The following is a 143,693-nucleotide window of genomic DNA, read 5'->3' as shown; positions in this document are numbered from 1 at the left end:
AAAAATCCTAAAGACGTCAGAGATGCTGTTCGGATCCTTTGTTCAAACATGTACAACTCAATTGAAATAGATAATAAACTCCTAAAAACCTTTTTGAATGTAAAAAATAGTGTTGACCCGCCTTCCAAGAGCTTAGGTGAGGAAATAAAAGAGGCTGAGGTTGTTGATGCCATTAAACAATTAAATCTAAAAAAGTCTCCAGGGAAAGATGGTCTCCTGTCTGATTTTTATCATGCATGCGCCATAGATTTGGCTAAATTATTAACGCAAGCCTTTAATGATGGGATCGCTAGAGGTTACATGCATGACTCGTTCTATGAAGGCATTTTATCCTTGTTGTATAAAAAGGGTGAAATGTGTGATATCAACAACTGGAGACATCTCACCCTAATGAATGTCGATTATAAGATTTTTGCAAAGACCATTATGAACAGGATGAGTGACTATTTGGATGTAATAATAGCTAAACAACAAACATGTGCAATAAAGGGAAGATTTATGTGGGACAACTTGAACACATTAAGAGAACTAGTTTTTGATAAAAATGGTGACAGTTTTTACATTGTGGCTTTGGACCAAAGAAAAGCATTTGATTATATCTCAAGAGACTATTTGTGGGAGATTTTAAAACTGTATCAATTCCCTGAAAATTTCATAAACATGATTAAATGCCTTTATGTTAAATCGACGGTTGAAGTAAATGTTAACGGTTCTTTGACTGAACCATTTGAAGTTATGCGGGGTGTAAAGCAAGGGTGCCCTCTGAGTGCAGCCCTATATATTTTATCTATAAACCCACTTGTACAAAAAATCCAAGATGATCATAGACTTAAAGGTCTTCAAATAGGAAAGAACAGAGTCGTGATCTCTGCTTATGCTGATGACATAACTGTATTTGTGAAATCTAAACAAGAACTAGACATCATCTTTGAATATTTTAGCGAGTATGAGCAAGTCTCTGGAGCCTCCTTAAATAAAGCTAAAACGGAATGTGTCTGGATTGGAAATGAAAAAAACAAATTTCCCATAGATGTCCCAGAAGTTCAGCAATTAAAGGTTTTAGGTATATATATAGATAATAATGGCTGTGTCGACCATAACTGGTCAAAAAAAGAAGAAATAATACAAGATGAAATTGATAAATGGAAATCATGTAATCTAAGTTATAAAACTAGAATAAATATTATTAAAACTTTTCTATTATCAAAAATACTGTTTTTATCATGCATCTTACCTCCGACAGAAGTTTGGGTAAAAAGACTTCATAAAATATGCTGTAATTTCATATGGGATACGACTCGTGAGGTTACAAAACGTGAGCTCCTTTTTAAGAGAAGGGAACTGGGAGGCCTTGGGGCTGTCGATATATCCTTAAAAACTAAAATAGCAGTGTGCAAAATCATCGCGAGTGGTATTGCCAGGCAAACCGAATGGATAGGGAACATCTCTAACTGGAAATCTAAAAAAGGTCCATCGAGGAAAGGTATTCCGTATTATAAACTGATGTTTTCCGACTTCACTAACAAATTTAAAGATCTAAACATCGATTGGGTGAAAGACTCGAGCAAAGAAATATATCTTTTAATTGTTGATCGAGTTTATAGTAACCCTGTGGCTTTCAGGAATTTGGAGGAAGACCAAAACAAAGAATGTCTCCAAAATTTACAGAATAAAATCCTATCTGAACACCTGAGAGATACAACTTGGTTAGTCGCTGTAAGAAGGCTCCCAGTAAGAGCGGTTGTAAAATGGAGCTGTTTTGTAAAAACCAGTAAATGCCCGATGCCTAATTGTAATGAAGAGGAAACACTCGAACATTTCCTGTTAGAGTGTTATCGCGCTAAAGAAACATGGGCTAAATTAAAAATCATTGGTCTCAATATAGAAATAAATATGAACTCAATTTTCTATGGCATTTTTAAAGAAAATTGTAGCAAGACTCAGCATGACTTCATTTGGTTCATAATATGTTTGACTAAATCTAAACTCTGGAAAACAAGGTCCAGAATGACTATAAATCAAACGTTTATATCCAGTGATGTTGTATTCAAGGACATTCAAAAAGAGCTAAGAAGACTTAAAAGCAGCACATCTTGGTTTAAAGACTCTTCAGTGTGGGACAATATTTGCGTGTAATTGTACTTTGACTATGTAAGTTTTTTCTCTCCCTTTCTTTCTGAATATGACTTGTGTAAGATTGTAAATTTTGTATAATTTCAATAAAACTCATTAAAAAAAAAAAAAAAAAAGCAAGGGTGGTAAGGGACTCGGCAAAGGAGGCGCTAAGCGTCACCGCAAGGTGCTTCGCGATAATATCCAGGGAATCACCAAGCCGGCTATTCGCCGTCTGGCTCGGCGTGGTGGTGTAAAGCGTATTTCTGGTCTGATCTATGAAGAGACTCGCGGTGTGCTGAAAGTGTTCCTGGAGAACGTGATCCGCGACGCCGTCACCTACACCGAGCATGCTAAGAGAAAGACCGTGACCGCCATGGATGTGGTGTACGCCCTGAAACGCCAGGGACGCACCCTGTACGGCTTCGGCGGTTAAACGCTCTAACACCGAACGACGCGAACACAACGGCTCTTTTAAGAGCCACCCACATGTCTAGAAAAAGAGCTCTTCCGTGGGGGGGAGGCTTTTTCTTTCGTGAAGCATAAGGCATCAAACGCTGTACAGCAGTAGCATAAGTGGTAGATCTATTTGTATTTTTTTGTAATAATTCTCTCTCTCTCTCTCTCTCTCTCTTTTATATGTATATATAACTCCGTATATTTTCAATATTGTATTATATATAATATTGTACAGTATACAATATTAGATACATATATATTAAATATTGTAACTTGTTTGATTAAAACAATTTAGATTTTAGTAGAAACTTCTATATTTCTCTTTCTCATACGCACGCATGCATGCATATATAAGAGAGAGAGAGAAAAGTGGGGAAGTCAAGTTTTTTCTGTTTTTTCAAGCATAAGGTATCAAACGCTCTACACAAGTAGTAAAAGTGATAGATAAGAACTGTCTGTGTACATAAAAAGAATTTATTTTTGTTTTTTTGCACATCTTTATTTTTTTTTTTATACATTTATATGCACAGTATTAAATATTATAACGTGTTTAAAATGAGTTACAAGACGGTTTTAGTAGAAACTTACTTCCGCATCTCTTTCTCTTTCTCTCTCTCTCTCTCTCTCTCTCTCTCTATATATATATATATATATATATATATATATGTATATATGTGTGTGTGTGTGTGTGTATATATGTATATGTGTATAATTTTTTTCAAGCCAATTGTTTTTTCATAGTGCACGTTGCACTGTAAATACAACGGCGGGAAGGGAAACAAAGCGTAGCGGAGGAGGGAGGAGCAGTAGGAGGCGCCATGCAGGAGGAGGTATCGAATTTTGGCCAATCAAAAAAAGGTGACTTGTGTGGACGTCATTAGCATGTGGGTCTGTAAATAGAGCGGGCGCGAGGCGGGCGTTAGTCATTTTCTGTTCGTTTATTCGACAAGTAGCATCATGCCCGATCCAGCCAAGACCGCGCCCAAGAAGGGATCAAAGAAAGCCGTGACCAAGACGGCCGGCAAAGGAGGCAAGAAGCGCAGAAAGTCCAGGAAGGAGAGCTACGCCATCTACGTGTACAAGGTCCTGAAGCAAGTGCACCCTGATACCGGCATCTCATCCAAGGCCATGGGCATCATGAACTCCTTCGTGAATGATATTTTTGAGCGCATCGCCGGTGAGTCTTCTCGTCTGGCTCATTACAACAAGCGTTCCACTATCACCTCCAGGGAGATCCAGACCGCCGTGCGCCTGTTGCTTCCCGGCGAGCTGGCCAAGCACGCCGTGTCCGAGGGCACAAAGGCCGTCACCAAGTACACCAGCTCCAAGTGAAGCGCGTTACCGCCGTCTTCATCAACCCAACGGCTCTTTTAAGAGCCACCCACTTTTCATACAAAGAGCAATCTATTTTCTTTCGCTTTCTCTCTTGCTCTGTGTGTGTGTGTGTGTGTGTGTGTGTGAGTGAGAGAGAGAGAGGGGGGGCACTTCTGAAGTGCTGCTCTCCCACGAATGTTCAGGCTTTTGGGTAATTCTAGCAGTCTGATAAATGCAGAGATGAGTAAATCTCAACAGGGTTGTAGCACGGTTTCTCGGGCTTGTATAATCTGAGCAATGCAAAATGGGGTTTTAGCAGCACAAAGTTATTCATATTAAGACTAGCAACAGGAAGTAACTGAAAATGGTATTCTAGTAACACATAGAAATTCAAACTAAGGTTCTAGAAGCACGTAAAAGTTCTAAATACTGTTGTAGTAACATGTAGTCATTCAAAACAGTGTTCCAGCAGCACGAAGTCATTCAAAAGAATGCTCTAGCAGCATAGAATACAACACACACACACACACACACACACACACAAGGCAATAGCGGAGTTGGGATAAAGGGCATTAGGGTGACTGTGTTTTGTTAGGGTCAGGGAGGAATCCGACCGAGCTAAAGAGGAGGAGGCCGGATGGGCTGGCTGGTGCTAACTAGGCGTGCCTGTTTGGCCCGGGACTACAAGAGCGGAGCGGAGCGCTGCGTACGAGTGGTGAAGCCCTGACACTGGCAAAGACAGAACGAGTCTTCTGACCTACACCTATAATCACATTTTCTTGTTGGACATGCTTTCTCCCCTACAACTAACAATGTCTTACTCTTGCCTTTGCTGCTCTGTTCAGCTCTTCCTACTTTCCTACTGACTGTTTCCCACCCACCTAGTCAACTTTTATTCAACATTTGTTCTTTTCATCTAGACTTTAAATTTATCTACTCTTCACCATCTATTCATATGCTTTCAGTTTGAATGAAAGTGAGCAAGTGATTTCTAGCATGCTAGCCGTGTTAATGAATGATAGCGACCATGCAAAGTTTGCTCAGTCGAAGAATAGCTTGTTTCTCTATGAATGGGACTGTTGTGTAAACTTCTCCTTTGAAACTGCTTTATCCTCTTTACTCTGAAGCTAAAATTTTTAGCATGGTTTCTCGGGCTTGTATAATCTGACGTGATAAAAAAAGCTGGGTGATAATCTGGTCTTTTCTCTGGAACTGAACATTTAAAACATTGAGCAGCTCTGTGACGTCCACCAGGAAAGCCAGGTCAGAAAGCCATTTCTTATCCATGGGCTCTTGAATACTACCAATCTTGCTTTCCTGAAAAGCTCTGATCTCATCACGCAGATCAAAAAATCTCCTGAGAACTTTTCCTCTGCTCAGCCATCTAACCTCCTGGTGGTACAACACATCACCATATTGTGCATCCATCTCATCCAACAGTACCTTGAACTGCAGGTGAGAGAGCGCCTTGGAGCGTATATCATTCACAATTTTGACGGCATCACGTCCACAAGCCCGATGGATTGGGCACATAGCTGTTCTTGATGTAAAATACAAGAAATCTGATAGCTGGCCCGTGTGGCACTTTCTTGAGCTGATGAAGGACATAGCAGCGCGCTCTGCTCAGATCGAAGTTTAGCAAGCAGCTCGTTAGCCTTCTGTTTTCATGCCTCGCCGCTGTCCTTTGAGAAAGCTGAAGAACATTTTGTTTCATAATGACGGATTTTGTACTCTTTCAAAACAGCAACTGACTGCTTGCAAACTAGACACAGTGCCTTTGAATTGATTTCAGTAAATAAAAAGTCAACTTGCCAAATCTTTTAAAATTTCCTCTTGTCTGTGTGCCAGTGCCTGGATCTCTCCATTATTACCTGTTTGTTGACTGTCGCAATGCATGCTGGCCTTGAAGTACGCATGTACATTAAATAAAATTCTAATTCTTATTCTCTACATTTAATTTCAATTTACATTTTTGTAGCTCAAAATTAAAATTAATAAAAAAATTAAATTAGAAATGAAGATCAGCATCAATCAAATCCCCCCCCACATATGGCATGGCGGGCCAAATCAAAAATCACCATCTCTGTTCTAACTGTTGTAGTAGCACGTAGTCATTCGAACTAAGGTTCAAGAAGCGCATAATAATTCTAAATACTGTTGTAGTAGCACCTAGTCATTCGAGCTAATGTGACATTAGCGCAAAGTCATTCAAAAGAATGTTCTAGCAGCATGGAATACAACACACACACACACACACACAAGGCTATAGCGGAGCCTATAGTCAGGCGCGCTGTGCTTTACACGGCCCCCAACGCGCTCTGCTTCCGATACTACACACACCACTCGACAGCTGCAAAGACATCAGGCTCGTTCACAAGGCTCCTCTTTAACTCGGCCCAGAACGCATACGACGGCCGTGCCTGCTTTTCGCCGGTTTTTACACACCACATCGCACGAAATGCGCAGCCCGCCGGCTTGAGTACAACGCGCGCCGCGCCTTTTCATGTCCGCTGCACAAGACTGTTGCTCTCTAGCCGGCCAGGCCGGGCCACGGGAGAAACTAGAAAGCCCGTCCTCGCTCAGCGTGTGCTTCAACGTTTTGAATCTCGTCTTGCGAGTGGGATTTTCACCGAGAAATGCCATGAGAAAACACATCTGAGCGCGCGCCGCGTCCGTGCATTCATTCAGTGGCGCCCGAGTTGAGTCTACAACGCTCTCATATCTGTTTTTAAGCCCGGCCCGGAGGATCGTCCTGTATTACACACTAACGTACAGTGTACAACTCGTGTATTCTACGTAGTTCCAAGAGAGATGGCAGAAGTCGCACCCGCTCCCGCCGCCGCGCCGGCCAAAGCGCCCAAGAAGAAAGCAGCTTCGAGAGCAAAAAAAGCCGGCCCTAGCGTCGGCGAGCTGATCGTCAAAGCCGTTTCCTCGTCTAAGGAGAGGAGCGGCGTGTCTCTCGCTGCTCTGAAGAAAGCGCTGGCTGCCGGCGGATACGATGTGGAGAAGAACAATTCCCGCGTCAAGATCGCTGTTAAGGGTCTCGTGACTAAAGGCACTCTAGTGCAGACCAAAGGGACCGGCGCGTCTGGCTCTTTCAAGCTGAACAAGAAGCAGACCGAAGCCAAGAAGCCCGTAACGAAAGCCGCGCCCAAAGCGAAAAAGCCCGCCGCCAAAAAGCCCGCCGCTACTAAGAAGCCCAAGAAGGTAGCGGCCAAGAAACCCGCCGCCGCGGCCAAGAAATCTCCTAAGAAGGCGAAGAAGCCCACAGCCGCGGCAAAGAAAGCCACCAAGAGCCCGAAGAAGGTGAAAAAGCCCGCGACCCCTAAAAAGGCAGCCAAGAGCCCCAAGAAAGCGAAAGCTGTCAAGCCCAAGACCACAAAGCCTAAAGCGGCAAAGGCGAAGAAGGCAGCACCCAAAAAGAAGTAAAGACTTTTGTTTCTTTCATGCTTTTGTTCCTTAAACGGCTCTTTTAAGAGCCACCCATATTTTCCTTTAAAGAGCGACAATTCATTTTCAGTCAAGCTTTATGGAATCAAAGCAATACACGTTAGAAACATACAATAGTACGGATACACATATCTACTACATATCATGTGAACATAGCCACAAGCTGATGCTGATTTTAGTACAGTAGGATAGAATCCTGATCGTGATTCCTAAACGTCATTCCTGATCTCCAAAACGATCACAGAATATGTAGGATAACATATTGATACATAATAAATCAATGTTAATGATGAGAATAAATAAATTCAGTATATAGTTGTTACTTCGTGCTTTTGTATGAATATTCCCTTCTGTCTGTTTTCATTCGCGCGCTCGCTCTCTCTCTCACCCACACACGCACAAACAGGGGTGGGAGGGTTGACGCTGGAATTCGACGGCCTGTTTATGATTGGCTAATGCGCCACTTCGTTCTTAGCGAATAAGAGAGTGGCCGTTTTGTCTATATCACGGAGAGCTCAGGGTGTAACATTCATTTCGGAGTTGTTGTTAGAACAGATCTGAGCATCAAGATGAGTGGCAGAGGAAAAACCGGCGGAAAGGCTAGAGCTAAAGCCAAGACTCGTTCATCCAGGGCTGGACTTCAGTTCCCCGTGGGACGTGTGCACAGGCTTCTGCGTAAAGGCAACTATGCCGAGCGCGTCGGTGCCGGCGCTCCGGTCTACCTGGCCGCAGTGTTGGAGTATCTGACCGCTGAGATCCTGGAGTTGGCCGGTAACGCCGCCCGTGATAATAAGAAGACTCGTATCATTCCCCGCCACTTGCAGCTCGCCGTGCGTAACGACGAGGAGCTGAACAAACTGCTTGGCGGAGTAACCATCGCTCAAGGTGGTGTGCTACCCAACATTCAGGCTGTGCTTCTGCCTAAAAAGACCGAGAAGGCCGTCAAGACCAAGTAAACTCGTCCACCGCTGCTTTGTCAGTACCCAAAGGCTCTTTTAAGAGCCACCATCTGCTTCAAAAGTGCAGTTTTTACACCCGTTTTTCTACTGAAGTCAGCACGTTTATTAATAATAATAATAGTGGTAGTTAGCCTGTTGCTTAAATGAAATCTAAGGGGTGAAAGTGCACTTCTAAGACAGCATATTTATAAATAAAAAAGGACTCGATAATTTTCTAGTCATGATTTGATACCATATTTAAGTAATGACTATAAGAACTATAATAGCAGTTAGCGTGCTGGTTAAATGAAGTCTGAGGAGTGAAAATGGTTTGTGACGGCGTTGTGTGTGTTCCTAATGAACAAAGCAGAGAGCGCGCCAATAGAATTGTGGCGGGCGTCTTGTGTTTCGAACGGAGGCAGAGAAGACGGTCCAATAGTCAACAGGTGACGTAAAACGTTCTATCGAATAGCAGACGAGCGCGTTCGAGATGCCCAATCAGCGCAGGGCGGCGTCATGGCTTAAAAAGGCCGCGTTCGAGCGCGCCGTTTATTCTGTTTTTCTATCCGTGAAGCGCAGAGCTCGACACTATGGCAAGAACCAAGCAGACCGCCCGTAAGTCCACCGGTGGCAAGGCGCCAAGGAAGCAGCTCGCTACTAAGGCTGCTCGCAAGAGTGCGCCGGCTACCGGCGGCGTGAAGAAGCCTCACCGTTACAGGCCCGGCACCGTGGCTCTGAGGGAGATCCGTCGTTATCAGAAGTCTACTGAGCTGCTTATCCGCAAGCTGCCCTTCCAGCGCCTGGTGCGAGAAATCGCTCAGGACTTCAAGACCGACTTGCGTTTCCAGAGCTCGGCCGTCATGGCCCTGCAGGAGGCGAGCGAGGCATACCTGGTCGGTCTGTTCGAGGACACCAATCTGTGCGCTATCCACGCCAAGAGAGTGACCATCATGCCCAAGGATATTCAGCTGGCCCGCCGTATTCGCGGAGAACGCGCTTAAACCACAACTCCGTCTAATAAACACAAAGGCTCTTTTAAGAGCCACTTCCTCGTCTCACAAAACAGCAAATTTTCTTTCTTGGGCAGTTTAAGTATTAGAACGTGGTACAGAGAGAGAGAAGGAACAGTAATAATAATGTTTGTATATATGTATGTGTGTGTAAATGAAGTGCACGGCTTTCTATTTTTATCAACATTAGAAAGGTTGGTTATTTATTTTGCATTTTCATGATAAATATAGTCCTATGAGTATTACATAATGTTTGTTTTTATAGATGAGCCGTTAATTGTGGTTATGTCCGAACAATACAATGCACAGTAATGAGCTGTGTCTGTAAAATAGCGGATTTTAGGGCAAGAGCTATTACATCATACATACATTTCATCCATCATCCCTTTTGTCCCGTCCATGATAATTGTTTTTGTAATTTAATGATTGTAGACATGACCTCATCTTTGAAATCTTCTTCCCTATTTGTGGATATTCTCTCTCTCATATATATATATATATATACACATATACATATATAATGTCCACTGTATTAAATATTATTTAATGTGTGAAACGAGTTAGAAGACGGTTTTAGTAGAAACATATAAGTATCACTTTCATTCAAACTGAAAGCATATGAATAGATGGTGAAGAGTAGATAAATTTAAAGTCTAGATGAAAAGAACAAATGTTGAATAAAAGTTGACTAGGTGGGTGGGAAACAGTCAGTAGGAAAGTAGGAAGAGCTGAACAGAGCAGCAAAGGCAAGAGTAAGACATTGTTAGTTGTAGGGGAGAAAGCATGTCCAACAAGAAAATGTGATTATAGGTGTAGGTCACAAGACTCGTTCTGTCTTTGCCAGTGTCAGGGCTTCACCACTCGTACGCAGCGCTCCGCTCCGCTCTTGTAGTCCCGGGCCAAACAGGCACGCCTAGTTAGCACCAGCCAGCCCATCCGGCCTCCTCCTCTTTAGCTCGGTCGGATTCCTCCCTGACCCTAACAAAACACAGTCACCCTAATGCCCTTTATCCCAACTCCGCTATTGCCTTGTGTGTGTGTGTGTGTGTGTGTGTGTTGTATTCTATGCTGCTAGAGCATTCTTTTGAATGACTTCGTGCTGCTGGAACACTGTTTTGAATGACTACATGTTACTACAACAGTATTTAGAACTTTTACGTGCTTCTAGAACCTTAGTTTGAATTTCTATGTGTTACTAGAATACCATTTTCAGTTACTTCCTGTTGCTAGTCTTAATATGAATAACTTTGTGCTGCTAAAACCCCATTTTGCATTGCTCAGATTATACAAGCCCGAGAAACCGTGCTACAACCCTGTTGAGATTTACTCATCTCTGCATTTATCAGACTGCTAGAATTACCCAAAAGCCTGAACATTCGTGGGAGAGCAGCACTTCAGAAGTGCCCCCCCTCTCTCTCTCTCACTCACACACACACACACACACAGAGCAAGAGAGAAAGCGAAAGAAAATAGATTGCTCTTTGTATGAAAAGTGGGTGGCTCTTAAAAGAGCCGTTGGGTTGATGAAGACGGCGGTAACGCGCTTCACTTGGAGCTGGTGTACTTGGTGACGGCCTTTGTGCCCTCGGACACGGCGTGCTTGGCCAGCTCGCCGGGAAGCAACAGGCGCACGGCGGTCTGGATCTCCCTGGAGGTGATAGTGGAACGCTTGTTGTAATGAGCCAGACGAGAAGACTCACCGGCGATGCGCTCAAAAATATCATTCACGAAGGAGTTCATGATGCCCATGGCCTTGGATGAGATGCCGGTATCAGGGTGCACTTGCTTCAGGACCTTGTACACGTAGATGGCGTAGCTCTCCTTCCTGGACTTTCTGCGCTTCTTGCCTCCTTTGCCGGCCGTCTTGGTCACGGCTTTCTTTGATCCCTTCTTGGGCGCGGTCTTGGCTGGATCGGGCATGATGCTACTTGTCGAATAAACGAACAGAAAATGACTAACGCCCGCCTCGCGCCCGCTCTATTTACAGACCCACATGCTAATGACGTCCACACAAGTCACCTTTTTTTGATTGGCCAAAATTCGATACCTCCTCCTGCATGGCGCCTCCTACTGCTCCTCCCTCCTCCGCTACGCTTTGTTTCCCTTCCCGCCGTTGTATTTACAGTGCAACGTGCACTATGAAAAAACAATTGGCTTGAAAAAAATTATACACATATACATATATACACACACACACACATACATATATATATATATATATATATATAGAGAGAGAGAGAGAGAGAGAGAGAGAGAGAGAGAAAGAGAAAGAGATGCGGAAGTAAGTTTCTACTAAAACCGTCTTGTAACTCATTTTAAACACGTTATAATATTTAATACTGTGCATATAAATGTATAAAAAAAAAAATAAAGATGTGCAAAAAAACAAAAATAAATTCTTTTTATGTACACAGACAGTTCTTATCTATCACTTTTACTACTTGTGTAGAGCGTTTGATACCTTATGCTTGAAAAAACAGAAAAAACTTGACTTCCCCACTTTTCTCTCTCTCTCTTATATATGCATGCATGCGTGCGTATGAGAAAGAGAAATATAGAAGTTTCTACTAAAATCTAAATTGTTTTAATCAAACAAGTTACAATATTTAATATATATGTATCTAATATTGTATACTGTACAATATTATATATAATACAATATTGAAAATATACGGAGTTATATATACATATAAAAGAGAGAGAGAGAGAGAGAGAGAGAATTATTACAAAAAAATACAAATAGATCTACCACTTATGCTACTGCTGTACAGCGTTTGATGCCTTATGCTTCACGAAAGAAAAAGCCTCCCCCCCACGGAAGAGCTCTTTTTCTAGACATGTGGGTGGCTCTTAAAAGAGCCGTTGTGTTCGCGTCGTTCGGTGTTAGAGCGTTTAACCGCCGAAGCCGTACAGGGTGCGTCCCTGGCGTTTCAGGGCGTACACCACATCCATGGCGGTCACGGTCTTTCTCTTAGCATGCTCGGTGTAGGTGACGGCGTCGCGTATCACGTTCTCCAGGAACACTTTCAGCACACCGCGAGTCTCTTCATAGATCAGACCAGAAATACGCTTTACACCACCACGCCGAGCCAGACGGCGAATAGCCGGCTTGGTGATTCCCTGGATATTATCGCGAAGCACCTTGCGGTGACGCTTAGCGCCTCCTTTGCCGAGTCCCTTACCACCCTTGCTTTTTTTTTTTTTTTTTTTTAATGAGTTTTATTGAAATTATACAAAATTTACAATCTTACACAAGTCATATTCAGAAAGAAAGGGAGAGAAAAAACTTACATAGTCAAAGTACAATTACACGCAAATATTGTCCCACACTGAAGAGTCTTTAAACCAAGATGTGCTGCTTTTAAGTCTTCTTAGCTCTTTTTGAATGTCCTTGAATACAACATCACTGGATATAAACGTTTGATTTATAGTCATTCTGGACCTTGTTTTCCAGAGTTTAGATTTAGTCAAACATATTATGAACCAAATGAAGTCATGCTGAGTCTTGCTACAATTTTCTTTAAAAATGCCATAGAAAATTGAGTTCATATTTATTTCTATATTGAGACCAATGATTTTTAATTTAGCCCATGTTTCTTTAGCGCGATAACACTCTAACAGGAAATGTTCGAGTGTTTCCTCTTCATTACAATTAGGCATCGGGCATTTACTGGTTTTTACAAAACAGCTCCATTTTACAACCGCTCTTACTGGGAGCCTTCTTACAGCGACTAACCAAGTTGTATCTCTCAGGTGTTCAGATAGGATTTTATTCTGTAAATTTTGGAGACATTCTTTGTTTTGGTCTTCCTCCAAATTCCTGAAAGCCACAGGGTTACTATAAACTCGATCAACAATTAAAAGATATATTTCTTTGCTCGAGTCTTTCACCCAATCGATGTTTAGATCTTTGATGTTTTCCGACTTCACTAACAAATTTAGTTTATAATACGGAATACCTTTCCTCGATGGACCTTTTTTAGATTTCCAGTTAGAGATGTTCCCTATCCATTCGGTTTGCCTGGCAATACCACTCGCGATGATTTTGCACACTGCTATTTTAGTTTTTAAGGATATATCGACAGCCCCAAGGCCTCCCAGTTCCCTTCTCTTAAAAAGGAGCTCACGTTTTGTAACCTCACGAGTCGTATCCCATATGAAATTACAGCATATTTTATGAAGTCTTTTTACCCAAACTTCTGTCGGAGGTAAGATGCATGATAAAAACAGTATTTTTGATAATAGAAAAGTTTTAATAATATTTATTCTAGTTTTATAACTTAGATTACATGATTTCCATTTATCAATTTCATCTTGTATTATTTCTTCTTTTTTTGACCAGTTATGGTCGACACAGCCATTATTATCTATATATATACCTAAAACCTTTAATTGCTGAACTTCTGGGACATCTATGGGAAATTTGTTTTTTTCATTTCCAATCCAGACACATTCCGTTTTAGCTTTATTTAAGGAGGCTCCAGAGACTTGCTCATACTCGCTAAAATATTCAAAGATGATGTCTAGTTCTTGTTTAGATTTCACAAATACAGTTATGTCATCAGCATAAGCAGAGATCACGACTCTGTTCTTTCCTATTTGAAGACCTTTAAGTCTATGATCATCTTGGATTTTTTGTACAAGTGGGTTTATAGATAAAATATATAGGGCTGCACTCAGAGGGCACCCTTGCTTTACACCCCGCATAACTTCAAATGGTTCAGTCAAAGAACCGTTAACATTTACTTCAACCGTCGATTTAACATAAAGGCATTTAATCATGTTTATGAAATTTTCAGGGAATTGATACAGTTTTAAAATCTCCCACAAATAGTCTCTTGAGATATAATCAAATGCTTTTCTTTGGTCCAAAGCCACAATGTAAAAACTGTCACCATTTTTATCAAAAACTAGTTCTCTTAATGTGTTCAAGTTGTCCCACATAAATCTTCCCTTTATTGCACATGTTTGTTGTTTAGCTATTATTACATCCAAATAGTCACTCATCCTGTTCATAATGGTCTTTGCAAAAATCTTATAATCGACATTCATTAGGGTGAGATGTCTCCAGTTGTTGATATCACACATTTCACCCTTTTTATACAACAAGGATAAAATGCCTTCATAGAACGAGTCATGCATGTAACCTCTAGCGATCCCATCATTAAAGGCTTGCGTTAATAATTTAGCCAAATCTATGGCGCATGCATGATAAAAATCAGACGGGAGACCATCTTTCCCTGGAGACTTTTTTAGATTTAATTGTTTAATGGCATCAACAACCTCAGCCTCTTTTATTTCCTCACCTAAGCTCTTGGAAGGCGGGTCGACACTATTTTTTACATTCAAAAAGGTTTTTAGGAGTTTATTATCTATTTCAATTGAGTTGTACATGTTTGAACAAAGGATCCGAACAGCATCTCTGACGTCTTTAGGATTTTTTACTATAGTTCCATTATCTGTTTTAATGGCTTCGATATATTGGGCTTCTTTCCTTTTATTAAATAGTGAAATTGCTTTTGTTTGATTTAGAAGTTCATCGGAAATTATTCCTGCTCGGACTTGAATGTTCAGTAAAAACTCATTATTTAAAGTTTCTATCTCTTTTTTCAAATCCTTTAAGTTGTTTTCCTCACTTTCATCTCTTGTATTTTTCAGTTTTAGGTTTATATATTGTGTCATAATTGTATTGTACTTCTTATTTTTTTTCTTTATTAAAACATAGACATTTGTATTTAAGAAATTTTTTAATCTGGATCTTAAAAACTTCCCACAAATCACAATAATTGGTCGTGAGGATATCTAAAGTTTTAATCCTATTAATTTCTTCCTTTAATTCTATAATCAATAAAGGACTTTTCAAGATTTGTGTGTTTAATTTCCAATAGTTTCTTCTTTCTTCATTTTTAAGTCTCATGCCACATATAACTGTCAAGTGGTCCGACTCAACCAAGAGTTTTGTTGTATAAAATTTTGCCTCAAAATTATTATTAATATATATCCTGTCAATCCTAGTTTTACATGTTTTATCAAACCTTGTAAAGTCCACTTTCTCTGGATATAATGTCCTAAATATGTCGGTGAAATGCTGTTCATTCATTATAGATTTAAGGACACCACCTTCTCTCCTAATTTTACATATTTGGGAAGAAATTTTATCATTATCATCTGTGATTGTATTAAAATCACCGCATACAATGGTATAGAAACCGACGCACAGGAGCATTTTAAGCTTTTTAAAAAGCCGGATTTTACCAACAGTATCCTGTGCTGTGTATACATTTATTACTCTAATTTTTTTTGTGCAATAAAACACATCTATAAACATTAATCGACCAGGAATTATTTCACGACTCTTAATTATTTTAAATTTATTGTTATAAAATAAGGTCGCAATACCATCAGCTTTACTTTCGCCTATTGAAAAGATTGAAGGACCTTTGATCCATAGACTTACCACCCTTGCTTTTTTTTTTTTTTTAATGAGTTTTATTGAAATTATACAAAATTCACAATCTTACACAAGTCATATTCAGAAAGAAAGGGAGAGAAAAAACTTACATAGTCAAAGTACAATTACACGCAAATATTGTCCCACACTGAAGAGTCTTTAAACCAAGATGTGCTGCTTTTTAGTCTTCTTAGCTCTTTTTGAATGTCCTTGAATACAACATCACTGGATATAAACGTTTGATTTATAGTCATTCTGGACCTTGTTTTCCAGAGTTTAGATTTAGTCAAACATATTATGAACCAAATGAAGTCATGCTGAGTCTTGCTACAATTTTCTTTAAAAATACCATAGAAAATTGAGTTCATATTTATTTCTATATTGAGACCAATGATTTTTAATTTAGCCCATGTTTCTTTAGAGCGATAACACTCTAACAGGAAATGTTCGAGTGTTTCCTCTTCATTACAATTAGGCATCGGGCATTTACTGGTTTTTACAAAACAGCTCCATTTTACAACCGCTCTTACTGGGAGCCTTCTTACAGCGACTAACCAAGTTGTATCTCTCAGGTGTTCAGATAGGATTTTATTCTGTAAGTTTTGGAGACATTCTTTGTTTTGGTCTTCCTCCAAATTTCTGAAAGCCACAGGGTTACAATAAACTCGATCAACAATTAAAAGATATATTTCTTTGCTCGAGTCTTTCACCCAATCGATGTTTAGATCTTTAAACTTGTCAGTGAAGTCGGAAAACATCAGTTTATAATACGGAATTCCTTTCCTCAATGGACCTTTTTTAGATTTCCAGTTAGAGATGTTCCCTATCCATTCGGTTTGCCTGGCAATACCACTCGCGATGATTTTGCACACTGCTATTTTAGTTTTTAGGGATATATCGACAGCCCCAAGGCCTCCCAGTTCCCTTCTCTTAAAAAGGAGCTCACGTTTTGTAACCTCACGAGTCGTATCCCATATGAAATTACAGCATATTTTATGAAGTCTTTTTACCCAAACTTCTGTCGGAGGTAAGATGCATGATAAAAACAGTATTTTTGATAATAGAAAAGTTTTAATAATATTTATTCTAGTTTTATAACTTAGATTACATGATTTCCATTTATCAATTTCATCTTGTATTATTTCTTCTTTTTTTGACCAGTTATGGTCGACACAGCCATTATTATCTATATATATACCTAAAACCTTTAATTGCTGAACTTCTGGGACATCTATGGGAAATTTGTTTTTTTCATTTCCAATCCAGACACATTCCGTTTTAGCTTTATTTAAGGAGGCTCCAGAGACTTGCTCATACTCGCTAAAATATTCAAAGATGATGTCTAGTTCTTGTTTAGATTTCACAAATACAGTTATGTCATCAGCATAAGCAGAGATCACGACTCTGTTCTTTCCTATTTGAAGACCTTTAAGTCTATGATCATCTTGGATTTTTTGTACAAGTGGGTTTATAGATAAAATATATAGGGCTGCACTCAGAGGGCACCCTTGCTTTACACCCCGCATAACTTCAAATGGTTCAGTCAAAGAACCGTTAACATTTACTTCAACCGTCGATTTAACATAAAGGCATTTAATCATGTTTATGAAATTTTCAGGGAATTGATACAGTTTTAAAATCTCCCACAAATAGTCTCTTGAGATATAATCAAATGCTTTTCTTTGGTCCAAAGCCACAATGTAAAAACTGTCACCATTTTTATCAAAAACTAGTTCTCTTAATGTGTTCAAGTTGTCCCACATAAATCTTCCCTTTATTGCACATGTTTGTTGTTTAGCTATTATTACATCCAAATAGTCACTCATCCTGTTCATAATGGTCTTTGCAAAAATCTTATAATCGACATTCATTAGGGTGAGATGTCTCCAGTTGTTGATATCACACATTTCACCCTTTTTATACAACAAGGATAAAATGCCTTCATAGAACGAGTCATGCATGTAACCTCTAGCGATCCCATCATTAAAGGCTTGCGTTAATAATTTAGCCAAATCTATGGCGCATGCATGATAAAAATCAGACGGGAGACCATCTTTCCCTGGAGACTTTTTTAGATTTAATTGTTTAATGGCATCAACAACCTCAGCCTCTTTTATTTCCTCACCTAAGCTCTTGGAAGGCGGGTCGACACTATTTTTTACATTCAAAAAGGTTTTTAGGAGTTTATTATCTATTTCAATTGAGTTGTACATGTTTGAACAAAGGATCCGAACAGCATCTCTGACGTCTTTAGGATTTTTTACTATAGTTCCATTATCTGTTTTAATGGCTTCGATATATTGGGCTTCTTTCCTTTTATTAAATAGTGAAATTGCTTTTGTTTGATTTAGAAGTTCATCGGAAATTATTCCTGCTCGGACTTGAATGTTCAGTAAAAACTCATTATTTAAAGTTTCTATCTCTTTTTTCAAATCCTTTAAGTTGTTTTCCTCACTTTCATCTCTTGTATTTTTCAGTTTTAGGTTTATATATTGTGTCATAATTGTATTGTACTTCTTATTTTTTTTCTTTATTAAAACATAGACATTTGTATTTAAGAAATTTTTTAATCTGGATCTTAAAAACTTCCCACAAATCACAATAATTGGTCGTGAGGATATCTAAAGTTTTAATCCTATTAATTTCTTCCTTTAATTCTATAATCAATAAAGGACTTTTCAAGATTTGTGTGTTTAATTTCCAATAGTTTCTTCTTTCTTCATTTTTAAGTCTCATGCCACATATAACTGTCAAGTGGTCCGACTCAACCAAGAGTTTTGTTGTATAAAATTTTGCCTCAAAATTATTATTAATATATATCCTGTCAATCCTAGTTTTACATGTTTTATCAAACCTTGTAAAGTCCACTTTCTCTGGATATAATGTCCTAAATATGTCGGTGAAATGCTGTTCATTCATTATAGATTTAAGGACACCACCTTCTCTCCTAATTTTACATATTTGGGAAGAAATTTTATCATTATCATCTGTGATTGTATTAAAATCACCGCATACAATGGTATAGAAACCGACGCACAGGAGCATTTTAAGCTTTTTAAAAAGCCGGATTTTACCAACAGTATCCTGTGCTGTGTATACATTTATTACTCTAATTTTTTTTGTGCAATAAAACACATCTATAAACATTAATCGACCAGGAATTATTTCACGACTCTTAATTATTTTAAATTTATTGTTATAAAATAAGGTCGCAATACCATCAGCTTTACTTTCGCCTATTGAAAAGATTGAAGGACCTTTGATCCATAGACTTACCACCCTTGCCTCTTCCAGACATGATGCTGCTCCCGAAGTCAAATCGCTCAATAAAACTTCTCGCGCAGCGCCCACCTATTTATCCACACTCGACAGGACCTAGTTGAGAACAGGCGAGGAGGCGGGCCTTACACCAACGGTCACACAATAGCTCTCTTTTTCTAAAACAAACACTAGGCACTGCTTTTCACCTGCTAACGTCTTCTTCTTCCCCATTCTCTCTCTCTCTAATCACTGGCCTTCTCTTTTCACATTTCCATTTTCACTATCTGTGTTACAGTCGATGTACACACTGTGTTTGAACCTAAATGTCATGCATCAACCAAAACTGCGCCTCCAGAATGACGGCTGAGCTTAAGATTGGCAAAATATGTCGCAGCAGTTGCATTCGTCAAATAAACTATGAGCAATTAAGTAGTGCCAATGAGATAATTACAGCAATGCGTAATGTCCAATAAGCTCAAAAAGAGTCGGACTCCTCGCACACTTTATTCTACTTGGCCAATCAAACACAATTATGAACTGGGATTCTGATAGTTGTGCGCCTTTAACTCGCTGTGTAGAAAAATGAGGTCAGCTATATAGACAACAATGTTCATTACGTATTTAATTACTTCGATTGAGGTCATTATTAGAAGTAGTAGTAGTAATAGTAAAATACCTACAACCTACCTTCTGTTTTAGGCGTCGTGTGTTGTGCTGGATGGAACATGACTGCCCTCGTGTGGCCAAACTCGGGAACGGCAATTTCCCAAAAATTGCAGTATTCTCTTATTAAGCTTTTAATAGCGGTGTTTATAAGTCTATATTTGTATTATTTGGCAAATAGTGGGGTAAGAAGTAATAGATGCTATGAACATTCATGTTTCTCTCACCACTGGGGCAGAGGTGGCTTAGAGGTTAAGGCTCTGGTTTACTGATCAGAAGGTCAGGTCACCATATCATGACCCTGTGCTCTGACCCCAGCTTCCTGACATGTTGGGGTATGTGAAGAAAACAATTTCACTGTGCTCTACTGCATATGTGACCAATAAAGACTCATTATGTAGACTTATACATGACATTTTTAATTCTAAATCAGCTGCTAAACGATGTGCAGACTAAATTATGTGCAGATGTAAAAACAAAATGCTAAACACATTCTCTATTTGTGTGTGTGGTTTTTTTGTACTGTATGTGTATTTCATCAGTGTTGCTATGAGCTTATTAATAATAATAATAATAATAATAATAATAATAATAATAATAATAACGCAGCTCATCAGTGTTATTACTGTGCATTGTCTAGTTTTCACGTATCAAGGACAATAGACGGAGCTTCTGAACTGTTTAACAGCATTATTATTATTATTATTATTATTATTATTATTATTATTATTATTATTATTATTATTATTATTACTATTAGTTGGGCAATTATTTTTTTGATTAATCGTACGGGGTGGAGCGAACTTTCAGTACCATTTGTTTTTGTTTATTTAATATAAAGTCCACAAACTGAGTGTAACAAATATAAACTTCACAGTAAAACTTTACACAACTGTTTGTACAAAACAGAAAAGAACCCAACACACACACACACACACACACACACACACACACACACACACACACACACACACACACACACACACACACCAGAATATATATTATTAATTTAGGACTATAGTTTAATTCGGTGCTTTTTGTGCATCTATAAAAAAAAAAATAATGCATAAATACTATATATATATATATATATATATATATATATATATATATAGTCCTAAATTAATAATAAAAACTCACTTTCACTGCACCTTGTGGTTTCTGTATCTCGGTGTCTTTAGACATTATTTTACTTTTGATCATAATGTTTGAATTAGACATTACAGATCTTACTCGCGCTACACTCTGTATCAGCGCGTCTACACCGCGCGTGACCAGCAACGTGTCCTCGTTACTAACATGTCACTTCCGACAGAATTTACACTGCAAGCGCGCAGATACAGCATATAATGACAAACTTAAATTAAACTAAACCTTTTGAACAGCTTGCACCAGTTTCCCCTGCCCCTTACACACAGTGGAGCATTTTGGCTATAAACATAAGTTCAATTCAATTAAATTATATTTGTATAGTGCTTTTTACAATAGACATTGTCTCAAAGCAGCTTTACAGAATATCAACACGGTATACAGATATTAAAGGTGTGAATTTATCCCAACTGAGCAAGCCACTGAGTGGCGACGGTGGCGAGGAAAAACTCCCTAAGATGTTTTAAGAGGAAGAAACCTTGAGAGGAACCCGACTCAGAAGGGAACCCGTCCTCATCTGGGTAACAACAGATAGTGTGAAAAAGTTCATTATGGATTCATATGAAGTCTGTATGGCGTTAGGAGCAGCCGTAATCACACGAGTTGAAATTCATGTTAGATGCTCTGTTGTCATCGATAGCAAAGTAAGCAGGATAATTGTTAGTGTAAAGAAGATTGTACTGCTATTCCTCCTAAGGCCACATCGACTGGCGGGGAGAAGAGAACATATTTATTCATTCATTTATCTTACACAAAATTTTATTTTCATTAATAGTTTGTTTACGTACACACACACACACACATGCACATGCACACGTACACGCACGCACGCACACACACACACACACACACACACACACACACACACACAGTCGGGGCCAAAAGTCTGAGAGCACTAGTGGAAAATGTTTCTATTTTGCATTTTTTTATTATTTAATTTTAGAATTTTCATTCGAAATTGTATTATTGACTACAACTTCAATACAAAATTAATAAATAAAAAAGTACAATCTTTAAAATATTTACAAGAGATTCAGAGTTTCTTAATGTTTACAGTTGCAGAATTTAAAAGAAAAAAAATATATATATCCAAAATATTAAACATTTACTTTCTTTGTTTAAAATATTAATAAATTCTAAAACCAATTTATTTCAAAATGTAAGAGAAAAAAAAAAACAGATTTTCAATGTGGTCTCAGACATTTGCGTGTGTGTGTGTGTGTGTGTGTGTGTGTGTGTGTGTGTGTGTGTGTGTGTGTGTGTGTGTGTATTTCTGTATTCTACTATACTGTATTCTTACCTTGCTGATGGGTCAGAATCGACTGCAATGAGAAAGTGCATATCCCTGCGCAAAATATATACATTATAGGAACATTTGATAGGTTGTGTTTTTAATCTATAGAAGGTATTGTCTTTTTAAATGATGACAATTTACAAGTGATATTAAATCAATCATAGTGTACTGTAAAACGAGATTTTTAAAAATACTTGAAATCTGTTTGATACTTGAAATCAGAATTTCTTACCTTCTTCGACATAGATCAGAAAGTCATTTCTTTGACCCTTTAAACTCTGAGCTGTCCACTTGGTGTATCACTAAATGGTTATTTAGTTTATTTAAAAGGCAAATGCACTTTGTGTTCTTCAAATGCAAATAAGTTTGACTCAAACGACAGTCTACAGAAAAGTTTTAAAAAAAACATGAAGCAAAAAGCTTCCATTTACATTTTATACATACATAAATATATACATATATAATATAGGTATAGGTTTTATCCAGCGAGATAACTGATTTATGAATCAATGTCTGATTCATCAAAACTGTTGTACAAATGTGTGACGCAAAAGCAAAAATGTCAGGCTAAAACTGATGTGACGGATCATCCAGCATTCCCTTTAGTCATCTGATGATGCATTTATTATAGATTCTCCTTCAAACATTGTTTAATTGACTTTCAGAGTTAAGAAGTTTTCATTTTTGGCAATGAGACACAGAATCATTACTGTGACAAAACATTAATAACTTCTCCATTTGAACTGTTAAAATGTGCAGATTCATTGTATTTTAATATGAAACTGTTCTCAAAAAATAATATTAGACACCAGGATAATATTCATTAATAATAGCACCTAATATTCATTAGCATTGAATTTATTAAAACACTGTGCTATTCTATCACACACCTTTGAATCATGTTAATTTAAATACTATAGTTATAGTACCTGTCAGTGCCAACATCCCCACAAGATTTCATAATGTAATGGGTTTACATTAATACTACATGAATCGATCACGCTCACTTTATATAATTCAATCTTGTAATTAGAAACTTGTGTAAATTAAGCTTAGCATAAGCAGTGAAATCGTGTTTTGATGAGAAATTTAATATTTCTTTGTAAACTATAAATCATATTTTTTCTCAAATCTAGTCTACCGCATGTTCCATGTTTTGTTGAAACATTGTAATTGTAAAGCGACACTGGTTATGAGTAAGGAGCTATATAAATTACACATATTATTATTATTATTATTATTATTATTATTATTATTATTATTAATAATAATAATAATAATAATAATAATAATAATAATAATAATGTATTTATTTATTTATGATATATTTTAACTGTTGAAGCATATGTAATTAAATGGTGATTTCAGTGGTGGTAACACTGTATACAGTGCCTTGAATCCACTTTCAGGTGTTTTGGAGTTCTTAATGATCTGTTTTAGGAAAAATAGTATTTTGAATACATTTTGCATTAGGCTACTCAAAGCAGCTGGAGTGCCGATCTTATTTGCTTCTGCAGGATGTGTTTGAAAAAGAACTTAACTAATTCATGTGGCAGCTGCGCAATGCATAAAATCATGCAGATACAGGTAAGTATTTCAGTAAGCTTCAGTTAACATTCACACCAAACATCAGAATCTCAGTGATCTCAGTGATGATGGTATGAATGTTGGTGCCAGACGAGCTGGTTTGAGAATTTTAGCGGCTGATCTGGGATTTTCACAGACAGCAATCTCTTGAGTTTACACAGAATGGTGGAGAAAAACAAACACCTTGTTGATGAGAGAGGACAGAGGAGAATGGACAGACTGGTTCGAGCTGACAGCAAGGCTATGGTAATGATAATTCTTTACAAGTGTGGAGAGCAGAAAACCCTCTTGCAACATACAATATGTCTAACCAAATGAGGTGGATAAGCTACAACCATATTAATTCCACTCCTGTCTGTGAGCCAAGAACAGGAACCTGAGGCTAGAGTGGGCGTGGACTCACTGGAACTGGACAGTTGAAGCATGGAAAAACATTGCCTGATTTGATGAATCTTGATTTCTGTTGTGACATGTAGATTATAGGGTCAGACATTGGCATCAGCAGCATGAACCTGCATTGTGTCAACAGTCCAGACTGCTGCTGGTGGTATAACGGTGTGTAGAATGTTTTCTTTCTATTATGTGATCCTATGTGAACCTTTGCTTTCAGCATATGGTGTGAACCCCTTGGTCAGAAATAACCGAAACTAAACATTTTCCCTGTTTTTACTGTTGATCAGTCCTGCACATCGGCTTGTAAGAATTTTAGCTCGTTTCTCAGTACAGAACAGCTTCAGCTCTGGAATGTTGGTGATTTTCCTGACATGAACTGCTTGCTTGTGGTCCTTCCACAACATTTCTATTGGATTAAGGTCAGGACATTGACTTGGCAAATTCTGAAACATGAATTTTATTCTCTTTTAACCAGACTTTGGTGGACCCTTGTGTGCTTGTGTGCTTAGGGTTGTTGGCCTGCTGCATGACCCACTTTCTCTTGAGATTCAGTTCACAGACAGATGTCCTGAAACTTTCCTTTAGAATTCACTGTTATAATTCAGAATTCATTGTTCCATCAATTATTGAAAGGTTCTCATAAGTAAGGTTCTTATGCTGGAATGTAGTGTTTGCTTTCTCCAAACATAACACTTCTTATTTAAACCAAAAGGTTACATTTTTCCACACAAAACATTTTTCCAAAAGACTTTTCCACGTAATCATTAGCAAACTGCAGATGGACCGCGATGTTCTTTTTGGAGAGCAGTGGCTTTCTCCTTGTAACACTGTAATTCACTCCATTGTTGTTCAGTGTTCTCCCGATGGTGAACTCATGAACATTAACATTAGCCAATGTGAGAGAGGCCTTTGTTTGCTTAGAAGTTACCCTGGGTTCCTTTGTAACTTCAGGGACTTTTACATGTCTCACTATTGGAGTAATTTTGGTTGGTTTCTAATAAACATACTAGGTTCTCTTTTTTGATTAAATTATAGCTAATAGTAACTAGTGACCTAGACGTATTAGGTGTAATTTATGCACTAGTCAAATATTAACCCCACCCCATCCAGTTAATAGTTATAGTTGAAATGAAGTTATCTGGCAGCCCGACATTCAGGTCTCTCCCTCAGCACTTACTGTAGAACAGCGGTGCTACAGAGGCGCAGACCACATGCCGATTCTCTCTCTCTCTCTCTCTCTCTCTCTCTCTCTCTCTCTCTCTCTCTCTCTCTCTCTCTCACTCAATGTTCCCTAGTTTATAACTTATAACCTTGGTTCCCAAAGTTTCCCCCTTTTTAATGTAACTTAGTTCCATTTAATTTTGTGCCAGATCAACAAAAAATCCTCAAGTATGTTTATCCCTGAAAAGAAAATGAAACAGAACACACACACGCTGCTTGTATAATAGAAAACAGTTGACCTGTGTCAAATGACTCAATGTTTTTAAGTCTGTTTTTACATCTGTTACGCTTCCGCCGGTGGATGGCGCTGTGTCGTCGAAGCGCAAAGACTGCTGCAGAGCGCGCGTGCACGAGACCCTGACATATGGACACGCGCGGCTCGTTTGTTTTGATTTACTTCCTGTCCAGGTATTGGCTTATGTTCGAGGGTGTGTCTTTATTTCTCCAGGTGTCTATGCTTTAGATAATTATGTTGGTTATTTAAACCCCTCGTGCGGCTGCGCACTTCGCGCAGTATTATAGTTTGTAACGTTAGTAGTGTTTAAGGAGTATAGCTTTAGCGCTGTGTTAGAATGCGTGTAGCATGCTAGCGGTCTCAGTTCCATGTTCTGTTTTCGAGTAATGCCTAGACTGTAGTTCCATGGTTGATCCAGCTAGTCCTGTTCAGCATAGACCGCGTTTCTTGGGTTCTGTTAGTTTGTTTATCAATAAAGACGGCGCTCCTGCGCTTACTTCCTGCTAACTGTCCTGTGTCGTTACATCACACTCCTGTCCAGTGAAGTGATTATTTGGTGATAATAATAATAAATTTTATTATTATTATTGCAACATAGTACATGCGGTCATGCACATTAGGGTTAGTGTGCTACATGGGATACACAATAGTCATTACAAAAGTCATTAATGTACTTTTTGAATTCTAAATGAATAGTTCAATTCATATTTTGCAGAAACTTACTTTATCTAATTCTAAAGCATCATTGTTATATTTTATTCTATCAAACAGTGAGATGGCAATATTTTGATCGGTGTAGAAGGCCTCACTGGGACATTTGGCTTACATATTGGTAGACATATGCAAATTAAAAAAATATATACATGTAGGAAACACTTAAGAGACTTAATCTATATGTAACAAGAAAATGTAGGAATGGGATAAGCTGACTTAAACATCTAGTTATCTAGTTGGTGGCTGTGCTCAGGTGGTAGAGCAGGTTGTCTAATCGTGGGGTTGGAGGTTTGATTCCTGGCCCACATGACTCGAAGTGTCCTTGGGCAAGACACTGAACCCCAAGTTGCTCCTGATGTCAAGTTAGCACCTTGCATGGCAGCTCTGCTACCATTGGTGTGAGAATGGGTGAATGGGAAACACTGCTCAGGTTAAAAAGCACTATATAAGTGCAGACCATTAGTTATGTCAATAGTTGTGTAGGAAAGTTCCTCATATTCAGAGTAGGGCTAGGCAAGTGCTCAAGTTGCTATGATTTAATAAAGCAGCATGTCAGTTACATTTATGTTTTTAAATAAGAAGTCATTTACAGTGCATATACACTATAAAGAAAACAGTCACCCACTATTTATTTGATAGCACATTGTGCTATTCTGTGTGTCACATTTTTATTAAAGAGACCAGAGTGGGGCGCACGGTGGCTTAGTGCTAAGCACGTTTGCCTCCCACCTCCAGGGTTGGGGGTTTGATTCCCACCACAACCCTGTGTGTGCGTAGTTTGCGTGTTCTCCCTGTGCTGCTCCCCCTGTCCAAAGACATGCATGGTAGGCTGATTGGCATATCCAAAGTGTCTGTAGTGTATGAATGGGTGTGTGAATGTGAGTGTGCCTTGCGATAGACTGGTACCCTGTCCAGGGTGTACCCTGTCCTGTGCTCTATGATCTCTGGGATAGGCTCAAGGTTCCTGTATGATAGGAGATGTAGAAAATGGGGGTGGATGGAAACGAGAGTGAAATTTTATTATCCTGAGTATCCAGTTACACAAATAGGAGAAGTGAGTTTAGATTTGGCTAAATAAATCATACAATCTAGAAACAAACAAGTGGGATATAATCAGTGGTTGATTTTAGACACAATCATTCCTGATATTATTAATAATTCTGCTGTTGGTTTGAGTTGAGCACTGACAATCAAATTAAAAGAAGATGAAGCTAGCATTTAGTGGTTTGGTTTTTTGTTTGTTTGTTTGTTTGTTTTTACAGTGGAGTGATGAGAAGAAATCCTCAGAGACTGCTACAGTGTCCTCCCAGGAATCCATGGCTAATCATAGGCTGAAGTGTTTCAGAGACATTCTGGACATTTTTTCTGTTTCTGAAAGCAGGACCTCGCACTCGCCGCGCAGTACTGGCCATTATCTTCTATGGAAAGTAGCTAAGGTTTGTCCAAAAAGTCGCTAGATATGTCGCTAGATGCTTTAAAAAAAAAAAAAAAAAGTTGCTAAAGGGGTCTGAGAAGTGGACCGAAGCTGTCCCTGTTAAAATGAATGAGTGAACGGCAGGAGGAGGAGGGGCTGCAGCGGGGAGTCATATTTTGAGTGAAAGGATTGTATTCGTGTTCTTTTGAAAATAAACACTTTAAAGTGATTGTTATTTTTTATTTATTGATGTTTTATCATTCAAGCACTTTTTAACCCCTTTTTTAACATAAAAAAAAAATTGGCTATTTTCAAGGTTTTCCAGTACTTAAATTTCCAAATGCCAAATTCAAGCACCTTGTACAAACCCTGTGGTAATAATTTTTCATGGATACATTTCCCAAACAAACAAACTAAAAAACTTCCAGTACTTCTAATTAATAAATAATTAATAATTAATTAATAATTAATATAACATCAGTTAGCTAGTATTTTCAAGTGCTAAACCCAAACCTCACACATTTGATGTTTTTTCTTTCTTTTTGTTCTTTGAACACTTCTTCTTCTTCTTCCGCTTCTTCTTCTTCTTGTTTCAGATATATTTCTGCCACCTGTAAGTCAGAATGACAAAATTCTTGACTGTAATTTCACTCAGGTAAAATAAATAAATCAATGAATTAATAAATAAGTAACAGTAAACTGATTTTCTGCAAATTTCATGGAACTATTAATAGACATTTTATTGTATTTATTGTATTTAATACAAATTATATCACACTGCTGTTGCACTCTGGAATCTGATAGGTCAGAAGGTCTGAAGGTTGCAATTCATATCTCAGGTTTATATTAATGTTCTCGTTGTAATAAGTTATCCTTTCTATGATAGCAAATCATTCACAGAGACTTCTCTGGCAAACATTCCACATAATCAAAGTCTAATAATAAACAGATTTGTGCTGTACTACTTTAATAAAAACTTTTAGTCGTTGATATGGTGAAGCTATCTATAAGGAGGTGTTTATTTAAGATTTATGGAAAGAGACTCGGGCCACAGATTTCTCCAGATTCTGAATTTTTTCATGATATGATGTGCTGTAGATGAGATAGTCATAGCCTTCACAATTTTACATCGAGGAGCATTATTCTGAAATTGTTCCACAAATTGTAGATGTAGTTTTTCGCAGATTGGTGTACAGAGGCCCATCTTTACTTCTGAAAGACTCTGCCTCTCTAAGATACGCTTTTTATACCCAATCATGTTACTGACCTGTTGCCAGTTAACATAATTAGTAGCACAATGTTCCTCCAGCTGTTTCTTTTTAGTAACACTTACTGTTCCAGCCTTCTGTTGCCCCGTCCAAATTATTTTGAGACGTGTTGCGCCCATAAATTCAAAGTTACCTATTTTTTTCCTTTAAATGCTACATTTCCTCAGTTTACACATTTGATTTGTTTTTTATGGTCTACTGTGAATAACATATGGGTTTATGAGATTGCAAATCATTGCATTCTGTTTTTATTTACATTTTTCACAATGTCCCAACTTTTTTGGAATTGGGGTTGTAGTACTTCCTCCCATTACCCAGGAAAGTGAGATGTTGCTGTTTACAAATGTCAACATGTTTTTGACAATTATTGAGCATCACACCAAAAATTAATTAATGAGGACTGTCACCAAATTTCTGAAGCTAGGCCAAACATCCTAGGACTAGTTGGCAAAAGTTAGTTTAGCATTTTTTGCTATGTGCCAAATTTGATCATACAAATTAAGCAGAGCTAAGATCAGATAGCTGTTTATGAGGAACTGTATGTCTGATCAAGCTGAAATTTGATATGGTAGATATACCGTATGTGCTAATCTATAATAGATTCTCATGATGACTTAATTACTGAAAAAAAAACATGCCTGTCATTGGCCAATCAGATATCAGATAATTGAAAAGTTTCCCATTAGGTTATTGCCACAAAACTTGAATAGAAAGTTCAAGGATGGACCTCCTAGTATCCAATGCAATCTCGCTCAAATTGGCTACCTGGGGCGTGCTGTTCATGTTTATAAGGGTCAGCGTTAAGTTCAAATAGCTGTTTCTCAGGAACAAAAATTCCAATTGAGCAGAATTTGCTGTGCACTTTCTGCTAATCTGTAACTGAATTACTTCAAAAATGTCTGCCTTCTGCCAGTCGGCTTTCAGCAGGTAGGTTACACAACTAACATTGAGCCATCATCACAAAATGTGATATGCATAAGTATGTTCACATATGGTCTCTTTATTGTTCTATGAATCTTGACAAGAACTGGCCACTGGGAGTGCTATACGCAGGGAGTGTTTGGACAGATTGCCTCTTATCGCTATATTACTATTATTATTAGCAGTAGAAGTAGTTGTATTATTATTATTATTATTATTATTATTATTATTATTATTATTATTGCAGTAGTAGTAGTGATATTTCCTACCGTTTTTTAAGTTTCATTTTCCACCTCTGGTTCTGTAGTCCAACAGATCTGACGCACTGAAGGCTGGGCATTGGCAGATATCGTCTATGATGAAAAATTAGTATTATTTATTTATTTATTTATGAATCTACCATACATGTCATAAACACAAACCTTTTGAATAATTTTGTCCCTCACAGTAGGTTTCATAAGATACTCACTGATGTTAAACTTCAATCTCAGAAATGCCCTCTTAGTAACAGGCACTAAAAAAAATTAGCAATGTTGATATTTAGCAGCTGTTGTAAAACTTAATTTGACTTCAAATGTATATGAAATTGTGAACTGGATATAAAAGTGTAACCTGGAACCCCATAGACTTCCACTTCACAGAGCGTGAGAGCCTGGATAACATTGGGAATGATGATGTTCACATAACGACCCCTCATGTTGCAGGTGTAATTTGCAGAGGCACCAGCAGGGATGCTAGAGATAACAACACATCTGCAGGGGGAGAGAGAGAGACTTTGACTTTCAAAATATAATTTATTCTACAATTAAAAAACCTTAACATACAGAACACATTGTTTTAACAACTATTACCAATTGAAAAAGAGATTCTCGCCTCTTATAAGTCACCCCTTTGTTTACACACCATTTCTTCTCAAACATCGGAAGATCACCATTCATTTGGTAAAATTCATACTTTAATCTAATCCTAGACTCAACCAAGGCCTTAAATAATTTAACCATGTTTACTTCTTTCCCTTCTGATCCCATTTTGTCAGCCTTCCAAATGGCTAATTTTGCTTGACCGACCAAAAAAATCGAATAGGTACAGATTTCCTGCCTGTGGCGAGAATATCTACCCCCATAAATAAACCCTGTTTTCAAGAAAATGATCCCCAAACTACGAAACATTGTATACAATAGATTAAAGAACGGAGATCATTTACAACATTCACAAAAGACATGAAGCACAGTATCGAGTTCATCACACAAAGTACACAGTGGAGACGGTGCAAATTTACATTTAAACAAAAACACTTTTGTTGGTAATGCACAATGTAAAATCTGCCACTGTAAGTCACCAGACTTTTTTTGGTAGAGGGTTCTTATACAATAACCACCATGAAGGTTCATTATCTCCCGACTTCAAGAAATGAGTCCTCCATTTTGTATGCCTCCTCCCCCTTAGATGTCTGACAAAGTCGGACTTTACACAGGAAATATATGCATTTTGTTTGTTCACCATGGAAAACGGAAGACTTTGCAAGCCTTTAAAGGATAACAACATGTTTACATTGTCTCCATTGTTAATTTGAGCTACCTGTGGAGTTATGTACACTTCTGGAAAAAAAGACCTTTGTGTTACCACCGGACATAAACTTGGTTATATATTATCCCACAAACATGCAGGAAAAGATGTTTTCAAATCCTTTAATATGTTCCCGACTATTCTCTCTGATCTACCAGTAATTTTTCTAGTTAGATTCTGTACTGAAAAACATTCTCTATTAGACAAGTCAAACAGGTTTCCAACTTTAGTTATCCCAGCTAAAACAAAGTTAGAAATTTCGGTGTTGGATATAATGCATTTTTTTAGAAAACCAAGGACTGTGCAGAAGTGGTTCATCAAAACCAAAATGTTCTTTCCGCTCCGACTTAAAGTAACCCCAAGCTTCAAGAACCGATCTATAAAACCTTATCTTAAACATGTCTTTTACCACATTTCCCGAAATCAGAAACATTTGTTTATCAAAATCCATCTTGTTTTTTCCACGTAGAATGGCAAGGCCAAAGCTAATCCATGGTAGAGAGTCCGACGAGTAAAGCAGTTTTTGGGCAGTCTGCAACCTCATGGATTTCACCTTAGAGGCTAAATGAATTAATCCCTGACCGCTATCAATTGTAGAGAGACACAGTACCCCAGGGGGGAAGCCAATGATGACCACCCCAAAAGAAGTCTACAAAGGCTTTTTGAAGTTGTGACAAAAGCTCTTTCGGAGGGTCCAACACGGTTAGACGATGCCACAGCATTGAGGTGGCTAGATTATTCACCACCAGCACCCTGCCTCTGTAGGAAAGCTGGGCTTGAATCCACTTCCATCTCTGGAGCTTGCCTGTCACTTTTTCTACAAGTCCTTCCCAATTCTTGTTCATGTGCTGTTCAGTCCCAAAGAACAGCCCCAGTATCTTAACCCCCTCTTTACTCCAAGGGCGCTGATGTGGAAGCTGAGGTGGATTTTGGTGTGACCAATGGCCTAACAATAAAGTGTCAGTTTTTCCCCCAATTGATCCGTGTGGAAGAAGCACTCTAAAAGATGTTGAGGCATGAGGTAAGATGTTTAACATCATCTTCAGATCTAATGATCACTGGGATGTCATCTGTATACGCGGTGAGTTTCACCACTGCTGTGTTTGAAAGGTGAGATGTTGGAACTGTAAATCCTTGCAGCTTCTCTCTCAGCATCCTCAACATTGACTCAATGGAAATCGTGTACAAGAGACCAGACAAACTACACCCTTGTGTCACACCTCTACCTACAGAAGAAGGTCTGGTCAAAATTCCATTTATTTTCAGCATACTATATACATCTTTATAAAGAAGTCTAATCCATGAAATAAACTGATTCCCAAAGCCAAATCTTTCAAGTATTTTGAACAGGTATTCATGGTCAAATTTATCAAAGGCTTTTTCTTGGTCCAAACACACAAGACCAAGATCTAATGTATGCAGTTCCGTTAAGTACACCATGTCCCGCACAAAAAAAGATTGTGAAATATAGATCGCTAGGGTACACAGTAGGACTTCATGGATGATGGACGCTATAGATTTTTTAAGATGATTTGTCAGAGTTTTGACAATATTTTATAATCAGTTCCTAAAAGAGAGACCGGTCGCCAGTTCTTCAATAAACCAAGATCTCCTTTCTTGGGTAAAAGAGTCACTACAGCTCTTCTACAACTGATGGGTAGGATATTTGACTCAAAGCTTTCGAGAAACACCTCATACAAATCCTGACCAATGAGGGACCAGAAGGCTTTATAAATTTCAGAAGTCAAGCCATCCAATCCTGGTGATTTTCCTGAAGATTGCTGCTGGACAGCTTCCGTTAACTCCTGAAAGGACAAAGGTTTCTCCAGCTCTGCTTTATCTTCATGTCCAAGATGCGGCAGTCCATCTGAAAGCAGATTAATTGCTCCAAGGTCACAGGGTTGTGCAGTATATAATTCTTCATAAAAAGATAGAGTTTGCGAAAAAATGTATTTCTTTTCTGTTATTTCTTTCCCATTTAACAATTTAAGATGATTTATATTCTTTTTTTCTCTGATGTTCTTTTCCAATGAAAAAAAGAAAGTTGTTGAAGAATCCATGCTGTTTAACTGAAGATATCTTCCCAGTATGGATGTACTACGACTTATCTCGTCATACAAATTTTTCAAAATCATGTTGTACTCGTCAAGCATTTTTGCAGTTTCCATCTCTTCACCATCACTAATGGAGCTGCTTAGCTTCAGAATCTGCTGTTCCAAAAACTTACCCTTTTCCTAGTTCAGTCAGGTGACTCCTTGTGTATTGTTGGCACAAGAGCCGGATCTGTACTTTTCCAATATCCCACCACTGGCTTAAAGTATTATACTGTGATTTTCTCTCTCTCCACTCTCCCCAAAACTGAGCGACTAATTGTACGAAAACTTTATCTTGCAATAATCTATTATTAAAAGCTAAATCTTATAATATGAGTTACTGTGTTATAGTCATAGTTACTGCAATATAGTGGTGACCCGAAAATGGTGTTGGCGAAATATCACTATTGGAAAATCTTCCTCTGTTGTTCTTCTGAACATAAAATCTGTCGAGTCGTGCACTGGAAACTGTATTAGAATTCATTTTCACCCATGTGTATTGTTTACTGCCAGGGAAAGCTTCTCTCCATACATCTACAAGACTATGAAACTGAACAACGGTTTTGAGAGTCTCAGACGAATTTGGATGAGGTTCAACATGATTCCGATCCATAGTGTAATCGAATGTACAATTATAATCACCAGCTAAAATTATTATTCTATTCTGCGAAACTTTTGAAATAACGTCTTTTACTTTTTTAAAAAAAGAAGCTCTTTCTGCCCCATCATTCGGAGCATAAATATTAATAAGAGAGGGCGGTAACTCAAAGCGTAAATTCTATAATTTGCATTCTGCCAGGTATAATTTCTTCAGCTCTACTGTCTTGAATTTGTAAATCCGATGAAATAAGAACTTCTACTCCGGCACTCACGTTTGAATCATGGCTCACTGAGCCATTGCACCTGATTGTCCATATATGTGTGTGTGTTTCTTGCAGAAAAACTACACTTGCTTTTTTCCAACTAAAAAAATCGAACAAAGCGAATAATTTTTCAGCACCACGACATCCATTAACGTTCAAAGATCCTAAGTTTAAGGATGCCATGATGCTGACTATTGAATAAATGACAAATGACATCGCAACACAGGTCTCATTATCTCCTCTCTTCATTACAACATATTCAAACCTTCTTCGCCTTACGGTTAATCATGACTTTTACCTTTGTTATTATTTTCCTGAAGTGATAAAGCTTCTGAATGCTAAGCTCTTCGTCAGTTGCTTTATTCATCGCCATTTTACATGACACCAAAAAGTGCTTTAAATCAGGGAAAAAAGTCTAAATTTGTGGTTTCCGAGCTCCTTTAGTCTCATCTAGAAAGTCATTAATTTGCTTTAATGTGTACAGTCTAGTGCAGAGAGACTCTGTTCCTTCAGCATCATCCATATCAGAAAAACTCTCTATGCTCTCTAGATCAACATCTGAGTCATTTTCAGAGTGAGCATACTCTGAACTCATGGTGGACATCTGAGTACAGATATCTACAGCTGCTTCACTTTCACCATCTCCTTTATTACTTTCTATTCCTGTCTGTTCTTTTTCTGATGGTTTATCATGTTCATTTACTGTCTGAGTCAATGTTTCTCCACTACTTGCCTGACTTACCCGCTCCTCGTTGTAATCATGATTTTCTACATCTCCTGCATCAGGATTCCCTTTAGGTGCTGTTTTAACATCTGGAACGAGATGGTTCTGTCTATGCTCCTTCACTTTGGAATTCTCTTCCTCCTGAACTCAGGGAAGCCCAGACTTTTGGCATTTTTAAAGCTCTTCTCAAGACACACTTTTTTAAACTTGCATTCGACTGCTGATGTCTTTTTCGATTGTTTAATAATTATTTTTATTAGTATTAATGTTGTTATTTTTATTCTTATTAACCTTTATTTGTTTTATTTTTCTGTGGACTGTGATTTTATGTACAGCGCTTTGAGAAGCTGCTTTAAAGGCGCTTTATAAAATGAAGTTTATTATTATTATTATTATTATTATTATTATTATTATGGTTATTTTGTCTGGCATGTCGCTCAGTTGTTTGAAGATTAGACGGTCTGACATGTCCTAGTTCTCCGCACAAAAAACACAGCATATGATCCGAACTAATAAAGATTGTGTAATGTTTGCCTTCATTAGTCAGCTTTACAGCCAGATTGAGCGGATCCTGTTGTTGATTCAGAATCATGTTCGTAAATCGCCGAAACGACACAATGTGCTTGATATCCGGATTTTTCAGACCGAGTGGAATCAGGTCGTGTCATTAATCGCGAGTCCGCATTTAACCAGGTCATCTACCATCTACCATGTTGTTGAGAAAAACAACAACAGCTTTATTCATCCTACAAGCTGACTGGATATTTGACCACCGACCTGTTCACTGACTGCAACCAGCACATCTTCCACAGATACGGAGTCATCAGGTGTACATTTAAATCCATGTCTCAGAGTCAAGCGTGAGAAATCTCCCCTTCACCCCATTTGTCAAAGTTTTCCGACCGAAGTCGGCGCTCAAAGAAGATTTATGTCTGAGATTAATCTTTTTTTTACATGAATCTTTAAAAAGAACGAAGAAATTGATTAAAAGTAACAAACTCTCAAAAGTGTGCCGCAAAAATCTCGACTCCTCCCACTACCCACAATCCTGAGAGAGAGTGAAACAGAGCGAGCGAGAGAGAGAAACAGAGCAAGAGAAAGAGAGAGCGATAGAGAGAGAGAGCAAGAGAGAGAGACAGCGAGAGAGACTTTTTTTGACTTTAAGACACCTTTAAAGTATTCAATTTTTGGTATATTTACATATCTACATTTTTAAAATAATTATTTTCATTTTTTTTAAAAGAAGAAGAGAGAAGAACCCCCTCAGACCCCCCACCCCCACCCTCAACCCAGAAAACCCCCACCCTTTCAGTTCTACTACAAGTCCATTGTAGTCATATAGTGTGCAAATGTCCACAGTGCTATTCATATTATAGCTTTTCTTGCGGCTGATGTCCATTTTCTCAGTCTGAACCGTCTCCATGGTGACAGCACGCCCAGGTTTTCAGTTTTTATTGCTTGTTGTGCAGATTGAATTATTTTTTTTTCCTGTTCGAGAAGTAGTTAGTTAGCAAGACGTTACGATTTCCTTTTGTTAAGTCTAGAAAACAGTTTAACTGTTCTGTGGTGTACAGTTCTTCAGGTTGTTCTGAAAAGTTTGAAGTAGGTGGGTTACCTGATCCTGCTTCATTCACCTCCTTAAACCCTGCCTCTGATGCCCATATCCCCAATCTGAAGCGTCTCGTTGGTGACAGCACGCCCAGATTCTCACCTGTTGTTGTGTGCTCTACAGATTTTATGATTTTTTTTCTATCCGGAAAGTAGCTTGTTAGTACGACATCATCTTGTCCTAAAATCTGCTCCAAGAACCAGGTTAACTGTTCTATGGTGTAAAATTATCCTGGCTGTTCGACCACATCCTCCTCCATGTCTGTGAGGGGTTCTCCTCCTGTAGCTCCTGCGCTGCGCTCTGGTTCTCCTGCATCACAACACTATGTTGTGGCTGTTTGGAAAACATAAAGGCTGATCTAGGGTGACCTCTTCCTCCTCCTCATCATCATCATCTGTAAACTGTTCTTCTCTACCAGCTCCTGTGCTGCACTCTGGGCCCGAGTCCTCCTGAGAGAGAAATAGTTTGTATATAATGTACCCTTAGTTTTGACAGGTATAGGTCAAAGGTCAAAAAGATACACATTCTAACTCTCTATATCTAGATCAAAGGTCATGATCATAAAATATTTATAGTTATGTTAAATCTGGATCACATCCATTGGTGACGGAAACGTTACCATACATGGTACAGCCATGTGTTTTCCACCCCACACACGTTGCACACATGTTCTTTCTAACACTCTGTGGTAGGTCATAAAAATATATATAGTTATGTTAAATCTGGATCACATCAATACGTGACACAAACGTTACCATACCTGGTACGGCTATATGTTTTCCACCCACACAAGCTGCACACACATGTTCTTTCTTTTCACATAGAATACGAAACTCTCTGAGGTAGGTCATAAAAATATATTATAGTTATGTTAAATCGGGATCCCATCCATTCCTGACACAAATGTTACTATACATGGAATGGCCATGTGTATTACACACAGACATCCAAACAAAAATATGACACACACAAACACACTTTATTTTCACATTATTTAAAAGGAATTTAAGTGTTATTTACTAAATTACCATAATTATGAACACAAGTTGTTAAGTTGACAATCATTTTTAAAATTACGTTTCTCCATTTAGATTGTCTGCAGTAGAATGCAGTCTTTTAAACCAGAAAAAAATGACTGCCTTTAAGTTGTATAACAATAGTAAGTAAAATCCAGTGTGATTCACATTACAAATCTCATACATAACATCTCTGCAGGATTTATAGACGTTAAAGCACTGAATGAAATGAGCAATATAGACAAAAAATAAACACTCTGTGTCTACTACTTTTATCTCTCATAGAACTATCCACAGTCCAAAGGCTGTGGAGCTCAAAGGCTACGTGTGCGAATGACAAAAGATTTAAAAAAAAATAAAGTAAAAAATGTATCAATACATGAAATTAGATTACACAATGTAGTTGAGGTTTACATGAATAAGCAGAAATGTAATCATGCTTATCTTTCCTATAGCACAAATGAAAAGCCCTCTCTAGATGAACAGATTTGTCAAATGAAACTTTTTTCCTTCTTATCCACTGCTACGGTAAACTAAAGAGTAGATATTCAAATTACACTGCTAAATATGACTAGCATTAGCTACGTGTAGTAGTGCAAAATAGTCCATCAAGTGTATTAGCAGGTGTAGCCTATACACGAGTCCACTATTGGTCATATCACAATTGAGAACATGCCCCAAATTCATTGCTTTAGTAGAATTTAATTGTAAGTGAAATGATACTCACATTGTAATGTCCTTAGTATTTGTTCAGTCTACAGGTCCTCTAACACTCTGTTAAATGAATAAATGTAAATGTACTACAACATAAATTTTGTTTAAATTATTTAATTATTTAATTATTTTAATTATTTCTAAATTTAATGTGGGGTTGCAAGATAAAAATTCTAATTTATTGAATTAATTAAATATTTAAAGTTGTACACATTATTTTGATGAGTTGTGTTGACATAATAATGTGGATAATTACATCAACTTAATATTGTGTGTAATTTCTGCGTTAATTGATTTAAAACAAAATTTACGTTGTAGTACATTTACATTTATTCATTTAACAGAGTGTTAGAGGACCTGTAGACTGCACAAATACTAAGTACATTACAATGTGATTATCATTTCACTTACCATTAAATTCTACTAAAGCAATGAATTTGGGGCATGTTCTCAGTTGTGATATGACCAATAGTGGACTCGTGTATAGGCTACACCTGCTAATACATTTGATGGACTATTTTGCACTAGTACACGTAGCTAATGCTAGTCATATTTAGCAGTGTAATTTGAATATCTACTCTTTAGTTTACCGTAGCAGTGGAAAAGAAGGAAAAAGTTTCATTTGACAAATCTGTTCATCTAGAGAGGGCTTTTCAATTGTGCTATAGGAAAGATAAGCATGATTACATTTCTGCTTATTCATGTAAACCTCAACTACATTGTGTAATCTAATTTCATGTATTGATACATTTTTTATTTTATTTTTTAAAATCTTTTGTCATTCGCACACGTAGCCTTCTAGCTCCACAGCCTTTGGACTGTGGATAGTTCTATGAGAGATAAAAGTAGTAGACACAGAGTGTTTATTTTTTGTCTATATTGCTCATTTCATTCAGTGCTTTAACGTCTATAAATCCTGCAGAGATGTTACGTATGAGATTTGTAATGTAAATCACGCTGGATTTTACTTACTATTGTTATAAAACTTAAAGGCAGTCATTTTTCCTGGATTAAAAGACTGCATTCTACTGCAGACAATCTAAATGGAGAAACATTATTTTAAAAATGATTGTCAACTTGACAACTTGTGTTCATAATTATGGTAATTTAGTACATAACACTTAAATTCCTTTTAAATAATGTGAAAATAAAGTGCGTTTGTGTGCGTCATATTTTTGTTTGGATGTGTAATACACATGGCCGTACCATGTATAGTAACATTTGTGTCAGGAATGGATGGGATCCCGATTTAACATAACTAGCAACATTTCTGTCACGAATGGATGTGAACCAGATTTAACATAACTATATATATTTTTATGACCTACCACAGAGAGTTTCATATTCTATGTGAAAAGATGTACCATGTGTGCGCAACGTGTGTGGGGCGGAAAAACACACATGGCCGCACCATGTATGGTCACGAATGGATGTGATCCAGATTTAACATAACTATTCATATTTTTATGATCATGACCTTTGATCTAGATATAGAGAGTTAGAATGTGTATCTTTTTGACCTTTGACCTATACCTGTCAAAACTACGGTTACAATATATACAAACTATCTCTCTCTACTGGGAATGGTGGAAATGCTCGTTTTCCTGTCTTTTTTGACTACTGGTTCCAGACAATTAAATATTTTAACGGAAAAATATGATCAGAGAAACATCACTATGACACAAGCCTATGATCAACAGTAAGTAATTGTAGACCTTATACAATACACACCCTTAAATTTAAGGTTTACCTAATACAAGGGCTAAATGCTAGGTAACCCTGCCTTCACAGTAGCAAGCAACAAGTGGCTTGTGTTGAATGTAATTTATCTCTTGAGGCCATATAGCAACTGCTACTGTTTGTGTATGTGGGCATAAACCAGCCATTTTTTGGTAGTAACCAAATTGTATACATGCTACTTTAAAAATCATACATTATATGTATTTTATAATGTAGTTAATCTTTCCTTCCATTTTTGAATGCCAAATAAAGTTGACCAGGCTGGTAGGAATTTAAGTTATAAGAGCAGGAGGTTTCCGGGGATATGGGACAACCCGTGCTGTAGGGTTGAGGTTTGAGGAATTCCTTGGAATCAATCATTGTATTTGTTGGTTTACTGTGCCATAGCTAATTTTCATAGAATTTAAAAATGTTTTCTATTGAAAAAAGGTCACATGGCGCTTGCTGCGGTCACTGGAATCACAACTCCATGCAGGGTGAGTATAGAATAGTACCTTAATCTCTGCTGCAAGTTTCTTCATTTCTTCATGTTGATCTGGATTTGTTATGATGTCATCGTCATAAGACTCTGAGTGGGGATCATATACTGTTTGTCATAGAAATGCCATAGGTAAGGCATGGATTCTTCTATCTGCAGGATGATGGACGCCTGTTCCATCACTGCGTTCGCCAGTGCATTGTCATATACCCTAGAGAAACAATGAGGGGAAACTTTACTGAACACTCAAATAAAGTCATTATCTGACAAGTGGACTATTATTCCTACCTTTGAAAGGTGTCTGAGAGCAGAGCAATCATTAGGTTGACACACAGAACAGCAGACAGGGCCAGAAATGTACCACAGAGCAAGTGAGCCATAACGGGGTCCACAGTCACCACGGCATCAATCTCCTATTCGTCCACAAGGGTTATGTGGTCTGAAACTTAAGCAGAAAGAAGGAAGCACCTGTAGTGTGTAGTGAAACCTGAGAAAATGCCCTTGACCAAATGTTCCTATTCTCTAGAAGGGCAATGACCCCCAACCAGGTGTTATTTTATCTATAAGGCTAGTATCTGAAGCCTGTAGAATCATCGGAATTTAATCCACCAAGCAAGTGACCAATTACAATTCAGCAATGAGAACAACCTTATGATCTGGTGACTTCATCACAATGGGCATCCCATTGACCAGGACCATCTCGTTTTCATTTATACCAGTGAGTGGATTAATTATATAATACTCAGCATATCATATTTACATTTTAATTATTAGCAATGTATGCAATATTGACACACAAAAAATCCCTTCACATGCCCAGTAATTCTCCCAATAGCAGCTGTAGAGTGCCTCCAGAAAGTATTCACCCCTTATGATTATCTATGAGTATTTATGTGTCTTTATTTGCAAATTACTTGCAAATAAAAAATGTTACTTGAAACTGCTTAATTGATTAATATTCATCCCCTCTGTGTGAATTGTCCTTTGGCAGCCATTATAGATTTCAGTTGTCTTGGAGGAGTCTCTGTGTGCTTTGCACTTTTTGATTTTGTCAAATTAGAGGAAGAATGTTGGTGAACAGCAATTTTCAGATCATGACACAGAATTTCGATTGGATTTGAGTCTGGGTTTTGACTCAACCATTCCAAAACACAAGCTTTGTTCTTTCCAAGACATTGCTTTGTAGTTATTGCCCTGTCCTTTGGCTCATTGTCCTGTTGGAACATATTTGCCCTAAATGTAGGTTTCTGGCTGTCTGGCTTGCCCTCAACGGTTAGCTTATATTTGGCTCCATCCATTTTGCCTGTGATTGCAACAAGCTTTCTAGTTCTTCCTGAAAAGCAATCCCTGAAACATGGTGCTACAGTACCACTAACCTGCGTGATCACAGGAATGGTGTTACCTCCTGGTGGACTGTATGTGATCTGTGCCAAACTTTATGCCGATATGAATGAATGGCTCAGCTTTAGTCTCATCAGACCACAAAATCATTTTTCCTTAAGCTCCCAGATTTTCTAACATAGCCTTTCTCAAAAGTGATTTGCTTTTGAACACTTTCCCATAGAGGCCAGATCTGTGAAAACCGGATGATATTGAGGTCTTCACAGGTTCTCCTATTTCTGCCAGTGAGCTCTGTAACTCCTTCATTGTTCTAGTTGGACTCTTGGACACTTTTTCCATATTTATTTTCTCTCCTTACAACTTTGTCTAAAGCAGAACCGATCTGATCTTAGCTGCGAGACCTGTCAGCATCAGTGATATTTATTGTGCAACCATACAATCGGACACAATGGATTTATAATGAACATAGATCTACCATGTTTAACATATTTAGCATGAGCTCTCAAGAAAATTAAATACTAGTCCTAATTTAGATTGCTGAAAGAAAGGTGAGGGGGAGGGGTGAATTCTTATTAATCGTCTATCAATTGATAAGCATTCAATACTTATCAATTATCTGTTGAATACTTTCTGGAGACATTTTACTGTATGTACACAGGTGTCAATGCTAATTAGAAATGTATGTCATGTAAGAGGGAAACGAATCATCTTTATCTTTACAAAGTCAATTTTTATTCCTCCAATTCAAAATTATCTGGCCATAATCTCTTGAATATAAATTATTAGTAGTAGTAGTAGCAACATTTTTAATGATTTTTAATGTCAATTACAGAAATTAAGGCAAGCACATAAAGGTGATACCTATTACCTAAATGCTCTGACATGCTTCATCAGCCTGAGCCAGAGGAAGATGACGGCCACAGCGAAGATGCGGAGGCTATACATTCAGTGTCTGACAGACGAGGTAAACATCAGCCAAGTGAAGACCCAAAACTGCTATCAGCAATGCATACACAAGCCAATCAAATATATTCCTGGAAATTGAATATCAAAGGAATTAATTATACAAAATAATTGACCTATTTTGCACTTATACATAAATTCCATGTTTTGGATAAGGGAACAATTCCAGAGTTTTACCAGGGGTCCTGCGAGTAGCTTCCCTTCATGTTCCAGATGAACTTAATCTGACCCTTGATGTAGTGACGTTCCTTTACGACACAAGTAAAATACATCAGCATCATTTTTCTGAATGAATAGGGTACGTAAATAATTCAAAAATTCAATGCAACATGACTGACCAAGACTGATGTTGCACTGTTCTTTGCAATTTTATTCACCAAACATATTTTCATTTCTAAGAAGAAAACAGTTTCAACTAATAAAAACTATTAATAAAAAAAAATCCTAGTCATGATTAAAATGATTATCACATGATCACTGCAAATACTCCACATTTATTGTCTGACAGTCTATAATTTAGCACTTGAAATATCCTATTTTCAGTGAGATGAATTAGAAATATTTGTTATCACCAGTGGCAGAAAGAGTGAAGCTTAGCCAGGAATAAAAACGCATTAAAACCACTATTTAAAAGAAAATTAATTTGCTGATGTAGTACAAGACACTTAATGAGACAATGAAATACAAAATTAAGGTCATGACATTAATGTGTTTGCGAATGATGTACTTTTTCATGCTTTTAATGTGCTATTAGATTTATAATGAATGAATCGTGCCCATGTTTTGGATAATTTGTACTCTCTTATGCCCATGGTTTAATGGATAAGCTGACTATGCACTCATCTGCTATGGTTACAGCTGTAGCTCCTTAGTGTAGCAGATAAAAACATACTGCAGTAATCAATGAGCCATAAAAATCTGTCATAATTATGAATACGTCTGAATACCGACTAATAATTACTACATGCTCCTGTCTAAATATTGAATAAGGCCCAAAGTGATAAGAATGGGGAAATGTATTTAGAAAATCCATGTTTAAAATTCTGTATGATGGATGTGCTACCTCTGGCCACATGGGATGTGTGCAAGCCAGATCCTCATTGAGTCTCTGATCACACCACTGCTGCCAATCTTTTAGCTTTCTAACAGAGCGTAGAATCTACATCACCTCCCTGTATACCTCCAGCACCGTCAGCCCTAATGCCATCATTACCACAAAGACACGCCACCAGTCCTGTAGAGATATGGTGCAGAATACTTATACAGTATGCCTGTATGTGTCCATGTCTATGCCAGGCAGAGAGTCTGGTAAGTAGGCTATTTGTACCAATGTTCCATTTGTTTATGTACAATATGTTCTAAAGTGTGTCATACCTGAGGGAAAACATAGCGTTTGTCCTCCTCTGATGACACGGAGACAGATATGTCAACTGTGGTCCAGGAAACGATAAATAAAAAAATTGAGCAGTAGGAGAATCCATGCACCGAGTTTATGGACAATCAATTTTAGATCCAAGCTTAATTAATACTTATTTAATTGTTAATTAATGCTTTGCCTATAAATCATAAAAATGTGGAAGGGTGCATTTACCTGCCATACAGGTTCCATTTGACTGTAATGATCTTTAACACTACAGTATGCATAATGAGATCCAGTTTGTCTTGATGCACAATAAACTCTAGCTGTTTCAGAGTAAGAGACTGCATTAAAATAAGATAGCTGTAAAAGCAACCTATCAGATTAATTCAAAACTAATTTTTCCTCACCCAAGTGGAATCTCCCCTGGCATGGACACCCCACTCATTTCCAGCACCCACTCACAGGGGAGTCTCTAACAACCGTACACCGCTGCAGCATCAAACCCCACGACACTGCAATCCTTACCACAGGAGAAAGTCACTCAAAAATGAAGAAATCAGACCCACTGACTCAGATTTGGAGTGTTCTCCTGTTCAGATCAATGTGGAGTTTTACGATTCCACAGGTCAGTGGTAAATGATACAGATCACGCCTACAGAGAGCCGTGGATGGATCAGAGTCACGTGGCCAGCTGGCCAGAAACTCACTCAAGAAAATAAGACAACGACCATACAGCCCCCAAACTAGGATCAATCACTCAACAAAAATAATCATGTAAAAAATAAAATAGTAAAACAAGAATCGACTCCAGAAAAGAAAAAAATACTTAAATATTCGCACGTATAAAACATTCAAACACCAATCAGCACATTAAAACAGCATTCAGCACAAATAACATTTAGACATATGTAACTGGTTGTAGTGTACGTTGTGTGTTTAATTTTATCCAAAGAAAAATTTTTGGATGGCAACTGGGTCAAGTCTTCATTTATTCTGATGGCACAAACAAGCAGTCTCCCTGAGTGAATCACCTTTAAACTTTAAACCTTTAAAACCTTTAAAAAAAAAAAAAAACTCAAAAAGACGGGTAAAAACAAAATATCACACAGATAAATAAAATAGCATTATGCACACAAATTAAAATGGGTATGCAGGTATATAAATGATGATTTAAATAAAGATGAAACAAGATTACTGAACTCAAAATTAAACCTACCACTCCCATTCAATCATAATGCGAAAGGGAAGAGGAGGAGCCAAAACAGGAAATTACACAGACCAATAACATCATGACAATTAAAAGGGAAAGTACTCAAACAAATAGACAGCTACATCAGGTATACAGTTCCTTTTGTGTAATTCTACACTTTCCATACCCGTTACACATACAAGACTTGCACCCCAAATTACTTCACACTTCAACACGCCTCTTACGTAACCCCACTTACAGTTTATTGGGCCCAATGCGTTCACTCCCTGGAACTCCTAACACTCGGCTCTCCCTGGAGCATCACATCAGCTCAGCACTTCTCAATATAAAGAAAACCTCATAATACATAACACACTTGTTAAAACCCCCCGGCACAGTGTACAGTGTCAACCGCTTCACTCTGACTAGGACAGTTCTACTAGTACAGCTATCTGCTTCTGCAGAGGAAGATACAGTCTGGTACAATTATTAGTACAGTAAGACAGTTCATACAACTCAATCCACACTCAGAATATAGTGCATCAAACATTGTTCTATGAAATTAGATTGCCTACTTTTAATCCAGGAACAGTTCAGAAAAAGACTGGTCCTGTATGGTGCACAGTAGCATTGGGAAGTGGGCAAGTAGTGCGGTGACATATTGATCAGGTGAGAGACAGGCACAATGCAACATCAATAGCACCAGCACCAGAGTTGTTAGACACTTCACGGCCAGATGTTGACATTCCAGTGCCTTCTACAAAAGACTCAGGTTCCTCATTCTCTGAGGAAAGTCACGTAAACAAAAACTGGGGGGAACTTCTGAAGTGGCTGCGTCAGAAACTTTCCTTGGGATGGAAAAACCTGAGTTGAGAAGGTCTACATGTACTAAATCTCCAAGCTATCTGAAAGATTATAATTCATGTAGTGGTGAGTTCCCCAACTGCAGGACAAGAATGCGCCCGGGAACTCACTGGGATGGAGGAAGTCTAACCAAAGTCCCTAGCTCAGTTCTGTGAGAGATTCATGTAAAAAAAAAAAAAGGGGGGGGGGGGGGGGTAAAGAAATTCATGTGTAGTGATGTGTTTAGAAAATCGTGATATTCTGATACAAGTACTACTACTGGTATGGATAAATTTGATCTAATTTTGGACTAGTTATATGAGGGATGAATTGTAGTGAATGCAAGTGTTATGATTAGTTTGACCTGTGGAGGGCGCTCTAAGGTTACATGCCCAACAATACATCAGAGTCTGCAATAAAGAAGCAGAGCTCTCAGTGTGATACCAGCTGCTTGTTCATGTGTTCAGAGTCTGCAAAATAATAAAAGACCAAGTCAAGTCTGTCTCTCATATGTGAGCTGCCTCCAAGAATATTACACTCACATTGACTAATTGTAATGTTCATGAGTCAGCATTCAGGAGAACACTGAACAACAATCGTGTGCATGGCAGGGAGCATGTTACAAGGAGAAAGCAACTGTTCTCCAAAAAGAACATTGCTGCCCATCTGCAAAGATTCACATACTTTTGCCACTCACAGACATGTAATACTGGATCCTTTTCTGCAATAAATAAATGACCAAGTATAATATTTGTCTCATTTGTTTAAATGGGTTATCTTTGTGTAGTTTTATTACTTGTCTGAAAATCTTGTCATATTATATTTATGCAGAAATATATAAAATTCTAAAGGGTTCACAAACTTTCGAGCACCACTGTAGCTGTGATGTGCAGCAAAAGGTTGTTGAGCTTCACAAAATGGGCCGTGTCTATAAGAAAATAGCACAAGCATTGAAAAGGCTCATTTCCACCATCAGGACAATAATTAAGAAGTTCCAGTCTACTGGAAATGTTATGAATCAACCTGGAATTGGACGTGTGTCTATATCGTCTCAACACACTGAAGAGAATGGTTCAAGTGGCTAAAAATCTCCAAGGATCACAGCTGGAGAATTGCAGGAGTTAGTTGTGTCTTGGGGTCAGAAAGTCTCCAAAACTACAATCTGAAGTCACCTAGTGGCAGACACCGTGGCAACTTGGAATGGACTCTTTGATCATTTAAACTGGAAAAATATATGGTCCACGCAAGAAAGATTTTCCCTCACAAACAAAGTAAAAGAAATATCTTTAAATTAATTCATAATATTTACCATGTCAAAAATTTCTTAAAGAAAAAATGCAGATCTGAATTTTACACTAATTATTCTTTTTGTCAGAATGACACTGAAACACGCCTTCACTTGCTTTGGTCGTGCGGTTATACTTTGCAGCTTTGGAAAAATGTTAGTTTGTTTATCTCAAGTTTGGATTTGTTGAAGTGGATCTAAATGCCTGCTTTATAATTAACATAATTCCTTTCCTATGTAGAGTTTATATTCCTAAATGTAAGTTGTCGAATTGTAAACCTATTATTTTGGTATTCCTACAAGAGATAAAACATTCATTGGTTACAATTTCATCTTCTCTTAACAAAAAAGCCCTCAGAACATGTACAGTTTGCATGGCCTACAAACTTTTTACAGTAATTAATGTGGAATTTTCTTTTCATTTTGGTAATTCCCTCTTTCTTTATCATACATTTATTTAAGTTACTGTCTAGTTCTACTTCTGTTTTGAGCTATGGTGTTATTTGTGTTTTCTTTTAATTGAACTATTACTTATATTGCTGTTATTCTTAATACTTATTGTTATGGTCTATTTTGGTTGTACCATACTGTAAACTGAATGTTCCAGTAAAGCATTTAATAATATTTTTAAAAAAGACCTTACTCGAGCACGAGTAAACAAGTAAACTCCGGATAATAAACCAGAAAAAAATAAAAAATAAAACCTTCAAAGTAAACCTGACAATTGACCCACTTTCTCATTTCTTATTTTTCACTTGAGCGTGAGATTGAAAGAATGAAAAACAACTTTGATTTGTAAATGAATAATGACATAAGCCATTTTTTCATTTTCTGATATTTGGTTCTTAATTGAATATGAAATGAAGGAATGATATATGGATTATAAATCCCTACCTCATCCTAGAAGTGATGCACATGAGAGAGAAATAGTTGGTATATATTGTAACCGTAGTTTTGACAGGTATAGGTCAAAGGTAAAAAAGATACACATTCTAACTCTCTATATCTAGATCAAAGGTCACGATCATAAAAATATTAATAGTTATGTTAAATCTGGATCACATCCATTCATTACCATACATGGTGCGGCCATGTGTTTTCCGCCCCACACACGTTGCACACATGGTACTTCTAACTCTCTGTGGTAGGTCATAAAAATATATATATAGTTATGTTAAATCTGGTTCACATCCATTCGTGACAGAAACGTTACCATACATGGTACGGCCATGTGTATCCCACATCCAAACAAAAATATCACACAAACACACACACACACACACACACACACACACACACACACACACACACACAAACACACGTGCATGTACAGACAAACGCATGCATACGAACCTGCTTATAAAAGTCGAGCATCCCTCTAGGTTTTATAATACTCTGTACTTAGAACAACGTGTGCGAGCTTACAACATGGCTGATGTTTGTCCTAACGCGCCGAAAAAAGCTCACCCTTTTTTGGGAAGAATAGAAAAAATGTTAGAACATGAAAAGATTCAATATTGGGTAATGTCAAACGGATGTACAGCCGGGTTTTTTTTCGATGCAGAAAAAGGAACCGTTTTGCTTTTCAAGTTCTCGGTCCCGGGAACACACGATCTTTTCCTTTCACGTAGAATATGAAGCACTCCGAGTCAGGCCTAGGTCAAAAGGTCAACAACGTAAAACCCCCGTTCTGATGCATTCCCGAGCACAAACACACCCCCCCACACACACACACACTCGAATGCATATGAACCTGTTTATAAAGTCGAGCACTTCGAAAGTTTTAACATCGGAAAAGGTTCGACCGAATTTCCAGAGTCAGTTCTTCACTACTTCGAAAGTTTGAACATCGGCAAAGTTCAACAGAATTTCCAGAGTCTATCCTTCACTACTTCCAGACACCATGGATTTCTCGGCAGGTAAAAATTTGTATTTTAATCAATTAATAGTTAAATATAAATTGAAATACAATGTTTATGTAATTATCCAGTAGGCAATGATATTGATATAAACTTAGAACTAATCATTCTGAGTACAAAAATCATCATACTTATCTGGTCATTATGTAATCTGGTACGATACTTTATCTAAAATGTAAATATTCATTACATTTATATTACAGTGCAAGACCGAGTTAAGCTCATCTGTTTCTAGTGTATAGGTAATTAAAATTTGTCTCTTAGATCTATGTAGTGATCTAAAATGAGAATGTTAAGTTATTAAAAGTATGTTTTACTGTTTTATAGACAGCTTGGTGATTATTTCTGATGATGAGATTCCCGAAACAACCATTCAAAACCACCTTTTGAATCTGAGTTCCACACGTAAGTCATAACATAAAATTATGAATGTTTCATGCTGTAAAAGTCTTTCATACGTGAATATAACATTGTTCGTATCATATTCGGTATTGAGGGAAACGTGACTAACAGTGATTATGACGGAGATATTTCAGGTGAGTTGTAGTATATTTACCTTCTATTTACACAGCCTGGTTAGTACTTGGATGGGAGACTGCATGGGAATAACAGGTGCTGTAAGAGTTTGAATAAGGCTTTCCCTTGCTTTAGTGTTTTAACCCTCTGGGGTCTTCAAACGCGACCGCACGTTCTGCTGGATTTTTTCCTCATGCCGCGGAAACAACTTAAAATATGCCATAATTTTTGGCCATACAGATAAGTGTAAGACATCTTTAGAAACTATAAAGGGTCTATTTTTATTTGTGTACACTCACAATAACAAAATCTTCTGCTTTTGTAAAATAAAGAAAATAAACAGGGTGCACTTTCAGCTGTCTCTGTGTCCGCGAGAAACTTTCTGAAACATGTCACAAAAATGAACCTGTGTCCCATCTGGCAATCCAGAACCAGCTGTCATGCACCTGGTCCATTACAAATGTTGTGGATTTTTGTTCTACTAGAGCTCATTCTAATCTTTATTTGAGACTGGTATTGTGTAGAGCAGCATTTCCCAACCTTTTTTCAGTCAAGGCACCCTTTGAAAATGCTAGACAGCGTTAAACCTGGTTTATACTCGACATGTCCGGCAAAAATGAAGCCATCGCTGAGTGGGCGGTCGAGTGCGTTGAGTGTGTGGGGCCTCATTTCTCGAGGCGGTTTGTATGGCATTTTTTGTAACTTGCCACGCTGAACCGCTTCCGGAAATGAATGACTTGGAGGTGACTCTTGCGGGAAAGTACGATTGTACAGGCATCTCTATGATCCATCCGTGCAAGACCATAGAGAGAGCCAGATGGCACAAAATTCATGGAAAGGTTTTTAAAATAGTGATTTGGATTTGCTTTGTACGTACTGCTGAGATGATAAAGCCAAAACTGAAAGTTTTTTGTGGTGCACCATGTTTTCATTCATCAGTATCTTCTCAAATAAACACAGTCACTACACTACACCATCAGACACAGTGATTACACCTCATTCTGCTGTCTTTATACGCAGAGACCTTTACACTGATGAACATCCAGAGTGATCATTCTGTAATATCTTTCTTTTATCTCTATACATAAAGAGACGTTTACACTGATGGGAGAATATAATAATCACCTGGTTTTGTAAATGTGAGAAATGACATCTGCAGGAAGCTTGAGTTTTTTCTGATGTCTACAGTAATTGCTAACATTTACAAAATGAGCCTACAATAAATAATAAGTCTATTTAATGAAAGTGAAGGTCCATGTTTAATAAAAATCTTAATGAAATTAATAAAATAAATTGAGGTTGTTTAGTTTAGTTTTATACATGTTCTCATATTTATAGCTGTGTGTTGTTGTAATGTGACAAGTGATAATCTCAAGGTTTATTTGGTTTTATATGATTATTATTATTATTATTTTATATATAATTTATTATTATTATTGTTATGGGTGTGTATCTGTCTTATTATTTCTATGTCTGTGTTATTATTTCAGACATCAGATATTTCTCATCTATATTAAATGTTTTCTACACATTTGATCATTTTAGAAAATGTTTGAAGGATTTTTACACGCACCCCTGCTCTAATCAGACAGAACCTCGATTGGGAAACACTGGGTTAGTTACTCGTCTGACCAATGTGTTTAACTTACTCTCCATCATCACCTTTATTCTGAGTAACATTCATTATTCACACAAAAACTACTTACACACCAATCCTCACTAATATCAGGATACTCGCTCTCATTAAGGGAAAAACAGAAAAAATACATTTCTGCAGATATTTAAGTAAACTTACTCAGCGTATGAGTTCTGCTTCTTTATCTAATGATCTGCTGAGTGTTTCTAGCTCCTGTTATTTTATTTTAGTTTATATATTTGTATAGAGCTCTGACAGTTGTTCGTGCACAGCTTAATGAAGTCACGAGATAATAAATGAAGGAAATGAAATGATAATGTGTGTGATGTAGATTTTACCAGACTTTTAATTCTGTTCTCTGTATTTGCAGCGTTTTCAGGCTTATACTTTCAGTATTTACAGGCCTTTGCTCGATGGATCAGAAAGCTGTCTGAAAACAAAAGATATCTCTGTGTGTGTGTGTGTGTGTGTGTGTGTGTGTGTGTGTGTGTGTGTGTGTGTGTGTGTGTGTTTATTACCTTACCTCACTGCCCCTCCCCCTCTGCAGAATAAACAGGTAGACAGTGAAAGTGAAAGTCAGTCTCCATTTTGTGTGGAGGGGAAAATACAGCATTTCAGGAGTAAAAACACAGTGAGTGTCTACATCTAAAGCTATAATATATAAACACACTGAATGTACACCAGATGCAGAAGAGTTTTGTGGGTACTGAAGTTTGAATGTACACAGGTTGTTTTATGACTTGATACAGAGACTATATCCTGTAAGTGAACTCTGTGCTGAAACAGGGTTTGATTTAACACACCGATGTTGGAGTGAAGTAAACGTGTGTCCTCCTGTAATCTGGAGAAGGAGACATGACCTACAACATGAGTGTGTCTGGAGAACAGGACTTAAAGAGAGACGAGAGGTGAGTTACTTTTCCATTCACCAGCAATAAATACACACCGTCTCATGGAACAGATCTGTATCTCTAAACACTCACTAGTTAACAGAGGAATTAAACTTTGGTTTAAGGTGTTTAATAGCAGTGAATATATCACTGATCTGATCTAAGAACAGTTTAGAGAAATCATTCACTGAGAGAAGACTAAAAAGGACTGTGCAATGTGGAGAAGAGCAGTGTAGCTTTGAGTCGGTGAACTCTACAGGCTTTAAGACCCAGCTGAGTCAGTTATCTATGATTGGGACTCCTGACATCAGTGTAATTCCTGAGGTATGGGGCGTGTCTCCTGTTTGAATAAGTGTGCAGACTGGAGCTGAATTAAAAAGATGGAATTATTGGTGTTTAATGATGAACACATTGTGTAACAGTGCTGAGTCAGCAGAGTATTAATTATTGCTGATATTTCTGTTTAATTCTAGAATGATGGAAGGAAAGAGATCAGACTCACCAGAACCCAGCTGTGTGTCCATGAAGAGTGACTGGTCAATGGAGCAACCACTTACCTTCAGAGACGGAGCCAGTTCTCCTGATGTGAGGTCAGTACAGTGAGGTGTTTTACAGCAGTGTTCCACCTGATCAAACTCACTGGTCTCATTCTGAAGCCCTTCATGATCTTTATCAGGTGTTGAAGCAGTAAAACACTAAACTGTGCAGTGCTGCAGCTCTCGGACTGGCGGTGAGGAAAACTGCTTTAAGAGTTCAGTTCAGCCTGCAGTCCCTGAGCTGGAGGGTCTGTGGTGCTACACAACAACATTTACACCTGGGACATTAATGACTAGATCACTATTTTATTCATAAACATGTTAGTGTCAGTGAGAAATCCTGAAATCAGTGTATTGTGTTAAGAGGATGGTGTTAAATATCTGTCTCTGTATGTATTAGTGTGTGTTGTGCAGCTATGAATACATATAGTCTATATCACATCATGTGTTTTATTTCTTCACAGACCACAACAGAAGAAATCAAACATCAGCAGAAATCAGTTGGACTCCATATTCAAGGTGTGTGTCTTTTTAATGTGTGTAACTTGTGTGTGAGCAGGTTGCAGGTTTTTTATTTAAGATCATGACAATTTACAGATTTATTGATGTGCAGCAGCATTATGGGTAATCAGGCAGAATTTCAGCTGTAACTGTGGGAATAGAAAGAGACTTTTATTCTTTTCATAAAATAAAAGCATCTCTCAGTGTGGAACATTATAATATTTAGATGTGTTCCTGTGTGTTTCTAACCAGGAGCTGGAACACAAAGTCATCACTCTGATAAAGAATGAGCTGAAGAGGTTCAGGAAGCTCCTGAGTCCAGATTACCCAGCATGCACTGAGAGGGAGGTGCAGGATGAGGAGGATGTGCACAGTGTCAGAGAGGGAGCGCTGAAGATCACACTGCACGTCCTGAAGAACATGAACCACACAGATCTCGCTAACACACTGCACAACAGTAAGAGCTCTGAGTCATGGCTTTATTCCGTCAGGTTCACTTTAGAGAGAGGAAATAGTTTTAGATAGGAACACTTTTAGTTTGAGGTTTGAGTTTAGTATCATGTACATCTGGTGCTTTTCTGTTCTGTTCGTGGTCCAGCTTGTGGTGACTCTGTACAATGGTCCTGTTCCTTCAGGAATATTTAGTACATGAATCAGGAATGAACAGCAGCATTTGAATTTGACATTTAATCCTGTGTTCAGTGATTTTACATTAAAACATCTTATTACTTTGTTTATTAGAACTCGTCTCTGTGTATCAGACAAAGCTGAAATCCAGCCTGAGAGAGAAGTTTAAAAGAATTAATGAAGGAATCTCACAGCATGGAAGCTCAGCACTTCTGAATGAGATCTACACAGAGCTCTACATCACAGAGGGTTGGAGTGGAGACGTCAATAATGAACATGAGGTGAGACAGATTGAGACAGCATCCAGGAGACCAGCAGCACAGGAGACACCCATCAAATGTAACGAGCTCTTTAAAGACAAGTCCATCAGAAGAGTGCTGACTAAAGGAGTTGCTGGAATTGGAAAAACAGTCTCTGTGCAGAAGTTCATTCTGGACTGGACTGAAGGAAAAGCAAATCAGGACGTCACCTTCATGTTTCCACTTCCCTTTAGAGAGCTGAATCTGATGAAGCAGAAACATCTCAGTCTGATGGATCTTCTTCATCACTTTTTCCCTGAAATGAGAAAACTACAGTTAATAGACTCCTACAAAGTGCTGTTGATCTTTGATGGTCTGGATGAGTGTCGACTTCCTCTAAATTTCCAGAAGAATGAGAGACTGTGTGATGTGACAGAGTCAGCCTCAGTGGATGTGCTGCTGACGAACCTCATCAAGGGGAATCTGCTTCCCTCTGCTCTCCTCTGGATCACCTCTCGACCAGGAGCAGCCAATCAGATCCCTCCTGAGTGTGTAGACCAGGTAACAGAGGTACGAGGGTTCAGTGATCCTCAGAAAGAGGAGTACTTCAGGAAGAGGATCAGTGATCGGAGCCTGGCCAATAAAATAATCAGACACATGAAGTCTTCAAGAAGCCTCTACATCATGTGTCACATCCCAGTCTTCTGCTGGATCTCAGCCACTGTTCTAGAGAGAATGTTGGGTGAAGCAGAGCGTGGAGAGATCCCCAAGACTCTGACTCAAATGTTCACACACTTCCTGATCTTTCAGATCAAACACAAGGACCAAAAGTACCATCAGAAATGTGACCCTGATCCTCAGCAGACCAGAGAGAGTATCCTGGCACTGGGAAAACTGGCTTTCCAACAGCTGGAGAAAGGAAACCTGATCTTCTATGAGGAAGACCTGAGAGAGTGTGGCATTGATGTGAGAGAAGCGTCAGTGTACTCAGGAGTGTGTACCCAAATCTTCAGAGAGGAGTTTGGGCTTCACCTGGGGAAGGTGTTCAGCTTTGTACATCTGAGTGTTCAGGAGTTTCTGGCTGCTTTATATGCATTTTTCTGCTTTATTTTTAGAAAGATAAATGTGTTAGTGGAGCAAAGCACTGGACTTTTTAATTTCTTCAGAAAGTCAGACATGTGTGATCTCCTCATGAGTGCAGTGAACAAGGCCTTACAGAGTGAGAACGGACACCTGGACCTGTTCCTCCGCTTCCTTCTGGGTCTCTCACTGGAGTCCAATCAGACTCTCTTACGAGACTTAATGCCACAGACAGGAAGCAGCTCTCACAGCAAACAGGAAACAGTCGAGTACATCAAGGAGAAGATCAGGGAGAATCCATCTCCAGAGAAATCCATCAATCTGTTCCACTGTCTGAATGAACTGACGTGTCCCTCAGTGCAGATTGGGCGGTGTGATACGCTGATACACATCATAGGACCAGAAAATAGAATAATCAGTCATGTCTATTGATAGATATTTTCCTATATCCTCTATATCACCAGTGTCACATGCTGTATTCATATTGTTCCCATGGTGACAGTGTTCTGTTTTTCTTCTTCTCGTTTGTGAAGTTCTGTTCAATGTCACTTTCAAATGAAAGGAGAAAAGAAAAAGTGCCTTTCACTGGTGTTTAGATCACAAAATGATCAGAAAGCAGTGATGAATACATGCAGTTATTCTGTAGAGATCATTTCTTCATCAGTTTTAGAGAAAAGGTAATAAATGGTGATAGAAGGTTTTGTCCACATGGCCCCGCCCTCAGTGCAGACGTAACGTGTTGGTGTAAAAAGTGAAACTCTTCTGGAACAGTCACCTCAAACCTCTTCTCCAGGATAAAGCAGTCTTGGTGAAGAGTTAGAACCCGTCCCACATTTCCAGCAGTTTGGGAGCTGAATCATTAAACTTAAAGGGGCAGAGCAGAAACAAAGTCAAGAACAGGCAGAAGGTCGTACACAGGAGAAATCAACACACGTAACCAAATATCTGCTGTACAAAGCAACAGCACCGATCTGCCCCGGGGATGGAGACTGACGAGGCTTAAGTACACGTCCGGAAATGTACAGCCAACTCATCCCAAAGCACGAGGCGGGAGCAGGCGTGTACGAGATGTGATCGTCCAATGGCAAGCAGGAACATGACGAGTCGCAGTGGACTGGGCTTAAAAGAGGAGGAGACAAGACACCCATCCCTCCCCCGACATAGACACACGAATGGAACATAGTACAAACAGAAATACAACTGAGGACGTAACAATGGTCAAATATCAAATAGAATGTAAACTTGCATTGATGAAGGTAATGTTGTTAGTAATTGTTTATAAATTACCATGGTAACACAGCTCCAAGGTATAAAAATATGGAGTTTGTCATCAATCAAACAGTAACCAGTTTTAATACCTAAAAAAGTTTACGTAGCAAAATTTAGCAAAGCGTTTTACAGTAAATTAAAATGTAAAATTAAACTAATGAAATGTTGTGCAGCACATGCTTATGTTAATGTTTGTTTCATTATATGATCATTTAAATAAATAAATAAATACTCCCAAAGTCACCAGAATGGAATGCTTTTTGCTGTTAAACATTTAGAGATTGAGGTTGTGGTGACTCAGTAGTTCACTCAGTATATCTGGGTAAGACACAGTGAACGACTCACTGCTGGCATTCATGAAGAAGTCATAAACTCCACTGGAATAATAAATAGGATCTAATAAAACCATGATGGAAATTATTGGTGTAAGTTTGTTAGGATAGACTTCCTCCAACCTGGAACTATATCCTCCAGTCCACGCGGTGGCGGTAACGCGCCTAACAGCTGCGTCTCCGACCAGTAGAAATCACAGAAGAAGAAAAAGCTGCAGCGGGTATCTCCTGAGCAGTTGAGTTATTACACCGAACTAATCATCTCCAGATTAAATTATTTCTGACAGTTTTACAGTTAGATTTGATCCCGTTTAAACATAAAAGCTGGTTATTTTGTCTGTGTTTGAGGAATTAAAACCCCGTTCTGTTTTTAAACCCGAGGTAAGTTAAACGGAAGCTGTGTGGCCGAATCCCAAATAGATGTCATTTCCGGTTTAAGTGCACTTATTAGGGATGAAATAATGACGGTCTACACCCTATGTAGTGCAACATTTAAGTATAACCTTACTTTATCATAAAATCCATTGTTTGCTCCCTGCTTATAGCAACTAAAATAAACAACAGTGAGTGTAAAAGTGGATGTCATTTAGCAGCTAAAATAACTTTATATTTCTGTTATGTTTTTAATGTATAAACTGAGGTAAAGTTGGGTTTGTATTGGACATTTACGGCAAATTCGAGCTTCTCTCTTCTATTTCTCAAGAAATAAACACAAAAAAGACAAAATGTGTGTGTAACTGGCGAGGTCACTTTGTAAAGAAATACTACGCGCATGCGCACGTAAGCATTCACGTCAACATGTCCGCCATATTGATGAGGGAAAGACCGCGCTGTAAACAAATACAAGTAAACGGAGGAGGTGTGGTTTTTCTGGATAATAATTTACATGATTTACCGGAGATGATAACGGCATCGTTTTCAAAAACTTGTCCTTTGAAACCCGTTTTCCAAAGTTTTCAGGCCCCGAAACGCCGTCGTCATGGAAACGAACAGCCAAACCGCATCAGAAGTTTTCGGTTTTTATTTGAAAACGTTGTGGTGTAAACGGCCCCTTAACAACTACAGCAAAATGCTGCTTTTATTGCTGAAGTCTTTCTGTAAACAAATAGAAATAAAATAGAATTTTTATGATTCACACTATATTACACTCAATTCTTCTCAAACACAACTCCATTTTGAAAATAATCAAGATTTCTTTTGTTAAAAAATCAATTTCATGATGCAGCTTATTATTAGAGCTGCAACTAAAGATTATTTTCACAATCGATTAATTGGTCGATTATTTTTCCGATTAATCTGATGGGGGTGGGGCAAACTTTCAGTGCCTTTTTTTGTTTATTTAAAATAAAATCCACAAACTGAGTGTTACAAATATAAATTCAGACAAACTTTACACAGATGTTTGTCCAAAACAGAAAAGAACCCAACACACACACACACACACATTATATATATATATATATATATATATATATATATATATATATATATATATATATATATATATAATTTAGGACTGTAGTTTAATTCGGTGCTTTTTGTGCATCCATAAAAAAATAATGCATAAGTACTTATATAATATAAATGTAAACTAACTAAATAAGATAAATATATATAAACATTTATAAATAGTTAGATAGATAGCATTATTTTTCATGGATGCACGAAAAGCACAGAATTAAACTCCAGTCCTAAATGAATAATAAAATCTCACTTTCACTGCACCTTGTGGTTTCTGTTCCTCACTGTCTTTAGACATGATTTTACTTTTGATCATAATGTTTGAATTAGACATTACAGATCTTACTCGCGCTACACTCTGTATCAGCGCGTCTACACCGCGCGTGACCAGCAACGCAGCCTCGTTACTAACACTTTATTTTCAGTGCTTTTTTAACTGTCTCTCGGCCCTAAATAGTTCCGCGGTATTTGTGTGGAATTGGGATGAACGTCTAGTTAAAGGGTTGATGTCTCGCTGGCGCAGTGATTTGTTCTTTAGGAGTGTTTTTCTCTTGAACAGCGCTCTGTGTGGAGACTTGAGGTAGTTCTGTAGTCACAGGTGCACAAATCAGTCACACAGCTCCAGCTCCACCTGCGCCTCTCGCAGGGAAACGGTTTCTGTGCACTGGCTCCGTCCCAAATCACCTTGTATGGAATCTCTATCTCTAGTGCACTAGGTGCGGTAGAGACTCCATTCGTTCAGACCGTGTGTAGTGTACCTAGATACGCAGTCGTGCAGGATTTGGGCACAGGCCACGCTAATGAAACATCCATTTCAAGTCAAGTTGCTATTGTTAAACATTTCACTAAAACCTGTATGGAAACGTTGCTGTTCAGTTGTTCTATAAGCGCAATTTCAACCAAATACAGTGGAGTGTAAAAGTTTGTACCCCCTTTTGGTTTCTTTTGGGCGGAAGGGTGTTAAATGTCCTAAACACTACTAAATTTGACTGTAAGTAGAAGTTAATTTTATTATCAGACTCAGATATCCATGTTAATATTTTTAATACTGATCATTAGTGTTAAATGACTTGATGATTTTGTGGTCAGTAAACCGTTTTTGTGTTGATTTTGATGTATGTTTTGGATCACTGTCCTGCTGGAAGATCCAACCACGGCACATTTTAATCTTTCTGGCAGAGGCAGTCAGGTTTTTATTTAATATCTGTTGATATTTGATAGTCCATGATGCCATGTATCCTAACGAAATGTCCAGGTCCTCTGGCAGAAAAACATTCCCAAAACATTAAAGATCCACCACCATATTTAAACATGGGCATGAGGTACTTTTCCATATGGCTACCTCTCTGTGTGCTTCAAAACCACCTCTGTGTTTATTACCAAAAAGCTCTATTTTGGTTTCATCTGACCATAGAACCCGATCCCATTTGAAGTTCCAGTAGTGTCTGGCCAACTGAAGACACCTGAGTGTATTTTTGGATGAGAGTAGAGGCTTTTTTCTTGAAACCCTTCCAAACAGCTTGTGGTGATGTCGGTGACTTCGGATTGTAGTTTTGGAGACTTTCTGACCCCGAGACACAACTAATTTCTGCAGTTCTCCAGCTGTGATCCTTGGAGATGTTTTATCCACTCGAACCGTCCTCTTCAGTGTGTTGAGACGATATAGACACAAGATTTTCAGACAAGTCCTAAAGCTACTCAAAGAGAACCCATTTAAACAAACGTGACACATATTATACTTGGTCATTTATTTATTGCAGAAAATAATCCAATATTACATATCTGGGAGTGGCAAAAGTATGTGAACCTTTTGCCTTCAGTATCTGGTCTGACCCCCTTGTGCAGCAATAACTGCAGCTAATCATTTCCAGTAACTGTTGATTAGTCCTGCACATGGGCTTGGACATCAGTTTTGGCCATTCAAACCAATAACTTTATTGTTCTTTAACCATTCTTTGTTTTGGGCCATTGTCTTATTGTATGCCCCACTTTCTCTTGATTCAGTTCAGTTCCTGGGTTCATTCTTGTCCTGTGGTTGTGGAACTCACCACTACACTAATTATAATCTTTCAGATAGCTTGGAGATTTAGTACATGTAGACCTTCTCAACTCAGGTTTTTCTATCCCAAGGAAAGTTTCTGACACAGCCACTTCAGAAGTTCCTCCCAGTTTTTGTTTGTGACTTTCCTCAGAGAATGAGGGAACCTGAGTCTTTTGTAGAATGCGCTGGAATGTCAACATCTGGCTGTGAAGTGTCTTACAACTCTGGTGCTATTGATGTTGCATTGTGCCCATCTTTCACCTCATCAGTATGTCAGTGCACTACTTGCCCACTTCCCAATGCTACTGTGCACCATACAGGACCAGTCTTTTTCTGAACTGTTCCTGGAATAAAAGTAGGTCCAGAGCTCACCACAAGATATCTTTCCTTTGCATGTTGGTCATGGTACCATTTTTGTCTCAATTGCTTGTTACGCACGTGACATTTCAAATCAGGATGAATGAGACTGTGTAGACCAGTTTCCTTCCACCCAGCTGATTAGCGGCTGATTTGCCAGTGGTCGACTGTGGCGTCGTTCGGTAACTGAACAGCACTCTGGCTAGCTTTTTCAACGGACTCTCCAGCACTGTTTTCATCAGGGTTTTGAATGTTTGAACGGCCCTTTCAGCCAGACCACTGGAAGATGCATGGTAGGGTGCTGTGCTTGTGTTTGATTCCGTTTCTTTCCATGAACTCGTGGAATTCAGCAGTGGTAAAAACAAAGAAACTGCTATGGTCTGACATCACTACTTCTGGTATCCTGTGTTGGCTAAAGGTTTGTCTTAAGCACTGAATGGTAACTGTGGATGTAGACTTGATTAACAGATAAGCCTCTATCCATTTTGAGAATGCCTCTACCACGATCAAGAACATTCTACCCATCCGTGGTGCATCGTAATCAATGTGAATCCTTCTCCATGGCTGCTCTGGCAACTCTCACGCATGCAGTGGCGCGTTTGCCAGAGCGTTTCTGTTTTCCTGACAGACTGCACACGATTTGACCAATGCTTCCACCTCTGCATCCAAGTGTGGCAACCACATATAGCTACACACCAGGCCTTTCATCCTGGTAATTCCCGGATGGGTTTCGTGTAGATGTCTTAGAAGAGCCGCACGCCGTGGATGTGGAATCACTACGCAAGTCCCCCATCACACAAAGCTGACGTGTATGCAGAGTTGATCCTATTTCCTTACATATTCGGGATGTCACGATACCAAAAATCTAGTCGTCGGTACCGATACCACCAAAAGTACACGATGCTCAATACCACAATGTGCTTTTTATTAAAAAAAAAAAAAGGGGAGAGATTTTTAAAAAAATTATAAAATTAAAAACTCCTGGAGGGCATCCTCCTCTGGCTGATACTGGCAGAGAGAGAGAGAGAGATATTTTAGTTCAAACACTCTGAACATGACTAATAAGTGCTAAGGTGCACTCCTAAACGCACGCACACACACCCCTTATACTCTGAATGCAAGCATTAGTTTAAATTCACTGATTTGGTGTCAGGATTAAAATATTTATTAAAAGCATGAACATGTGAATAATTATTAGTGACATGAGGCTACATTTAGTTGACAGGACACGAGCTGAATGGCGATGCATGGTGGTCCATTAGGAGGTAGTTTATAACATTGCAATGCGTTAGTGTTTAACAAATAACTGAATATCGCTAACATTACATGGAGCATAGTGTCCGTAGTGTATGAATGGGTGTGTGAGTGTGTATGTGATTGTGCCCTGCGATGGACTGTCCAGGGTGTACCCCGCCTTGTGCCCGATGCTCCCTGGGATAGGCTCCAGGTTGGATGGATGGATGGATGGAGATATAGAGATATATATATATATATATATATATATATATATAACTTCATTAAATATAAATTCAATTCAATTCAATTTTATTTGTATAGCGCTTTTTACAATAGACATTGTCTCAAAGCAGCTTTACAGAAATATCAACACGGTATACAGATATTAAAGGTGTGAATTTATCCCAACTGAGCAAGCCACTGAGTGGCGACGGTGGCAAGGAAAAACTCCCTAAGATGTTTTAAGAGGAAGAAACCTTGAGAGGAACCCGACTCAGAAGGGAACCCATCCTCATCTGGGTAACAACAGATAGTGTGAAAAAGTTCATTATGGATTTATATGAAGTCTGTATGGCGTTAAGAGCAGCCGTAGTCCCAGCAGTCTGGAATTAAAGAAGATTTGAGCTCCATCCAGAGGCAGAAAGGATCTGGATCTCTAGTATCTCCATAAATTCGTGTGGGGCTCGGCGAAAGGAGAGAGGGAGAAAGTAGAACAGAATCTAGTCAGGGTAGGCTTGAGTAAACAAATACGTTTTAAGCTTAGACTTAAACACTGAGACTGTGTCTGAGTCCCGAACACTAATAGGAAGACTGTTCCATAACTGTGGGGCCCTATAAGAGAAAGCTCTTCCCCCTGCTGTAGCCTTCACTATTCGAGGTACCGTCAGATAGCCTGCATCTTTTTATCTAAGTAGGCGTGGCGGATCATATAAAACCAAAAGGTCGCTTAGATATTGTGGCGCGAGACCATTTAGTGCTTTATAGGTTAATAAGAGTATTTTATAATTAATGTGAGATTTTACTGGGAGCCAATGCAGTATTGATAATATCGGTGTGATATGGTCGTATCTTCTAGTTCTAGTTAGGACTCTAGCAGCTGCATTCTGGACTAACTGGAGCTTATTTATATTCCTACTGGGACATCCAGACAGTATGGCATTACAATAATCTAATCTAGAGGTGACGAATGCATGAACTAGTATTTCCGCATCATGTAGTGACAATATGTTTCTTATTTTAGAAATATTTCTGAGATGAAAGAAGGCTATCCTAGTAATATTATCTACATGAGCATCAAATGATAGGCTGGAGTCAATAATCACTTCAAGGTCTTTAACTGCTGCACATGATGAAACAGAAAGACCATCCAGAGTAACCATGTGATCAGAAAGAATACTTCTAGCTACACGTGGGCCTAATAAAAGTATTTCTGTTTTATCAGAATTAAGCAGAAGGAAGTTAATTAACATCCAATGTCTAATGTCCTTTACACAATCCTCAACTTTACTAAGCTTCTGTCTGTCCTCTGGCTTCGCTGAAACATACAGCTGTGTATCATCAGCATAACAGTGGAAGCTAATTCCATGTTTACGAATAATTTGACCTAGGGGTAGCATATATAAAGTAAAGAGCAGTGGGCCTAAAACAGAACCCTGTGGAACTCCAAAAGTAACCTCAGTACGCATGGAGAATTCACCAGTTACATCTACGAACTGATAACGATCGGTCAGATAAGACCTGAGCCAGGAGAGGACTGTTCCCTTAATACCAACAACATTTTCTAATCTATCAAGTAGAATAGTGTGATCTATAGTATCAAAAGCTGCACTAAGGTCGAGTAACACAAGCAGCGAGACACAACCCTGATCGTAAGTCAGTAGAAGGTCATTTACTACTTTAGCTAACGCTGTCTCTGTGCTATGATGAGGTCTAAATCCTGACTGATATATTTCATGAATGTTATTCATGTTTCATGAATAATGTTTCATAAATGAAATGAGAAATGAAATAATGTTTAATTACTATGGGTTGCATTTAATATCAATTTGACATTAAGCATAGTTCGCTATTTCACTGAAAGCTATCAGCCTTTTTCCTAATAAGGATCACTTTTGTGTTAGTCTACTTTTAATTAGGACTCTTTATTGTTTTTAAGATATCTAAAAATAAATATTTTATGTTTGTTTATTTATCAATTAACCAACAGTATCTTATTGCTATTATTTTAATTCAGTTAACAGTGACCACGAGCAGAGAGCTTACATTTAACTGTTTATGACAGACTTCCTGATTAAAGTTTAAATAAAAAAAGATTGGTATCTGGATCAGTTTCAGCTGTAAAAATCCTGATCGGTGCATCCCTAATGAACACCATTAAACTAAAGCGCTTTGCATCTGACTGGTAAATAAACTCACCCAATCACATCCTACATGAGATTATTCAGATATCTACACAATACACACAGAGCGGTTCGAGAGCTGACTCCAGCCCAGAACCATGACAGTGGAAATGTCTAATAGTGCAGCTTTAAATATATTTAAGAGGAGCAGGCTTCAAACACTGAGCATTGAGGTGTATTGTATTTGTTTACAAGGTAAACAGGTTAACGGTTGTTTTGTGCATACAGTCTGTAAAATGAACTGAAAATATTAGATTTAGTTTATCAGAAGGTAAATTAATGTGTCATGGCTCACACGATGTTCCTAAATTCTGTCATAATTGACCAGCTCAAGTTTTCTCATGCCTACTTGTGTGTTGTATTGTGGCATGAGAAAACTTAATAAATGTGAAAGTGCAATAAAATATGTTATCACTAAAATCAATGAATAATTGAGATCTCAGTATTAATCTAAATAATCGGGATTATCATTTTGGCCATAATCGTGCATCCCTAGGTGGCACTGATCCAGGACCTGATAGCAGCAAAAAACAAAACAAAACTGTGGATCAGCTATCATAGATAACAGAAATCAAATCATATAACTGATGCATGTAAAAGAGACGTGACTGTTCTTTCGCTAGGATTGAATTCATTATATTCATACTTTATGTATGGGTTTCTGTATGAAAGTTTAATGGTAAACGAGTGCTTCAGTTAAAATAATGAGCGTTGTAGATCTTAAAGAAAACAATATCGGATCATGACACTTCTAGTAGATAAGTCAAATGAAACTGTTTTTATTTATTTAATTAATTTTTAAATTGAATGTTTAAGGATATTGCTGTTTGATTTTCTTTGTTAAAGTCGTTTCACCTTTTGTGATGTGACACACGCAGTGCAGTGCAACTGCTTCTATGTGATTTTTGTCACAGTATATCCTTTTACGGGTCTAAGCATACGGCATAAGAGAATTTCAGATTAACAGCCTCAGTCTACAGATTACCATTACTTCTTGTTCTGAAGCACTCACTTTAAATCATGTGTGTAAGGTGGTTGTGATCCTGTCAGCCAACCGTAAGGATAAATACAATTGTGTGAAGAAGTACCTGTGTGTGGACTGTCCCACTCCAAGCCAGTGTGTGGTGGCTCGCACCCTCAGCAGACCTCAGACCCTCATGACCATAGCCACAAAGATCTCCTTGCAGATGAACTGCAAGATGGAAGGAGAGCCGTGGAGCGTCGAGATCCCGGTACGGTTCTGTTCTTCAAGCACTGGGAGTTTTTCAAGTAACTGAAATATATCCGGCATTGGGATTTCAACTACAACCAAAATCATCACTTAAAAGCATATCTGATCTTGTAACTGATCAACAGTGGTACCTCCTAACCCTGATGTTATTCTATTAAAACATTGTTTTAGTGACTTCTCCTGCTCTTTCAGTTGAAGCACCTGATGATGTTGGTATCGACTGATACCACGACAGTGCCGCAGGAAAGAGATCCATCGGTGCACTGGTGGCCAGCCTCAACCCGGGCATGTCCAGGTACTTAAAGCATGACTTGTGTGGACTCTGTAAACAGCTTTAAGAAGGGTCGTGTTTAATGAACTAGATTTTAGATTTGAACTTTTCCACCAGTCTTCAGAAGAGAGGGCATTACCCTTTGTGGTTCATCGTAACTTTAGGAGAGAGAAAAAGTACAATATCGTTCTTTTAAAATGATTAAAAATGGTTCTCTTAATCTCACACACTGTTCTCTGTATTTCCATTTCCTTCCGGTTGAAGGACAGAATCACAATTTTTTAGACTTGAATCCTCTGAATGTTGTTTTCCTCGCTGCTACCGCCACCTTCATCCTCCTCATAAAGGGTCTGGGCCGTGCTCTGTATGCTGTGTGCTCTGTATGCTATGTGCCACTGCTCTGTAACCATGAGAGCACCGTCCTTCTCTCAGGTGGTTTTCAAAGTGTGCAGGGTATGAAATGCACTCTGGGAGGAACATCATGCTCATAAATGACCTCGTTACACTGCAGTCTCTTTGAATTCCGACTTTACACTCAGGATGAAATACTCACGCTGCAGTCTGATGGAACGTTGGAGAAAAAGCGAGCAATTTTAGAATTGTCGCTTCATTTAAGAAGTGCATTAAGACATGGCTTTTTGTTTTGATTTCTTTTCCTCAGCTGCGCTGAAGGCCTACTTCAAATACAACAAATGTTTGCCGTCACGCATCGTGGTGTGGGCGACGGCGTGCTGCTGAGCGTAGTCGACTACAAAGTGCCTCAGTTCACGCAGTCCATCAAGGCCATGGGTGAAGATTACGCGTCTTTCTGATCGCAGCTTCAGGTTGCGTTCGGTGTGTTTTAAACGCTGATGGCTTGATTTGTCAGGTACAACTTCTTCCACGTGAGTCACAAAGTGCGCTTCGGCAGTGTGGCCCCCACTCACTACAACATGGTGTACGACAGCAGTGTCCTCAAACCAGACCACATGCAGAGACTCGCTTACAAACTCTGCCACATGTATTACAACTGGCAGGTAAAAGCCACACACACACACACACGTGTTCATACAAGCCCGCTTTCTACACAACCCCAGATCATGCTGATTGATGATGTAAGGATTGAGGATGTGGTCATTTTCTTTAATCGCACGTCTATCATTAGAGAATCCGCATCGTGTGATCAAAAACGGAGAACGCGCATGAATTTGTTACAGAATTTGTCCAAGATTTTATTGGGAATGTTTCGTACAGTGTTGACGATCTAAATAGCTTAATTTAGCTTAAAACCATGTAATTGCAGGGTTAAAGATACGAGCTATACGAGATCAAGCCTGCGATCGGAGCATCCGTATACTCGATGTTTACAAAACCGCAAGAACGGAAGCGAAATGCTATCAGTCAAACAAGTCAGAGTTAATGAATTGTTCTGATGACTGAAGGAAAATTTTACTTAACGGTTCTATCTTAAGGGTGAGCTGAGGTTGTGTATAATTAGTTTAGTAGAGAGAGAGTGAGTGATGTAGAAAAAGGAAATAAAGAATTAACAGGTGTTGTGAATTGAGGATGTGTAGAAAAAGTATATTTAAAGCAGATGAATGAATGTATTAGAAGCCGGGAAAGGTGAGGTTTCCTTCACGTGTTTCCTGGAGGATGCAGTAGAGGTGTGTGTGTGTGTGTGTGTGTGTGTGTGATTTCCTGTATATGGTTGTGTGTAGTTTTAGAAACATCTGGGACTTGAATTTTCAGTGTGCACATGATAGATGTGCTATATAATGTAATTTAGAAACAGGTGGATTACACGAATATTTTACACTAAATATGAAACTTATTCACTTCGACTGAACATTAAATGAATCTCAGAACTGAGACAGTATTAAACAGTCAGTAACAGAGGCCCCTGTGAGAATCAGAACCTCAGGTTTAATCAGTGTTGTGGAATGTGATATGATCAAATCAACAAGTTAGTATATTTGACTTGTACTCAGCACTTTCCTTTAACTGGAGCTGAAACTTGTTGTTAAAGCGTTTTTGGCCTTTTGTCAACCCTACAGTTCTCTGTTCACGTTTTCCTACAAAATGTCACCTCCTGTAATAACACGAGCACTGCTTTTTATTTATTTAAATATTTTACATATATGGATTATATACTTTATGTACGTTTATAAAAGGCTGGTGTAGATTTAAAACGCTCTGAAAGTTTTCACCAAAGGAACAGAAATTATTATTAATTTTTTAAACCGGTTTATGACGCTCGTGAGTGTGGCTCTGTGACATTTAACACCTTCAGCAAGACTTTAACGCGAACACGCTTTAAACCGGTATTTCCCGTCGCAGCACGCGCACAGGTTTGTTTAAGATTAGCACGCGCACACTTATAATATCGTCACTACAGAGCCCATGGAAATTAATGCTACTTTTGAATGGTTTTACTCTTCACCTTATAAATCTGAATTTCCTGCAGACGATACTAAAGTGGATGCATTTCTTCAAGACCTTTGTACCCCTGTTATTGATTTGAATACTGCCATGCAACTGGACTCCCCACTCTCTCTTGAAGAAATGTGAAATTCAGTTAAAACTATGCAGTGTAACAAAGCTCCTGGCCCGGACGGGTTCCAGTTGAATTGTTTAAAGCATCTATTGGAAAATTAGCTCCACTGCTTTTATCTGTGTTCAACGAATCCTTGGAATGTGGGTCTTTGCCTCCAGCTCTGACACAAGCCACGATAGCTCTCCTTCTTAAGGAGGGTAAGGATCCGTCCTCCTGTGGTTCTTATAGGCCGCTGTCTCTGCTTAATGCAGATGTAAAGGTGTTGGTGAAAGTAATGGCATCTCGTTTAGAGAACGTTATCCCTTATATCTGAAGAGCAAACTTCTTTTATAAAGGGACATCAGTTGTTTTTCAATACCCGTACGCTCTTTAAATTATTCAAAGCATTCGGCTGAGATTGGGATTTCTTTAGATGCTGAAAAAGCATTTGACAGGGTTGAGTGGGTTTAATCCACATCAGAGAGGAATGATTTCTAGGATTTATGATTTTATTCTGGCGTTAGGTAGTGAGGCGAGTACCAAAATTAACAATGCGTGGGAAACGGAGTTAGGAGTACAGATAAGTGAGGAGTGTTGGGAATGTGCTATAGGGAGGGTACAGTCTACCACTTCCTGTGCTCGTCTTGGACTCATCCAGTTCAGTTTTACACAGAGTCCATTTGTCCAAGTCGAGACTTTCTGCAATATATCCAGAAGTAGAGGACAAGTGTGATAAATGCCATGGCTCTCCCTGTCATCTTGGACATATGTTTTTCTTTTGCCCAGATCGCTATGGTTTTTGGACTGGTTTCTTTACCATCATGTCCACTATTCTCAGAGTAGATTTAAAACCTTGCCCATTCATTGCTACATTTGGGATTCCTGATGCCTCAGTTCTATTACGCTGTGTACAAAAAGATATTATCACTTTCACATTCCTAATAGCAAGACGTTCCTGCGACTGGTTCATGTAAATAACTCCTACAGTCAGGCAGGTGTTGGTTGTTTAAAGAAACCTTTTAACAAAAAACAAAATAAAAATCAGCTCCTCAATCTTCCACCTCCTTCTGAAAACACACAGATGAAATAGAAATCACACGCTGCAAGGACACAGCCAGGTTCTCTTTTACACACACCTGAGAGGAGATAAACCAGCTGAACTTTCTAATCTTACATTAAACATCCAACAAGCAGCTTTCGGGTCACAGTGAGATATTAATGACAAGTTCCTGTAACGCTTCTTCTGCTTTAAACTCGAACCTGAGGGTGATGACGCCATCTCAAACTAAAACAACTTCTATCTACAATGCTACAGTGCAGAAGAGTTACTCTGACCGGGGTGGAGTATTTCAGTGTAGTACCTTCTGATCGGCGATCAGCCTGCCATCATGCAGCTCACCTTCCGTCACCATGTCCTCCATCTCGGCTGCACGTTAAATGCAGTCAGTGAAACCGGTGCGTAATGAACCTGTAGAGAGAGAGAATGACAGTGAATGAGTTCAGATGTTACTTGAACACATCTGTGATCTGAGTGCCTTGACCTCAGACATGATCTGCCTGCGAGGTAGGAACTGTGAGGTTAAACGCTGTGACTGTAAATAAACACTTGAACAGGTGTTGACTACAAGTGTGCGCTTACCCTATGCGCTGAAGTTGCTGCCTTAGATCACGGATGATTGCAATCAGAGTCGCTCGTCTCTGCGCCTGAGCTGCCAACACCTACAGGAACACAGCTGCTGGAATAACATATTGATCCTATTGATCAGATGGTTACGTCTCGCCAACACCTACAGGAACACACAGATCTTTTAAACTCACGCATGTTGTTTTACATCTAAACCGTTATCCATGGACAGAACACACACTCTCCCCAAACAATATAAACACAGTAAAATAAAACTCAAGTGATCGAGTCACCGATGAATCGTTAGCAGAGTGGTTGAACGTAGTTAAAAAAAAAAAAAAGGACAAGTTTTAATTAGCTGAATTGTGCATCCTTACTGCCGGGTCTGGAGCTGCAGCCTGTTGGCCGTGCCCTACGCCACGGTATGGCGCATTTCCTTCACCCTGTCCTCCTTCTCGACTGCACGTGAAGCGTGAGGTTAAACACTGTGACTGTAAATAAACACTGAAACAGGTGTTGACTTACCCTACTGAACTTCCAGCCTTAGACTATTGATCCGAGCGATCAGAGCCGCACGTCTCGCCCGCTGAGCTGCCAACAATTACAGGAACACACGGGTCTTTTAAACTCACGCACTTCGTTTTACATCTCCATCAGAAGATGCAGTAGGCCCAATCAAAGGCCAGATAGGTCATCTAGTCCAGATACCTTGTTGTTCACTATTGACTGAACAAACAAGTAAACAAATAAATATTATTTTAAATTCATTTAAGATCTGTTGCACTTTTATTATTATTATTATTATAATTATTATTATTATTAAATTATTCAACTGTTGGTTAAAGGCGCAAAAAAAGGAATCCACAATGCAATTAATGATTAACCACTTTAAATCGAATACATGTATGTTCTAGTATTTCCCCCCAGAAGTTTATGTAAATATAAATAAAAGCTTCTCATTGTTGCCAGATTGAACAATCGAGTGCAATTTGAAACGTTTTTTTTTCTTCTGTGCATTAATTAGTTCATTATCAATTTAATCACAGTTTGCTGATTTATTCCTAAAATATATTTATTACTAAAATAAAAAAGGAAATCCAGTAGGCAGTGATGTCAATAATTAATACATTTAAATATTAAAATTATATAAAACTATTTTAGTATTTTCCTCCAGATATTGTACACTTAAAAAAAGTAAAAGACAAAGAAAAACACAGCTTCTCATTGTTGCCAGAGTGAGAGACTGAATGCAAATTACATATAAATAATTTTATTAGCTCATTATTTGGTTACACTTTGTTCTGATTTATTCCCAAAATGGAAATAGGAATTTCCCTGCTGAAAAAATCAAAACAAAAATCAATCACAACAGAAACCCTCATAGAATCTGTAATGTCCCTGTAGGTCTGCTGGTAATTTGTTGCTTTGGTGGCATGTTGTGTCTAGTGGATACCATTAAGAACCAATAATGGCACTGGTTTTAATGGTTAACAAATTAACACGCGTTCTCTGTTTTTGATCACACGATGCGGATTCTCTAATGATAGACATGCGATTAAAGAAAATGACCACATCCTCAATCCTTACATCATCAATCAGCATGATCCGGGGTTGTGTAGAAAGCGGGCTTGTATGAACACAGGTGTGTGTGTGTGTGTGTGTGAGTGAGTGGGGTCCACGCTGCTGAAGCGCACTTTGTGACTCACGATGAAGTCGTACCTGACAAATCAAGCCATCAGCGTTTAAAACACACCGAACGCAACCTGAAGCTGCGATCAGAAAGACCGCCAGAGAAAGAGAAAAAGATGGATGAACTATGCCTGAACACACCACTCGGGTCACGTGACTTCGCCGTCGATGACCGTTCCGGGAGAAGGGTTGCTCAGTCAATGATTTTCATTATCGATTTTCATCAACTATTATGGATTAGTTGTTGCAGCTCTATTTACAACACATTATACTAAGCATTGTGTGGTATTTAAAGATGTATGTTCAAGGTAATGCAGTTAATACCCATTGCAGTTCTTTATACTTCGGGGTTATTACTCGGATTATAAATGTATTTGAGTGAGGACATTTATCACCTGTGTGCTTTTTCTGCATTGTTATTAGTGTATGTACTGTATGATTTAGTAAAATAATCATTAGCCACGTTGTGAAGCTCTGTGCAGTAGCTGATGTGAAAGTACATTTTATGCGGTGGCGAGGTGGAAATATGATCCATACGTATTATGAATGAGATAAGAATGATCTGAGACAACTTCAGACTGTGGAAGTGTTATAATATTTTCTATATTTAATCCGTACGTATGAGGTCAAGAGTGTGACCACCATTATGAGTAGGTCCGATTACGTTCTGATTGACCTCTACTGAATCTAAGATGGACACAACCGCTGTTCTCAGAGGGTCTTCTGGGTTATCAAAGTGAATACTAAAATCACAGACGATTAATGCTTTATCTACAGACACAACCAGGTTTGAGATAAAGTCTGTAAATTCACTAAGAAATTCAGCATATGGCCCTGGGGGTCTGTAAATAATAATTAGAGGAATTGACTTATTTTTTGTGGCTACATAAGTTATGCTGGTATAAAGAATTTCAAAAGAATTAAATTTATGACTAGGTTTTTGTGTGACGACTAGATTTTGACTATGGATGAGACCAACACCTCCTCCTCTACCAGTTGAACGAGGCTGATGTACATAACTGTATCCAGGAGGACTGGCTTCATTTAAAGCTATGTACTCGTTTGGTTTAATCCAAGTTTCCGTTAAACACATTAAATTACATTCCTGATCAGTAATGATGTCGTTAACAATAAGAGCCTTAGACGCAAGAGATCTAATGTTTAATAGTCCTAGCTTCAGATTAAAGGTGCTGGATGTGCATTCAGTATGATCCAATTTTAGGTTAATTAGGTTACTAAAACAAACATTCTGAAATTGTCTATGTATTTGTATAGCTCGGGGAACAGACACAGTCTCTATAGTATGTACTACAGGTGTTGGACTATTAATTGAACATTGCTTATGATGAACGTTGTTATTGTAGATGATGTGCTTACTGTAGTCACTTGGTGTGTAGCGTCTTGGAGATGTTGTCAGACAGCAGTTCCGCTCCGAGGCTGCTGGAGTGCAGGCCATCAGGACGAAACAACCTAGGACGCTCAGAACAGATTCCAGTTATTAACAAACAGCAGATTCTGTTCATTACACTGTGAGGGAAATAATTCATTTTTACTTTGAAATAGTTTTGTTCTTGTTCTGTTTCATTCTCATGTGAGGATAACGACTCAGAAGGCCATGTGATGTCACTGAGATCAGAATGTTTATCTGCTTAAAGAGACACAAACATGTTCTTCTGTTCAATGTTCGTCTAAACATCATCTAAGATCCTAAAACAAAGCCTGTTTGAACTGCCTCAAACTGCTTCTTATCGGTACACAGAATGATGTCATGCTCTGAGTTTCGTGTGTGTGTGTGTATGTATGTGTAATATATATATATATATATATATATATATATATATATATATATATATATATATATATATATATATATATATATATATATTAGTAGTGGTTTAGTACAAGGACTTCAGAGCGCTTTCATTATTCTATCCTGCTTTATTCTATCCTGTATTAACCGTCTGAGAGAGGGGGCGTCGCTGCAGGGGTCCCGGCTCAGGAGTATGGGGGCGCTTGCAGGTCTTTAGTTTATTTATCGAAAACATTGGATTTGGTGTCACAAGGATCGCCAGCACGTTTGCATGCCATGGCTCGAGCTGCTCTCTTAGTGCAGATCACTGGGAAAGTTGCTCTCACACATTGATCTTACACTCATCACACCAGGTCACTTCTATTTTGAATTAGATCCACATGCAACACGACAGCTCATCAAAGAACAGGATATGAAGTTATTCTATGTCACCCAAAATTTAAATATTAAACCTAATTAGTGTGTCTAATACACCAACTGTAGTGTTGTATTGCCTAATTAATTCTGTGGAGCCAGTCACTGAGAACACTCACGATTGCCTAGCCGAAATTCATATTTCCTCGAGTTAAAGTTTGAACTTTTTAGACGTTCCATCTGGAAGATTTTGTGAGCACCCTGTTCTGCCCAATTGGCCGAATTAAAAGCTATCACTACAGAGTGCGAACTGGTTACGGTAGAATTGCTAATATATACACTGACTCTGATTATGCCCATGGATAGCGTCATCCGTTTGGAGCTGTTTGAATGCAGTGAGGTTTTAGTAAAAGTGCTGGAACGCCACTTTAACATACCGAGCAAATAGTTTAATTGAATTCTGATTGTACCTACTGCACTTCTCACTGTATGAATTTCAGATGCACATGGTTTTAACCAGTGCGCGAGGGGAAGTTATGGGAAAAGATAAAACAGCAAGAGGACTGGTCTCTGTACTTACAGGCAATTATGGATAATTATTATTATTTTTTTAAACTTCCAGGCAATGGTGAATAATAACCTGAGTGTGAAATTTATGCTCAAAACAATGTCAGAAAGGGAAAATCAGTATCGACAGGGCTCATATCAATGCTAGAAGGACCGTTTAAGCACCTGGTGATAGACAGGTTTAGCAGATGGAGGGAGGCAATACAATCAGCAGACTAAACTGCTGGAACAATGATTCAATTTTTAACCAGAGAGGTAATTCCTAGAGACGGCATACCATCTCAGATTAGCTCTGACAATGGCTCAGCGTTCGTTTAAAAAACAGTGTTACAGTAACTGTGATTAAATAAAAATTTTGATGTGTTTATCACCCTTAGTCACAGGGAATAGTGGAAAAGGTAAGTGGTACCTTTAAGGCTAAGTTTAACGCAATTTGTGCTGACTCTGAACTCTTTTCGGTAGATGCTCTACCTCCTGCACTAATGACCTATCGCATGCAGACTAACAGAAATATGCATCTAACACCGCATGAAATGCCTATGGGCCAACCCATGTCTGTGTCATACCTGAGAGGTCCTTATGAAGAACTGCCGCTGAAGTAATTACAGATGGAACTAAGAGCATATATGCGATAACTAACTGCTATGTATGAAGCTATCTATTCACAGGACCAGAGCTGGGGACTGAGAGAGGAGACAGAAGTTCCTTGTCCTGTGACTCCTGGAGAACAGGTGTACCTAGTGGTGTTCCAGCCCAGAAGGGAAAGGCCGTACAAAGTGAGCACTTAGATTAAGACCTAGGAGAAAGGAAGATCAGCTGATCGAAGGGGACGATCCAGTGGTTGACATTGCAGAAGAAAGAACAAGACAAGACGTGAGAGAGGGTCTAAATGAAGATAAAGGAGAATGGCAGTCTCAGGTGATGGCAAAGAAGAAGGTCTGTCAGGGGTCGTACCAACAGAGCAGGAGGAAAGAAGGGCTCCTGCTGCTGAGAGCGGTTCTGACGAGCCTGATACACCTGCTGAAGGAGAAAGAGGCCCAAGCAGATGTTCTTTACAGGACAACTTTTCCATAATTGACTTTTCAGCCCTTGACTAGTCTCCAAAACAGTACTGAACTAGAACTGAATGAGACAATCAGTGAGCCAGATTGGAACTCTGATCGGCTGCAACAGGATGGAACAGATTCCAGTTCCTCCTGTGAGGACGAAGAAGTAGTATGATGAGCCATGCCATGGGTGTAAGTGCTAGTTTGACCTCTCCTCAAGGGTGGTCCCCGCGATATGCAAAGTATCTGGGTCGAAGACAAACATTAACACATCCCCTGAAAAAGGATGTGATGGAGTTTTTATTTTTTGCTTTTTCCATTTTTCTATTTTTAAATTTTTACATTTTCTATTACAATATAAAGTGTGATTAAGAGACAGGGTGATCACTGTCATGATTAATCAAACTGAGAAAATTTGATTCGTATTCATGTTTATTAGTCTATACTTGTATCAGCTATATGTGCTTAATCAACTGTGTACTCTACATAACGATGACAACCACAGGCAAGTGCTGAACCAAACGCATGCTCACGCTTACAAACAATGTCTTGATTTTTGTGGGTAGGGAAAGAGACAGAATCCTTTACTCCTTTCTAGCCAATGGGAGATGTTTGTTTCTGGTCTCCAGAGAGTGGTTTCAGGATTTGGTCATTGGTAGAAGGCTGACGTGGTCATACATTGATCACTAGTTAGTGTAAATGAAGGGACTGGATTGTGAGATTACTCTCTCTAGCTAGATGGGGCTTAGTTAGCCCCAGAGGGGGAGAATATATGGAAAATATCTGAAGTGCAAACAATATGTGTAACTGACATCTGGATATGTTAATGAAGTGAATTCAATATGTAACCAACATTTAGAATTATTACTTGAGCATTATCATATAATCAATATTGGTTAAAAAACATAATCTATATGTATAATCAATGGTTAGAAGCATAATCTAAATCCATAGAACAATGTTTGATCAGGTTATATTCTGAGTGGATTTGAGTTGAATGAACTGTGTTTCAGTGCACAACAATTGTTCTTCTGTATTAGCTGTCTCTTGTCTCCACAGCAATAAAAATTGGCAGTAGATATTCGCATGCGTGAGTAAATAACTTTGAGGCAGATACAAAGTAGGGATTAAAAGAGATTAGAGAAATTAGAGAGGGCCTCGGGAAAGGAGGTAGATATCAGCGGGGAAAACCTATAGAGACAGACAGATGCTCATTGAGGCCTAAGAAGGGAGTCAAGGTAAAGACACACAAGCCTGTGTGAAACCTTTTTTTGTAAAAGAAACCTTGTGCTCATGAAACCTTTTCAATAAAAACAACTAACTGCGCATGTTCCACAAATTTAAGATAACGCATAGACATGAATATTTAATTGTGGCAAAAGAAGATTGGTCTATTTTCAACGAGGAAAAGCAAAACCTTACCTACAAAGACTATGCTGTGGAGATAGGTATATAAAGACATGTTTGTGTATGCATAATCCGGACACTCTGCAGACTGTCACACTTTATTGATTTCCAATAAAGTTTATTTACTTTTTGACATCTACTAAACTCTCTGTCTCTGAAGTTTTTGACCTAGGCTAAAAGGTTGATTTTATTCACGACACTCGCAGGCCACAATGGGTTCTACAATTTGACAGAGGGGCCGGGCCAGGAACAGACGGATGGAGTGTTTGTGTGAACTAATATAAATGACATGTAAAAGCCATTACATGAAAGGATTTGGCCTTTAACAGGTAGCAAAGCATGAATATGCAAGGCTCATTGTACCAATTGTTTTTGAAAATGCATCAATTTGATAACACAGTAGAGAAACCCGCGTCCAGTTTCAGAGGGAACAGTGTTGTTGATCTCCCTTTTTTGCCAGTGCATCAAACTCTGGAGTTAGTTTTGTTGTGGCAATTCTCAGGATAGATCCGAGGTGTTGGTCAGTTAACCTGGATCTGTGAGGGGCTTTGTTGATGTTCATGACGCTGAATGTCTGCTCACATACATAGGTCGAGCCAAACCATGTCAGCATCTTCTGTGCCGTCCTCTGGAGGTTTGGAAACGTCTCTTCATTAAGTGAAGCATAAAAGTCATTCAGTTTAAGAGAGTTGAACTTCTCCTTTAAGACGGAGTCAGACTGAAGATCGATCAGTACCAATTGCAGCTCCTGTGGTGCTGTTTCAGGGTCTTGTGACAGGGGACAGGACACCAGCTGAACCGACGGCAGAATTCTCTGTGCAGGTCGCCCAGTGATCTGTATTTCTTCACGTTTCGGGACGCCTCTTTCTCCATGGCTAGTGTGGGGGAATGAGAGAGAGATTTGTTTGAAATTTGACTGGAGAATAAAGTCAGCTTGGATTTGAAGGCTCTAACATTTGTGTACATGTCGTGCACAAACTGCTCTTTCCCCTGTAGCTTGACGTTCAGCTCATTCGTGTGTGTCCACAGCAAACGCAAAGTCACAAAGCCAGTTGTTGTCGCTTAGCTCAGGAAATTCGTCGGATTTCCAAAATAACTCCAAAAATGCGATAACTTCCTCTTTTAGCTCCCACACTCGTTGAAACACTTTTCCCAAACTTAACCAGCAGACATGAGAGTGGTAGAGGAGTCCTGGTGATCCGCATCAGTTTCCTCCAGGAACGTAAGAAACTGACGATGCTGAAGTCCCCTTGCTCGTATAAAGTTAACAAGTTTTATGACCGGATTCACGACATGATTAAGCTGCAATATAGACTTACACAGAGATTCCTGATGAATTCAGAGATTCCAGTGAAGGAAAATAACATCCTGCTCAGGGTTTTCCTCCTTCACTTTGTCCTGGATTCTTTTCAACACCCCAACGTTTTTTCCAGTTAAATTTGCGGATCCATCCGTGGTGACATTGGCAAGTTTACTCCAAGGTATCTTCATTCTCTCGATGACAGCAGACACCTGGTTATACAAGTCCTCTCCCCGTCTTTTTCCTTTCAGGGACTCCATGGTCAAAAACTCCTCCGTTATCTCAAAACTGTCGTTAATCCCTCAGATAAAATTAGGAGCTGAGCAGTGTCTTTTATGTCGTTACTTTCATCCAGTGCTCGTGAATATAACTTAAGACTCCGCCTTTTTGTTCAATTCGCTGGTGATATCTTCGTCAATTAGTTCCACACGGCGAGTCACAGTCCTGTGTGATGAACTGATTTTTTCAAAATTGCCTTTGCTCTCCGGACACACGAGACCTGCTGTCTCTACCATGCATTCTTTCAAAAACTCGCCTTTGGAGAAAGGCTTGCTAGCCTTTGCTAATTTGAATGCCAGCAAAACACTTTCCTTGGTACTTGACTCCTGAATCGCAGCTTGTCTGAAAATTTTTTTGCTGAGTCTGTAAATTATCCATCAACCTCTGAGCCGTAGCCGCCCGTTCTTGCGTTGACTGCTTGCTAGCATAGTTGGCATGCTTCGTGGCAAAGTGACGGTTGATATTGTATTCTTTGAAAACCGCAACAGTTTCTTGGCATATCAGGCATACAACCATTGATCGGACTTCAGTGGAAAAATATTTTGTTGTCCACTCCTTATTAAACACTCGGTACTCACTGTCCACTTTTCTTTTCTTTGGTCCACTCATTTTTACAGAAGGGCTCAAAGGGCAAAGCGAAAAAGTGAAGTAGAGAGTAATACACCACACTGAGGTTTAATCATATAATTTGGACAAGTTCGGATTAAAGCTGGATTAAAAATCCCAACGGGCCGTATATGGCCCTCAGGCCGTAGTTTGCCCATGCCTGTCTAAACATACATGCATCGACAGCTCCGTGTCAATAACACGATTTCCTACCACAAAAACGTGAGCGACTGCAAGCAAATATGACTCATTTGATCTACAGCTACTGTGCGGCTAGAAAGTTTAACGTTTACAGTTTTCTGTATTTCTCCATACATTTGACCTGAAACCTGATCAGATCTTCATCTAAGTCCTTAAACTAGGTAAAAGAGAACCCGGTTAACAACAGATGCAAAAAAAAAAAAAAAACAGTAGTTTTTACAGTTATTTATTAAGCAAAAATGATCCAGCGTTAAATATCTTTGTAGGAGAAGGAATGTGAAGTCTAGGAGTACGAGTTCATTTAAATGGGGCTGATTGAAGTCAGGCGTTTCAATCAAGGGAATGGCAATTAGGCCCGCCCATGTTTCAAGGACATTAACTTGGGTCTTCACCTTCAAAGTCTGGTCTTCACCTCACAGGTTTATGGAAGTGTGCCTTGCCTCGATCAAAGGACATTCCTGAGGACCTCAGAAAAAGAGAGTTGTCAATGCTCACCGGCTTGGAAAGGATTACAGAGCCATTTCTAAAGAGTTTGGCTTCCACCAATCCACTGTGAGGTAAATGACATACAGATGCAGGAAATTCAGCACCACTGTTACTCTCCCAAGGACTGGGCGTCCAGCAAAAAAGATTACTCCAAGGGTGTGGTGAATAATATCACAGTAAGTCATATAGGACCCCAGGGTAACATCTGAGAAGCTACAGGCCACTACTTTCCATAAAAGAACACTGCTGCCTGTCTGAAGTTTGCTCACAACCATGTGGAAATGCCAGGAGCCTACTGGAAGAATGTTCTGTGGACAGATGAGTCCAGAATAGAACTTCTTGCTTTAATTGAAAATCATTGTTCGATACAAACCGAAAATAGCATCCCAACATAAGAACTTCATCCCAACCGTGAAGCATGGGGGTGGCAGCATTATGGTTTGGGGCTCCTTTGGGTCCGAACCAGCTGGCCATTATTGATGGACCTATGAATCCTAGATTGTACCAGGAGAATGTCAGGGTATCTGTCTGTGAACTCAAGCTTAACTGTACGTGGGCCTTGCAGCAGAGACAACAACCTTAAGCACACAAGTACGTCTACAGAGAAATGGTTAAAGCAGAAGAAATTGAACATTTTGGAATGGCCAAGTCAGACCTTAACCCAATAGAAATGTTGTGGAAGGACCTAAAAAGAGCAGTTCGTGCAAAGAAGTCTGCCAGCATCATTGAGTTGAAGCAGGAGGAGTGAGCCAAAATTCCTCAAACCCATTGTGCAGGATTGAGTGAGTCATCGGAAATGTTTGCTTCAAGTTATTGCTGCTCGAACGTCTCACACCGGTTACTGAAATCAAAAGTTTACATACTTTTTTCAGCAAAGGTGTTTAATGTTGGGTAATTGTGCTCAGTGAATAAATGTGAAAACTATAATGCATTTGTTTAATTGGGTTCTCTTTATCTAGTTTTAGGGCTTGGATGGAAGTTCTGTTCACATTTCAGGTCAAATGAATTTAATTTTTTACTTGTTTGCATTCTTTTTTGATTTTGGCTATACAATCATCATATTTTTATATTTCATATATTTTCTGGATTGTTCTGGTAAAGTCTTTAAATTGCTGCTCCTGAAATCAAAACTGGTGTTTCGAGATGTTTTTGTATCTGTTATGGCCTCCAATACCATAGTTAAAAAAAAAATTTAAAAGTCACTTCTGGGGAAAAATGATACAATATTAATGCTTCAGCATGCACCAGACTTGTGTTTGTCCAATTAAATGCTCTCTAGAATGTGTAGGAATGTGTGGGTCTTGAGGTGGGTCTTGCTCAACAGTAGCAGCTCATTAGCATCAATGTTCTTCAGAGCTGGGCGTATCCCAAACACTGTTAGCTGTTGTGTAACACTTCAACATGCCACCACTCTTATTTCCTGTTTCAAAAAGAAATACGTCGTCATACTGAATCAAATCACAGCTCTCAAAGTTGTTTTGTGGGGACTGTAAAGTAAAAAAAATGAGCGCATTGTTCATCTTCCTTTAAAAGGTGCAATAATTTTATTTATTTATTTATTTTTCACTTGTACAAATAACCTGGGAGATATGTAAAACATGATAAAAATAATGGATTAAGTTGTGGCCTTAGCAAAAGTGCATCAAGTCACTTAGAAAACCTGTTTAAAAAAAGACTTCTGGTCTGGAAAGCTTGTTTGTGTTTGGATGTGCCTCCTGTCAATCATTTTAGAGACACTCTATGGGCAACCATAGATCCTGGGCTGGAGCTTTGTGAACATGAGCGGGAAACATTCAAATGTCAAAGTTACTATTCCATCAGCTCTGCATGACGTGACATCAATTAAATGTGCTAGACCTCTGCTTCTCTGCACTTCTCCTTACAGTTTAGTCATTATGATGTAGTTCAACGCTACAAAAGGTTTGAGCAAACAGTAATGCCCTTCCTCAAACTGGGTTGCCTTGCAGAATGTTGTCAAGTTGCCTGGTAACTTGTAGATTAAATATCCGTGCAGTTAAAAGGACGTTAAACGGTTTTGTCCCTGTGAGCCTTTACTCTTTCAATTTTGACTCCAGCATGGGCCAGTCTAGTGTTTCTGACAACAGCTGAGTACCAGTAACAAGTAACAATAGTCTTTACAACACTGACACTGCAAATCTGCAGTTTGACCAAGCATGTGGCCTGAACGACTGCGAGTTCAAATCCTGTTTGGTTCCCGAAGACGACAAACGGGTTTATTAACCCACAAAAGAAGGAACCGATTCTCAAGAGCTGAAACGAGTCGTTAGTAATTCCAGACTTACTTCCTGTACTAACCTACATAGGTTTGTAATAAAAATCCCTGGATCTGGTCTTCATCGGCTGCTCGGGAACAGACTGAGCTGAAACTCGTTATGGTAGTGGGCGTTTCCTTTTCGACACGCTGACAGCGGTAGACCAATCACAACAGACTGGGACACCTGACCAATCAGAACAGCGTATGCTCTCTGAAAGGAGGACTTTAGAGTGAATCTTTTAGAATGAATCATTTAACGAGTCGTTTTTGACGCTGGGTTGAAAAAAGGTAATGTTGCAATTTAAATCATGATGACATTAAACCCTCACCCTATATATGTGTGTATATATATACACATGTGTGTGTATATATATATATATATATATATATATATATATATATATATATATATATATATATATATATATATATATATATATATATATATATAACCTTGGATGCATATAAATCTATTGTACAAGACCTTTTTATAACAAAATTAGGCACGTTTCAAAGCCATAATGGGTGCGGTTTAATTTTCTGTAAGATCAACTCATACAGTAATGATGACTTGAAGGGAATTGCAGGTTTATATTCACAGGCTCATAAAAAGTATGATGTATTGTTCTTTAATTATTGTAGGGCTGCAACTAACGATTATTTTGATAATTGATTAATCGGACGATTATTTTTTCTGATTAATCTGATTTTTTTTTTAACTAAACTTTTTTTTCAATTAGATTTTGTTTATTATAATAAAATAAACCCCCAATACCCTCAGGGTATTTGTGCTTGGACTTTTAAAAAAAATGCAAAAGGCACATACAGTTTTACTAATATAATCTTTAATTTTTACATTTAAACCTTTCAAATGTTGGTCATTTGTCTACAGTTTGTCCAGTTTTAAGCAGCAAAACTTTAAATAATACCCAAAATATAAATAATCAAAAACAAAGGTAAAAATTTTGTTTTAGTGCATGGGGGATTTCTCCTCCGAACAAATTCACTCATGGAGAGCTGTTTCTTTCTGAAATAAATAAATTTAAAAAACAGCAATTGAGTATGCAAGAAGCAATTTATATGTAAATTAATATTTTCATTGTTTATAATGATAATTGCTGATGACAACCGTGATTAATATAAGAAATCTAAATAATATATAATTAATACAATTTTTGTTAAATTTCTTTTACACAGACATGCTGTACTTCAGATGTGACAATATAAACCAAAAATATCTCAAATATATAATTCATTCTGTTAATTTATTCTGTTAATTTATATAACATAGTAGGGCCGCAGTAGATGGCATTTGAAACACAGATCAAAGTTAACTGTAGCAGACACACAGAGAAACGCAGCAAGCTAACAGGCTTGTTTAAAAGGACAGGAACAATTATACACTAACGCATAAGCATTCGATGAAAACCACTACAGTGACTACAAAATCTTTTACTGCTGCTGTTATCAGCTGCCTTTAGATTCACTGCTTGACTTTGTTCACACCGTGTTTAATTGAACCTGTTTCTGTGGTAGCGCGATTTTAATCCATCAATATGCTGCACGACCTGACGCTCCAGACAAAATACATCTAGTGTCACTGTCCCGAAGTTAGTAAACAAAGCTTTTTACACAATAGCATGGAATTAAACTAGACTATACCATTTCACATCTTCATATAATGTGGATATACTCAGGTTTTTGCTTACCGTGTTGATGTTCCACCTTCGTCCGTGACACCGTGTTTTCGTTTCATGTGCTCGTGCATCACTGTGGTACTCCCGCGTCACACAAACTCCACTTTGAAGAACATGCACATTACCATCTTCTTTGCTGCATTTAATGTAAAATGCTCCCACGCCTTAGATGACTTGGGATGCACACTTTTTTTTACCGCCAGGTTATCTGTTTTGCACCTGTGTTTTCATGAAAGCGACTTCATACGTAAACGCCACCCGTGACGTCAACAGACTAATTAATCGATAATGGCATTCATTGCCGAAGGTTTTCATAATTGATTATTATCGATTAGTTGTTGCAGCCGTAAATTATTGTAATCGTAATCACTCAGTACATCGTCTATTTGCAGGTATAGCATGACAAATAATTAACCTTGAAGCGTTCGTCCATCCATCCATCTTCCATACTGCTTATCCTCTTCAGGGTGACGGGGAACCTGGAGCCTATCCCAGGGAGCATCGGGCACAAGGCGGGGTACACCCTGGACAGGGTGCCAATCCATCACAGGGCACAATCACACACATCCATTCATACACTACGGATGCTTTGGACATGCCAATCAGCCTACCATGCATGTGTTTGGACTGGGGGAGGAAACCGGAGTACCCGGAGGAAACCCCCGCAGCAAGGTCCATCGAGGAAAGGAATTCCGTATTATAAGCTGATGTTTTCCGACTTCACTAACCAATTTAAAGATCTAAACATCGATTGGGTGAAAGACTCGAGCAAAGAAATATATCTTTTAATTGTTGATCGAGTTTATAGTAACCCTGTGGCTTTCAGAAATTTGGAGGAAGACCAAAACAAAGAATGTCTCCAAAACTTACAGAATAAAATCCTATCTGAACACCTGAGAGATACAACTTGGTTAGTCGCTGTAAGAAGGCTCCCAGTAAGAGCAGTTGTTAAATGGAGCTGTTTTGTAAAAACCAGTAGATGCCTGATGCCTTTTATCGCTTTAAAGAAACATGGGCTAAATTAAAAATCGTTGGTCTCAATATAGAAATAAATATGAACCCAATTTTCTATGGCATTTTTAAAGAAAATTGTAGCAAGACTCAGCATGACTTCATTTGGTTCATAATATGTTTGACTAAATCTAAACTCTGGAAAACAAGAGCCAGAATGACTATAAATCAAACGTTTATATCCAGTGATGTTGTTCTCAAAGACATTCAAAAAGAGCTAAGAAGATTAAAAAGCAGCACATCTTGGTTTAAAGACTCTTCAGTGTGGGACACTTTTTTCGTGTAATTGTACCTTGACTATGTAAGTTTTTTTTTCTTCTTTCTTTCTGAATATGATTTTGTCATATCGGGTGGTAAAGGACTCGGCAAAGGAGGCGCTAAGCGTCACCGCAAGGTGCTTCGCGATAACATCCAGGGGATCACCAAGCCGGCTATTCGCCGTCTGGCTCGCCGTGGTGGTGTAAAGCGTATTTCTGGTCTGATCTATGAAGAGACTCGCGGTGTGCTGAAGGTGTTCCTGGAGAACGTGATCCGCGACGCCGTCACCTACACCGAGCATGCTAAGAGAAAGACCGTGACCGCCATGGATGTGGTGTACGCCCTGAAACGCCAGGGACGCACCCTGTACGGCTTCGGCGGTTAAACGCTCTAACACCGAACGACGCGAACACAACGGCTCTTTTAAGAGCCACCCACATGTCTAGAAAAAGAGCTGTTCCGTGTGTGAAAAAGTCAAAAACCTTTTTCTTTTGTCACGCATACGGCATCAAACGCTGTACACAAGTAGCATAAGAACTTCTATCTGTATACATAAAAAGAGGCAATCTATTAGTATTTTTTGTAACAAACTATAAATATAACTATTTAATACTGTATGCACAGTACTAAATATTATTATAATGTGTTTGTTTAAAACGAGTTAGAAGACTGTTTTAGTAAAAACTTACTTATATATTTCTCACTCCCACACCCAACACACACACACACACACACACACACACACACACACACACACACATTATATATATATATATATATATATATATATATATATATATATATATATATATATATTCACATTCATTCACTTAGCAGACGCTTTTATCCAAAGCGACTTACAAATGAGAAAGATACAAGCATACAAAGATAGAAAATTTTCTTGTGTGTACTTGCGCTTTCTATGAACATGTATGCACACTTTGATAGATGAACCACTGGTCTAGTGGTGTTTTATACTTGAACAAGCTTTGTTTGCTTGGCTCTAAATCACTAGTTTGACTTCATATGACCCACTGCTCCAAATGTTACAAGAACAATTTCAGCACATGGCCAAAACACAAGGTAAAATAGTTTTTCTCCAGCCAGGATATTAAAGAAGGCTCTATATGCCCTCTCTGTAGCTGGCATTATTGAGTTTTTGTGCAGTGCCTGATGAAACTGCTCTGTCTGGCAAGTCTCTGTAGTGTAATAATCCAAAGACCAAAGAGCCGAAGCTGAGTGCCGCCAAACGGATTGTGCCCGAGTGGTCCAGATACGATAGTGAGATCAAGCAGCTCCTGAAGCAGGTCAAAGGTCAGAAAGAGAGCACAAAGTCATCTGCCCCACAGACACAGTGTACAGGTGAGCCAGATCTAACATCTCCTCCTTTCATGACCAAAATGCTGTAACTTTGGTATGTATTTAGCTGCACGTTACTTTTCAAAATGTGTCCTCCATGCATCATGGTAACATTGCAGCTATTTTCAGAAGTGTGATTTGTCAGTTTCTACAGGCAGCCGTCGTGATGAACTTTAGCACCTTTTGAGAGGAAAGAGTGACGTTTGCAACTAAAACCCTCTTGTATAGCTCTACAAGTGCACAGAGAGATCCACAAACTGAACCAGGACATATTACACTGGCCTCGAACTCCGCAGAAGAGGAAGAAAAGAGACATTTTAAAAACATTTCAGTTTTCTATTTATGAATCTTGATGGCTGAAGTCTATATTTTAAAGGTACAATAGGTCACACTTTCTATCAGAACATGTAAGACTAATCCTTTTGTAACAGAACTGAAGGTAAAGAAGCCAGAACACCTTGTCTGTAGTGAACCAGTAATATTCAAAAGATTCAAACTGTGTATATTTAACCTTTTTTCTTTGTGTTATATGTCTGCTCTGCTGCACATAAAATAATGCCAAGTCTCTTAGGAAGGAAAGGTTAAGGATTGTGTTTTGTTGTCATCTTATGGTCAGTTTTGGAAAATTGCACTGTTGAGTATCTAGGGAAAATGCATCTGCACATTCCTCAGTAATTTCTTACGATACATTCTTGAATCATTCAACACTATAAGCTCACGAGGAGTTTGTCTGTTGCATCACTGTTAGATGTTTACACAAAAGGGGAGGTTTAAGTGAAATATTAATCAAGTTGTACATGATTTTTGTATCATGTGTAACTTGTTATTCCTCCATTACAGTGAAGAGGAAATGGAAAATCATTACAATATGATTGAACAAATCAGAGAGGATGTCCGAGTGGGGGAATATGTGTAAAAGTAACCCCAACACATGCACAAGATGTTCAATTTATTTATCCACATCATGAATTATTCCTGTGTTTCCATTTGATTTCAAGCCCTTTAAAGTGAAAAAGCCATGCTGTGTTTGTGACACTCCATGCTGATCTGGGTTTTTTTTTCTTCTTCTTTTTAAGCTTGGAAGTGGAAGGATGTGAATTTTCTCAGGAATAAAATGTTTATCATTCATCAGTGGTCGTCTGCTATGTCTGGAGTTATGTTATTGCATCAACGTGTACAGATATTAATCTGCTCTCCCTGATGATAGTGATTCTACCTGTTCCACCTACTCTTTATTATTTACATTTTTGTGCACAAAGGGCTAGCTTCAAGAGCAAGGTATAATCAGTAGTCTGATTTCACAATAAGCTAGAAACCAGAAAACACTTGATAGTGCAGATTTGTGCTTGCTAAAAACTGCTGCTGTACTCATCCTAGGATGTAGACACAAACACATTTGTTTGCCTTTTCCTCTATTACATCTGCATACTGGTAATGATTTGTAATCCCACTATCCAGTGTCAACAGGACCCTTTTGAGTTTGCTTCCTCTCTTAGGTTTCTTCTTCATGATGTCTCGGGGAGTTTTTCACCTCCAGCTTGCTCGATAGGGATCTAAATCTACATCTGTCAGTCCAGATGCTTTGTGACGATGTCTGTAAGTGCTATACAAAATGAAAAGTTCAACTAAAGGAATCCTCCAATAGTGATTTGCATTACAACAGCGAAATCGGAGAATAATGTCACTTTCTTTTTAATTAAATACGTAATATATTTAATTGTGTATTTACAATGCAGCATTATTTAACTGATAGAAAAATAGTGCAGTCTCCTATACACACACACACACACACACACACACACACACACACACACACACACACAATAGTTTTAGGATAGTTGGTTGCTTGGGAATGAACCCCCACACTCTGATGGTCCCTGAAATAATTACTTTATGTAATACCACTTAGCTCAGCTTGGCAAGTCTGAGAATATTCAACAGCATATGATGCATCTTCATGCCACAGTGGCTTCTGTAGCCACATCTATGGCAGTTAGTGTCAAACAGGTTCAACAGGTTACACTTCTCGCTGGATGCCTGATGCTATATATTCAGATCAGACTGATGTCCTCCTGGATGATCTTAGTTAAAGTTGAATTTAAAATTGAACAGTCCAGAGCCAAAAGGGTTAAAGCCCTGGAAACTCTCCCAGGCCCCGTGGAAATGGTGATGGCCTTCTCCGTGCTTGCTCTCAGGGTCCATTGGGTCTTCACCCTTGTCAAATGAACTCCTCGTTTCTGCACAAGAACAGAGAAAAGGTGTCAGATATACCAGCATCTTTCGAGACTCGTGTTTTATATTACCAGAGGTGCAAGCAGCTACAGTTTTCCCCCTTTTACAGTGATATAGGAGACACCTGAAAACTGCTTTTCTGCTATTTCAAAGTGCTCAAGCCAAACAGGAATAAAATTAGCCAATTCTCAAAGAATGTGGTACATGAACGACACATTCACTTCTACAAGAGGTTAATTATTTATAACCCTCACACCGAACCAGTGATTGATTAATTTTTTTAACCGTTCCATCTGGGGAAAAACAATACCATTACATCCAATCTAATATACTGTTGATCGATGCACCTTGACATTTAGTCTACATGCTGCCCAAAAAAATTAAAGTCTGTCTGGACCTCTGGAAATTCTGCAATGTCAGTATAATAATAAAAGAATAGGATTTGCAGTGACCCACCATTAAATTTTCTTTTCAGTATTGTAGGCTGTACTTTTTAATTACTAAAATGAAAGGAAAATTCATTTTACAGACATACAAACAAGAAAGTGTTAATCAACAGTCAATATATTTTATTAAGGTCAGAATCAGCCAGCCGTCCATTGTCTGTACCCCTTATCCTACACAGGGTGGCGGGGAGCCTAGAGTCTGGGCTGGGATGCCAAACCAACGCAGTGCGCAATTGCACACACACACACCCATTCACACACTACGGACAATTTAGAGATGCCAATCAGGTTACAACACATTTCTCTGGACTGGGCGGGGGGACCCGGAGTATCCAGAGGAAACCCCCAAAGCACGAGGAGAACATGCAAACTCTGTGCACACAGGGCAGAGGCGAGAATCGAACCCCTAACCCTTGAGGTGTGAGGCAAACGTGATCACCAGTCAGCCATAGTGCATGCAGTATCACATGGTCTAATTATGCTTGCAATTAGAGTTCATAATTGTTCTAAAAATACTAACAATACATGCAGGCCTGACATACACTTATGTTAATTTTGTAATAACTGTATAAAGTAAACTTATACTGTATGTGTCGCGACAGACCGACAGCCGGCGCACAAGGAACTAAAATCGCTCCTCCCGCGACTGCCGCGCTGGCGCTGAAGAGACAGCCCCGCTTCAATGTTTTGGACAGTCGGAAAGCACGTGGAGGTGGGGCGGAGCCGCAGACACACCCTCTGGTGATGAATGGCGCGCCGCACGTGAAAATTCCACCATCCAGCAGACGAAGGGAGAGTATAAAAGGCCGCTTTTCCGCTCGAAAGGAGAGAATTCTCTCACATGAAGTGTGCCTGGATTACTGCCAGTTATCTGTATTGTTTGTATTGTTTGTATTGTTTGTATTGTTTGTATTGTTTGTATTGTTTGTATTGTTTGTCCCTAGCTACAAACGCGGCGTTGCCTGACGTCTGAGAAGAGCCCCTGTTTCACCGGAAAGCCCCGGAGCGACTCTGGCAACCCCGCAATACACTGACCTCTCACCACACGCTGTCACGCCCACACGCGAGCACACACACACACACTCCAGAACGTTATAAATAAAAATAAAAATAAATCTCACTTGTTAACGTTACGACGGCCTCCCGTGTGTCTGTCTCCACCCACCGCTGGGTAATTTCCCTATATATGATATCATAATATTTCTGCAGATTACAGTTAAATATCAGTTCAACCAATACAATTAACCGTTTATGCTGCAAGCATGGATCCGATCCGTCCTTTCCAACAAAATGCATGTTTATTTCTCTTTGACTGTTAGTTATTTTGGCAGATCTGTATTAGCAAAAAAATCAAAAACATATCACAGACTGTGTTCAACATCCCCACTAATCACCAAGTCACAACCATAATTTCTGTTAATTTGATCTGAATTCCAATCTGATTCATCCTTCTTTATCTGCAGCTGTACTTACATACTTATATACTGTATTCCTCATCTATGTAAAACTATTCAAGCATGGGACACAAAAACCAACATCAAAAAACGGCTTAGCTTGGTATTTTTATATTAGCAGACAAAACTGATTGAGGGTTTACCTGGCTCAGTGAGCACTTCCTTGGCCTGTGCGATGTCTATGAACTTCTTCTCAGCCTTGTTCTTCTCTTCAGGATCCTGGACGTTGTCTGGGTGTCACTGCTGTGAGAACTTCCTGTAGGCTTTAATGAGCTTCTTCTGGGCTATCCTAGTGTTCACACAAGCCCAGCTGTTTAGAACACATTAAAACATGACACACTTCAATATCAACCTAAGAAGCCAAAGGGTAGGTGACAGTCATTCTCGCTGTACTCCTTAGCACTTTCAAAGTCCTTAATGGCTGCATAGATGTGATGAACTCTGATTCAGGGGATCAGTCCCAGCTCTAATTTAGTCTAGGCCATCTACGGCAGTTAATTCAGCTAATAAAGACTCGTATGAAGCTGTGCTTGATTAGGGATGATTAGAAACTAGACTCTTTATGGGGAGGGAGCTCAGGGGGAAATCTACAGATAGCAATTTTACTGTCACCAATATTAGCATGTTGTCAAACTTGATTGTGGGCAATACAAGAAACCAAAGTGAAAAATGACCAACAGGTCAATGAAAGAAGTCTAAACTAAAAAAGTAAACTCAAAATTTTCACTACAAAATGAATCCTGGATGCCACCTGTTAATTATAAAGATCAATATGCAAGTTGTTCATGGTGGATTTTTCCTTTAATGACTTAATTTTCCTTTAATGACTTAATTTTCCTTTAATGACAAGTCAAAGAGTTACAGTAGGCTCCCTCTCTGAAGTCTTGCCTGTGACAAATCACCTGTTACCACCAACTCTTTTCAACATGATGCATGTCAATCTTCTTTTCATGTCTTATCATGGAGTAAAACTCACCGATGTGAAATCAGGTTTAACTCGATGTCACGTATCGTGACGGAGCGGAGATAGGACGGATGCAATTGCAGTATGAACAGTTGTTTATTTTAAAAGAGAGACAGGCAGACAAATCCAAAACATAATCCAAAACAGGCGAAGGTCAGGCGATCGGCAAACAGGCATACACAGGGTTAAACATGAATCAAGGTCGTGTCACGGAAAACAGGGTCGATAAACTAAACGAGAAACATGAACTATGACGAGGAACTGGGAGCGGATAATCCAGCGTGAACGAACTCTAAACATGGACCGTGACTATGACTACTAAACAAACCAATCTAACTCTAGGATAATCTTCCGCGTTGTGTGCTGGGAGGCGCGCGGTATATATGTGGACATGATCAGCGTCTAAACTGATCAGCCTCTAAACTTGCTGAGGGCAAAATACAGACACACGTGAAATCCCAGCCAATGACAGAACAGGGAGGAGACGTGACAGAAACATAAACAAAACACACGTGTCCAGATGTCACTACTGTGAACAACGGAAAAGCAGGTGCTCGCGCATTCGCGCTTAGAGCACGCTGCTTCAAGGGGAAATCATGACACTCGATGACTTTGCTTAGATCCGGTAAAGCGGATTTAGACTTGTCCGTGGCCAGGTAGACGGTGGCTCTTCTGTAGTAGGCCAAGTATTTTTTCGGGTCACCGTCTACACACGGATGTCAGAAAGTGGTCGGTTAAGATTCAGACAGAATATTTTTTTTTGCAGAAATAAAGAAATGATTGCTGGTGACTTTCTGAGAAAAGCTCACCGACTCCTGCGTGGAAATGGGAAAGTGCGTCGGCCAGCTGTCCGGCAGCCAGGAGCTTCTTCCCCATCTCCAGGTGCTTCTCGACACTGTTCTCACTGCTGCATAGCACTCCTTTAATCAAAAGTAAACTCCGGCCAGGATATAGTAAAGTAAAAATATAGTGACAAATGGTTGGGTAGAATAATACCATTGATTTCACTATGCTTGCAATTATTATTATTATTATTATTATTATTATTATTATTATTGATAAAAGACATGGACACTAATTTTCCTGTGTCATTTTTTAAATACAAAGCACACATCATTATCTTGGACTTTATCATAATCATCAGCACAGAGAGGTCTCATTATCAAGTCACATCTCTTTAGAGTCTATAGAAAAGCTTGGCTTTGTATGTAGAGTACTACTTAGTGCACTAGAAGAAACTTGTGAGATTCATTCCTTAAGACTAGTGAGGTCTAATGAAAAATATATCTGTAGGATCTGTACAGCTGTGTGACAGTTCAGTTTCCACACTATCTATCCAGTATATGAAGTCAGTACCTTCTTACCTTCGTATCGAAGATCCAGCAGCACAAGCACAAAGGGCACATAATTTACTAGTTTGTATGCGACTGGTGTTATAGTTACCAAGATATAATGTTTTTTTTTTGTTTTTTTTTTGTAAACTCAGGTGTAGGAATATGAAGGCTTGGCTACAATGATGTTTAAAGAAGATAACCACAGCGCAGGACATGGTTTCCTCACATGCATATGATAAAATCAGCTGCTGATTTGGTCTTTTTAATGTGTTCTCAATGAACATGAGACTAGTTAAGCAATGAAGGCAATACATCCCAGACCATAATATTTTCTGGACACGGCTTGGACACACTTTATTTGAACTTCCAATACACCAGGCACATGAACAGTTTATTTCCAGAGGGTTAGGGTTAGTTCCTTCATTCATGGCCCTTAAAGAGTATTCTTAATCTTCAATACAATGTCACTGTGACCTGTGATATACATATCAGTTATTGTATAAACGATTACAATTATTTATTATACATATTTTTTTGCATTTAGCAATTTCATTCTTTACATATAAGTCATATATTACAAGTAACAACTCCAATTTGTTGTTGTTTTGTTGTGTTTATCGAGGCTAGTTAATATTAACTATGTAAACACAACAAAACAACAACAACCATAAATTGGTTATAGATATTGCGATAAATTAGGTCACAATACACTTTTCTATGATGATGTAGGTAAGGTGATATCCATCCATCCATCCATCCATCCATCCATCTTCAATACCACTTATCCTTCAGGGTCACGGGGAACCTGGCGCCTATCCCAGGGAGTATCGGGCACAAGTATATCCTGGACAGGCCAATCCATTACGGCATAATCACACACACACTCACACACTACGGACACTTTTAGACATGCCAATCAGCCTACCATGCAGGTCTTTGGACTGGGGGAGGAAACCGGAGTACCCGGAGGAAACCCCCACAGCACGGGGAGAACATGAAAACTCCGCACACACAGGGCCGCAGTGGGAATCGAGCCCCCGACCCTGGAGTGAGGCGAACGTGCTAACCACTAAGCCACTGTCCGCCTGGTATTGTGATATCTTTTTTTAGTAATTACAAAATAAATAGAATTGAATGGAAGCAGCTAATTATATGTAAATTTGCTGGGGTTTTAAAAAGCCTAATCTTTCAAATATCTCCCTCCTTTTTAAAAAAAACAAATTTTCAGTGTTAGAATTTAGTTTTTGTAGGAATGAAATAAATAAAATATCATCTAACTCAGTTGAACAGTTCTTACTTGTTACTACTGGTACTACTTGTATTGTTCTCTGCTAGATATATATCGCTTTGCTTGTATTTTTCTCATTTGTTAGTCGCTTTGGATAAAAGCATCCGCTAAGTGAATAAATGTAATGTACTTTAAATCTATTCATTTATTTTACATCCCCCCCCCCCCCCCACATCTGTTTACATGTTTTCACATCAAGGCTACTTTGGTGACAGTTTGTTAGCTAAATTATATAGCATGATACATATCCCTGCTTGAGTGTGCGGGCATACTTGGCTAATAAAACTGATTCTGAATCTGATTCAGAAAAATGGCAGTGATCCGTACGAAAGCCGAAGGAATCGACTCTTATTGAAGAGCTGAGCCAAAGGATTCGGTTCACTTAAAAGAGCCAGTGCTTTCCATCACTGAAGGAAGTGAAGGTGCGCGGTGAAAAAGCATCATAATGGACGCTACAGTGGCATGTAATAATTGTGGCTTACCGTACACATTGTCTGGTAAAAAAAAATAAAAATGTTTTAAACAAATTCTCTGTATTTACTTATACAAGTATTTTCCGGACGCATCTTGGTTACACACTGCTGAATGCGCTGAATGCAATGTGGGTTCAGAACACACCTAATTAACCTAATTAGCTAGTGAACCTTTGACAATTAGCAGACTACATCCTCAAAGGGAGCGTTTTAAAGCTAAACAATGAGACTTAATTGATAAACATGGCCTTCAAGTTAGCTTGAGTTTAGTTGGCTAGCTAGCTAACGTCTTGCATTAAAGCTTAATTTTTTATTAAAAAAATTTTTTTTTTTGCAGTGTGGTTTCTTAAAAATGATAAATAACCAAATTCCACACAGCAAATGTTAGCCATGTGAAATGTTAAGAGCAGTGGGGGAAATTTCCCCATGTGATGTTTAGCTTCATAAATAAGTGAACTTGATGTTTTTTGGTGGTTTTATTGCTGTTTACAGAGGGTGAGGTTGTGGGGAGGCTGCCCCATGTGCTCTTCTGTGTGGAGTGTCTCTGCTCTCTGGAGTGTCCTCAGGACTCCATCTCTGTCCCCTCAGCTGTCCCGACTGTAGGGTGAGCACTGTTCACAACTCCTGTCCATGCAGCCATCACTCCCTTACTGCGCTACAGCAGGTCAACCAGCTTTCACAACTCTTTTTATGGGAAAGTAGCTAAAGCATGCTCAATTTGTCACCAGATGACACCATAGACTATTTTTAAAAAAAAAATTACTTATGATATGGCAATGAATATTACTAACTAGTTTTTAAAAAGAAAGCGAGGCAGATAGGGTGCCGATACTTGTAGAGTTGCATAGATATATCATGAACATGCACATTTTTTAACGTGTTTACAAATGAAGACGGCAGGCAAAGTCGTGAAAGGTGAGTAGTCTGAAGGAAATGGTTACTCGTTTGTAAGTATCAACAAGAAAAGTGTTTAAAATGAAGAACTATGGGACAGTAAAGTTATTAAAACATAACTTTCTCAGAATTACTAAGTAGATAACACTAGTTGGTCATTACTACACCCCATAACGTTAGATAAGTATGTCTGAGTTTAGTATTTATGCAGACCTTTTATATATTTTTTTATTCCTCCACCACTAAGTCTGTCCATCCATTTAAGGTTTTCGTTAATGCAATATCTCAAGAACCAGTGGTTGAATGTTTGTAGGAATTCTATAGACTATATAGTTGTTGTAACTAGCAGATGACTCGATTATTATTTGGAATTGATCCAAAAATAAACGAGGTCACAGCAGTTTCATGTTTAGGAACTCAAGGCCCTTTATTGTTTTTTTTTGGCTAGCTACGGTTTTGCCATCATTCCATGCTTCTGTGCGTCCTTGCTTTTGCATGAGATTCTTGTTTAGTGTGACATCTCAAGAACGAAAGGTTGAATGTTTTATAGTGTAGCAGCAGCGGCAGGTGGAACACAGACAGAGTGAGACTGGTTAAGAGAGCTTTTATTTTGTAGCATGGGAGTGCAGAAGGATTATGGGACACTCTGTCCTGGGGAAGCAGTCTGTGAGGGAGGTGTTAGAGAGGAGTGTGGTCGCTATGGGCCAGGCAGAGCGGTGTAGGCTGGTAGCAGAGTGCGAAGGCAGCGTAGGTAGTGGGGGTGAGGGCTCTTGGGGGGGAGAGACTTGCTGTCGTCATCGTCATCTGCAAGACATAGAACAGAATTGATCAGCATAGACATGTAGACAAAAGCTGCTCAAGCTGCTGAGGTTGTGATGCCTTTTTATCCTCTCCAGTCTTCTCTGAGAGGGTGAGGAGTTGCAGTGTTAATCTACCGCAAGTTGTGCTCTATTTCCCCACCTCATGCTCTGCGGCAGTCGACAACAGTGATGCTGAAATGACTGTCTGTTCAGCACCCAGGTGGCAGTAGTGTGAGGAGCATTTTTCACCTCTTCACAGGTTCATGTGGTTCCTGTACGTTTCTGCTCGCTTATCGGCTGCTGCAGGCGTTATCGTCAGCTGCTGGAGGCTGGCCTCCATTAGTTGCTGCAGCATGGAATCCATGTTTTTATTTTTAAATTTTTTATTATTATTATATTTTTTTTCCTTTATTTTTTTATTTGGCCAGGTCTGTGCTCATTCCCGCATCCTTCACCAGACTTACAAATGAGAAAATACAAAATACAAGCAAAGCAATATATCAAGCAGAGAACACTGCAAGTAGTGCTACAATAGAAGATTTTTAATTGAGTTCTAGAAGATGCAAAAATGTAATCAGCCCTGAGATTCTAACCAGCGACCTTGGCGTTCTTAACACCACGCACTAACTAACTGAGCTACATTGCCACATATATAATATATCATAATAGTTTCGAAGAGAATTTTTAAGCGAATATTTGTAAGTGTCCAAAATTATATGGAGGGAGCTCTGTGCAGCGGGGAAAGCACTCAAACATTGCCCGGGGAGGGAGCGTCATGTCGCACAGACTCTGGCCAGCTCCAGGCCGATCATCGCTGATTTTTTCCCAGGGCGTTGAAGAGTTACCATTGATGAAATTGTTACTTTACATTTATTTGGTAAAAAGCTTAGACTTTTCCGGAACATTCAGCCTTTAGGGGCGATTAAGAGTTCCCGGATAGCAAGCACATTAGGCCGATTCTGGTAGAAATGCGCGACTGTCGGCTCAATGCCGGTATCGGTGAAAAGGTAATTGCCCAGAGCCCTGCTGACCGTTCACACCACTTCTCGTTGACAGACGGTTTTTGCTATGTGGGCCAATCTCGGCTGAAAGCAGGTGTAATTGCGGCAGGTCCATACTCGGTGTAGCGGTGTGTATCTGCTTTTTCGAGTTCGTTAAGTCACAGACGGGCCACAGCTAAAATTAAGGAGCTCAGCCGCCTGGAAAAAACTTTTGACGGTTAAATCAGTTAGGATACTCGAGGCTGCAGTCATTCTTCATTTTCAAGAGGAATCTTTTCAGCTGAAGAAGGTAAGTAATTTAATTGAGTAATTTCAGTCTACAATATTGTTTGATATTTAAAATGTCAGGGAGAAAATGTTTTTTAAAAATCTTTTCAACGGTATGTGTGATTGTGACAAGAACATCAGACGGTATCCTAGCAGCTAGCTAGCCGCTAGCTAATTTAGCTTAAGTTAAGAGGCAGCTCGACACTTTTTTATAAAGCTTTTTTAATTGCTCTACAAATAAGATAAACTCCTAGTTTATTCCTTCCCTTTCCTGTTTTACTACTTTTTATTTAACTTTTTTAATATGTTGTGTCAGAAAACCCACACAGTTTGCAGCATGCTGTGTCCCGTTATTAGATTATATTGTCCACTGGGCAGTATAACAGACCTGTTGTTTGGCTCAACACTGTATTTCTTATGTGCAATTCTTAGCCATAGTCTAGCAATATACTAATTTTTGTCTCATTGAGTGATCCTGAAGGGATTGAATAAAGTTTAAATGCAACTGTATTTTACAGACAGTGATAAAGAGGGCAGGACCCGGTCAGACCTCCAGTCAGACGTCGAAGTGTCTGGGTAAAGACCATCAAGGTGTAAAACATGCAGATATTTGTTCAGCACATCGCTATTGCTATTCCTTGATGCTTTGAGAGCATATTCAAAGTTGTATTTTTCATGAAACATTGTAGAATTTGGCAATATAGTCAATATTTTACACTCTTACAGAGATTCTGCAGAACTGGCAGCCGATGGACGATATGCCGTGTGAGCGTATTCTTCTGCTTTCTGATTGACTTTCTTTGGTAGGAATTAATTAACCGTGATTTCCACTCAGCCATCTTACTGGAATTGTGTAGGTTAGGAATAAGACTGAGGATGGAGTTGTATAGTTGTATAACAAAATATATTTTATTTTCTTTATCATAGCCATGCTGAGGGAGGTGTTGACTAAATTAGAGATGGTGCTGGACCAACAAATCACTGAGATTGCTTCAACTACAGGAGGTCCAGCTGCAGCCTTTGGATATTGATGAAGATTTACTGCCCCTGCAAGACCTTCCTCAACTGCGTAGTCTGGAGCGAAGGATGCAACAGAGCCCAGATTACAAGCAAGATCTGGTGAGAATTTTTTTCTCTCTCTCTTTTTTTTTTTTTGTTAACAACTACTTGCACAATTACACAGCGACTGAGAGCATTTCTGTTTTCTCAAGGTGACAGACTCGTACTCAAAGCACAATGTTCAACACCACTTTGATATGAGGGAACAGTTATGACCTACTCTTTAGTAGAGATGGAAAACATGGAAAACACAAGCCGTGGTAATCCACGGCTAGATGTGCATTAAACGATTTTAATGCCTGATGTGGAGGAAATTAACCACTCGTTCAAATCGTTTAATGCACACCTAGCCATGGATTACCCCGCGTATACCATGGTCTTTCGACAATTAATAACGTTAAAGCTGTCATTGGTTTAGAAGCACAAACTTTGATTAGAAGTTTAAAATGATCGTTAATTTTTATTAGTTAAGTCATTAGATCTGGAATTTTGCCCGATATAAATCAGACACAGAGATAAAGTAGTATGATAAGATTACATTTATTCGAATGAATTGACAGATATCTATCAGAGAGAGAGAGAGAGATTAAGCGTGTATGAATTACCTGCATCATGTGTGCCTCTCAGCAGTCAGTGTTGCGCAACAGTAGTGTAGTAAAACTGAGAGTTGAATTACTTCAGAAACAGTGATCTTGCCACCTCGTTGCTGAGAAATATCATGTAGCTTTTCACCAGCAAAGCTATTTTTATTGTTAAAGTTGCAGACAGCGCTGGCAAGAGGTGTCTGTTCATATGAATGTCTCTGTATGCTCGAGTGTCTGTGCGTGTGTGTGCATGTAGGCTGCGCATTGACCAAGAAATGATTACGGTGATCAATCTGACGGGAACTACCTGTGCAATAAACGGTTATAATGCACACCTTCCAGCCAATCAGAATCCAGTATTCACAGTGACCATGGTATAAGCATAGTTAATGCTTAAGATTCATAATGACTGTATGATATGTATTGCTTTATTCCAAAGTTCATAGAAACCTCTTTACGCCTAAAGCTGCAGCGATGGAGGTCGAGGGGACCATGAAGAGGTGGCTCCAGCTGGCATCAGATCAAGAGTGTCGGTGCAAGAGAAGTCTTTTGCAAAAAGAAGGTATGTAGAGTGTTTTAACTGTGGTGTTTTTGTGGTATTTGTTAAAATGTTCATACTGTAGTCTATTTTTAATTGTTCATAAAAAATGTTTTTAAAAAAAATCCTTGCTCTTTTTAAGCGGTTGAATTAGTGTGCGTGTTTGTTGGTAGCTGGGTGGGTACACAGTTGAGGTCGGAAGTTTACATACCCCTTGCAGAATCTACAAAATATTAATACTCTTAACAAAATAAGATTGATCCTGTGTGATCGTTGGGAACTCCATTGTGCGAAACGTCCGCGTCGCTTCAACAAGGGGTAAGGTGCATACACAGTTTTTCTTTTGTTTGTGTCCTTGATGTCGCTGAGCAGCTACCAGGAATCCTGAAGAAGGACTAGCGCATTGGAGCGGTCGTGCTGCACGTGGGGGAAAACATCAGGTCAGTAGACTTCTTGCTTTGAATGACTGTTTAGTTTCTTGGTGTAATGAACAGAATCTGCTGTTTGTTAATAACTGGAATCTGTTCTGGGATCGGAACTGCTGTCAGACAACATCTCCAAGATGCTACAGACCAAGTGACTGTCTACCGTAAGCACATTTCCTACAATAACAAAGTTCATCATAAGCAATGTTCAGTTAATAGTCCAACACCTGTAGTACATTCTATAGAGACTGTGTCTGTTCCCCGAGCTATACAATTACATAGACAATTTCAGAATGTTTGTTTTAGTAACCTAATTAGCCTAAAATTAGATCATACATTCAGCACCTTTAATCTGAAGCTAGGACTATTAAGCATTAGATCTCTTGCGTCTAAGGCTCTTATTGTTAACGACATCATTACTGATCAGGAATGTAATTTAATGTGTTTAACGGAAACTTGGATTAAACCAAACGAGTACATGGCATTAAATGAAGCCAGTCCTCCTGGATACAGTTATGTACATCAGCCTCGTTCAGCTGGTAGAGGAGGAGGTGTTGGACTCATCCATAGTCAAAATCTAGCCGTCACACAAAAACCTAGTAATAAATTTAATTCTTTTGAAATTCTTTATACCAGCATAACTTATGTAGCCACTAAAAATAAGTCAATTCCTCTAATTATTATTTACAGGCCCCCAGGGCCATATACTGAATTTCTTAGTGAATTTGCAAACTTTATCTCAAACCTGGTTGTGTCTGTAGATAAAGCATTAATCGTCTGTGATTTTAATATTCACTTTGATATCCAGAAGACCCTCTGAGAACAGCGGTTGTGTCCATCTTAGATTCAGTAGGGATTAATCAGAACGTAATCGGACCTACTTATAATGGTGGTCACACTCTTGACCTCATACTAACATACGGATTAAATATAGAAAATATTATAATTTTTTCCGCAGTCTGAAGTTGTCTCAGACCATTATCTTATCTCGTTCATAATACGAATTGATCATAATATTTCCACCTCGCCTTGCTACCGCATAAAGCGTGCTTTCACATCAGCTACTGCACCGAGCTTCATAAATAACCTCCCAGAGACATCAATTATATTTGGATCACCGTCTGATCCGATAGAACTCGATTAGGTGACTGAAAGCTTACAGTCAACACTCCGCTACATGCTAGATAGAGTGGCTCTACTCAAAAGAAAAATAATTAGAGAGAAAAAGCTAGCACCCTGGTATAACGATCAAACACGAACCTTAAAACAGACAACTCGACAATTAGAACGTAAATGGCGTCAAACCAAACTGGTGATATTTCAAACAGCATGGAAGGAGAACCTACTGAAATATAGGAAATCTCTTAGCGATGCTAGAAAAGTCTCTCCACCTTAATAGGAGACAACAAAAACAATTCTAGATTCCTTTTCAACACAGTAGCAAAATTTACTAGGAATAAAACCACCACAGAGAGAAACACTCAATCACAATCATTACATAGCGGTGAAGATTTCATGGAACTTTTTATTGGTAAAGTTGAAAATATTAGATGTGAAATTCAGGCTATTAAATTAAAACCAGACAGTATTATAACTAACCTTGTAGACGATGATATAGCAATATCGGATTAATGTTTAGAATGTTTTACTCCCCTTTGAGAGACCGAACTAGCTTCATTAATCTCTTCAGCAAATTCATCAACTTGCATACTAGATCCCGTACCTACATGTCTATTTAAACAGATTTGTCCTGGAGTAATTGAACCATTTTTAAATATAATCAACTCTTCCCTTAGCACTTGCCATGTACCTAAATCATTTAAATTAGCAGTTATTAAACCCCTGATTAAAAAACCTGACCTTGACCCCTCTCAACTGTCCAGCTATAGACCAATATCTAATTTCCCCTTCATCTCCAAGATCTTAGAAAAAGTTGTACACAGCAGTTATGCTCGTACTTACATAGGAATAACATTCATGAAATGTATCAGTCAGGACGTAGACCTCATCATAGCACAGAGACAACGTTAGTTAAAGTAGTAAATGACCTTCTACTGACCTCTGATCAGGGTTTGTCTTGTTGCTTGTGTTACTTGACCTTAGTGCAGCTTTTGATACTATAGATCACACTATTCTCCTTGATAGATTAGAAAATGTTGGCATTAAGGGAACAGTCCTCTCCTGCCTCAGGTCTTATTAGACCGATCGTTATCAGTTCAGTTTGTAGATGTAAATGGAGACTTCTCCATGAATACCGAGGTTAAATTTGGTGTTCCACAAGGTTCTGTTTGAGGCCCACTGCTTTTTATTTTGTATATGCTACCTGTATATGCTAGGTCAAATTATTCATAAACATGGAATGAATTTCCACTGTTATGCTGATGATACAGAGCTGTATGTTTGCAACTGAACAATAACAACAATAAACAACAACTGAAGAATAGCGAAAAACTTCAACTGTTTTGTAAGTCAAACTTTTTAATGTTCACCTGGAATTTGACTCCTATGTGACTAAATGATGGAATTGTATCTTATGTTGGACCATGTATTCCATAGATTTTTTATTTGAATTTCTTGTAGCGTGCTTACTTGAAGACGATGAGGCAGAGCAGCATCGGAGAGACAGTTCGCTCCATTCTCCAAAGAATCGTGGAGAACAGTCTGTAATGTATGTTTTCGTTGAAAGTGTCAAAAGGTGGGAAGCTGGCTTTGACTGATCAGGATGAAGTGTATCGCCTTGTACACTGTGAATATGAAGGATAAAAAATGTATACCGTAATTTTCGGACTATTGAGCGCACCTGAATATAAGCCGCACCCACTAACTTTAAAAAGGAAAAAAAAAATTGTACATATATAGGCCGCACTTGTCTGTAAGCTGCAGGTGTCCACGTTGTAACGTGAGATATTTACACAGAAAGATGTTACACAGATAGATTTTTTTAACTTTTAATTAAATACATACCGTAAATGCTTTTTTTCCTGAACAGTGCATGCCAAGCTTACGTGCAGCAGCTCTATTTCCTTCTTCAACAGCCAGATCGATTGCCTTTAACTTGAAAGCTGCATCAAATGCATTTCTTCGTGTGTTTTCCATGATGAGGGTGTGTGCATGAAGCGTAAAATGACTGATCTGAAGAATTTAGTGTGAGTGTGTTTGATTTAATTTGAACAATTTCATTGGTCCACTGTGACCTGTTCTGTAATTTCATTGGTCCGATGTGACGAGGCTAAATGTTTTGGCGGCATGAAGCTCGTTAACCCGTAAAAATCCATAAATTAGCCGCATCATTGTTTAAGCCGCAGTGTTCAAAGCGTGTGAAAAAAGTAGCGGCTTATAGTCTGGAAATTACGGTACATGACAGTATATGCCTCCTTTGCAAACTCTTGAAAAGAAAGTCTTGCCTTCAGAAATTGGACATTTTCTCTGTTATTGCATTCCAAGACTTAATATTTTTGTTGATATTTATGTTACAGATATTGCCGAACAAGCACATGGACGTGAATATACTGTTGCCGGTTGCAGAGAGGCCATCGGCAGCTACCTAAAAAATGCCCCAGGCAGGAAAAGTGGCAAGAAACATATTATGAGTGTTTATGATGAAGGTTAGAATTTAAATCTACAACTTCTGTGATTCTTTTTCTTTTCTCGTTCATACAAATGTGCCATTGTGTAACACTGTTGACTGACTCATTAGTTTTTATATCCATTTGAAAAGCAAAAACCTTTCCACTATGCATATAACTGAAAGTGCATACATGCTCCAAACCTTTTGTGAATATTGATGATTGATTTGGAGGTTTCAAATTATGAATGAATTGTGGTTCACTTTCTTGCGATCAGGAATGTGTAGCTAATGTCTGTAGTTTTACTGTTTCCGAAATTGTTGGTTCAGACTGCATCATATAGTACATGTATATAACAATGAAATGAAATGCCATATATTCAGATATATCCACTGTCTGTTCACAGCAGAGCTACGTGGGATCTCCAGTGCGTCCTGCAAGAATTGGGCCTGAGTCCAGTTCAGATTCAATTTTGTAATCTCATTCCTCTCCCTTGCGTGACAGCCTCCAAACAGTACAATTCTAATGAGCTTGAATATACGGGGAATTCCATTGGGTTTGATGTCTGACTAATTAAAGACCCACCTCTTCTATGAACACCTAACCAACTCATAATAAAAAAAAAATATAAAAAAAAAAAAAATGCACTTACACCTCTAGTCTGCACTTTGCTTCTTCTAGAATTCAATGAATAGATCTTGTATGGTAGCTGCTCTTGTATTGTTCTCTGCTTGATATATCGCTTTGCTTGTATCTTTCTTATTTGTAAGTCGCTTTGGATAAAAGCGTCTGCTAAGTGAATGTAATGTAAATGTAATAAATTGTTTTCTTTGATTAGCAATACATATGTACTATATCTGGCTGTTTTGTGTGTTACAATATTGAATGTCATTTTTCAGCTATTCACTTTGTCTGCATTTACTAAAATTCATGCATGTTTATTAAAAATATTCACGGAGTTTGTTAAACTATATAATTGTTGTCTATCATTCATAAGATTCGTCATGGGAATTCCATAGACCAGAATCTAACATCCACATTATTGAAGCATTGTTTAATTACGGATTTTTTTAAGCATGCGGTATGTTATATACTTTAATTGTATCTTGCCACATAATGTTGGAAAATGAGTACTTGTGTACTTTTCAAGAAATTAGATACGAAAAGGATTACACATATCTGATTAGAAAAAATAGCATCGTAATGTGTGTAACTTTGTGTATAAATATTTGTGTAGTGTATTTACACCACATTATGAGGTGTGTGTATATACAGGCAATTACAAAATACTATGTGCATGTTGAGTTTTTCTGGAATTCCATATCCCAGTTTTACTGTTTTATAAAGCACTGAATGGTTTGGGTCCAATATATATTTCTGATGTACTGGTACATTATGAACCATCCAGACCTCTGAGGACATAAATATGAGATTCCATGAGATACTTGGAAATCTAACACTATATATATATATATATATATATATATATATATATATATATATATATATATAATATAATATAATGTCCCCTTCTCTCTGTACCACGTTCTAAATTTTCAAACTGCCCAAGAAAGAAAATTTGCTGTTTTCTGAGACGATGAAGTGGCTCTTAAAAGAGCCTTTGTGTATATTAGATGGAGTTGTCGTTTACGAGCGCTCTCCGCGAATACGCCGGGCCAGCTGAATATCCTTGGGCATGATGGTCACTCTCTTGGCCTGCGTTGTCTAGATTTGACATATCAAAAACAATACACGGCGCTTCTGAACTGTTTAACAGCATTATTATTATTATTATTATTATTATTATTATTATTACATTTTTAAAGAACATACCCTCGATTCTTGACATGGAAATGTTGTTTGTAAGTTTACATTGAAATAATATATCCAGATATCTGTACAGCTGCTTTGTGACAATGTCCATTATTAAAAAACGCTACATAAACTAACAAAATGCAAACGTTAGATACAGCAATGATTTAATACAACTCCGTTCAAATGCATACAGAGGCCTGCTCAGACACCACAGCGTTTAAAAACTCGACATTCGCGGCGTCATAAACGGGGAAAATGGTCACGCATACCACCAGGATAGGTCTAGAACTCTGAACGCTGCTCCGATTTCACTATATATGTGCGCGCGCTGGCCAGACAGACGGAAAGAGACACGGTATACAGACAGCACACCATCACATTTAAAGCATATTCACACATGATGATGATGATGATGATGATGATGATGATAAATAGTTTGATATTTCTGTAAAGCTGCTTTGAGACAATGTCTATTGTAAAAGCGCTGTACAAATAAATAAAAATTGAATTGATAAATATACTGCTATGTATATTATATAATGTTAAAGTACACAAATTGATTTGTAATATGAAAATATTAATGTATTTCTAATGTTAGTAGAAATTTCATTCTCACCACTGCTTCATGTGTTCCCTACGTGGCCTCATCTATCCACAAATAGGGAAGAACATTACAAAGATAGGTAAAGTATACAATAATTATCATGAACAGGTTAAAAAAAGGGGAGAGAGAGTATGTTGGATAAAAAGTATCTCAGGTTATGTCTTTCAGTCGTCCTCCGTCAGCCTTCAGCCTTTACTTCTCTTAACTCTTAGTTCTGTGCTAGGAGCGAGAAAGTGTGGTTGACCGCAGAGCGTTCAGGCCTGGAGAGTGTGAATGAACACACACTGACGCATGCTGCTCACAGAGACATCCACCAACCACAGGTCACTTCTAAAACACTTTGGTCCCCATGGAGAAGCTTTGGCAGCAGCCACAGGAGTACCGAAGCTGGGGAAGTCCTCGGAGCTATTCATATCAGAGGCCTTCTCACTGCTGGTAGCCCAGGGTGCCTCCCTCACCACAAATCCATTGGAGGGCCCACGGGGTTCCTCAGGTTTGGCTGCTGCAGTGCCAGATGGCTTCATGTAGGCCATCTTGGCCTCATCTTCCACCACATCAGCCATACATTCCTCTTCCAAGTTCAGGAGATGATCTATGGCTTCATCAACCATCTCTGGACGGCCAGTTACAGTAACCAAATTGGGATCTGCAGCTCCGCTCTGAGGAAACCGAAGATCAACTTTAAATTCATCCATGATTTTGCGGATACCCTTGGTACGAGCACCAATAATGCGAGCATGAACTCTGCTGTCCAAGGTAATGTCCTCAGATATAATTTCCTCCAGTTCATCAACAATGCCTTGGATAGCATCACGTGCTGCTATAGCATTCTGCTCATAGCCGGTGATGCTGAGCTGGTCATGGTTCTCGTCATTTTTCTCAGGGAACTGGATGTTGACATCATGGTCAGTATGGATCTGGGTGATTATGGCACCCTTGCGAGCAATGATCTTGAGATGATATTTGGGATCCACAGTGATGGTCAACTTGAAGCTCCTGAGAGCCCGATCCTCCAGTTCAGCCTGCAGCCCTTTGATGCGCTCAAGAAGCCCTTCTTTAGGTCCAGGTGAGTGGCAAGGCCTGTAATGGAAATTATGTCGGACTGGAGCTCAGGAGCAGGCACTTGAATATTGACCTCAAATTCATCCATCATTTTGCGAATGCCACTTCCTTTCTGCCCAGGGATGTAGCGATGAAGCTCAAAAGGCACTTCTCCTTCAATGCTCACATGTACCAGAACCTTCAGGGCTTCCACTGCAGCCTCACGTCTCCATGTAATATTTCTTGGCCAACTACCACAAACTTGGAACAGAGTACCCCTTCTGGGAAACTGCCGTTCCCGAGTTTGGACACACGAGGGCAGTCAAGCTCCATCCAGCACAACGCCGCCTGAAACAGAAGGTAGATTTGGGCTATTTTACACTGACGCAGCTCATCAGCGTTATTACTGTGCATTGTCTAGTTTTCACATATCAAGGACAATACACGGAGCTTCTGAACTGTTTAACAGCATCATCATTATGATTTAATTTTTAAAGAACGCACCCTCTTCTCTAGACATGGAAATGTTGGGGTTTTTTAAGTTTACATTGTCACACAGCAGCTGTACACATATCTGGATATATTATTTCAGTGTCCATTCTTAAACACAGATGAACAAACAAAGAAACTAACCACATGAAAAGGTTAGATAGACCAATGATTAAATACTACTCCGTTCAAATGAATACAGACGCCTGCTCAGATACCACAAAGTTTAAAAACCTCGACATTCGCGGCGTCATAAAGGGAACAACCGTCAAGCATACCATCAGGGAACTTATAGAACTCTGAACGTGACGTCATAACAGATCTTATGGCTCGCTGCTCCGATTTGACTATACATGTCTGTGCGCGCGCACGGAGACTGACCTAGACACGGTATAAGGACAGCACACAAACACATTTAAAACATATTAACACATTAACATTATATCATGTACATAGCAGTATAGTTATCGTAATAAAGTACACAAATTTACTGCTAATATTAACATTATTAATGTCTTTCTAATCTTATTAGTCATTTCATTCTCATCACTGCTCCTACATAACTTCATGTGTTCCCTAGGTGGCCTCGTCTATTTCACTCGAGAATATCCACAAATAGGGAAGAACATTACAGAGATAAAGGCTTAAAATAGCTTGGATGATAAAAAGTCAATAAATACGAAATCACTAAATAACTTTAAAGGGTTTATTTTCTACAGAACATGAATACAATCCTTTCACTCAAAATAGGACTCCCCGCTGCAGACGTTTTCAAAAAAGCTCCTAGCGTCATATCTAGCGACTTTTTAGCCAAACCTTAGCTACTTTCTGTAGAAGAGAATGGCCAGTACTGCCCGGTGAGTGTGAGGTCCTGCTTTCCCCCCGGAGACACACCTCTCTCTGCGGCTACTCTGTTCAGTGAGGGGCAGAGAGGAGCAGCACATTCATTCACCTCTAACTTTCTCTCTGAGAGATTATTTTACATGGAAATATAGCACGAAATCACAGTGCACTCGTTGTCTTTAACTTATGTGTGTGGTGGTTTAGTCAGATGACATCACGGTTATAAAATCAGGATTTTAACAGTGTAGATCAGCAGCTTGGAAAAGGTTTGAAAGTGACTGCTGGTGAACATGTAGTCTCTTGTTGGGCCGTGGTTCAGTCACTATTTCATACTCGTCCTGTTGTCTGACAACAGAAACAGAAAAATACGTAAATGAAAACAGCTTTATTGGGAATTTGGCTGTAAAGGGCTGACTTTAGGCAGAATGAAAATACGATGTAATGATGTAATGAATATGCTAATTAGTGCATGACATCATCTAGAAACGTGTGGACACAGTGCTCCTGTCACTCACTTGGAGTATTTTAACATTATAGTGAAGATGAATCAGTGCCTGGGAAATACAAATTTAGTCCATCACGGCTGGGAAAAGGAGCTATATTAAAATTGGCTGTGTTTTTATTATTATTATTATTAATAATAATATCTTTTGGAATTTAAAAAGAAGAAATAAAGAATATGTTTGAATGACATCTCTTGTATAGTCCGTGAAAACAAAAGCATACACAGTATTTGAAAAGTGCTTGAAAGTCCTGGAATTTCATTATGAAGCATCTGTACAGACCCTGTTATATGTACTATGTGATTGATGTATTAAACATGCCTCTTGATTTCTGGGTTTAGCATAGTTATACCTCGGTTTGAGTTTAAAACAATAGCTAGATTTACTGGTAGAATATTGCTAGTTAAGTTTCTCTCAGAAATATTATTGAGTAGATAAAGTATATTCAGTAGCTTTTCTGGGATAGTGAGAATTTAGGTTAATATAGTAGAAAACAAAACACTCAGATTATCCTGGTTGTAAGAACTGCTCATTCATCTGTACACCTTTACAGTTTTCACTGCAGATATATCATCAGCTTTATTGAACAATACTCAGAATCCTTGTCACCTCCCAGCCAATCAGTCATCAGTCATGATGAATTTTTGTATGGTTGGAAGCATGTTTAAAACACAGAAAGTGCTGAGATCATGTAAGAATGAGGTTTTACTCACTGGCATAAATGTGTTCACTTTAAACTTTGCTCCTTCCCTTAAACACTTACCTGCTTGAGAATTTCCAATGTTTGTAGAATGATGATTCTCAGTACAGCACATTACCAAATATTAATGGGATTTTAATTTATTTATTTATTTGTGACAATTATGGGATTTTTTAATTTATATAATATGCGAACATTTTATTATTATTTTTTTTACATGATTTTACACCTTATCTTATTTGGCTCATCAAGGTTCAGAGCATTCCATTCTCTTAAATCAACATTTCCCATTGTTAGTATCAGAATCTTATTTAACATGCAACATATTCAATAATCTGTAACTAAGACTCAATAAAGAAATTCTCATTACACAGTGTCCAGAATGTCTCTGAAACACTTCAGCCTATGATTAGCCATGGATTCCTGGGAGGACACTGTAGCAGTCTCTGAGGATTTCTTCTTATCACTTCACTGTAAAAACAAACAAAATAAAAAAAAATAAAAAATAAAAAAAAAACAACCCCAAACCATTAAATGCTGGCTTCATCTTCTTTTAATTTGATTGTCAGTGCTCAACTCAAACCAACAACAGTATTATTAATAATATCAGGAATGATTGTGTCTAAAATCAACCACTGATTATATCCCACTTGTTTGTTTCTAGATTGTATGATTTATTTAGCCAAATCTAAACTCACCTCTCCATTTGTGTAACTGGATACTCAGGATAATAAAATTTCACTCTGTTTTCCATCCACCCCCCCTTCCATTTTCTGCATCTCCTATCATACAGGAACCTTGAGCCTATCCCAGAGATCATAGGGCACTGGACAGGGTACACCCTGGACAGAGTACCAGTCCATCGCAAGGCACACTCACATACACATTCGCACACCCATTCATACACTACAGACACTTTGGACATGCCAATCAGCCTACCATGCATGTCCTTGGACAGGGGTCATGCAGCAGGCCAACAACCCTAAGCACAAAAAGCACATATGGGTCCACCAAAGTATGGTTAAAAGAGAATAAAATTCATGTTTCTGAATTTGCCAAGTCAATGTCCTGACCTTAATCCAATAGAAATGTTGTGGAAGGACCGCAAACAAGCAGGTCATGTCAGGAAAATCACCAGCATTCCAGAGTTGAAGCTGTTCTGTACTGAGAAACGAGCTAAAATTCTTACAAGCCGATGTGCAGGACTGATCAACAGTAAAAACAGGGAAAATGTTTAGTTTCGGTTACTTCTGACCAAGGGGTTCACACCATATGCTGAAAGCAAAGGTTCACATAGGATCACATAATAGAAAGAAAACATTCTACACACCGTTATACCACCAGCAGCAGTCTGGACTGTTGACACAAGGCATTTTCATGCTGCTGATGCCAATGTCTGACCCTATCATCTACATGTCACAACAGAAATCAAGATTCATCAAATCAGGCAATGTTTTTCCATGCTTCAACTGTCCAGTTCCAGTGAGTCCACGCCCACTCTAGCCTCAGGTTCCTGTTCTTGGCTCACAGACAGGAGTGGAACCTAATATGGTTGTAGCTTATCCACCTCATTTGGTTAGACGTATTGTATGTTGCAAGAGGGTTTTCTGCTCCCCACACATGTAAAGAATTATCATTACCATAGCCTTCCTGTCAGCTCGAACCAGTCTGTCCATTCTCCTCTGTCCTCTCTCATCAACAAGGTGTTTGTTTTTCTCCATCATTCTGTGTAAACTCAAGAGATTGCTGTCTGTGAAAATCCCAGATCAGCCTCTAAAATTCTCAAACCAGCTCGTCTGGCACCAACATTCATACCATCATCACTGAGATCACTGAGATTCTGATGTTTGGTGTGAACATTAACTGAAGCTTACTGAAATACTTACCTGTATCTGCAGGATTTTATGCATTGCGCAGCTGCCACATGAATTAGTTAAGTTCTTTTTCAAACACATCCTGCAGAAGCAAATAAGATCGGCACTCCATCTGCTTTGAGTAGCCTAATGCAAAATGTATTCAAAATACTATTTTTAAGAACTCCAAAACACCTGAAACTGGATTCAAGGCACAGTATACAGTGTTACCACCATTGAAATCACCATTTAATTACATATGCTTCAACAGTTAAAATATATCATAAATAAATAAATACATTATTATTATTATTATTATTATTATTATTATTATTATTATTATTATTATTAATAATAATAATAATAATAATAATAATATGTGTAATTTATATAGCTCCTTACTCATAACCAGTGTCGCTTTACAATTACAATATTTCAACAAAACATGGAACATGCGGTAGACTAGATTTGAGAAAAAATATGATTTATAGTTTACAAAGAAATATTAAATTTCTCATCAAAACATGATTACACTGCTTATGCTAAGCTTAATTTACACAAGTTTCTAATTACAAGATTGAATTATATAAAGTGTGTGCGATCAATTCATGTAGTATTAATGTAAACCCATTACATTATGAAATCTTGTGGGGATGTTGGCACTGACAGGTACTATAACTATAGTATTTAAATTAACATGATTCAAAGGTGTGTGATAGAATAGCACAGTGTTTTAATAAATTCAATGCTATTGAATATTATGTGCTATTATTAATTAATATCATCCTGGTGTCTAATTTTTTGAGAACAGTTTCATATTAAAATACAATGAATCTGCACATTTTAACAGTTCAGATGGAGAAGTTATTAATGTTTTGTCACAGTAATGATTCTGTGTCTCATTGCCAAAAATGAAAACCTCTTAACTCTGAAAGTCAATTAAACAATGTTTGAAGGAGAATCTATAATAAATGCATCATCAGATGACTAAAGGGAATGCTGGATGATCCGTCACATCAGTTTTAGCCTGACATTTTTGCTTTTGTTTCACACATTTGTACAACAGTTTTGATGAATCAGACATTGATTGATTCATAAATCAATTATCTTGCTGGATAAAACCTATACCTATATTATATATGTATATATTTAAGTATGTATAAAATGTAAATGGAAGGTTTTTGCTTCATGTTTTTTTAAACTTTGCTGTTGACTGTCGTTTGAGTCAAACTTATTTGCATTTGAAGAACACAAAGTGCATTTGCCTTTTAAATAAACTAAATAACCATTTAGTGATACACCAAGTGGACAGCTCAGAGTTTAAAGGGTCAAAGAGAGGACTTTCTGATCTATGTCGAAGAAGGTAAGAAACCTCTCTAAACTGTGCCTTTATTTTGGCACAATGAATGATATATTTGTTATATGATGCACTTCATATAATTTGATGTGCACAGTTAAAGTCTGATTATTAAGTGGTGAATGGTACATTGCTTCCTCAATTGGCTATTTTCTTTTTAATCCTTGAGTGCTCTTGTAAATTGTCTAAAGTTGGTATCTTTCTAGTTAAGCAGAAAATGGAGAATTCACAGAGGCCCATGCCTTTTCTTTTACTTGAAACTCTGATTTCAAGTATCAAACTGATTTCAAGTATTTTAAAAAATCTCATTTTACAGTACACTATGATTGATTTAATATCACTTGTAAATTGTCATAATTTAAAAAGACAATACCTTTTATAGATTAAAAACACAACCTATCAAATGTTCCTATAATGTATATATTTTTTTACGCAGTGATATGCATTTTCTCATTGCAGTCGATTCTGACCCCATCAGCAAGGTAAGAATACAGTATAGTAGAATACAGAAATACACACACACACACACACACACACACACACACACACTCACACACACACAAATGTCTGAGACCACATTGAAAATCTGGATTTTTTTTCTCTTTTACATTTTGAAATAAATAGGTTTTAGAATTTTTTAATATTTAAAAGAAAGAAAGTAAATGTTTAATATTTTGGATATTTAATTTTTTAAATTCTGCAACTGTAAACATTAAGAAACTCTGAATATCTTGTAAATATTTTAAAGGTTCTACTTTTTTTTTTTTTACTGAAGTTGTAGTCAATAATACAATTTCGATTGAAAATTATAAAATTAAATAAGAAAAAAAATGTAAAATAGAAACATTTTCCACTATTGCTCTCAGACTTTTGGCCCCGACTGTGTGTGTGTGTGTGTGTGTGTGTGTGTGTGTGTGTGTGTGTGTGTGTGTGCGTGTGCATGTGTGTGTGTGTGTCTGTGTGTATGTAAACAAACTATTAATGAAAATAAGATTTTGTGTAAGATAAATGAATGAATAAATATGTTCTCTTCTCCCATCCAGTCGATGTGGCCTTAGGAGGAATAGCAATACAATCTTCTTTACACTAACAATTATCCTGCTTACTTTGCTATCGATGACAACAAAGCATCTAACATGAATTTCGACTCATGTACTGCTACAAATCCTCAGTATAATCCATGGTGGAGGGTGGATTGTTGGCGGTGTATGATATTAGCAGTGTAATCGTCACTAACAGAGGCGACTGCTGTTCAGAACGGATAAATGGTGCTGAGATTCACACTGGCAACTCCTTGGTCAACAACAACCCCAGGTGAAATATTTAAAAAAATTATTTATATAAAAATATCGGCCTAAATGAGTAAGAGTTTATTTATAGAATTTTATTAACATTTTAAAAAGCTTGCTGAATATAAGGCTTTGCAATTTGGTAACAAAGATTTGTATATATTTACAACTCTAATGAGGCATTACAACATTCCAGTAAAATTGTTCTTTATGTAATATACATAATTATAAAGCACTTTAAGACTTAATAAATATATTGTGAAATATTTTCAATGATTATTATTATAAATGATAATTAATTAATGCTTAAATATTCACTCATAAGTTTACTGTAGTATTGCTCATTTAGTACTGTACACTTTATTTTACTGAAGTATAACTCAGCAACATTTAAACAAACTTATTACAGAAAATGTAGGTAAAATATATTACTGCAGATCTTTATCTGATTGGCAAGGACATTTTTAATTGTATAAATTGTGTAATTCTGACATGTAAATTTACAAGGAATGAATTACTACTTACTGAAAGTAGTTCTGGCTACATGCCAAATTGCAGGTTTAAATGAATGCTCTCACTGTAACATGTTAGTCCTATAATTAAAACTTATACAAGGACATGGATGGATATTAGAATACTGCAGTATGTCTCTCTCTCTCTCTCTCTCTCTCTCTCTCTCTCTCTCTCTCTCTCTCTGTGTGTGTGTGTGTGTGTGTGTGTGTGTGTGTGTGTGTGTGCTATACAGTAACTACATAGTAACTTAACTACATAATAAATTTTCTCATCTTCCCTCCAGTCAATGGGGAATCCATCTATTTCTTAGAAGGAATAGTGACACAGTGCCCTGCGATGGACTGGCACCCTGTCCAGGGTGTACCCCGCCCTGTGCCCGATGCTCCCTGGGATAGGCTCCAGGTTCCCCGTGACCCTGAAAAGGAGTAAGTGGTTGAAGATGGATGGATGGATGAATAGTGACACAGTATGAAGCACAGAAGGGTTTAATTGGGAAGGTTTTTATTTAATTTTATTTTCCTTTCCTGGGAAATTCTTTAGAATGGAGGGCTGCATTTTTCTTATTAACTTTGTGGGAGAGAAAAAATAGAAGGTGGTGCATGAATGACTGTCTATAGCTGCTATAATGTAAGGGATAACAGGAACTAACTTGTCTCACAGGTGTTCTGTAACATTAGACATGACTATAAACTGAGAAAAAGTATGATGTGTCATTCTTTAATAAAATAAGAAATTCTTCTGCACACTCTGGTATGAAAATAATCAACTTCAGGGTGGTGACAGATTTATTAAACATTATTAACTTTGGGTTTAACTTAATATGTAAAACTAAATAGAGTTCCCCTCATTTCTCTCTCTCTCTCTCTCTCTCTCTCTCTCTGTGTGTGTGTGTGTGTGTGTGTGTGTGTGTGTGTGTGTGTGTGTGTGTGCGCGCATGCGTGAGTACAGTGGAGTAAGTGAAGCGTGTTGGTGAGAGCGTGCGTGGAAGACTGAGGTTTTTGTCACTTTCTTTCTCTTATTTTCCCCTTCTACAGTATCTCACAAAAGTGAGTACACCCCTCACATTTTTGAAAATATTTGATTATATCTTTTCATGTGACAGCACTAAAGAAATGACACTGTGCTACAATGTAAAGTAGTGAGTGTACAGCTTGTGTAACAGTGTAAATTTGCCATCCCCTCAAAATAACTCGACACACAGCCATTAATGTCTAAACCGCTGGCAACAAAAGTGAGTACACCCCTAAGTGAAAATGTCCAAATTGGGCCCAATTAGCCATTTTCCCTCCCTGGTATCATGTGACTTGTTAGTGTTACAAGGTCTCAGGTGTGAATGGGGAGCAGGTGTGTTAAATTTGGTGTCATCGCTCTCACACTCCCTCATACTGGTCACTGGAAGTTCAACATGGCACCTCATGGCAAAGAACTCTCTGAGGATCTGAAAAAAAGAATTGTTGCTCTACATAAAGATGGCCTAGGCTATAAGAAGATTGCTACTACGAGAAATAAGCTCATAGCAACACTGATGAAATACACATTTTTTTTTACATCTGCACATAATTATTAGTTTAGCAGCTTTTTTAGAATAAAAAAAGTCATGTATAAGTCTATATAATGAGTCTTTACTGGTCACATATACAGTGAAATTGTTTTCTTCACATACTCCAACATGTCAGGAGGCTGGGGTCAGAGTGCAGGGTCATGATATGGCACCCCAGGAGCAGAGAGGGTTAAGGACCTTGCTCAGTGGGCAGCTTGACAGGATTGAACCCCCAACCTACTGATCAGTAAGCAAGAACATTAACTGCTAAGCCACCACTGCCCCAGTGTGTGGGAGTGAGAGGGGGTATAGTGTGAGAGATGAGAGAGAGAGCGCAAGCGAGAGAGAGAGAGAGTGTGTGTGTGTGTGTGTGTGTGTGTGTGTGTGTGTGTGTGTGTGTGTGTGTGTGTGTGTGTGTGTGTGTGTGTGTGTGTGTGTGTGTGTGTGTGTGTGTGTGTGTGTGTGTGTGTGAGTGAGTTTTCATAGCATCTACTACTTCTTACCCCACTGTTTTCTAACTACTACAAATATAGACTTCTGAACACCGCCAATAAAAGCTTAATAACAGAATACAGCAATTTTTGGGAAATTGCCGTTCCCGAGTTTGGCCACACGAGGGCAGTCATGTCCCATCCGGCACAACACACGACGCCGCCTAAAACAGAAGGTAGGTTGTAGGTATTGTACTACTACTACTGATTCTAGTAATGACCTCAATCGAAGTAATTAAATACGTAATGAAAGGTGTTGTCTACCATCAGAATCCCAGTTCATAATTGTGTTTGATTGGCCAAGTAGAATAAAGTGTCCGTTTCTTTTTGAGCTTATTGGACATATCACATTGCTGTAACTATCTCATTGGCACTACTTAATTGCTCATAGTTTATTTGACGAATGCAACTGCTGTGACATATTTTGCCAATCTTAAATTCAGCTGTTATTCTGGAGGTGCAGTTTTGGTTGATGCATCACATTTAGGTTCAAACACAGTGCGTATGGGAAAAGAGAAGGCCAGTGATTAGACAGTGTGAAGGCTGACTTTGTATTCCTACTTGTGTGTGATGTGTGTTATGTTAGTTTCTCTTGCACAACTGTCGAAGTGCATATGCTTTCCTTGTGAGTGACACTTTTTAAGAATGAGATAAGGGTTTGAGACAATGTAGCTAATTTCAACATTCGAGAGTCCATTATATCGTGCATTTGCGAGAGCTGATAAAGCAAGGCCTGATAGTTGTGTTTGCATTCCTTTCTGTGGTGCTTGTAAGTTAGTGAAGTACTTGTGTGGTAGAATGTGGACTGGGTTCAAAGTGAACATAGACATTGGTGCTGATCCGCTGAATGCTGGGCCTACTAATAAAGGCTTGTGCTGCTATGTGTGACCTGTAGTTGCAGTGGACGTAGGACTGTAGTATATATGGGCCTTGAGTCCAAAAGGACGTGCTCAAAAGGAACGTCTTGTGTTTGAAACAGTAATGTCAATGTTGTACAAACACAGACGGCTTTTTCTAACCTCCTTACGCTGATGAGTGTTTTGGCTGTATGCTTTACTATGTATGTTGTACCCAAAGTTCCTGACTATTGTGTTGTACTACTACTACTACTACTACTGCTACTAATGAAAACATTAGTACTGATAATACTAATAATGTTTTGCATCTGTGTGTGTGTATTTAGAGAGAGAGACAGAGAGAATGGGGAAGAAGAAGACGTTAGCAGGTGAAAAGCAGTGCCTAGTGATTGTTTTCGAAAAAGAGAGCCATTGTGTGACTGTTGGTGTAAGGCCCGCCTCCTCGCCTGTTCTCAACTAGGTCCTGTCGAGTGTGGATAAATAGGTGGGCGCTGCGCGAGAACTTTTATTGAGTGGTTTGACTTCGAGAGCAGCATCATGTCTGGCAGAGGCAAGGGTGGTAAAGGACTCGGCAAAGGAGGCGCAAAGCGTCACCGTAAGGTGCTTCGCGATAACATCCAGGGGATCACCAAGCCAGCTATTCGCCGTCTGGCTCGCCGTGGTGGTGTAAAGCGTATTTCTGGTCTGATCTATGAAGAGACTCGCGGCGTGCTGAAAGTGTTCCTGGAGAACGTGATCCGCGACGCCGTCACCTACACCGAGCATGCCAAGAGAAAGACCGTGACCGCCATGGATGTGGTGTACGCCCTGAAACGCCAGGGACGCACCCTGTATGGCTTCGGCGGTTAAACGCTCTAACACCGAACGACGTGAACACAACGGCTCTTTTAAGAGCCACCCACATGTCTAGAAAAAGAGCTGTTCCGTATGGGGGGGAAAAGGCTTTTTCTTTCATGAAACATAAGGTATCAAACGCTGTACAGAGGTAGCGTAAGTGGTAGATCTATTTGTATTTTTTGTAATAAACTATATATATATATATATATATATATATATATATGTGTGCACAGTATTCAATATTATAAACTGTTTGATTAATACGATTTAGAAAATGATTTTAGTATAAACTTACTTCTATATTTCTCTCTCTGTCTCATACACGCGCATACATGCATATATAATATAAAACGATTTTTTCTCAAGCCAATTGTTTTTTCATAGTGCACGTTGTCCTGAAAGTACAAGGGCGGGAAGGGAAACAAAGCGTATCGGAGGAAGCATGGAGGGAGGGAGGAAACAGAGTGCAGTAGGAGGCGCCATGCAGGGGGAGGTATCGAATTGTGTCCAATCCAAAAAAAGGTGTCTTGTCTGGGCGTCATTAGCATGTGGGTCTGTAAATAGAGCGGGCGCGAGGCGGGCGCTAGTCATTTACTGTTCGTATACTTGAGGAGCAGCATCATGCCCGATCCAGCCAAGACCGCGCCCAAGAAGGGCTCAAAGAAAGCCGTGACCAAGACGGCCGGCAAAGGAGGCAAGAAGCGCAGAAAGTCCAGGAAGGAGAGCTACGCCATCTACGTGTACAAGGTCCTGAAGCAGGTGCATCCTGACACCGGCATCTCATCCAAGGCCATGGGCATCATGAATTCTTTCGTGAATGATATTTTTGAGCGCATCGCCGGTGAGTCTTCTCGTCTGGCTCATTATAACAAGCGCTCCACCATTATCTCCAGGGAGATCCAGACCGCCGTGCGCCTGTTGCTTCCCGGGGAGCTGGCCAAGCACGCCGTGTCCGAAGGCACAAAGGCCGTGACCAAGTACACCAGCTCCAAGGAAAGCGCGTTAAGCCGTCTTCATCAACCCAACGGCTCTTTTAAGAGCCACCCACTTTTCATACAAAGAGTAATTTTCTCTCTTTCGCTTTCTCTCTCGCTGTGTGTGTGTGTGTGTGTGTGTGTGTGTGTGTGTGAGAGAGAGAGAGAGAGGGAGGGGGAGTTCTGAAGCGCTGCACTCCCGCGGATGTTCAGGCTTTTGGGTAATTCCAGCAGTCTGCTAAATGCAGAGATGAGTAAATCTAAACGGTTATAGCACGGTTTCGGGGGTTGTATAATCTGAGCAATGCAAAATGGGACTTTGTGCTGCTAAAGTTATTCGTATTAAGATTGTAGCAACAGGAAGTAGTTGAAAATGGTTTTCTAATAGCACATAATCATTCTAAATCACGGGTGCCAAAACTTTTTCTTGTGAAGGGCCAAAAATCAAACTTGATTGAGGGCTGTGGGGCAAAAGTAGTTGCATTATACCAAACTGTATTATATTAAAATTAAAGTTGCCATGGTTCTCATTTATCATTTCATAATATTTACAAATAAATCAATTAATAGAAAACTTAATAGGTTAGTCTGTATCTGCTTCACTAATGCAGTTTTATTTTCAGAGTTCTATAGTTCAATGAAACTTATAGTATAATTAAAACATAGAACCAATCCCATTTATAATACATGTTCAATACCTACTGCCTGCAATATCAGTGACCTCTAATGAGACACATGAAGCTGGACCTTATTTTTCAAAAGTTTTTCCAAATTGGGATGCAGTGGACTTACTGTCAAAGTCAAGATATTATGGTGGTGAGAGTCAGTTACTTTACATCTCAGTTTACACTTGTTTAAGTTCATCAGACTGAAAGTCTGTTCACAGTGGTAGGTACTGCCAAACAGAGACAGCATCACTTGTGCCTGTTTGCACATCTTTGGGAACCTGTTTGCTGGGACACATTTGTAGAAGTCTGTCAAGGGAAGGGACCTGAACTTGTGTTTGAGTTCTGAATCACACTGAAGCTCAATTGGTTCCATCTGAAGATCATCACTGACTGTGTCCACACTGATGGTGAAAGGTTGAACAAACCACTCAAAGTCAGATGCAGTGTGTCTGAAGTCCTCAAAGCGACTGTCAAACTCCTGGATAAGGTTGCTGAGAACAGCATCATACTCAGGTACCTTCTCTTTCATCATGCCTGCCTCTCTAAAACAGGGAAAATTGGCTAAATTTCCTGGATGTGGAGATGAGCGAGAGAGGAACAGTGTGAGACAGGGAGTGAAAGAAGAGAGAGGGAGGCAAATAGAATAAATAACTGACAAAACGAGGAAATTAATCCATGATAATTTAAGAGAACTTTGACACAAAATTTATCAGCTTGATTAACAAAAAAACCCAAAGCTGACACCACTGGATATAAATGCTAACTAAATATAAGTATTAATAATAACAATAACTGCACATAAAATTAGGGTGCATATTATAATTGTGAATGTTACCTGCTGAGAGATGTCTTCTGAGCAGCAGTAGTTTTTGTTTGTAGGCTCTGATGTGATAAAAAAGCTGGGTGATAATCTGGTCTTTTCCCTGGAGCTGAACATTTAAAACATTGAGCAGCTCTGTGACGTCCACCGGGAAAGCCAGGTCAGAAAGCCATTTCTTATCCATGGGCTCTTGAATACTACCAATCTTGCTTTCCTGAAAAGCTCCGATCTCATCACGCAGATCAAAAAATCTCCTGAAAACTTTTCCTCTGCTCAGCCATCTAACCTCCTGGTGGTACAACACATCACCATATTGTGCATCCATCTCATCCAACAGTACCTTGAACTGCAGGTGAGAGAGCACCTTGGAGTGTATATCATTCACAATTTTGACGACGTCACGCATCACATCCACAAGCCCGATGGATTGGGCACATAGCTGTTCTTGATGTAAAATACAGGAAATCTGATAGCTGGCCCGTGTGGCACTTTCTTGAGCTGATGAAGGACGTAGCAGTGCGCTCTGCTCAGATCGAAGTTTAGCAAGCAGCTCGTTAGCCTTCTGTTTTATGCCTCGCCACTGTCCTTTGAGAAAGCTGAAGAAGGTTTTAAGGTTTAATGACGGATTTTGTACTCTTTCAAAACAGCAACTGACTGCTTGCAAACTAGACACACTGCCTTTGAGTTGATTTCAGTAAATAAAAAGTCAACTTGCCAAATCTTTTTAAATTTCCTCTTGTCTGTGTGCCAGTGCCTGGATCTCTCCATTATTACCTGTCTGTTGACTGTCGCAATGAACGCTGGCCTTGAAGTATGCATATACATTAAATAAAATTCTAATTCTTATTCTCTACATTTAATTTCAATTTACATTTTTTGTAGCTCAAAAATAATAATAAAAAAATGTTAAATTAGAAATGAAGATCAGCATCAATTAACCCCCCCCCCCCCCCCCCCCCCCTTCTCACACATGGCATGGCGGGCCAAATCAAGTCACCACGGGCCAACTTTGGCCCACAGCCCGTAGTTTGGGCATCTCTGATTTAACTGTTGTAGTAGCACATAGTCATTTGAACTAATGTGACATTAGCACAAAGTCATTCAAAAGAGTGTTCTAGTAGCACATAGACATTGAAAAGAATGTTCTAGCAGCATGGAATACAACACACACACACACACACACACACACACACACACACGGCTATAGCGGAGCCTATAGTCACGCGCGCTGTGCTTTACACTGCCCCCAACGCGCTCTGCTTCCGATACTACACACACCACTCGACAGCTGCAAAGACATCAGGCTCGTTCCCAAGGCTCCTCTTTAACTCGGCCCAGAACGCATACGACGGCAGTGCCTGCTTTTCGCCGGTTTTTACACACCACATCGCACCAAATGCGCAGCCCGCCGGCTTGAGCACAACGCGCGCCGCGCCTTTTCATGTGCGCTGCGCGAGACTGTTGCTCTCTAGCCGGCCAGGCCGGGCCACGGGAGAAACGAGAAAGCCCGTCCTCGCTCAGCGTGTGCTTCAACGTTTTGAATCTCGTCTTGCGAGTGGGATTTTCACCGAGAAATGCCACGAGAAAACACATCTGAGCGCGCGCCGCGTCCGTGCATTCATTCAGCGGCGCCCCGAGTTGAGTCTACAACGCTCTCATATCTGTTTTTAAGACCAGCCCCCGGCCCCGGGGAGGGAGGATCATCCTGTGTTACACACTAACGTACAGCGTACGACTCGTGTATTCTACGCAGTTACAAGAGAGATGGCAGAAGTCGCACCCGCTCCCGCCGCCGCGCCGGCCAAAGCGCCCAAGAAGAAAGCAGCTTCGAGAGCAAAAAAAGCCGGCCCTAGCGTCGGCGAGCTGATCGTCAAAGCCGTTTCCTCGTCTAAGGAGAGGAGCGGCGTGTCTCTCGCTGCTCTGAAGAAAGCGCTGGCTGCCGGCGGATACGATGTGGAGAAGAACAACTCCCGCGTCAAAATCGCCGTTAAGGGTCTCGTGACTAAAGGCACTCTGGTGCAGACCAAAGGGACCGGCGCGTCTGGCTCTTTCAAGCTGAACAAGAAGCAGACCGAAGCCAAGAAGCCCGTGAAGAAAGCCGCGCCCAAAGCGAAAAAGCCCGCCGCCAAAAAGCCCGCCGCTACTAAGAAGCCCAAGAAGGTAGCGGCCAAGAAACCCGCCGCCGCGGCCAAGAAGTCTCCTAAGAAGGCGAAGAAGCCCGCCGCCGCCGCAAAGAAAGCCACCAAGAGCCCGAAGAAGGCGAAAAAGCCCGCGACCCCTAAAAAGGCAGCCAAGAGCCCCAAGAAAGCGAAAGCTGTCAAGCCCAAGACCACAAAGCCTAAAGCGGCAAAGGCGAAGAAGGCAGCACCCAAAAAGAAGTAAAGACGTTTGTTTCTTTCATGCCTTTGTTCCTTAAACGGCTCTTTTAAGAGCCACCCATATTTTCCTTTAAAGAGCAACATTTTCAGTCAAGCTTTATGGAATCAAAGCAATACACGTTAGAAACATACAATAGTATGAATACGCATATCTACTACATATCATGTACACATAGCCACAAGCTGATACTGATTAGAGTACAGTAGAATAGAATCCTGATCGTGATTCCTAAACGTCATTCCTGATCTCCAAAACGATCACAGAATATGTAGGATAACATATTTATACATAATAAATCAATGTTAATGATAAGAATAAATAAATTCAGTATACAGTTGTTACTTCGTGCTTTTGTATGAATATTCCCTTCTGTCTGTTTTCATTCGCGCTCTCTCTCTCTCTCTCACACACACACACACACACACACACACACACACACACACACAAGCACAAACAGGGGTGGGAGGGGTGACGCTGGAATTCGACGGCCTGTTTGTGATTGGCTAATCTGCCATTGCGTTCTTAGCGAATAAGAGAGTGGCCGTTTTGTCTATATCACGGAGAGCTCGGGGTGTAACGTTTATTTCGGAGTTGTTAGAACAGATTTGAGCATCAAGATGAGTGGCAGAGGAAAAACCGGCGGAAAAGCTAGAGCTAAGGCCAAGACTCGTTCATCCAGGGCTGGACTTCAGTTCCCCGTGGGACGTGTGCACAGGCTTCTGCGTAAAGGCAACTATGCCGAGCGCGTCGGTGCTGGCGCTCCGGTCTACCTAGCCGCAGTGTTGGAGTATCTGACCGCTGAGATCCTGGAGTTGGCCGGTAACGCCGCCCGTGACAACAAGAAGACTCGTATCATTCCCCGCCACTTGCAGCTCGCCGTGCGTAACGACGAGGAGCTGAACAAACTGCTCGGCGGAGTGACCATCGCTCAAGGTGGTGTGCTGCCCAACATTCAGGCTGTGCTTCTGCCTAAAAAGACCGAGAAGGCCGTCAAGACTAAGTAAACTCGTCCACTGCTGCTTTGTCAGTACCCAAAGGCTCTTTTAAGAGCCACCATCTCTGCTTCAAAAGAGCAGTTTTACACCCGTTTTTCTACTGAAAGTGTGCACTAGAAAGTCAGCACGTTTGAAATGAAAACAGATGCGTTATACTTTGCTAATAATTATGTGATTACGTTAAGTAGTAGTAGTAATAATAGTGGTAGTTAGCGTGTTGTCTAAATGAAATCTGAGGAGTGAAATTGTGCACTTTTAAGACAGCATATTTATAAATAAAAAAAGGACGATAATTTTGTAGTCATGATTTAATACCATATTTAAGTAATGACTATGAGAACAATAGCAGTTAGCGTGCTGGTTAAATGAAGTCTGAGGAGTGAAAATGGTTTGTGACGGCGTTGTGTGTGTTTCTAATGAACAAAGCATTTGTGTTAGAGAGAGCGCCAATAGAATAGAATAGAATAGTGGCGGACGTCTTGTGTTTCGAACGGTGGCAGAGAAGACGGTCCAATAGTCAACAGGTGACGTAAAACGTTCTATCGAATAGCAGACGAGCGCGTTCGAGACGCCCAATCAACGTAGGGCGGCGTTATGGCTTAAAAAGGCCGCGTTCGCGCGCGCAGTTTATTCTGTTTTTCTATCCGCGAAGTGCAGAGTTTGACGCTATGGCAAGAACCAAGCAGACCGCCCGTAAGTCCACCGGTGGCAAGGCGCCAAGGAAGCAGCTCGCCACTAAGGCTGCCCGCAAGAGCGCGCCGGCTACCGGCGGCGTGAAGAAGCCTCATCGTTACAGGCCCGGCACCGTGGCTCTGAGGGAGATCCGTCGTTATCAGAAGTCTACTGAGCTGCTCATCCGCAAGCTACCCTTCCAGCGCCTGGTGAGAGAAATCGCTCAGGACTTCAAGACCGACTTGCGTTTCCAGAGCTCGGCCGTCATGGCCCTGCAGGAAGCGAGCGAGGCATACCTGGTCGGTCTGTTCGAGGACACCAACCTGTGCGCTATCCACGCCAAGAGAGTGACCATCATGCCCAAGGATATTCAGCTGGCCCGCCGTATTCGCGGAGAACGCGCTTAAACCACAACTCCGTCTAATAAACACAAAGGCTCTTTTAAGAGCCACTTCCTCGTCTCAGAAAACAGAAAATTTTCTTTCTTCGACAGTTACATTATTAGAACGTGGTACAGAGATAAAATGACACTTTTTTTAAATATATATATATATGCATGTTTGTGTATATATATGTTTAAATAAAATCAAGGTTTATAAAAACAAGGTTTTATATTAAATATAGTGCTATGAATATTAATGTTTGTTTATATAGATGAGCCGTTAATTGTGGTTATGTCCGAACAACACAATGCACAGTAATGAGCTGTGTCTGTAAAATAGCCCAAACCTACCTTCAGTTTCAGGCGGCGTTGTGTATTGCGCTAGATGGAGCTTGACTGCCCTCGTGTGGCCAAACTCGGGAACGGCGATTTTCTAGAAGCGGATTTCTGGGCAAGAACTATTACATGATATTATTATTAATCTCTCTCTTCCCTTTTGTCCCGTCCATGATAATTATTGTTGTTATTTAACAATTGTAGACATGAGCTCATGTTAAAATGAATAAATAGGGAATAAAATGGTAATAACCTTATATATTCTCGAGCGAAATAGACGAGGCCACCTAGGGAACACATGAAGTTACGTAGGAGCAGTGATGAGAATGAAATGACTAATAATATTAAGAAAGACATTAATAATGTTAATATTAGCAATTAATTTGTGTAATTTATTATGATAACTATACTGCTATGTACATGATATAATGTTAATGTGTTAATATGTTGTGTTAAAATGTGTGTTGTCCTTATACCGTGTCTAGGTCAGTCTCCCCGGCGCGCGCGCACAGACATATGTAGTCAAATCGGAGGAGCGAGCCATAAGATCTGTTATGACGTCACGTTCAGAGTTCTGTAAGTTTCCTGATGGTATGCTTGACGGTTGTTCCCTTTATGACGCCGCGAATGTCGAGGTTTTTAAACGTTGTGGTATCTGAGCAGGCGTCTGTATTCATTTGAACGGAGTAGTATTTAATCATTGGTCTATCTAACCTTTTCATGTGCTTAGTTTCTTTGTTTGTTCATCTGTCGTGTTTAAGAATGGACATTGAAATAATATATCCAGATATCTGTACAGCTGCTTTGTGACAATGTAAACTTAAAAAAAAAAAAAAAAGCATTTCCATGTCTAGAGAATAGGGTATGTTCTTTAAAAAAATAAATCATAATGATGATGCTGTTAAACATTTCAGAAGCTCCGTGTATTGTCCTTGATACGTGAAAACTAGACAATGCACAGTAATCACACTGATGAGCCGCGTCAGTGTAAAATAGCCCAAACCTACCTTCTGTTTCAGGCGGCGTTGTGCTGGATGGAGCTTGACTGCCCTCGTGTGTCCAAACTCAGGAACGGCAGTTTCCCTCAAGGGGTATTCTGTTCCAAGTTTTGTGGTAGTTAGCCAAGAAATATTACGATTACTATTACTCTCTCTCTCCCCCTTTTTAAACCCGTTCATGATAATTATTGTATACATTACCTTTATTTTTGTAATGTTCTTCCCTATTTGTGGATATTCTCGAGTGAAATAGACGAGGCCATGTAGTTACCTAGGAGCAGAGTCTAAAATATCTTTTTGAAGAACCTCAAACTATTATCATTTGCTATACTATTGATCATTACGTTACATACATCTTATTCGTATATGGAAAGTACTTAATGAAGATAATATACTTTAGATTTTTTTATGTAACCATTCAAGTATTTGTTGAAATGCTTTTGTTACTGATAAATACATGTACATTTAAATTGATTTTGTTCTGTCTGTGATTTTGTAGATCTGGATGTTCAGCTGGTCTCAGATCAAGCATCCTCCTCTGTACTGACTCCACTATCCCCAGCTTCATCCTATTCATTAGATTCCACAATTGTCCTGGAGTCCACACGAAAGAGTAGGAACCCAACAGGGTTAATGGAGCAGAATGAAGCAAGACAGGTAAGCTTTGAATAAATGCATTTAAAATCCTCAATTACGTAATTGTTTATTATTGATACTTATCTGTAGAAGTGTTTTGTAAATGTATTCTCGACATAAAGGAAAGGCATTAAAAATCCTCTTAAATTTCCATGAGCATGTCATAACGATGTAAGATGTTTTGACAGAAAGTTGATTGTGTTCTGAGGGCCAATCCAAAGGGTGAGGAAATCTTCAAGGAGTATGAAAAGACCAAAACACTAACATGTCTGCAACCAGGACGTTCACCATCTGTTTACGTGTGGCATATGTTAGAGCTACATGGGTAAGAATTGGAGGTCACTTCCCTCCCTTTATCATCACAACAGATTCATGTGGCACAGATAAAGAATGCTATTCTGTGTTGCTATAAAAGGAGAATTTATCCTTTAACTTCTTGCAAAACATACACACTTGCAAAGTAAATTGATTTATTTTGAAAGGATGATTCCATGGTCAAGTGTGAAGACCAATTATGCACTGGGAATTGTGACACTTTTTCCATACCTCCAAGATCCTTTCTCCAAACATGGATATGTAAGTTTTGTCTGAAAACCCAAACCAGTGTGTGTGTTTATATTTTCTTCCCTTTTATAGTTTTAAAGTTAAAATGATCTTGTTTTAGATGAGTGTTTATAGGTTGCTCAGCTTTGTATTTTCCACTTGTTTTTGTAATTTTATATAGTCATTGTGTGAACTTATTGTGTTGAGTAATTCATTCTTGAAGCCAAGAACGAGATGCCTCTGTTTGGGTCTTTTCTTAAACAGGAACACTACTATGATCCTTTAGGGTAATACTGGCTTCATTGCATGCAGGATCAAGACAGTTCAACATAACACCTGTGCTGGCTCCCGGTGTTATTCCAAGACTGTTCTTCAGGATGGTCCAAAAAACAGACAAGAATCTCTCTTAACTTGTCAACAGCGATTTGGTGAGGAGTGCAGGGAGGCGATATCTACAATACGACATTTCACTGATGAGAAGATGAGCGACTTTCCAGTATTGACCGAAGATGGTCGGTGAGGATGCATCATCTTCAGTCCTGGATTTGTTCACTTGTTTCCTTGCTGTATCTGGATTGGTAAGAAAATATTTAGCTTTGGAAATAGTTTTGAAAAGGAAATGACCTTCTCTGTAGTTATTAAAGGAGTTCACTGGTACAGTAGAGAAAGGAGTTGTTCAGTGATCACCATAACAACAACAGGCCGGACCAAACTGAGAAATTCAACGTTCTAATCTTTTATATCCCAAATGTATGCATAAATAACACAGCAGATCTTAATTTTTAGTATTTGAGCTTTTATCCATTTATGTCCTTTGTGTTTAAACCTGTATGAACCTTGTTTAAAGATCGACCACGATTTCTCCATGATGTTTGGTGACAAAGTGTCTCAGAAGTTCCTGGCAATGTGGTCAATATTCTTCAAGCCAAAAATCATTGCAGACTGCAAGACTCTTAAGAATATGGGCGAGCTGCTGTCAGGAACTGAACCTGAATCTGAGGACTACAATGGTCAGTATAAACTATTTTGTATTTTAAAAATGTTCCAGTCTTTAAAAAAATAATTAAAGAGAGATCATTTAATTATTTTATGATGTCTTTACGATGGGACAGCGACATGTCCTCAATCCTTTTGCAGCTGCATCTGCTCCCTCTAACCTCAAGAGGCCAGAAAAAAATATCCAAGATCAGTTCAGCTCAAGCAACCAGCCATCTTGTGAGCTGTCTTAAGGTATGCAAAAGTTAATATTTAAACATCAGATCTTAATTTTAAGGAGCTCTTGAGGTGTAGGTTATTCTGAGACCTGCATCTCATTTTGCTTACTCCACCTGCAAACAAGATGTGACGGTGCTAGTGATAATGTAAAGAACATGCAAAGAGTTTTATTTTCATATTTATTTTATGTCCCTTTGCTGACCTTCAGGAAGGAGCCAGTGTGAATACCTTCATTGAGAGTGCTGACACAAGACAACCATTTCTCCTCTGCATCGGTGAGCGAAAGAAGGATATCCCAAAGTTCTACGTTATTATCGACCAAAAGGCGATCCCATGTAAGGCGCACACATCAGTGGCAGCTTTTGATGAACTGTTCAAAGCTCACTATGTCTTCAGTTTCTGATATGATGAAGCTCTTTGTGATTTCTACACATTTATCCAAACCACTATATATAACATCGATGTCGGAAGAGCAATGGAGAGCCTGCGTGTTAAAGAACTTCGAGCATGATTGCTGCAGCGAGATTAACTGCCTTGAAGATGTTCACATGTTTTGTATGTAAAGCACACCTTAGAACTTGTTTGGTTCTTCGTCAACATTTAAAATTTCAACATGGTTTATATCCTAGCAAAAAGTTACATTTAAAATGTGGAGAGCCAGGTCGCCTGTTATCATTTTGTACTTATAGTGGCTTCCGAAAACACCTCAGCAAGGTACATAGTCACACTATGGATCAGGAGATTGATACTAATCAGGATCTTTCCACTCAGGGAGAATATGAGGCGGAATGTTCAAATGATCGCCCAAGTTTACAAAGTTGGAGTTTACAAAGACATTAATGATGGGTCGTGTTTCCAAAACCATGCACTGTTCCCTCCCTATGGAGTTCGTCTAGTTTGGGCAGAAATTATAAGGCTTGTAATGTTCCTTTGGTGAAGGCTTAACTTTCAAAACTCACTTCTGCGTTGGCCGGTAATTGAACCCAGGGTCTCCCGTGTGGCAGGCAAGAATTCTACCACTGAACCACCAATGCTTAGTTTAAATAACTAAAGACAGAGTAAGCTGTTCAGGTAAGTATTGTGCTGCTTCAGCAATTTGGTTTCAGATTTGAAAAGGAGAATCCTAAGTCTCTTCCTTATTTCAGCAGCAGTCACACACTATATTTCCAGATACTGTATAATATTATAATATCTCCTCTCTGCTCAACACGCATGTAATACAGTCTACATACCGTAGAGAAGTGTTTTTCAACCACTGTGCCGTGGCACACTAGTGTGTCGCGAGAGATCGTCAGGCGTGCCGTGAGAAATTGTCCAATTTCACTTAGTCTTAAAATTCTTATTTATTAATTATTATCTGCAAATAATAAGTCATGGTTGAGTGTCTGTGCTGTAATATAGTGACTGGCAGAGTAATATAATATTCGTCTAGGTGGCAGTAGGTAATTGCCTCCTACCTTCTTAGAGACAAGAGAATTAGTGACGCATGCGACAGGTCGTGGTGGCAGTGATGAAGAAGTTTTTAAAAAGGAAAAATGCAAACTCCGAACTGGGCCCTGGACAAGACTGTGACCCAGGTGAAGGGCCTAGTATGAGTGGTGGTAAAAAGAAAGCAAAGATGGTGAGCTCGAGGCAATACAGCGAAAGCTATCTTTCGTTAATATTTACTTTCACCAGCGATGAGATGACCCCGACTCCATTATGCTTGGTGTGTGGCGAGAAGCTGTCCAATAGCGCCATGGTGCCAAGCAAGCTTAAACGCTATCTCCAAGTGAAACACCCGTCGCTTCAAAACAAGCCGATGGACTATTTTGTTTGCCTGCGTGAAAACACCGAAACAGGCAACATTAATGAGAAAAACCACAAAGGTAAATTAGAAAGCCCTCAAAGCTAGTTGCTGAACTTGTAGCTAAATGAAAAAAGTCCCACACTGTGGCAGAGACGTTAATACTACCTGCCCGCAAAGACACTGTCAACGAGATGCTCGGCCCTGACGCGGTTAAAGACATATCTAAACTCCCGCTCTCAGATAACACAATCGCCAGACGTACTGATGACATGTCTACAGACATCGAAAGCCATGTTTTGGAAAAGATATGCATCAGTAGTAAATTTGTGTTGCAACTTGATGAGTCTACGGATATTCTCAGCTCTTGGCCAATGTGCGTTTTGTGGATGGAGATGCCATTAGCGAAAACTTCCTATTTTGTAAGGCACTGCCAGAAAAAACAACAGGAGAGGAAATTTTTTGGGTCACATCAGAATATCTTGAGCAGGGAGGACTTACATGGGAAAATTGCACAAGTGTTTGCACTGATGAGCTGCAGCCATGGTCAGGCACACCTAAGGCTTCGTTAGCAGAGTGAAGGAAAGAAACCCAGATCTTATTGTTACACACTGTTTTCTGCACCGTGACCCCTTCGTTGCAAAGACTTTACCAGCAGAACTAGTTCCTGTGGTGGATGATGTTGTGCACATAGGGAACTTTGTAAAGACACGACCTTTGAAAAGTCGTATATTTGCATCTTTGCGTGAGGAAATGTGAGCGAAGCATAAAGCCTTATTGCTCCATACGGAGGTCCGATGGTTGTAGCATGACAAGTTGCTGGCCCGTGTGTATGAGCTGCGGGAGGAACTTAAAGTGTTTCTGACAAACGAGAGGTCTGATTACTCAAATCTGTTTGCAAGTGATGAGTGGTGTGCAAAGCTGGCATACCTGGCAGATATGTTTCATCATCTGAATGAACCGAACACACGATTGCAAGGCCGAAATGAGAACCTGCTTACAAGCATGGATAAAATAAATGGATTCCATTTAAAGGTGCACCTCTGGCAACAACATGTGCAAAGTGCCAACCTTGAGATGTTCCCACTCACAGAGGAGCGGCAAGATCACCCTGCTGCACTGTGCGAGGTAATAGGTAAACATCTGAAAACTCTTGAGGAGAAGTTGTCATTTTATTTCTCTTCAGCCTCCACTGAATGCCTTGACTGCTGTTGGAACGGACATGACTTTACAGGAGCAGGAGGAACTAACTGAACTGAAACAAGATCGTGGTTTAAAGCTAAGATTTGCTGAACTTCCTTTGGACAGTTTATGGTTGACTGCTGCCAAGGAATTCCCCATTCCGGCCAACAAAGTTTTGACATTGCTCCCATTTTCCACAACATATGTGTGTGAGCTGAGCTTTTCAAGCCTAACTGCTATAAAAACTAAAAACAGAGAGAGACTGAAAGCTGGTGAAGAAGAGCTTTGTGTATGCCTTTCTTCAATTCCTGCCAGGATATCGGCTTTGTGTTCATCTAAACAGGCCCAGGTTTCACACTGAGTGAGTATAAATAAATTGAGAAACTATATTGTAATTATATATACTGTATTAGGCTACAGAGTGCCATTCTGTAACATTTTTGGTTGGTGGTGTGCCACAAGATTTTTCCAATGTAAAAAATGTGCCATGGCTCAAAAAAGATTGAAAAACACTGCGTTACACTACACAATTTAAGAAGCTACACTTACTTCTGCTTCCATTGTAACACTTTTCAGTTTTGGAGCAACAACAACAGCAACAACAGCAACAACGACAACAACAAAAAAGTGTTGGAACAAAATAAATCTTATTTTCCATTACAGGTTGCAGGTATTCGTGGGTACAATGCAACACTGTTCCACACACAAATAACTCTTTTGAATGGTTAAATGACAAAAATCAGAAAGCGCCACCAGCATATCTGACAAAGATGACTCATGAACCAATTCTTTAATCACTAGCTGAAAACGACGTTTTGAATTTACACAAACGTCAAATAACAAATACAACATTCTACTTTCTCATGAATATGGTATAGTGCATTGCTTAATCAGCAGTTTTTCTTAGAAAGACAAGATATTTAAATTGAATGAATTTAATGAAACCACACATCAAGCTATCTTTTCTAACAGAACATTAAATTTAGCATTAGCTCCCAGTTCCAGAAAGTTCTAGCCAGACATTCAGGGGGAAAGAATCAGAACAAAATGTAAAATAAAAAAAGTAGTGAAAGATGAAAGTGAAGGAATAAACGAGGGGTTTGTGTCTTAGTTGTTGAGTAATTAAAAACTAAAAAAAAAGCTGTGAGATTCAGCGTTTGTCACAACGATGCCAAACGCTCTCCCGACTATTTCTTTGGGATTGTTCCCAAACTGAGAAATCAAGGTTCTTCAGTCATGCTTCCCCCACAATCAAGCTTTGGAGTTGACTCCATATTCACAACGACTATAGAGTCGACTCCAAAGCTTGATTCCTTTGAATCGACTCTATTCCCATTACCTGGTATCTACGAATTGACACCAGGTATTAGGAATCGCCCTGTTAATCATGATAATGATCCTATGTACTTAATACTGTGGGTTGTTCCCCTAACCTTTAATTCGAGATTTGTGCTGAATCGATTCTTGGAACAGACTCACTCAGCGTTGCAATCGATTTCAGAATATTAGCAAGGGTTTGAATCGTTATCATTTCCCTTGCTTCCATTTGTAGGAAGCTGCCTTAATCATGATGTACCCAGGCTACGCAGGCAGGACCGAGCTCCGGGACAACCTGGAGGCCGCTTCAGATCCGTCTACATGATTGTGCCCGACCACGCCGTCATCGCAGAGGTGTGCTCGGGTGCCGTCATTCATTACATTATGTAATGAACGCAATAACGGATGTATTCTGGCGTGTTACAGAACTGTTTCACGTTGTCTTTTTTGCTGTAGGTGGACTTGTGAGCTGAGGGCTTCAAGTCCAGTGAGACTCTGGCGAAGAAGATGATTCAGCTGTATAAGCTGTGCAGCAAGCAGCTTTCCCGGCAGGACCACTACGACTTCAGCATGAGAGTCGTCAACTCTGTTATCGTCATGGCCGGGTATGTCCGTCTACGAACAGGGTGAACATATTAGATTAGATTAGATTCATCCGTTGTTTTTTCTAAATTGTTAATTAAAACTATCTATAAATGTAACAGATGTCTTGCTGGAATAAATCGAGCGTGTGTGTGTGTGTTCCAGGTCTCTGATGCGAGAGAACCCACACCTGAGTGAGAACGTGGTGTTGATTAGAGCGCTACGATACTCCAACCTGCCCAAGTTACTCAAGGATGACGCAGAACTTAAAATAAAATAAATTGATAAATAGTAAAGAACGCCAAAGCTTACATATGGAGTATCAAAGGTCATTATCACAGGATCACTGGAATCAGGAGGAAATAACCCTAACCCTAGGAGGAAATTCCAGGACAAATTAGGAAATACAATTAACTGACATTTGCAAATTCTTTGCAACTAAAAAGCTGTAATTATATAACTTTTTTTAAAAGCATTTAAAGTATATAACATTAGCACCTTGTAATGTTATACCAGATGAAAAGTAAAGAATCCTGGAACATCTGAACATCCATAATCTGAAAATCTTGAGCCTAGAGTCAATCGAGTCAATCCAATCTTTCTTGTGTGCGTTTAACGGTATTCTGTCGGACCTCTTTCCTGGTGTGGGCGTCCCCGAGCATGACTACGGCGCGCTTTAGTCGAACATCGAGGCAGCTCTATGCGCCCGCTCCCTGCAGCCCGTCTCCAGCATGACCGCCAATGTGATCCAGCTGTATGAGACCATGCTGGTGCACCAGGGCGTCTTGCTGGTGGGCCCTACAAGAGGCGGTTAGACCACGGCGTACCGTGCCCTCGCTGACCCACTGCGCACCCTCCACGAGACAGAGGGCTGCGAGGTGAATCCCTTCTACAAGCCCATCGAGACCGACGTGCTCAACCCACAGTCAGTAAGCTTGGACGAGCTGTATGGTGAAGACGACCCTCTCACACGGGATTGGAGTGCCATCAAACCGTCCCTCGGCAGTGACACCGCCGACACGCACAAGTGGGTGGTGAGTGACGTACCTGTGGACGTGCCTGTGGATTGAGAAAATTACCCCCGTGTTGGACAACAACAAGACGCTCTGTCTGGCTAACGGTGAAAGGATCAAGCTCACACCTTCTACACACATGTTATTCGAGGTGTTACCCATCAGAGACAGGTAGCACTGGTCCTAAAAACCATCACAAACAAGCACAAGCATGTCATTTCCAAGAAGATTTTTTTTTTTACATTAAACGTGTTCCTGATGGAAAGGTCACACATAAACGTATCTTTAAGACTTCACTCTTTCACACGCCTATAACGAGCGATAAACGCATTCGAAGCATGTTATAAAGCCTCCGTAATGCATTACGCATAGTATTTAAATAAATATTATTATAATAACATGCACTACACTACATTATGCATTATGAATTCTTAACGTATTGTTAACACGTCTTTACTGTGAGCGGGATGATGACCAGACGCAGGCAGGCTCCCGGGTACTCATATCCGTAGACGTACTGATACAGAGCCATTCTGGCCACGCACTTATCCAGATCCACGTCCCAGTATTAGCACAGCTGCTTCTGCCACTCAAAGTTACTGCTCGAGTCCACCTACGTGAACACATACACAAAGACATGTGATATATATATGATCTCATTGTATACGAATTGGGCATTCTCGCTGACGATATAGCGTATAATGAGTGCATTCATACTGTATAAACCTGGGAACTGATTTGCATATGCACTGCTGTCAGAGCTGCAGTTATTTTTAAAAGATTTATTAACAGCTTCTGACCAATCAGATCTGACCACACCCATGATTCCCTTTGCTCTGAAGAGAAGGTGTGTAGCCATCTGTACCCTTTCATTGACGAGCTCAGTGACGATGTCTCTGGTGTGGACATCCACAGTAATGAGAGCTGTGATGATGCTCTGATGTATTTTGGGTAAGTTACCCTGAACCAGAGTGGCCAACACATTCAGCCTCTGTATAAACACACACACACGCACAGAGTAATACCCGTACATTACCACATATTACACCATACACCATTATGTCATGTAATCAGAGAAGGAAATCTGAACTACAGTTCCCAGCAGCCACTGCATCACAGTCACATGACCACCTGCACCTGGATCACATTCCTGGTAAGCACTTGTGTATTTAGCCAGTTTTCACTGCACTCTTTGTCTCACGTTTGTCCTTCTTTACCTTTGTCCCTGGTGCTGTGTTTTTCTCTTTGGTTTATGTTTAGTCTTTGCCACAGTGATTTGCCCCAATGTCAGTGTCTTTTGTATTTTGTTTAGTTCTTTGTTAAACTTGAAAAATCTGCACTTGCATCCATCTCAACCTCCATATCGTGACACAAAAATATAAATATAATATAATATTATATATAAAATGTGTGTGGGAGTATATATTAATAGAGAGAAAGGCATTTCTTCTCAGGGGGGAGGGGAGTAATCAATAGGAAGAAGGATCTGAGAGGGAACATGGACAAAATTAATGGAACTTTTTCCTGGTTCGGCCCTAAATTTGGGCCAGATTAAATTTCTTCTGTACAAGTTGGACAATAGGGATGGGGAACATAGATCCAGTACCCTTAAACCCAATTAGAACTTCTATTCCAACCATTAAAACCATTTTTTATCTTGAAATCTAGGGGCTTACCCAAACAATAAACTCTAATCACCTAATTTTTAACCAATAAAAACTCCTTTTTCCAATGTTGAAACTTAGGGGCCAACCCTAACCCTGAACTTAACCATCAGAAACAAATATGTTCTCTAAACTGATCCTCCAACCCCCAATAGTTAACCTCACCTAAAACGTCTTACATTTAGACAGATTTTCTTTTAAAGTCTTTAATTTATTTATTCATTTTCATATGGTTCATTTACATGTGATTCATTTACGTATGATTCATTTTCATGAGATTCATATTCAAGTGATACATTTTCATGTGATTCATTTACGTTGATTCATTTACATGTGATTCATTTTCATGAGATTCATGAAAATTCATTTTTTTTAAAGTGGCAGAATTCGTTTTTAACACAATATATAGATTAAAAAAATTATATAATTTCTTTTCCATTTTTTTTTATACAACTGATATTTTCTCATAGAATGTTAAATACATATAGAGAAATATATACAGAATGAAGGACAAGGTTTTGTGCCTGTGCCACCTCCCACACCAATGAGTGTTGGGTTGAGTCATCCCCTAACCTAACCCTGCCTGAGCCTTTTTATTAAAGGTGTTTAATTTAGTTTGATGTGGTTTAGTTTGTTAGAATGTGAATTTATCCGTTATATGTAGGCTACCTAACTGCGTAGTTAACTAACGTTAGTCAGCTGACAAGAAAAATATCAGACTTTTCCTCATTCCCTGCCTGTCCAAACCCTGCCTCCTCTACATCAGATGCCGACGATGTTGAGACCAACTCGACCAGTGAAAGTTCCCAAGTGACATTTGAGTCATCCCAGCCCGTTTCAATCGGTGTCCAATCTTTTACAGATGATGACAGCCAAGCGCAGCGAGTTGAGTCTTCTCCCGTCTCTGCAGCTCTCATCCAGACAAGACAGTTTAAATCAGCTTGGCTACAAGAGTTCGCCTGGTTACGTTATGACAAAGGGAAAATGTACTGCACCTTTTGTGCTAAAGCAGGACAAGATATTGCTGGTAAAACAGAGTTCATTACCAGTTCGAGTCATTTTAAAAAAGAAACCGTAAAGAAGCATGGAGACAGTACAAAACATGAGACCGCTAGGGATTGTGTCATTGTTACGTCTGCCCCTCGTGCCACCCCAATCGTGAAAGCAGTGCAACGTGCTAGTGATAAAGTCGCTGAGAAAGAGATGAGGGAACTGAAAATAAAATTCAATGCAGCCTACATGACTCTGAGCCTGAATAAGCAGGAAATGGATAAAAAAGTGAAAAAAAGAAACAAATGACTGCACATTTAAGTATTTACGGTAATATATGATTCAAGATGGGGGCATCACTGCCACTGTTGGGCCCTTGAGCAAGGCCCTTAACCCTCTCTACTCCAGGGGCGCTGTATCATGGCTGACCCTGTGCTCTGACCCCAACTTCCTAACAACCTGGGATATGCAAAGAAAAGAATTTCACTGTGTTGTAATGCATATGTGATCAATAAAGACTCATTATTATTATTATTATTATTATTATTATTATTATTATTATTATTATTATTATTATTATTATTATCATTATATGACGTACTGAACATTGCACATATTTTGTATGTAAAGAATACATTGTGTAAACTATGGGAGGCAGAGTAAACAAAGGCAGACAGTACAGAAGGGAAAGAAAAGGCAGTGTGAGGTAGCCATTTAACAATGATATCATCATATGTCATATGACATCACTATTTTGGCTCCTGAAAATTTGATTTGGCACATAAATATTTGGGGTTTAGGAACCAATGGCTCCAAGATTTTGTTTTTTGCCTGGAGCCCTGGAATATGTTTAATAAAATAAATAAATGAAATTTTTTAATGAGATCCAGAGAGGAAAGGAGCTCTACTAAACCTCAAACAACAACGATGACCAAACCCTGAAAGGAGTAAGTACAATCCTTTTCTACGTAAAGTCTACAAAGAGTGTGCACACTGAAAACAAAGAAGAGAAAAGGATATATACAACTTTGCAAAGAAAGTTTTCCTGTTCTCCTGTTGGGATGTTCTTCCTCCATTTTATGCCGGTAGCTCACCCAGACCTCAAAATTGCAGTCCTGTGAAGAAAGACAAGGCGTATTTTATGCACATGTTCCAAGATGTCCATCAAAGGAATGATTCCTTAATTCATCCACCAGATGGCATCACTTCTACATTTTTCCCTATACATGCACAGGTATGTGTTTTGTTTCTGATTTGGTGTTGTGTTGATTGAATAATTTCCTTGACTGTTTCTCCTTTCTGAATTCTATTTCATCTTAAAGGATTTTCTGCCCCTATTCATTCTTCCCCTTTGCACAGGCTGTTCCATCTTTCTTCCTTTTTAAAGTGAACTTACTTTTACAATATGTCTGTAGTATTGCACAACAGATTTGAAGTCTTCGCTGACTCTGGACCAATAAGGGAACCTGCAAATGTAAGTGAAAACCAAATTCAAGGTGTCTCAAATCAAAAACTGCTGTAGATTTAACACTGACAAAATATTTCAAATTTTTACAGGCTCTACATCATTCAGAAATTCTGGCGGCCACAACACCGGCTAATCCTTATCCACCAAGTGTGTTCAGACAGGTCACAAAATTCACATCTTTCATTAAACCTTCTCCAAACCAGTCAACACTGGAAAAGGTCAAACAAAACACAGCACAGTGGATGGACAATAATATAGAGATCTTAAAAGAACACTACGATGAAGTAATAGCAACCATTTTGTCTGAAATAAGGGAATTGGACATTCAGGTTTTCAACAGCGCAGTAACCTGGAGCAAAACAAGATATAGAAAGAAATTCACAGCGAGTTCAGCACAGTGCCTGAAATCAATGTTAACAGAAATGCCAAAAAAGTCACTCACCCCATTGGCTGAATCCTTCAATGACCCTGAATCGTTTCCACCTCTTAAACCGAGTACGCAACCTGTTATGGGTTCCTATGCGGGGACCGTAAGGGAAAATAGGGGGTTCGGTAGAGAGGGGAAAGCCAGACTTTCATTAACCCCAACACAGGCTGGCCCTAAAGGAAAAAGGGGAGAAAGGAACTTAAAACAACATGCAGAACAAACAGTAGAAGTGCCTATGGTCACAGATTTAACTAAGGAACTACAAATAATAATGGAAGAGAAACCAGTTAGTTTACCATCAACCTCTACTCTACTGAGGGAGGACCTGGAGAGCAGGAAACAAACCAAGCAGCTTGAACCATACAGCAATGCAGTGTGTTAGGAAAGTGGTTTCCACAGTATGAAGACCTGCTGGAGGAACTTGCAATCAGAGATGTTCCATCACATCTGTGGAATTGTGATGTATTTGGCCTACAAGATCAGTTTTACTCTACTCGTGTGGTTGGGGAGGTGGGTAAACCCTGTGTAGAGGTTACTGCTGGGGAGAAAGGAGAGACCACGACAGTCCTTCAGCATTCAATGCAGCGGGAACATTTAGGGTATGCTGCTGTCAGTGCAACTCATTGTACCACGAGAGCTGTGGAGAAGATGTGCTTTCTATTAAATTAAATATATTTACGGTGTTGCTGCTATGGCACACTGAACACAATATTATCAATTTACTGTTAAAATTAAAATGGTTTCAGTCGAAATTACCTGTTATCTTTTTATATTGGTCCATTTTAACTGAACAGCCGGCCCAATTTGCCTGAACATTGTGTTGTGGCTCAAGAGTGTTCCTGCCGATACTCTAACCCTCATAATTTTAAAACAATTATACTTTTTCATATTTTTAAAAGAAATTTATATTGAAGAGGCCCATGCTAATTTATAAAAATATCATTAGAGATCATGATTTGATGAGATGGTGAGACATGATAGCTTATTTGATGGCATTATAAATCATTTTCCAAAAAGTGGCCCATGTTAGCTGACTTCACCCTAACCATATGGAAAAGTACCTCATGTACACAGTTAACTGGTGGATCTTTAATGTTTTGGGGCTGTTTTTCTGCCAGAGGACCTGGACATATTGTTAGGATACATGGCATCATGGACTATCAAATATCAACAGATATTAAATAAAAACCTGACTGCCTCTGCCAGAAAGATTAAAATGTGCCATGGTTGGATCTTCCAGCAGGACAGTGATCCAAAACATACATCAAAATCAACACACAATTGGTTTACTGACCACAAAATCAAGGTCCTGCCATGACCATCCGATGTGTTGATTCTTTCAAGTCATTTAACAGTAATGAGCAGTATTAAAAATATTAACATGGATATCTGAGTCTGATAATAAAATTAACTTCTACTTACAGTCAAATTTTGTAGTGTTTAGGACATTTAACACCCTTCTGTCCAAAAGAAACCAAAAGGGGGTACAAACTTTTACACTCAACTGTATTTTGGTTGAAATTGCACTAATAGAACAACTGAATTATACTGTACTGTATTATTAAAAAACATAGGATCTAATTTACTGTCACTATATACACTTTAAATACACTTTACCTGGCTGCTATCACTATAACTGCTATGATCATATTTGGTATAAGCTAATTTGCTGAATACTCAGTCATAGCATGTTATGTTTACATTTATACCATTTTTCCATTATTGCACTACCTGTTTTATGTTAAAGATCTAACAGACCTGTGCGGACACATTTTTATTAATTATCTGTTTAAAAAAACATTCTTAGATTTCAGTGTTTGTTTGTGCTCACATAGTCCTATTGAAGACAGCATACCACCATCTAACATACCGCATGGTTATATCTAGAGATATAGAGATAGCTCTTTAACATTTTACACTGGGTCAAAAAAAAGTCAAATCATTTATATTTATATATTTGCACTAGAGCTGCAACAACTAACCAATAAAATGGATAACAATCGATGATGAAAATTGTTGTAATGAATCTCGTTATGGATTAGATGGTCTGCATTACGTTACTTCTGTTCAGAAAATACGCTTCGGAGAGTAAATACTAAAGTTCTGTCCCAAATGAAGCACTGTACACTTACACTATGCACTATATACTCTACTGTCTGTATACTCTACTGTGTGGATTTTAGAAAGGTAATATCATCTGAAATGTATCACTAGCGATTTTTTTACTAACCGGTAGTATAAGTCACGATGACGCATGACGTCATACGCACGCTAGCATTAGCAGACACTCAGAGTCACCGACACTGACTTTCTCCAGTTTACTCTCTGTCAGCGTTACCTATTATTCCCAGCATGACGTCAGTCTCCATCAGATGGAGGAGAAATCATCACTTGACTGAGTAAGAAAATGAGAAATGCAGGGAGCATTTTATATTAAACACCGCGAAGCACAAAGTTATGTTTATATCCACTGTGCGTAAGGGGCAGGGGAAACTGGTGCACACTGCTTAAAAGGTTTAGTTTAATTTAAGTTTATTGTCATTATATGCTGTATCTGCGCACTTGCAGTGTAAATTCTGTTGTTTATTATAATGGAAGTGATGTGTTAGTAACGAGGCTGCGTTGCTGGTCACGCGCGGTGTAGATGCGCTGATACAGAGTGTAGCGTGAGTAAGATCTGTAATGTCTAATTCAAACACAAAATTTTATATAATTTATTTTTATACTATTTATGCATTATTTTCATGGCTGCACAAAAAGCACTGAATTTAACTACAGTCCTAATTAATAATATATATTCTGGTGCGTGTGTGTGTGTGTGTGTGTGTGTATTGGGTTCTTTTCTGTTTTGGACAAACACTTGTGTAAACTTTTAGTCTGAAGTAACACTCAGTTTGTGGATTTTATTTCAAATAAGAAGAAATGGTACTGAAAGTTTGCCCCGCCCCATCTGATTAATCTAAAAAATAATCGACAACTAATCGATTATGAAAATAATGGTTAGTTGCAGCCCTAATAAATATTAATGAATGAATCATCCCCACTCCTTCCTCCAAGTGGATTTACCATATATTGGGTATGAGTATGGTTCATGTAGACCAGTTTACCTCACAGCTCCATGTTCCCTGATTCGATCCTGAGCTCAGGATACTGTTTATGTGGAACTGCAGTTTCTCCCTGCGTCTGTGCAGGATTCCTCCAGGTTTTCTCCCACCACACAGACCTACTGGTTGGTGAATCTCCTATGCTATCTTGCCCCAGGGAGTGAATGAGTCTGTGATTCTGTGTGTGTGTGTGTGTCCGTGGTCTCCTGTGATGGACTGATGTAAGATATATTCTTGCCTCTTGCCCATTAATCCTGGATAAACTCTGGATCCTCCTCGACCCTGAGCAGGATGAAGTGTTACTGATGATAAATAAATGAGCAAAGTTGAAAATTGCATCTGCTTTTTACTTGTATCTACTCTATGGGTCAATATCGTACACTCATAATTGTCAAATTATTAGAAATCCATGGCTTCAATATGTGAAGGGGAAAATATTGTTAACATAAAATGATATCTAATTCCTTTAATGCAAATAGGTTGAGTACAAAGCCACCTACTAAGCCACTGCAGTGGAACTGCATGATAGAAGTAACAACTTCATTCATGTCATGTTCTGTGAAGGGATTACTACACACCTTTGTAAGATATATTCAATTTCTTGTCTATTTATGACATGGAACAGCCTTCATTTCTCAAAACAACAATAGACTGATGAGTTTCTGAAGAAAGCTCTTTCTTTCTGGCCATTTTGTGACTGTAATCAAACCCACAAATGCTGATGCTCCAGGTTCTCAAGTAGCCCAAAGAAGGCCAGTTTGTAAGGCTTTCTTAAACAGCACAACGGTTTTCAGCTGTGCTAACATCATTGCACAAGGGTTTTCT

The 143,693-nt window shown here is 39.0% G+C and overlaps 12 protein-coding genes, 5 long non-coding RNA genes and 2 pseudogenes across 26 annotated transcripts; 13 read left to right on the top strand and 6 right to left on the bottom strand.

The window, feature by feature from the left end:
* The first annotated feature begins 3,264 nt into the window (after window positions 1–3,264).
* On the top strand, window positions 3,265–3,924 carry LOC128630023 (histone H2B-like). The gene has a single exon (XM_053678603.1). The coding sequence runs from the start codon at window positions 3,529–3,531 to the stop codon at window positions 3,901–3,903; it is 375 nt and encodes a 124-aa protein (XP_053534578.1). The 5' UTR covers window positions 3,265–3,528; the 3' UTR covers window positions 3,904–3,924.
* Window positions 3,925–6,046: 2,122 nt separating this feature from the next.
* Window positions 6,047–7,634, top strand: LOC128629992 (histone H1-like). Its single transcript, XM_053678569.1, has one exon. The coding sequence runs from the start codon at window positions 6,697–6,699 to the stop codon at window positions 7,312–7,314; it is 618 nt and encodes a 205-aa protein (XP_053534544.1). The 5' UTR covers window positions 6,047–6,696; the 3' UTR covers window positions 7,315–7,634.
* A 161-nt stretch (window positions 7,635–7,795) lies between these two features.
* On the top strand, window positions 7,796–8,316 carry LOC128630012 (histone H2A). Its single transcript, XM_053678592.1, has one exon. The coding sequence runs from the start codon at window positions 7,905–7,907 to the stop codon at window positions 8,289–8,291; it is 387 nt and encodes a 128-aa protein (XP_053534567.1). The 5' UTR covers window positions 7,796–7,904; the 3' UTR covers window positions 8,292–8,316.
* Window positions 8,317–8,843: 527 nt separating this feature from the next.
* LOC128630004 (histone H3) lies at window positions 8,844–9,321 on the top strand. Its single transcript, XM_053678584.1, has one exon. It carries the CDS (start codon window positions 8,864–8,866, stop codon window positions 9,272–9,274), a length of 411 nt encoding a protein of 136 aa, XP_053534559.1. The 5' UTR covers window positions 8,844–8,863; the 3' UTR covers window positions 9,275–9,321.
* Window positions 9,322–10,807: 1,486 nt separating this feature from the next.
* Window positions 10,808–11,466, bottom strand: LOC128628763 (histone H2B-like). Its single transcript, XM_053678604.1, has one exon. It carries the CDS (start codon window positions 11,201–11,203, stop codon window positions 10,829–10,831), a length of 375 nt encoding a protein of 124 aa, XP_053534579.1. The 5' UTR covers window positions 11,204–11,466; the 3' UTR covers window positions 10,808–10,828.
* A 30,478-nt stretch (window positions 11,467–41,944) lies between these two features.
* On the bottom strand, window positions 41,945–46,072 carry LOC108261986 (uncharacterized). The gene is made up of 4 exons (XR_008394309.1): window positions 44,336–46,072; window positions 44,025–44,195; window positions 43,139–43,209; window positions 41,945–43,032 (listed from the first exon to the last, which is right to left on the bottom strand). It is a non-coding gene; the product is annotated as an uncharacterized LOC108261986 (long non-coding RNA).
* A 6,185-nt stretch (window positions 46,073–52,257) lies between these two features.
* On the top strand, window positions 52,258–57,094 carry LOC128629984 (protein NLRC3-like). The gene is made up of 6 exons (XM_053678549.1): window positions 52,258–52,340; window positions 52,496–52,617; window positions 53,073–53,189; window positions 53,600–53,654; window positions 53,889–54,093; window positions 54,378–57,094. The coding sequence occupies exons 2-6, from the start codon at window positions 52,565–52,567 to the stop codon at window positions 56,012–56,014; spliced, it is 2,067 nt and encodes a 688-aa protein (XP_053534524.1). The 5' UTR covers window positions 52,258–52,340; window positions 52,496–52,564; the 3' UTR covers window positions 56,015–57,094.
* An 8,325-nt stretch (window positions 57,095–65,419) lies between these two features.
* On the top strand, window positions 65,420–66,834 carry LOC128629957 (piwi-like protein 1; annotated as a pseudogene).
* Window positions 66,835–77,226: 10,392 nt separating this feature from the next.
* LOC128629989 (general transcription factor II-I repeat domain-containing protein 2-like) lies at window positions 77,227–78,803 on the bottom strand (annotated as a pseudogene).
* A 9,570-nt stretch (window positions 78,804–88,373) lies between these two features.
* Window positions 88,374–92,234, bottom strand: LOC128630044 (uncharacterized). 2 transcript variants are annotated; one of them, XR_008394269.1, is made up of 3 exons: window positions 91,769–92,234; window positions 90,936–91,102; window positions 88,374–88,897 (listed from the first exon to the last, which is right to left on the bottom strand). It is a non-coding gene; the product is annotated as an uncharacterized LOC128630044 (long non-coding RNA). The 2 variants fall into 2 exon arrangements; XR_008394268.1 differs by having other exon boundaries at window positions 88,375–88,897; window positions 90,936–91,081; window positions 91,769–92,222.
* Window positions 92,235–98,355: 6,121 nt separating this feature from the next.
* LOC128630072 (uncharacterized) lies at window positions 98,356–99,980 on the top strand. The gene is made up of 3 exons (XR_008394312.1): window positions 98,356–98,616; window positions 98,741–98,932; window positions 99,896–99,980. It is a non-coding gene; the product is annotated as an uncharacterized LOC128630072 (long non-coding RNA).
* Window positions 99,981–100,196: 216 nt separating this feature from the next.
* On the top strand, window positions 100,197–104,847 carry LOC128630058 (uncharacterized). 3 transcript variants are annotated; one of them, XR_008394291.1, is made up of 5 exons: window positions 100,197–100,583; window positions 102,756–102,883; window positions 103,000–103,087; window positions 103,896–104,024; window positions 104,392–104,847. It is a non-coding gene; the product is annotated as an uncharacterized LOC128630058 (long non-coding RNA). The 3 variants fall into 3 exon arrangements; XR_008394293.1 differs by lacking the exons at window positions 100,197–100,583; window positions 102,756–102,883; window positions 103,000–103,087 and adding an exon at window positions 103,106–103,165 and having other exon boundaries at window positions 104,392–104,846; XR_008394292.1 differs by lacking the exons at window positions 100,197–100,583; window positions 102,756–102,883; window positions 103,000–103,087 and adding an exon at window positions 103,206–103,565 and having other exon boundaries at window positions 104,392–104,846.
* A 1,686-nt stretch (window positions 104,848–106,533) lies between these two features.
* Window positions 106,534–108,249, bottom strand: LOC128629956 (vigilin-like). The gene is made up of 2 exons (XM_053678515.1): window positions 108,213–108,249; window positions 106,534–107,512 (listed from the first exon to the last, which is right to left on the bottom strand). Exons 1-2 carry the CDS (start codon window positions 108,247–108,249, stop codon window positions 106,659–106,661), a joined length of 891 nt encoding a protein of 296 aa, XP_053534490.1. The 3' UTR covers window positions 106,534–106,658.
* A 10,998-nt stretch (window positions 108,250–119,247) lies between these two features.
* Window positions 119,248–120,149, top strand: LOC128629955 (histone H2B-like). The gene is made up of 2 exons (XM_053678514.1): window positions 119,248–119,714; window positions 120,127–120,149. Exons 1-2 carry the CDS (start codon window positions 119,339–119,341, stop codon window positions 120,147–120,149), a joined length of 399 nt encoding a protein of 132 aa, XP_053534489.1. The 5' UTR covers window positions 119,248–119,338.
* Window positions 120,150–120,280: 131 nt separating this feature from the next.
* Window positions 120,281–126,474, bottom strand: LOC128629987 (general transcription factor II-I repeat domain-containing protein 2A-like). Its single transcript, XM_053678554.1, has 5 exons — window positions 126,420–126,474; window positions 126,197–126,230; window positions 125,959–126,065; window positions 121,195–121,775; window positions 120,281–120,929 (listed from the first exon to the last, which is right to left on the bottom strand). Exons 4-5 carry the CDS (start codon window positions 121,583–121,585, stop codon window positions 120,415–120,417), a joined length of 906 nt encoding a protein of 301 aa, XP_053534529.1. The 5' UTR covers window positions 121,586–121,775; window positions 125,959–126,065; window positions 126,197–126,230; window positions 126,420–126,474; the 3' UTR covers window positions 120,281–120,414.
* Window positions 121,454–129,987, top strand: LOC128629991 (histone H1). 7 transcript variants are annotated; one of them, XM_053678564.1, is made up of 10 exons: window positions 122,385–123,557; window positions 126,429–126,519; window positions 126,963–127,034; window positions 127,441–127,598; window positions 127,766–127,902; window positions 128,060–128,153; window positions 128,385–128,698; window positions 128,968–129,130; window positions 129,233–129,350; window positions 129,544–129,987. In XM_053678564.1, exons 1-2 carry the CDS (start codon window positions 122,944–122,946, stop codon window positions 126,463–126,465), a joined length of 651 nt encoding a protein of 216 aa, XP_053534539.1. In that variant the 5' UTR covers window positions 122,385–122,943; the 3' UTR covers window positions 126,466–126,519; window positions 126,963–127,034; window positions 127,441–127,598; window positions 127,766–127,902; window positions 128,060–128,153; window positions 128,385–128,698; window positions 128,968–129,130; window positions 129,233–129,350; window positions 129,544–129,987. The 7 variants fall into 7 exon arrangements, 6 of the variants coding, with proteins under 6 accessions (XP_053534539.1, XP_053534543.1, XP_053534540.1 ...); XR_008394204.1 differs by lacking the exon at window positions 122,385–123,557 and adding an exon at window positions 121,454–121,531 and having other exon boundaries at window positions 127,441–127,902; XM_053678568.1 differs by having other exon boundaries at window positions 127,441–127,902; window positions 128,542–128,698.
* On the top strand, window positions 123,982–124,656 carry LOC128630014 (histone H2A). The gene has a single exon (XM_053678594.1). It carries the CDS (start codon window positions 124,176–124,178, stop codon window positions 124,560–124,562), a length of 387 nt encoding a protein of 128 aa, XP_053534569.1. The 5' UTR covers window positions 123,982–124,175; the 3' UTR covers window positions 124,563–124,656.
* On the top strand, window positions 125,180–125,672 carry LOC128630003 (histone H3). Its single transcript, XM_053678583.1, has one exon. It carries the CDS (start codon window positions 125,222–125,224, stop codon window positions 125,630–125,632), a length of 411 nt encoding a protein of 136 aa, XP_053534558.1. The 5' UTR covers window positions 125,180–125,221; the 3' UTR covers window positions 125,633–125,672.
* A 3,084-nt stretch (window positions 129,988–133,071) lies between the features above and the next one.
* Window positions 133,072–135,615, top strand: LOC128630078 (uncharacterized). The gene is made up of 2 exons (XR_008394318.1): window positions 133,072–134,225; window positions 134,368–135,615. It is a non-coding gene; the product is annotated as an uncharacterized LOC128630078 (long non-coding RNA).
* Window positions 135,616–143,693: the final 8,078 nt, after the last annotated feature.

This window comes from Ictalurus punctatus, unplaced genomic scaffold (genome assembly GCF_001660625.3).
Source record: "Ictalurus punctatus breed USDA103 unplaced genomic scaffold, Coco_2.0 Super-Scaffold_100046, whole genome shotgun sequence".
Taxonomy (NCBI): Eukaryota; Metazoa; Chordata; class Actinopteri; order Siluriformes; family Ictaluridae; genus Ictalurus; species Ictalurus punctatus.
Note: the sequence above shows the minus strand (reverse complement) of the source record. Positions and strands in the feature narration are given on the sequence as shown.

Bases quoted from the DNA above. Each gene is read 5' to 3' on its own strand.
- LOC128629987 (XM_053678554.1), bottom strand. From the start codon at position 121,585: ATGCGTGACGTCGTCAAAATTGTGAATGATATACACTCCAAGGTGCTC. The intron at 120,930-121,194 runs GTAACATTCACA...CTCCACATCCAG, and splicing joins CAGAAGACATCTCTCAGCAG to GAAATTTAGCCAATTTTCCC.
- LOC128630004 (XM_053678584.1), top strand. From the start codon at position 8,864: ATGGCAAGAACCAAGCAGACCGCCCGTAAGTCCACCGGTGGCAAGGCG.
- LOC128628763 (XM_053678604.1), bottom strand. From the start codon at position 11,203: ATGCCCGATCCAGCCAAGACCGCGCCCAAGAAGGGATCAAAGAAAGCC.
- LOC128629956 (XM_053678515.1), bottom strand. From the start codon at position 108,249: ATGACGTCACGTTCAGAGTTCTATAAGTTCCCTGATG. The intron at 107,513-108,212 runs GTATGCTTGACG...CCTGCTCCTGAG, and splicing joins GTTCTATAAGTTCCCTGATG to CTCCAGTCCGACATAATTTC.
- LOC128629984 (XM_053678549.1), top strand. From the start codon at position 52,565: ATGACCTACAACATGAGTGTGTCTGGAGAACAGGACTTAAAGAGAGAC. The intron at 53,190-53,599 runs GTCAGTACAGTG...ATTTCTTCACAG, and splicing joins GCCAGTTCTCCTGATGTGAG to ACCACAACAGAAGAAATCAA. The intron at 53,655-53,888 runs GTGTGTGTCTTT...GTTTCTAACCAG, and splicing joins AGTTGGACTCCATATTCAAG to GAGCTGGAACACAAAGTCAT.
- LOC128629955 (XM_053678514.1), top strand. From the start codon at position 119,339: ATGCCCGATCCAGCCAAGACCGCGCCCAAGAAGGGCTCAAAGAAAGCC. The intron at 119,715-120,126 runs GCGCGTTAAGCC...TTTCTTGTGAAG, and splicing joins GTACACCAGCTCCAAGGAAA to GGCCAAAAATCAAACTTGAT.
- LOC128630012 (XM_053678592.1), top strand. From the start codon at position 7,905: ATGAGTGGCAGAGGAAAAACCGGCGGAAAGGCTAGAGCTAAAGCCAAG.
- LOC128630014 (XM_053678594.1), top strand. From the start codon at position 124,176: ATGAGTGGCAGAGGAAAAACCGGCGGAAAAGCTAGAGCTAAGGCCAAG.
- LOC128629992 (XM_053678569.1), top strand. From the start codon at position 6,697: ATGGCAGAAGTCGCACCCGCTCCCGCCGCCGCGCCGGCCAAAGCGCCC.
- LOC128630003 (XM_053678583.1), top strand. From the start codon at position 125,222: ATGGCAAGAACCAAGCAGACCGCCCGTAAGTCCACCGGTGGCAAGGCG.
- LOC128629991 (XM_053678564.1), top strand. From the start codon at position 122,944: ATGGCAGAAGTCGCACCCGCTCCCGCCGCCGCGCCGGCCAAAGCGCCC. The intron at 123,558-126,428 runs GTAAAGACGTTT...TACCGTGTCTAG, and splicing joins AAGGCAGCACCCAAAAAGAA to GTCAGTCTCCCCGGCGCGCG.
- LOC128630023 (XM_053678603.1), top strand. From the start codon at position 3,529: ATGCCCGATCCAGCCAAGACCGCGCCCAAGAAGGGATCAAAGAAAGCC.